A 106,656-nucleotide genomic window follows, 5' to 3' on the forward strand; every position below is an offset into this window, starting at 1 on the left:
GGCAGGACACTGACAGAATACCTATTCCATCCTCTGTCCTTTGTAACAGGTACCGTATGTACATTCAAAACTGGGACTCTGGCTAATAAAGAATACCACAAAAGCCTAAGGAACAACAGTAGGGTTGCCAGGTCCCTCTTCGCCACCGGCGGGAAGTTTTTGGGGCGGAGCCTGAGGAGGGTGGGGTTTGGGGAGGGGCGGGCCTTTAATGCCATGGACGTCAATTGCCAAAGCAGCCATTTTTCTCCAGGTGATCTGATCTCTATCGGCTGGAGATCAGTTGAATTAGCAGGAGATCCCCTGCTACTACCTGGAAGTTGGCAACCCTAAACCACAGCCACTACCCCCTCCCCACCCTATCCCAAGCTAGGCTGGTCTTGTCCTCAGAAAAAAAGTAATGGCACAGTTGGGAGAGATCTACCCACCCCTCTTCATCCAACCAAGGCACACCAGGTCAGCTTCCAGGTCTGATTGGTGTTATTGTTATTGTTGTTGTTATTATTATTATTTAATTTCTAGCCCAGCCTCTATCCCCGGCTAGGCCTGGCTCACATTGCACAAACAGGATTTCTGACATCTGGCAATCCAACTATTAGATCAGTAGTTAATTTCAGAAGTGGATCTCCTGCGTCCTGTTCAGATAGTTCATATGATGCCAAGTTAGCTGAGATTGTACCAGAGCATGGGATCTACATGACTTCTCTAGACCTTGTAACTTTTTGTAGTTGGGTAAAATGCAGAGATGCCCAGAAAAAAATGGAAAATTTGGGGGAGGGGAGGAGAACATTCCCCAGTTCCCCCCCCCCCAAGGCCCTCCCATTTTTCTAATGGAAAAATTGGAAAATTTGGGGACCACTAAAAAGAAACTCCTATGCAATATTTTTCTGTTTTAGAATGCATAAAATGCTTCTTAGTGCGAGGTTTTTCACATTCAAAGCATAGCATTTTCTACCCCACACATGTAAATATAGGTCATTTATCTATAGTTGTCAGAGATGCTGTGCCTACAAATCAATCATGTCAGATGGGCTAAATGTGGGATGTGAAACATGGACAAACCCAGCGCTTGTAGATGGGTCAGGATTGTACATGGCATGTTTGCCTACTTTTGCTAACATCAATTAAATATTTACATTATTTATTTAAATTTGAAATTATTTGTTCAAATTTTCTTCAAAGTTTATTCAAATTTTCTTGGAAAACCCACATCACTGATAGCACTGAAAAAACATCCTATGAAATATTTTCTCTTTTTGAGTGAAAAAAACCTAGTCAAAACCTAAAGTGATATCCTGCCAGTCTTCCAAATCTTTGCCTTACAAGTTTCTGGTCAGCAACAATGGATTCCCGTAGCGAATCTATACTCGACTAGGTTAAACTAAAACCTAGTATAGTATGTTCGTGCAGCACACCAAACAGAACTAAATCGATACTTCCTATGAAAATCAACAAAAAAGAACTTAACATCTTAAATCTTATGCAGCAGAGCAGAAAAGAAATGGGGTGACCTTTGCTATGGAGCCTGTTTCAAGATGAAACAGAACATTAAGCCTCAGAGGACAGAGGACACAATATTCTTCCAGGCATGCATACAATGAAAGAAAAGAGAGGAGTGAAACATTAAAAGGAGTAAGAACAATGCAGGGCAGAAAGCAGCACGCCCAGGCTCTCTGTGTTCCTTGCACCTGTCCCTGTGTCAAGTCAGACTCCACAGGCAACGTACAGCCCACACTACATGGACAGAGTGTCTTTAAAGGATTTCCTTTGTTCTAAATAGGAAACATAAAGCTGACAAAATCAGCAACTGTTTGAACAGGATTATGTTTTTAACGTTTAAGGGGAAAAAACAAGCACACTCCCAATTGTCCCCGGCAAGCACACTCCCAATTGCAATAGGTGCCGATCACAGAATAGAAATTATTACTGCGCAAATGCTGGTGTTGCTTTAGAAATTGAAGATGGCAAATAGTAAAGAGCCAAACCCCATGCCCCTAATATGAAATACATAAATAGACACAGGGACAGTAACCACTTGCTGAGATCTACTGTACTTCAAAAATGGCTTATTGTTTTTATAACCCATATAAGTACTTATCAGTTACTATTGTTTTCATTTTTTTAAAAAAATCCAATTCAAACAAAAATGCTACATATGCCCAACATCAAATGTATAATTACATCTTAGGATTCATACAGACCTCTAAATACTTCTTGATTATTGTTATTTTTTGTCCAGCTGTCTGCAGGCTGCTAGTTGAGACGTGAACTCTGGTGCAATACACAGCATACCCATAAGTCCAATAAGACATGAATTGCATGTTCTGCCTTTTTTATCCCTGAAGACAGACACTGTTATTCTAGCCTTCTAAAAGTATGCATTGATCCCATGGGGGTTGTTAGGCTATTCAGGTCCCATTTTTTGGATCAAGTTTCCAAATTCCACTTGGCAAGACAAATGCCTCCAGAGGAAAAAGGCTGTGAGCCATAACAAAGGGCTCATTAGACCAAAGCTTCTTAAACTGTGGGTCGTGACCCCATATGGGGTCGCGTAACTGAATGTGGGGGTCGTGAAAAATTTGGCAACAGTAAAAGGTTTATTATTTATTATCAGTAAATGTTTGATTTGTATACCTATTTTATATACCTATATACTCAGGGTCACGTAAAAATTTCTTGGGTGAAATTGGGTCGCAAGTGGAAAATGTTTAAGAAGCCCTGCTCTAGACTACCTCGTGTGTGTGTGTGTGTGTGTGTGTGTGTGTGTGTGTGTGTGTGTAAAGTGCCGTCAAGTCGCAGCCGACTTATGGCAACCCCTTTTGGGGTTTTCATGGCAAGAGACTAACAGAGGTGGTTTGCCAGTGCCTTCCTCTGCACAGCAACCCTGGTCTTCCTTGGTGGTCTCCCATCCAAATACTAACCAGGGCTGACCCTGCTTTGCTTCTGAGATCTGACGAGATCCTCTACTTAGGAAGGGAGAATTCCCTACTAGGATACTGTCATTCATTCCATGAACTTTAGATGCTTTAATAGAATTGCTGCTAACTGTGGTGCTCATAATACTACCATTATTAAATAATTTACTTTTTAAAGAAGTTTTTATTCCCTTTCCCATCTTTCTGTAGCTTTGAGGCTTTACTTTTCATGTCAGTCAGTAGTATGTTATATTATGTTATGTTATCAACAATAACCTAAGTCAGCATCAATGCTCCGTGTCCTTGTGCAGCTGCTTTGACAGCATATTTATATTTTGGCTAAGCAACTAGAGAGGCATTTACTCAAAAACATTTTCCTGCCAGATCATTAACCTCAATTTCACTAAGTATTTTCAAAAATAAAAATTCATTTTGCAAGTCATTCAAAACACTGAACACGTTCTAATTTCACTTTCTCCCAAGGACACAGAACATCCAATGCTGGCACAGTGAAGAGATCAAATATAATTCAGGTCAGTTACAGGAATGTAGAAATTAGGATAGAAGATGATTGTTGTAAGACACATATACACACCCAACCTAATTTCACCCTCACTTTGGGGTACTGAAATTTGGGGGAGTATTTGTCTCCCGATACTAATAAATTCTCCCCACCTGCCCCAGAGACTATTAGTTCCACAGCTCTTCAAAAGTTTAAGACGTCCCAGGCAGTGGTGGAAGTCTTCCCCCACACATACTTGCCATTCTTCTACCACCACAGACATTTAATTGACGCTCAGCTTCCCCAAACACTCCATGGACTCTGAAGAGTACAATGAGCATGCTCAAGCTTTTTGAGGCTTTCTTCTTTTCTTTAATTTTAGAAATAATTTTAGAAACAAGGATATTTATTTTGCTGCCTAATAGGCATAGGACCATCAGGCTTGTTATTCAATACCCAACCATAAAGGAGGAAGGGAAAGAATGAGAAAACTAATTACCAGGGTTTGGTGATCCAAGGGCAGCCAGTCCAGGCTACAAGCCTCTTGCCATGATATAGTCTACTGATTCGTTTCAGGAAAATAAAGTTTTTCTTTTTTAACTCACAGAGAACAGAGTGGCAGGAGGAAGAGAACATCTTACAAGTTTTTACTAGGCCACAGAACTTAGTAGAACTTACTAAGGAGCTGTTGTTACAACAATTTTATTTATCCTTTAGTACATAAGAAGAGGCATGGCTTTTCTCTAGGATACTAAAAAATCCAAGTAGGATAAATGTTTACAGTAATCTACTCCTATAAAGCTGACATTACAACCAGCTATCCCTAATCTACCCACAGGTATTAAACACCATACACAACCGTTCCTAATCATCAGCAATTTTTTAAAAATACATAGCCCTTAAGGATCAACAATGTTTTAAAATTGTTGTCTCTATGGAGCTAGCCTGTAGTAGAAGAAGAGTTGGTTTTTATACCCTGCTTTTCTCTACCGTAAAGAGTCTCCAAAGAGTCCCATGGCACAAAATGGTAAACTGCAGTACTACAGTCGAAGCTCTGCTCACGATCTGAGTTCGATCCTGACAGAAGCCGGTTTCAGGTAGCTGGCTCAAGGTTGACTCAGCCTTCTCCTTCTGAGGTCAGTAAAATGAGTACCCAGCTTGCTGGGGGTAAAATGCAGACGACTGGGAAAGGCAATGGTAAACCACCCCGGAAACATAGTCTGCCTAGTAAACGTCATGATGTGACGTCACCCCAAGGGGCAATAATGACCCAGTAACTGCATTAGAACCCAGGGACATTATAGTCATGTTTCATTTTCTTGCTTCTCAAACATACTATTAGACATAATTGGTCTTACATTAAATACACGGTACTGTACAAAAGCAGGTATCACACCTACTGAGAGGTTTTTGTGGTTGAATGCTGGAATTTTCATGCATGAGCAGCTACTGTACTCCTCAGCCTTGCTGAACTTTGTTAAAATATTTTATTCATGATTTATCACTGTTACTCACTCTAGCCAAAAAACTTTATGTACATTTGCACATACTAGCTTAGTTACAAAGTAATTGGATATGTCACCTAGCTTTCATCTTCTGCTCTTCTCTGAACAAAATCCACCAGATTTAACTATTGCCCAAACAAACAGTGTACTCTACAAATCTGGTTTGGGGGAAGGGGGTCAAAAACCAAGCATGACACCAACCGCCAAGAAAAAACAACAACAACCTTTTATTAAGTATTTCCCTTTGGCAGTAAAGGAACAAAACAATAGTGAAGACATCAGGGAGAACATAAGAAAATATATTTTTATCACTGTTTCAGTTTCTTTATTCAATGCAATAAATGGAGAAAGGGGTAAATTGCTCAATTTTTTCCACCTCTGGGTCACCTGACCTCATTTTCTGGTTAAAGATACAAGTTTGTGGCCACTATATTTTCTAAAGCCTGTCTCACAAATGTTCCTGCACTAACAAAATGTAATCTACTCCAATGAACTCCATTTCAGAAGCTAAAAATTCAACCTTTTTGGAAACAGGTATTTCAGTTTGTTGATGAAATGCTGGTTTGTAATACACCCTGACCCAAAACTTATTCTGTTGGGTTATGTAAAAGGACATATTACCCTTTCCGATACAGAATTGGTTCTGAGCCTACTTACCACTGCTAACCTGCAATACTAAAAAACTCAGAACCTCCTTTGAAGGGTGAATGGTTCTACCATGTGTGGCCTTATTGCCTAAATTATCAAAGGGCCCAGAGTAGGATTGCCAAACACCAGGTGGGGCCCAGAGTTCTCTCAGAATTACAACTGATCTTCAGCTACAGAGCTTCATTTCCCTGGGAGAAGGGGCAGTTTGGGAGGACAGACACTATGGCATCACATCTCTACTGAGCTACCTCCCCAAACTCCACCCTTAGAACATAAGAAAGGCCCTGCTGGATCAGACCAAGGCCCATCAAGTCCAGCAGTCTGTTCACACAGTGGCCAACCAGGTGCCTCCCGGAAGCCACTAACAAGGCGAGTGCAGCAGCACCATCCTGCCTGTGTTCCACCGCACCCAAAATAATTTCCCAGCCACTGCCTCCAAATCTCTAGGAATTTCCAAGCCAGAAATAGTAACCATAGCCCAGGGAAATAATTTTCAGTGTTAATATAAATTTATTTGGCACCAGGCATTATTTATGTTTTGGAATAAAGATAATAGAGGAAGTGTCCCTTCTTCTGTAGTTGAGAATATGTTATGCTACATTATATGTGATGTTATGGTACATTATACTGGACCCATTCCAGTTAGGCTTCTGCCCTGGCCATGGGACGGAGAAGGCTCTGGTCGCCCTCACAGACGATCTCCGTCAATAGATGGATTGAGGAGGGTCAGGCCTGCTGATACTTTTAGATCTGCCAGCAGCCTTTGACATGGTCAACTACGATCTTCTAGACCACTCCCTTACCGACATAGGGATTTGGGGCATGGCCCTTCAATGGCTTCGCTCTTTTCTCCAGGGTTGGGGACAGAGAGTGGGGAGGAGATGTCGCAGCGACACCCTTTGGTGTGTGGGGTGCCACAGGGTGCGATCCTCTCCCCTATGTGGTTTAGCATCTTTATGCACCCTCTTGCCCAGCTTATCAGGAGTTTCAGGCTGGGGTAACATCAGTACGCTGATGACACCCAGCTTTATCTGCTGATGGATGGCCATCTGGACACCTTGGACACAATGGCCAGGTGCTTGGATGCTGTGGCTGGATGGTTGAAGAAAAGCCAGCTGAAATTGAATCCATCCAATCTCTGGCTCGGCTGGGGAGGCCCTAGGGTGTAGTGCCGGCTCCCAGCTCTTGACGGTGTGCAACTGACATCTGCACCTATGCTGCAGTGAGGCTCCTCACAGGGTCCTTGCAGCAAGATCATATAACCCCAGGGCTGAAACAACTGCACTGGCTCCAGCTGGAGTATCGGATCAGGTTCAAGGTGCTGGTTTTGACCTTTAAAGCCTTACACCAGGGGTGTCAAACTCATTTGTTACAAGGGCCGGATTATGACATAAATGTCACTTGGTTGGGCTGGGCCATGCCTCGCCATCCCAGTTCGAGAGTGGGGTGGGTGGGTGGCTGCCTCATGGGTAAAGATAATAGCTCTCAAGGGGCCGGATCTGACTCGCAGGCTGTGACTTTGACACCCCTGTCTTACATGGTCTGGGGCCATCGTACCTACGGGACCGCCTCTCCTGGTATGCCCCCCCCCCAAGAGTTCTACATGTAGTAAACCGTCCTGGTGGAATAGTCTTCCTGGTGACATCAGGACCCTGCGGGGTCTTAAGGAGTTCTGCAGGGCCTTTAAAACAGAACTATTCTGCCAGGCCTATAATTGAGGGCAGCTGCAAGTTTATCCATCATTGCTGGCCTCCCCCCCCCCCACCAACTCTTGCTACCTGTGTGTGGGAGGGGGCTGTTCTGCTGAAATCCGGCTCCATGATAGTGTTTGAGATTGTTTAATGCCATCTTGTTTTATAGTTTACGATACTGATGTTTTTATAGTTTTATGTACTTTTAAGAGGATGTTACCTGCCCTGAGCCTGGCTTGGCTGGGAATGAGGGGAGTTATAAATTTGAAAAAAATAAAATTAAAATATTGAAAGTCCAGTAAAAAAAATTCCAGATGTGCTGATATGAGAAATCATCTGAGAAGCTCATAAATCCTATTGTTCCTTAAAGGACCATAAAGCAGTTTAAAAAGTAGCAAATATATATTCAGTAAAAATCTTACGAAGTTGCACAGAAACTTTGCACAAGACCATACACAATGAATCCTTTGTTACACTCTAATAAAAATTTCATAGAACAGCTCTTTTATAATGTTTCCTACACAAATGTACACAGAATAGGTTTGGGCACATTGGCCATACAACAGTGAGTTGTGCTCTCAGCTCTGCTGACTAATGACCTGGCTTTGTACTGGAGGCACTGGCTAATAATTCCAGCCCTGGATATAAACCCACTAATAACAAGTATACTTGTATGTATGAAACTGATCATAGGATTGCTATCACTAGCTTTAGTAAAGTCGTTCACAGAAGCACCCTTATAAAATGCCACATTTCCACAAACTGACATATACTGGAAAAGATAGTAGTCAAAAAGGGCAAGAGTCCAGTAGCACCTTAAAGACTAACAAAAATATTTTCTGGTAGGGTATGAGCTTTCGTGAGCCACAGCTCACTTCTTCAGATACAGCTAGAATGTGACTCTTCTGCATATCACACCTAATCCAATCAAGCCTGCTATTCACATTTACATACTGTTCCTCTACTTAAAGGCCGATGGATTCACATTCTAGCTGTATCTGAAGAAGTGAGCTGTGGCTCACGAAAGCTCATACCCTACCAGAAAATATTTTTGTTAGTCTTTAAGGTGCTACTGGACTCTTGCCCTTTTTGACTACTGCAAACAGACTAACACGGCTACCCACTGTGGAAAAGATAGGTTTCTGAACAAATACAAACAAGAACATTTTCCTGTCTACCAATCTGGGTTACCGCACTTTGTATTCCCAGCGATGTATTAACAGTTTGAAAATGTTGTAAAAAACATCACTTTAAAAGGGTTTTTGGATACTATGGCTTATAAATGGTTGGAAGATGTCTTCACAGCTAAAGGGGCCAAACAAAGTGCGAACAGTATTTTTTATAACGTTTTCAAACTCTTAATACATCGCTGGGAATACAAGTGCGGCAACCCCCAGTGTCTCCCAACTTCGAGGCTCAGAACCCAAAAATGGATTGTAGGTCAGCCCTTCCTAATGGACGCCACTGCAGTTTGCATTGCTCTCTTTCTCTCCTCTTCCGTCTTGCCAATTTCTCATATTCTCACCTCCCCTTCCTCCTTTTGTGACACCACTGGGGAGGGGGTGGAAACAAAGCCTCCCATTTCCTCGCACTGTGGATCATTTTAAAAGTTTACAAGCCCCTCTAAAATGGTGCTGCAACCCTGTGGTAGACTTAAGGGATGATGTATTGCCCAGTTCGCCCATTAAATAAGTAATGTGTGGATAAAATCTTTCCTCTTCTCACAATGCAGGCACTGATAAAAGTATATACTTCAACCACTATCTAGGTGGTTAAAGGTGATATAATGCTCAGAATTAAGCAGTTTTGAGAAAACAGCTGTTGAGTAGCATCTACTCTCTAAAGCATAGAGGTTCTTATGCAGTGGTATTAAGAACCCTGTATATCTTCTAAATTTAGATGGAAATTAGGGGTACTTCCACTGCTTGTATCATGCGAAGTCCTTTCAACTGAGGTTGAAAACTATACCAATTTTATGTGATTTACCTCAATAGTATTTGTTTTGTTGACAAAGAACATATGCTGTCACGGATAATGAATGCAACCAATAGTACTATCTCAGAAAGCAAAACATGACATTTTCCTACAAACTGTTAGGGATATACTTTTTCCTGTGTAGAATATCTCTGTACAATACAGGACTCTGTAGACTGATAGGATTGGGCCTGGACTTTCAAAAGCTCCTTATGTCATATCAAAAATATTTATAAGTACTCTAAAAAAAGGTATTATTCCTAGGATTTGCTTGTTTCATCTCTGTGAAGAGACATCTGCATAGAATAATCATGTGTGAAGAACCAATCGCATATGCATGGTGACTAATCAAGGTTTGAGTAAATGTGTCCTGATGGTTACTAGAGTGAGCTTAGAATCTTAGGGGGGATTAGAGGGAATAATGGTGAAGGAAAGGGTGGTCAAAGGTTGGAATGCAAACTCCATATGCATAGGCTGTGTACTTTGGAATGCCACTTGCTTGGGATTCGTAGTGGAAGCAGCTGCACCCTTTGTGCAATGTTTGTTGGTTTCTCCAAAACATCTGGTTGGCTGCTACAGAAAACAGAATGCTGGACTAGATGGGTGCCAAGGTCATAGTTTGCCTACGGAACCAAAAAACCTTCGATTGGCCCTGGATGGGTAAATTTGGACTTGTGGGCCACCATATCAAAAAGGTTGGAAACCACTGCTACAGACTGAAGGTTGGGTCCGGACTGTAAAAAGCCCCTTATGTCATATTAAAATATTTATAAGTGCTCTTAAATAAAAGGTGTCATTTCTAGGATTTGCATGTTTCATCTGTTTCCCTTAAAGCCCACTGAGAACTTGACTTTGTGCTGTTCAGCTACTTAAAGGGAAAAAGTCATCTGAATATCCTTAGTGACTCTAATGCAGTTTCTGAGTTTGCCAAAAATTTAAAAAAAACTTCTATACTCAGAAGTATAAGAGTATAAGAGCATAGCCTAAGGCTAATTTTAAAGGGCGAGTTTGCTGGTTTCATCTACCACTTTCCCATTGCCTTCTTTATACTGGTTAATTTAATATAAGCATACCATACACTAACATTGTAAAATTCTACTTCTTGTTTTCATCTCTATTGTTCATCATAGCAGATAGAGAAGTATAATATAAACATTAGATTAAAGCTAGTAGGTCTTTGATCCTTGTGCGTAGCTTTAAGAGTTCTAATACTTGGGACAGGAAAAGTAACTCAGATACTATACAAGTAAACTTATATATTTAGTAACTTTTCAAATTAGATTTTTTAAAAGAACACTAGAACAGAATTTGTTTCTTGCGAACTGAAAAAGTGAATTTTGTCTAGTTTAGGCAAGAATCCTGGTACAAATAACTTTCTTGGGAACATAACATACTAACTTATTAATATATTAACATAACATACTAATTTATTAAATTCTGAATTTATCATCACGATTCACAGAAAGTCAGTGTGCACTTCGATTGTTAACCTTTTCTTTAACATAATGTAATTCAATTCTGTGTGTGTGCACAGCCCTACAGATAAGGAACAGCTTGTTAAGTTTTAAAAATTAGCAGCATAAGAAGATAGGGGAAGCAAGAACAAGTGTTTTACAGCATGCACATGGACATAACTAGTGAATATTTATATCATGCTGCCTTATACCTAGTGAAACTATTGGTCCAGCTAGCCCACTGCTTTAGGGGATGGGGAGAGATCTATCTCTCAGATGCAAATGGCCTTAGGTCCTCTCCAACAGCAAATAGCTGCTTTGTATAAGACCCTAATCTTAGCTGAAAGGCCAAAGATTGGATCTGGAACCTTACAAATGCAGTGCACTCTGATCCTTCTCCCCACACAATCAAATCCAATCGGTAGGCAGGATATTGAGCAAGTAACTGAGCTGCCAGGAATGGTCATAGAAGCTTACTGATGAGCAGAAAGAAGGGTGTAGGAAGCTATATTACTAGATATGCAAAAATTCTCATATATATGTGAGAAACTGAGAGAATGAGAGCTTTTGCACTAATGTGTGCAAACTTTTTAACAAGGAAAGAAGTGGTCTAAGAGTCTGAAACAAGTAGAAGTTGGAGAGAGGGATTCTCTAATTGGAAGGGGACCAGTTGTGGATACCATTTTCCTGCAGCAACTGATGCTCATGGTAGAGAAACTAAACCAGATAGGGGAGCTTAATTTTCTCTCAATGTTAAATAAATGGTGGGATGATGGTTTGCAACACTGCTGGGGATGTGGAACAGAACAGGCTGGGAGTCTTTCACTTTCCATAGGAGAAAACACAAGGAGGAAATCCTTCACATCGTCTTTAATTAGATTTAGAGAGAGGGCAACAGATAAAGCTGCTGACATTAGTACCTGATGTGAGGAATTGCTGAAGAACAAGACAGCTGTATTCCCTCGGGTCACTTTCTTGAAGCGTGTTATGAACCAGCTGTGAGATGAAAGGGGGAAGGAGAGCTGGCTACAGTTTGTGTTCTCCTTCCCCAGCTCAAAACTGAGAATGAGGAATTGATAACCTGGAAACACCACTAGGGGTGTGTGATGGAGGAGAAGTCAAAAGACCAGAGCAATTCCACGTAAGGTAAGCAAATAAGAGAAAGACCACCATGACCAGGAGAAGTAAGGCACTAAATGTGGGATGCAAAACACACAGTGACCAGGGCACTGGTCGTTTAGTTTTCCAACTGGCCAAAACCGCATGGCCAGGAGAGAGCTCCCACCCATCCTCACTTGACACCAGCAAACCAGCACAGAGCTTGCCTTCACACCCACATACACCCCATATAGAAAAGGACAAGAGTCCAGTAGCACCTTAAAGACTAACAAAAATATTTTCTGGTAGGGTATCAGCTTTCGTGAGCTGTGGCTCACGAAAGCTCATACCCTACCAGAAAATATTTTTGTTAGTCTTTAAGGTGCTACTGCCCTGACCTGGATGGCCCAGGCTAGCCTGATCTGGTCAGATCTCAGAAGCTAAGCAGGGGTCGGCCCTGGTTAGTATTTGGATGGGAGACCACCAAGGAATACTAGGGTTGCTGTGCAGAGGAAGGCACTGGCAAACCACCTCTGTTAGTCTCTTGCCGTGAAAACCCCAAAAAGGGGTCGCCATAAGTCGGCTGCGACTTGACGGCCCTTTACACACACACACACAAGGTGCTTCTGGACTCTTGCCCTTTTCTACTACTGCAGACAGACTAACACGGCTACCCGCTGTGAATTACGCCCCATATACTCACAGCTGGGGCAACTAATGCGAAATGGGGAGGGGGGGGAGAGAGAGAGAGATCTAACTCGATCCTTTTAGGGTGTTGCAATCTTCTTCCGCGGTGTGGGTGAAGGTGGCTGGTAGGTGTTGCAACTCGTTGAAATTTATCGAGCTGTGCAGAGGAGAGGAGCAGCCAGAAGAAACCCAACAATAACAGGCGAGGGAGGGAAAGAAAGGAAAGAGAGAGAGAAAGAGAGAGAAAGACAGAAAGAGAGAGAGAAAGAGAGAAAGAAAGAAAGAAAGAGAGAGAAAGAGAGAGAAAGAGAGAGAAAGAGAGAGAAAGAGAGAGAGAGAAAGAAAGAGAGAGAGAGAAAGAAAGAAAGAGAGAGAAAGAAAGAAAGAGAGAAAGAAAGAAAGAGAGAAAGAAAGAGAGAAAGAAAGAAAGAGAGAAAGAGAGAAAGAAAGAAAGAAAGAAAGAAAGAAAGAAAGAAAGAAAGAAAGAAAGAAAGAGGAAGGAACTGGGAAAGGAAAGAGAAGGAAGGAAGGAAGAGAGAAAGGAAGGAAGAGAGAAAGAAAGAAAGAAAGACAGAAAGAGAGAGAGAAAGAAAGAGAGAAAGAGAAAGAAAGAAAGAGGAAGGAACTGGGAAAGAGAAGGAAGGAAGGAAGAGAAAGAAAGAAAGAGAGAGAGAGAGAAAGAAAGAAAGAAAGAGAGAAAGAGAGAAAGAGAGAGAGAAAGAAAGAAAGAAAGAGGGCGGGAGATGGAGCGGCTGAAGCGGGGCAGGCGAAACGAAGCCGAGGAGGAGGAGGAAGGGCGGAAAGGCCGCTTGGCGAAGGGAGGGCAAAGCCGGGAAGAGTTGGCGAGACCTGCGCGGCGCGGGGAGGGACGGAGGGGGCCGGCGGGCTTCAGCGCCAGGGGAGCGGGGCGGGCGGGCGGGCGAGACTCACCGTGGCCTCGAGGACAGGCGGCGGCGGCGGAGGAAAAGGCGTCGGGGGCAGGAGGCGCGGTGAGGTCAGGGCGGAGGGGGCCGAGCCATGCTGCTCCGCCAGCCGGCCCCGCGCACTGCCGCCCCTGCGCCGCCCGCCGCGCGCTTCCCCCAGCCTGCCTCGCTGGGGGTGGGACGGGGGGGGGGGAAGACGCGCCGCCGCCGCCGCCCCGCCCCGCCCCGCCCCGTCCGCCGCAGGCCCCGCCTCCCCCCGGCGGCGCGGGCGGGCTGGACGCGGGCCTCCCCCTCCTCCGCTGGGCGGGGAGGCGCGGCCCCCTTTCCCAGGACGGCGTTGCAGCCAAACAGGGGTCGGCGGGGGAGGGGGGAAGGGGGAGGGAGACCCCAGACCGTCCTCAAGCAAACAGCTTGTCTGCAGCTGCTGACCCCGAGGCCCGAACGGGCACAAATCTCCGAGGCCCGACGACGCTGGGGAAGAGAGATTGAGCCCAATGCAAGTTGTGACGCCACATCCACAAGTTCTGCCTCTCCGGTTGTGTCCCAGACAGAAAGGCGACTCGGAACAGTTGCAGTTTCTCCTGTCCTTGTTGAGCGTTCACTCTGGACACCCCATGGCTCTCCGCCCAGTGCCCCAGTGCCCAGAGCAGGCTTGCAGCTAGGCAGACAGGCCTTCCCTGGCAGTCGGGAAGCCAACGATTACCGGGACATCTCGGGGGGGGGGCAGGTACTGTCACAACGGCTGCTGGAAGCGGGGGGGGGGAGCAACAGAAGGAAGCCGCGGCTGCAAAAGCCTCCCCCCTCTCCGGCAGGGCCGGGCTGCAGCCTTTTTGCACGGATGCGCGCTACGGGTTTCGCCCCCGCGCAGCGAGGCTGGCCCCCTTCCCGTTTCCCTTTGCAGTCCGGTCCCACCGATGCTTCTCCGGCAAGCGGCGCAGGGCAGAGCTAGGCGGTCGCTCGCTTGCTTTCTTTCTTTTTTCGCGCAGAGCTGGAAACGGTTGGCAACAGGGTCTCCGGAGACGGACACGCAGGTTTTTGTTGTTGTTGTTGTTGCTGCACGGTTCAAGCAGGTTCCGCGGGGGCTTCTGACCCAAACCGAAAACAGGCGGTGGCTGCAGGAGGCGAAGAAGGGGATGCACTAAAACGAATGGCGAGTCAGCCCGTTGGAAGCAATGGGGGAGGCTGCCCAGCCCATTGAAGGTAATGGGAGAAGAGAGCGTCGGTTGACTTGCATTGACCCGTCGTTCAGTAATAACCTGCAGTAGTAGAAAAGGGCACGAGTCCAGTCGCACCTTCAAGACTAACAAGAATATTTTCTGGTAGGGGATGAACTTTCGTGAGCCACAGCTCACGCAAGTTTAACGAACTGAATGGATTCCATCTCTGTTAGGCACGTTGTGTTGTCTTCTCCTTTTTTTATTGCAATATCTCTAAATTTCAAACTTGTAACATTAACACTAGCCACAGCAGTTGTCATCATTATATCCTAAGCCCTAAAATATATAATGGTTTATTATATTAATATGTTGGGGATAAAGGAACATTATGTGGTTGATCTACCATCATCAGTGGTAGAGCTACCTCTGCAATTGCTTAAAAAGTGAACAACTACATTTCCATATGATCATGTATTCTAAGTTCAAAGCAGGCAACAGTTCTATTTCCTGAATTTTTTTAAATGCATACTACTAAATGCCTCCACCATGGAAACCCTACCAGGAACTGTGGCTCACGAAAGTTCACACCCTACCAGAAAATACCCTACCAGAAAATATTCTTGTCTTCAAGGTGCGACTGGACTCTTGCCCTTTTCTACTACTGCAGACAGACTAACACGGCGACCCACTGTGAGTAATAACCTGGAAACGGTTGGAACATTTCTGCGTCTCCTCTGCGAGCAGTGGGGCTGGGCTGCAAGCTGTCGCCGGCGGGCCGTTTACTCGGGAGCAAGTCTGGCTGCCTTAACCGGGAAGGACCGACTTGCAGCTCCCGGCTTCCAGTTCTCGAAGCGAGCTCGCTCTTGGCAAAGATGGCCCAGGTCTGTGCCAGCGCAAAAAGAAAGAAAGAAAGCCTCTCAACCTAACTTCTCTTTTGCTGCAGCGGAATGCAGTTTGATGGTCCGGCATCCGCTGAACGTTGGGGTCGTTTTCCGATTGCGTTGGAGGTAGCTCTCCCCTCCCTTCCCCTCCAAGTCTTTCGGGGAAGGAGGTTGCCAGTGCGGCTGCTGCCTCTTTCCTAGACCCAGCATCTCTAGATCTCCCCCCAGCATCTCTAGGACCTCTGGCGGTCGAACGAAGAAACTGCTGGCAGAGGGCTTTGCTTGCTTCTTGCGGTTGGCTGCATTTCTGGGTCAGGACTGTGCTGGGCCTCCAAAAGTGGCCATCAACCCATAGGGTGTTCGAATACGTGCAAACAGATGTATGGGAGAAACAGAAGAAATGGAATTGAAGACTAAGTGGAACCCATACGTTGATTGGGTGAAAAACTAAAAAGTTTTTAGTAAAACTAAAAAGGCTATGCTCATGGCTGAAAATATGATAGGGATTGGTCCGTGGGGGGAGGGAAAGAGGGGGGAAAGGGGGAAATTTGTATTGGAAGAAGGAAAGTGTAAATTGTAATTATAAAGGTATGGAGATGTAAAATGACCTCCAATGCAATAAAAAGTATATATTTTTTTAAAAACACCATAGGGTCAGCATAAGGCCACCTGGCCAGCCCTCAGTCACACATTTGGAGATTCCACTAGTAAGCTGGCCTCTGCTATGATGCGTGCATCATCTTAAAGGTGCTTTACTTCAGAACTACTGGTTTACTCTTGCAAATGATTGTAGATTTAGAAGAAGTAGTGGTGGTTTTTATATGCCGACTTTCTCTACCACTTAAGGGAGAATCAAACCGGCTCAGTCACCTTCCCCTCCCCAAAACAGACACCCTGTGAGGTAGGTGGGGCCGAGTGAGCGTGACTAGCCCAAGGTCACCGAGCTGGCTTCATGTGTGGGAGTGGGGAAACAAATCCAGTTCACCGGATTAGCCTCCACCGCTCATGTGGAGGAGTGGGGAATCAAACCCGGCCCGCCAGATCAGAGTCCACTGCTCCACACCACCGCTCTTAACCACTCCACCACACCGGCTCAGTTAAAATCCATCCATTAAAAATTAAGCTGTCCTTAAGGGGCACTTTAAAGATTAAGAACATTTATTCCAGGATAATTTTTTGTGAGTCAGAGCTCACTTCATTAGATGCACTGGAGAGGTATGTAGGTAAATGTCTGGCAGTCCTCCATTTCTTGTGTCTCCCTATCTATACCATCTCCAAAGGACGGAATTAGGCTGCTCTGCTAGTATTCTGTCACTCTTTTTGCCGCTCTTCATATGAAGTAATCAGAATCCTGTTGTGTAGGAGCACAAAAGTCTGTAAGATTGTTGTTTGTTCCTCCATTTTAATCACTTTACTCCAAATACTTAATGTGAGGGCTATGTAGTACACTGTTGTCATGTGGATTTGATCATCACACTAACCAACACCATCTTGTTTATTTATTTCAATATTTGTATCCCATCTTTCCATGAGGCTTAAGCCAATTTACAAATCATAATTAAAAGAATCCCTATTTAAAACCAACAAAATACCCACCCAGTTAACCCCCACTTTCCTCACAAGAGATAACTGCAGTTTATACCCCATTCAAAGCCCTGGCAAATAAAATGGCCTTGCAGCACCTACTAAAAATTCCTAAAGACAACTTCCAGGATACCCCTTTAGGGAGCCTGAGGAGTTTCTGCAAAGTGGGAGCTGCAATGAAGAAGGCACAGGCCTGACAGTCTCCCTTAAATTGGGAACAGCCAGTAGGCAGCAATATATGGGAGGAGAGACAGTCCTTTAAATATTTGGGCCCTAGGCTTTTAAAGGTCATCACCAGTGCCTTGAACTGCACTTAGAAGCAAACTAGCAGCCAATATAGCTGTTTTAAGATAGGAGAAATATCTGCCCATTGATTAGAATCAGGCTACCGCATTCTAAACTAGCTGAAGTGTCCAGATTATTTTCAAGGGCAGCCCAATAAAGAGTGCATTGCAGAAGTTCAACCACAAGTTTACAAAAAATGTGGATCATCGTGGCCAGATCAGCCGAGTCAAAGAAGGGTGAAAGTTGGTGAACCAGATGCAGATGATGGAAGGCGCTCTAGGCCATGATACCAACCTGCTTTTCAAAGATTAAGGTTGAGTGCATGAGCATTTTCAAGCTCTTAACCTGGTCCGCAAAATGCCAGTTCCACACCATCCTTTGCAAGTGGATCCAGCCCATCCAAAACATCAGCCTTCCTGACAAACATCACCTCTGTCTTGTCTCAGTTCAGTTATTAGCCACCTGACCATGACTTAAAACCATTGGTTCACAGCTAGGATGGAAGCATCTGTAGGCTCGGATAATGAATATAGAGCTGGATGTCAAGTCCATATTGATGGCACTCAACCCTGAAGATGTGGACAATCTCATTTAGTGGCTTCATATATATGTTGAAGAACATATGTGTTTTAATAGAATCCTGTGGTACTCCATAGGACAAACCCGCCCTGTTGGTTCTGCTTCCTCGTGTAAACTCTGTGTCTGATCAGGCCAAAAAAAAACCCCTACCAAAGAGCTGCTCTTCCAATGCCAAATCCATATTCCACCCAACAAATAGGAATGGAGTGGTCAACTGTGCAAGGCTACTGACAGATCTAACCGTATCAACAGAGATGATTGTTACCTGTCCAGTTTTAAATAAAGACTGTTGACTAATGCAACTGAAGTTGTCTTGGTTTTGAACTCAGGCCTGAAGCCAGACATCAAGGGCGTGTGTGTCATCCAAGAATTCCTGGAACTGTTCCACCACCACACACTCTTATAAGCTTCCCCTTAAAAGGTAAAATGGAGGCCAGCCTATAGTTGACTACCTCAGGCAATTTGCTTCCTTCAAAGCTCTAGGGAGACCTTCAGTAACTGAAGCATTAATTATTTTAACCAGCGGCTCCCATTTTACCAGTGCCAGTGTTTTAAAAGGGGGAAAGCTTCTTGGGAGCAATTAGGACGATAGGTGGGATCTGTGAGGATCCAAACAGCCTTTCTGCTGGTGACAAAAGCAGGAGAGGGTCTCCTTTATTTAGCCAAAAAGGGCTATGCTGGGGATCATGGAACTTGCATGGACAAAAGCCATGTGGGACAGGAGCTTCAATAAAGAGGAGAATCGGGCAAGGGTAAGCAAAATGAGGCAGCATGGTGTAGTGGTTAAGAGCAGTGGACTCTAATCTGGAGTCCACTGCTCTTATCCACTACTCCACATGAAGCCTGCTGGGTGACCTTGGGCCAGTCACAGTTCTCTCAGAACTCTCATCCCATGAAGAGGCAGGCGATAGCAAACCACCTCTGAATGTATCTTGACTTGAAAACCCTACAGGGTCGCCATAAGTCAGCTGTGACTTGACAGAACGCGCGTGCGCACACACACACACACAAAAGCAATAAAGCTGCTTGGATTTAAACTTACAGCCTTCTGCTTCTCCAATATCTAGTTCTGTTAGTGCTGCCATGCCAGAATCCACATCAAACAATGCAATGTAAAGAAAAACATTCGTCACCAGTTGCATCAATTTCTTATAAGTGCATGGAGACTAAGACAGACTGGAGGTAGATGCTTGTTAATACAGACTAATTACTAGTTCCATAAAATTGTTGTGGTTCTAGGATTTAGAAAATAACAGTTAATGATTGGAAATGCCATCCTTCTTGGGGTTTCCACAGGTTTAATTTCATGGTATTTTGATGTGGTAAACACAGTACAAGGTGATTTTTAGTACATAATATCTACACAGTGACTTCTGTGTTTATCACATCAATGATGGGATGAGCGAGTACTTGTATTTACTGTACAAGCACAAATGACATCAAAATCAATTAATTCGAGAAATAGAAGAAGTGAGAGGCTTTTAAATATTTTCACACTTCTGCCTTGGTTTTGATGAAATTTTGTTATGTTAGTTGCTATAGCTAAGTTTTCCTCACTTCTCTGTTTTTCTAAGCAGATGGCCTAAACTTAATTTGAACTCTTAGCAGGCAACAAAGGATTTGATGTTATTTGGGTAACATCTCTAATGTACCCACATCAAGGTTCAATACAGAATTCCACACAAGCATGGAAAAGCAAGACATGGATGCCCTGTTGTAAATTCTTGTCCATAAGGGTTTAGGTGGTAACTAAGACTTTAGCCACCATATCGTGAAGATATGCCCATACATGTGGAGATTTGCCTGTGGCAACCTCTTGCTATACTGGCATAGAACTAAATGGCATTAGGGGCAAACCATGAGCAAAGATGGACTTAGTGGTTTTCTAAAGCCCCTCCCTCTCCAGCTCTGGATATTCCACCATCACTGGTGCCATGATATGCCACCAAAACCTGCTGTATCTCAAATCCGTCCCGTAGGGTCCTACGCAAGGGACAGGAACTCCTCCACACACACCTCCAACGTAGCCCTCATCCAGCACAGTTAAGATGCTGACTAAGACAACAGCCAGTCACATGTCTCCACAGCAGCCAATCACTGCCCCCCAAGCCCTATATAAACCCCAGCCAGGACACCCATAGCTCAGACGACAGGCAGAATGAAATGGGCTGTATCTCTCTGCCGCATGTTGTGCACTCTTTGGATACGGAGATCTGCACTGTGGTGGTGGGAACTGTGTAACAGCATAGCTATAATTTTAGAAACAAACGCAAACATAGCAATACCAACAGACACTCACTTGTCATCTCTGGCCACAATAGAGTTAGGCAGTAAGCCTATGCTTATTTACTTGGGAGTAAGTCCAGTTGAACTACATGGGGCTTTCTTCTGAGTTAATATAGTAGTAATGGGCGGTTACATACTTAGGTCCTTTCCAATCTCCCATCAAAGCTTCATGAGACAATGCTCTTGAGCAGCAGAAATAGCTATAATTTAAAGGATGAAAGGACTGAAAAAATTAGCTGCAGACAAAGTAATTTGGGGTTTTTATCACAACGTAAAAATTCAAAGTGGCTGAAATTGAATGTTCAGAATGACAAGCTCAAAAGGGGGTAATAAAAGACCTCTGAAGTCCTCATAAAGTAGACACTCAAGAATAATATGAAAAGAGGTATTAATCTTACCTAAAGGGCATGGACAGAGTCAATAAGAATATGGGATATTCATAAATCTATCCTGGTGAACCTGAGAAGGATTAGCATTTAACCTAGCCATACAGAAGACCCTTGCATATTGAGGAATGGTCATGATAGAATATTTTTGGACGGGAAATACCAAATATCGAGAGGAGCAAATACGATATGCTCTGAATCTGGATGTTCATAGAGGAGCTACTTGGATGGGAGGAAATGCATATAAGGCAGGTGGGAATAATTGGACTGGGAGCAGTATTGTTTTTCTGGGAGACCAACTGTCCTATCAAGCAGCCACTGACAAAGTAAAGCATCTACAATGGCACACTGGCCAGGAGATCAGTAATTAGTTCCCATGGCCACAAATTCAGCATTCTTACTGACAGGGATTCAATTATGACTTACAGTTTAAAAGTAAATCTAGAATTAAAATAGTTTTATACCTACCTGTTTTGTTATGAGTATTCAAAGCTCTTAATGAAAGGCAGAAAACAGAAACTGATCTCTCCTTGTTAACACTGTGGAAAGTTAGCAAACAGGCTAACTTTCTCCTTTGTTTTCAGGGAAGAATGCGTATAAAGGCTGAGTGCTGCCACAGGAAGAGCATTATCTTTCACATACTCTGTTCAGGATGTCACACCAAACTTTGTTTTTCTGACTTACAAAAACAGGAATTGTCTCATGTGACACATTGTTGTAAGCCAAATATTACTCGGAAAGCTTAACAGTTATAAACGGTAAGCTTTCCTACCATCGCTAGTGAGGCTTAAGTGTCAGACCTAACTCCATTTCTAGGTTAATAAACTCAGAATCAGTGATCATGAATGTCTCTGACTCTCTCAGTGGAGAACTGCAGGTGCTTAGTACCACCCAGGGCATTGATTTGAACATCAGCAGTGGTTCAAATACCTGGGTGAGTCTGAACCATTCAGCATTTCAGTTTGCATGAAACAAAGTAGCGTTCTTCATCATTGGATTAAGATGAAGATACAGGTGGCAAAATCAAATTGAGCAGACAGTTGTGACTATGACATTTGGCTGTCTTGAATACTGATTATAGATTTTTGTATTTAAAAATCTTATTTGTAGATTGTAAGGCTGTGCTCAGACATCACAATATACCTACCATTGTGTTTAAAGTGCTTTGTACAACAAACTCCACCATGAGGGGTAGCACTACTCAACAAACCTGTGAATCCAGCTACAAATCCTAGTTAAAAATCCTAGTTTCAAATCGGTTTGGTGTTATTTAAATCCAGAGAATACAGCTAACATGTGGTTCAATCAAATCATGGTTTATAAATCACAGTTTATTGTGGTGTCTCAATGAAGCCTACAGGTTTGACGTGCAGAATTCTAGGAGGCCTTTTCGGCACATCATGAAAATCTGTGGCCTAGAGATTATTGTAATCACTTGGATTTGTGTTATCTGGAAAGTCTATCTGTATTTATACTTTGTAATTAATTAAGAGAATCAGGTGGTGGTGAAAAAAACTTTGAATGTACACTGCAGTGAATGCAGCCATTTCTTTCTTATTTATTAATACTATGAGAGAGTCTTAAAGGTGATTTTTAGATGACACTGATATTTCAAAGTAAACACTACATAAGTTTTTAGATCATCCACAAATTAATAAAGATAAATTCTGCAAGAAGATGGAAAAGGTCTGTTAAAGTTACAGTGGGAAAAGAATTACTGGGTTGTTCTTGATAGCTTTTGTTTACTGCAATTAATTATAAAATTAAACATAACTATACCAACAATTACTAGAAAGCTTGAATTACCACGATACAAAGTTATGCATGGATATCTAATGAACACAGAGAGTTTACATGCATGCCTGTTATTTATTTATAAAAAATGTATGCCACTTCTCCAGGGAACCTGTGTGAGGAAGCTTACAACATAAAACCTAATAAAAACATAAAATATTTAAAGTTATGAATTAAAATGCACACACATACACACACACCTTTTCAAATCCCCTAATCTTGTCAGATCTCAGAAGCTAAGCAGGGTCAACCCTGGCAAGTATTTGGATGGGAGACCTCCAAGGGATATCAGGGTCCTTATGCAGAGGCAGGCAATGGCAAACCAATTCCCAGCGTCTCTTGACTTGAAAGCCCTATGGAGTCGCCATAAGTCAGCTATGACTTGATGGCAAAATATACGAGGTTTTCAAGACAACAGGTGTTTAGAAGTGGTTTGCCATTACATACCTTTGTGTAGCAACCCTAGTCTTCCTTGGTGGTCTCCCATCCAAGTACATATGCTAACCAACGCTGCTTAGCGTATGAGCTCGGGCTAAGTCTAGGCCATCCAGGTCAGGGTACAAAATACAAAAATGTACTCACTAGGAAAGCTAGATGGATGGTTCATTATTTTCTATTAATTCCTATCTTCAAAATACTGGTCCTGTACAAAAAAGCAGAAACCAATAAAAGGCATTTTTTTGCCACTGATAATGCAACTTAAGCTCAGAGAAGCAACTATATAATGAAGGATTCTTCAATAATCGATCAATCAACATTTATTATGGTCAAAAGATCAGTCAACGTCCGTTTAACGGAATAATATACATACAAATATAAAATTAATATACAGAGATTAAATTTCATAACCTTATTGTGCTGTAATTAATTATACATAGAAGTTATTTAAACATTTGGAACATCTGCTTTCTTAAGGAAAAAGTCTCAGCACAGAATTTGGCCACTTTAGAGGTGGACTCATTGGAGCAGTTTGCAAGAAGAAGAAGAGTTGGTTTTTATATGCCGACTTTCTCTACCACTTAAGGAAGAATCAAACCGGTTTACAATCACCTTTCCTTCCCCTCTCCACAACAGACACCCTGTGAGGTAGGTGGGGCTGAGAGAGCTCTGTGACCAGCCCAAGGTCATCCAGCTAGCTTCATGTGTAGGAGTGGGGAAACCAACCTAGTTCACCAGATTGGCATCCGCTGCTCATGTGGAGGAAAGGGGAATTAAACCTGGTTCTCCAGACTAGAGTCCACAGCTCCAAACCACTGCTCTTAACCACTACACCACACTGGAGGAGATATGTGTAGAATTTTCCGTATCTTCCTGGGAACTTAAATAGAGTAGGGGTGAGATATGTGGAACAGATGTCCTTATAAAATGGACAATGTAATAACGCATGTTCTACCATTTTGGATGTGTTCAGTTGTCAGGAACACAGACGTTGAGATTAAGGGATGAACAAGTATCTCCCTTCCAGTAGCACTGAGGACAGGCAGTTAAGACAGGCTAGGGTGAAAGTTCCATGGTATTTGAGGAATTCTAAAGTGTAAAGGTAGTTCTCCAGCACAAAATTCTGGCTATGATTCCCTACCACTGGATAGAGATGTGCTAAAGCTCCATCAGCTTGAAGAGCAGTATCCCAGATCCATTGTTTAAGTATTTCTTTAGCCCCCAACAACCCAAGATGGCATATTGCTAAGAGGAAGAAGCCGAGAAGTTGTATTTTATTCACAACCACATCTACCCAACCTGAGCAGTAGCTATCCAAAAAAATTAAGGGGGTTAATCCTAATGGATTAAGGTTTAGCTTGAGCCAAAAACATATAGCTTGATCCCAGCTATGAGCTTCAAGTGACATCTATCCCAATTCTAAGAATTGCATTTGGTGCACAACAGGGAACCTGTGCATATGAAAGGAAATGTTTTTCCTTCCAAGATATATGGCCATAATAATGACATGACAGCTGGCTGGCATACGTAAGACCTCAGAAGTGTGGCATAAAGGAATGTACCAGTGCTGGCTGTTGATAGTAAAGGATGAACAGGTACCTTTCTTTGTTCTACCAACCCAACTCTATATTTGCCATGAATATCCTGCTTTAATGTGGTTCTCCACCCAGATGTTTGGGACAATCTTGAGCCTTCAGGATGCAAGCATCTGATGGACACCATATTTCCAAATTATGGAATAATGATTAATGATTTGGCACCTACCAACCTTCTCAAGTCAAGTCAAATGACTTTCCACTGGCTATGGTGGACAAGGGAGACTCTTTACTCTGTAGGAAGGCTTAGTTCACCAGATCGGTGGGATCCAACCCATTTGTATTCTATTCCTTTGTATTGCTTGTCTACTTAGAAGTCACAGAATAGAACAAATGAAACCTCACAAATCATCACAACTAGTAGCAGCAATGAGCAAGCAAGAAACAAAATGCAGTGCCTTTTCCATGTGTACTTCCTCTTGTGATAGTTTAGAGCTACTGCTTCTCACCACTAGCTCTCTGCCTCCTCTGCTATTCCTGCAAGTCTGTCTGGAATAGCAGCGATCGGAACGTGGCTCATTCTCCCAAATGTGTGGGTGGCATGTGACTAAGCACTCTGATTCAGAATGCCTATCCCTTATTTGAGCAGCAACTCCGTAAGATGCATTGTGACACATACTTTAGTATTTTGTAAATGTAAGAGCAGCAACTGCTATCTAGGAAATGATTTACAAAGCCATTGTTGGCTCTAGAAGGCCAAGAACTGTAAATGCTTTCTGCATGCCACACGACCCTAGCTGAATTGTCATGGCTAACCAAAGCTGGGTCCCATAGTTAACTTCTTCATTTGAACACCAACAATCAAGGCTCAGGTCCCATGCCTTTTAAGATCCAATAGGGGAATACTGGATCACAGTACTGGCAGGATTTGACAGAAAATTTATTTTATTTTCAGTTCAATTTAGCCAGAGTACACATGTTGTATCTTAATTGGTTTTTCTTTTTTATGTCTTCTGATTTCCTCTTCTCACTATAGTCACCATCCTATGTGGCTTTTGTCCACACAGGTCCCATGATCTCCAACATACCTTTTCAGTGATCAAAACGTTTCCCCTTTTCCCCTCTTTTCCCCAAAGAAATGCTTGTGTGGAGCCTAGTGGCTTTAAATCAGTACCAACATTCTATTTTATCATGTTGTTTTTGCTCAGCATAGCTTTAGAGAAGCAATAATACAAAAAGCAAAGGATGTAAATTATTTATAAGCTCAAGATCTGTGGTCATTGAAAACCGTTTTGGAAATAAAAGAACAATGGAATGGTAAAAACAGTGCTGCTTACATGAGAAACTGAGACTGAAGGGAGAAATTAATACATTTTCTTGGAATGATATTACTTCTGTCTGTTTTAAGTTCATAGTTAGCATTTTTCCTTCTTAAAGAGATCTTAGCAGTCTACATTATGGCGTACCTGCTGGATTCAATCTCCAGGCTTCAAGGTCAACCTTCCTTTAAAGCCATTTTCCCACAGAGATCAGATCTAATCGTGTTGTAATCCATTAGCCCACCTAACATCTAGGCTAAAGTGCCTCAGAATACAGACATGTTTAGAAGGAAAGACTTAACTGGAGTTTGTATACTTGTTGGTTTCATGAACACCTGGGCAGTTGACCACCTTAAGCAAGTGGATCCAAATCCAAGACATTCAGGAATATCTAAATACTCTTGAATGATTGTGACATGGATGTTTAAATGCACCTCTTTATTGTGCACATATTTATCCTTCTGCATTTCCTAGAACCGTGTTGGCGAACCTATGGCACGTGTGCCGATTCCGGCACGCGTCGCCCTCTCTGCTGGCACGCACGGCTCAGCTGGGCGGTGGGGCCCCTGCCCCTGGACTCCCCGCCGCCAGCTTTGAACTGCTCTGCGCTGCCTGCAGGCAGCGTGGAGCAGTTCAAAGGCCCCGCCCCCTTCCCTGGACTCTCCGCCGCCCAGCCTTTCCCCTCTCCCCCCCTCCCCGCCAAAAACCCCTTTGCAGGGCGCACTAGGCGGCTGCTGCACTCCAGCCCCCTTCTCTCCCTCCCCAGCCAAAAAACGCTTTGCAGGGCGCACGAGGTGGCTGCCGCCCTCCAGCCCCCTTCCCCTTCCCTCTCCCCCTCAGCCCAAAAACCCCTTTGCGGGCACACGAGGCAGCTGCCGCCCTCCAGCCTCCTTCTTCCTCCCCCCTCCCTGGCCAAAAACCCCTTTGCAGGGCGCACGAGGCAGCTGCCGCCCTCCAGCCCCCTTCCCCTTCCCTCTCCCCCTTCCCTCTCCCCCTAGGCCCAAAAACCCCTTTGCGGGCACACGAGGCAGCTGCCGGCCTCCAGCCTCCTTCTTCCTCCCCCCCTCCCCGGCCAAAACCCCCTTTGCTGACTATGGAGGCCAACACAGAGCGGCAGCGCCTCCTTAAAAGCGGCCGCACATGGCTGGCCTCCACTGTTGGCTTGCTAGTCGCTAGAGGAGGTGGTAGGTTGGTAAGTTGCTCCTCCTAACCCGAGTCTGCCTCCCTCCCCGAGTCCCCGGGGTAGTTCTCCCAACCTGGATGGAGTCTGCTGGGTTTCCAAGTGCATCTCTTCCCCCGCCCCCATTTTCTTTCCTCCCAGCCTGGGCGGCAAATGAAGAAGTAACTTTCCTTAGTTGGAGGGGGAGGGTTCTTCTCCCCACCTGGAGCCTGCGGTGTGTCCAAGTGCATCTCTCCCCCTCCCCCCGTTTCTTTCCTCCCAGCCTGGTCTGGAAAGAAGAAGCTACTTTCCTTAGTTGGAGGGAGAGGGTAATTTTCCCGACCTGGAGCCTGCTGTGTTTCCAAGTGCATCTCTTCTCTCCCCCCACCCCCAATTTTCTTTCCTCCCAGCCTGGGCTGGAATTCTCTCCTCTGATCCTGGAGAGAATAGGGATGCATCATGACTAGTATCCATTTTGACTAGTAGTCATGAATACCCTTCTCCTCCATGAACATGTCCACTCCCCTCTTAAAGCCTTCCAAGTTGGCAGCCATCACCACATCCTGGGGGAGGGAGTTCCACAATTTAACTATGTGTTGTATAAAGAAATACTTCCTTTTATCCGTTTTGAGTCTCTCACCCTCCAGTCTGACGGCGAGGGGGGGGGGAGAGGAGAGTTCTCCCTTTTCTTTCCACCCAGCCTGGGCTGGGCAAGAGGCAGGAGCTGCCCTTTACTCACCCGCAGGAGAGGCAGGCACTGGCCTTGGCTGGCTTGGGAAAAGGGATATATTAAAATGAATGACAGGATTGCCCATTTGAAACAGTGGGAGAGGCTGCACAGCCCATTGAAGATAATGGGAGCCAGGATTGCCCATGCGCTCCTTTGAAATAGGTTACAGCACAAAAAATTGCAAAGAAAATGTGGCATAGATATTCCATTAAGGTCTCTGGGCCTAGCTACATTACTCTGCAACTGGAATGACAGCTGCCAGGACTAGCAGAAGTGTTGTGCGACTGGAATGACTAGCCTTGGAGTGGAATGATAGCCCCGGAGATTAGGAGAATGATTCTGCAACTGCAGTAACAGCCCCATGAGTGCAATGTCAGCCCCTGGGACTAGCAGAAGTGTTCTGGGATTGGAATGACAGCCCCCAGAGTGGAATGACAGCCTGGTAATTCAAGTCACAGAACACTTCTGCTAGTCCCAGAGGCTGTCATCGCACTCTGGGGGCTGTCATTCCAGTCCCAGAATAATGTAGCTAGGCTCAGAAACCTTACTGGAAAATCTATTCCACATTGTTTTTGCTACTCTTTCTCCATGAAGCTAAGGGTGGCTCATTTAGTTAGCCTTAGTTTTATCCTTACAGCACTCCTCAGAGATAGCAAGAGACACCGTGTGTGTGTGTGTGTGTGTGTGTGTAAGTGTGTGGTTTCCATGGTAGAGTAGGGATTTGAACCTGGGTTTCTCAGATCCTAGTCTGACACCTTAACCACTACATCATGCTGGAGAACAACCAGGAAATTGTTAATCATTTAAGCTAATTAAAACCTCAGTATTCAGGTTAAATTGCCATGTTGGCACTTGGCGATAAATAAGTGGGTTTTGGGTTGCAGTTTGGGCACTCCGTCTCTAAAAGGTTCGCCATCACTGTCCTAGAACTTAAAAAATCACATGTGCCACAAGTGTACTTGAAGTATTATACACACTTGCTAAGTGTGCATGCATGGTGCCTTGTGTGTGTGAAAAGTGCTGTCAAGTCACCGCTGACCTATGGCAACCCCTTATGGGGTTTTCAAGGCAAGAGACTAACACAGGTGGTTTGCCATGGTCTTCCTTTGCATAGCAACCCTGGTGTTCCTTGGTGGTCTCCCATCCAAATACTAACCAGGGCTGACCCTGCTTAGCTTTCAAGATCTGATGAGACTGGGCTAGCCTGGGCCATCCAGGTCAGGGCCTTGCATGATGTATTGTCTCAGACCAGCAGCGGCTCTCCAGGGTCTCAGGCAGAGGTCTTTCACACCACCTACTTGCCTAGTCCCTTTAACTGGAGATGCCAGGGATTTAAGCTGTGACTTTCTGCATACCAAGCAGATGCTCTGCCACTGACCCACAGCCCCTCCCCTCTAGTCTTAATATAACATTTTGTTTTAGTGGATTTAAAGCAAAGGTAATGGCATTCGGTAGGCGGACAAAAACCCAGGCATGGAAATTAAATGGCTACATGACTGAGCAAGTGACCAGATTTAAGTACCTGGGGATGGTCTTCCAGGTTGCAGGTTCTAGGGTTGCACATAGTGATTATGCAGTGGAGCTTGGGCACAAGTCTGCAAACACTATAAGTAAATTCCTCCGCAGGAGGGGAGGACACTACATTCCTGCTGCCCTTAAGCTGTTCCAAGCCAAAACCCTAGCTCAACTTCTGTACGGTACTTTAATGGGGGCCCCATCATCCTGTTTTGCTTTGTTAGAATTGGTTCAATCGAAAATCTTGAGAGCCATTCTCCAACTTCCCTGATCTTTGTCAAATTTGATGATACATTTGGAACGGGGGTGATAAAAGTTGAGGTTTGGGTTTGTATCAACTCTATAGCCTTATGGCTGAATCTGAATCCTCAGGGCCTGGTCCCGCTGATTCTAAAAGACTGTTACCAGTCATGGTGGATAAAAGCAGTTAGAGGTAAGCTAGAACAGAAGGGATATTCTCCCTTTTCGCTTCTGGAGTTGGGGGCTGATCAGGCTAAGAAAATGGTAAAACAAAGAGTGAGGGACATTGAGCGGCAGGTGGATCTAGCAAGAACTCCTGCCTTCTTAGCCCTGGATAAATCCAGATACACTGTTGCCCCTGCTGCATATCTTTTCACTCTAGAAATAAATAGCTATAGAAGGGCCTTTTCGCAAGTCAGATGCTCTGCCTTCCCCTCAGCACTCCTAGAAGATAGATATTAAAAAATCCCCAGAGAGATTATGCCTGTGTGGTATAGAAACCATGGAGCATATTCTCATCTGCTGCCCTTACTGTGAAGAGATCTGTGGCAAATTTATCTGGCCTTGGACTAACAGGCTCTCTGATAACTCGGAGGCACAGAGGGCAAGGAAGCTGCTCTTGGAAGAAAATCCAAGGGTTACTGTTGACACTGCTAAATTTTGTGCTGCCGAGTCCAAGATTAGGCACAAATTGTTGGGATGATCTGTCTTACTATCTATGTGCATAATAGTGTCCTCTTAGGATTGTATGTATTTTATGCCTTTTATACTTGTATTTATGTATTTTATACTTTTATAATTGGAATTTCTGGTTTTAATATCAATGGGATTTTAGACAACTGTTGACTATTCTCTTCTGTATATGACTGGCTATGTGGTGTATTAATAAATGACATGACTTAGTGGATTTAAACTAAGTTTCCTTCTGTAACTGATTTAACAGTCATTCCCCCCCAACATGTATTAACCATAAATTGTCATCTGACATTTTGCATTGTTATTTTTGCATTATGTTAAATGCTATGTGGTTGCCTATCAACAAAACTTGTCTGAAACAGTCAATTGTTCTTAGTCATCTCTGCAATACAAGTGATTGCCAGAAGAGGGCATATATTCATTCTAAAAGACTGCTGGCAATTTTGGTTTTAAATCTTCAGAAAATGTATTTAAAAAGGCCTAGTTCTCATTGAGGTGTTAAGCCCATGGCTACGACACACCATTTCAGAATGCAAGTGTTGGATCTCATTATTTAATGTTTCTCCATTTTAAAAGACACAGAGAAAAACAGGTGTGAAGGGAAAAGGTCCTAGCCTAACTTTCTCTTAACACCTTCTTTCCTTTCCTTTCCCCCTTAGAAGCTCTTTGATCCATTTATCCTGAATAGCATAGTTTTAAATCTATTGTTGGGGGGATATAAGGACTGAGATAACATAATTTATTAATATAGTCACCGACCAACAATCCCCCCCCAAAAAAAAAACTACAACATCAGCCGCAACAGATAAGAGAAAACAGAGTTACCTGTAACTGGTGTTCGTTGAAGTCTTCGTGCAGACACACATATGGGACTGCGCAGGCCAGCCTGTCGGTGGAAGATTTTTCTAGCCTCCTAGAAACAGAGGGGGTGCCCCTCCCCTCCTGGGCGAGCGCGGCGGTTCCTTCCCGCCCAAACCACCACGTGACCCGATGGGAGGGGCGCCCCCAACTCTAACATATTAATATGGAGGGTGGACTGTGGCCCCGTCCACAACCCCTGAACAGCATGACCCTCACAATGGGCCCAACACCCATGTAGGGAAGCATCAGTGGTTAGGGTCACCTCATGAGACCAGTACCCGAAGGGAATACTACTGAACAGGTGAGCATCAACCAACCACCAATTTAGAGACCTAAGTATAACTTGGGGAATCGAAAAATGGTGGAAAGGGGCATGCAACGTAGGCTGAAAAACACTGAGAAACCACAGCTGCAATGGTAGGCTGAAAAACACTGAGAAACCACAGCTGCAATGGTCTCATATGGAGCCTAGCATTCAGGACCACTGCTGTGGTAGAGGCCATTAGCCCTAGCAGCCTTTGAATAGACCTGATGGTCTGCCAACGCACCCTCTGGAAGGAACGAGCCAGTCTTTTGATAGAGGTAGCCCTCTCTACAGGGAGCAGACCAAGGGCCCGGTGGGAGTCCAAGAGCCCTCCAATAAAGGAGACTCTCTGGGCAGGGATGAGGTGAGATTTTTTCCAATTTATGACGAGGCCTAACCGCTTACAGGTGGATAAGACCAGTTCAACCTGACCTTCTAGGACGTCAGGAGACGCAGCTACAATCAGCCAATTGTCTAGATAGGGAAAAATAGTGCAACCCAGGGTCCTAAGATGAGCCATCACCACGGCCATAGTCTTAGTAAAGACTCGGGGAGCTGTGGCCAACCCGAAAGGGAGGGCAGTGTACTCAAAGATGTTGGAACCCTTTCTGAACCTCAGGTACTTTCTGTGGCTATAATGCAGTGATGGCGAACCTTTTAGACACCGAGTGCCCAAACTGCAACCCAAAACCCACTTATTTATCGCCGAGTGCCAATGCGGCAATTTAACCTGAATACTGAGGTTTTAGTTTAGAAAAAACAACGCATACATTAACATCTTTTGTCTTAAAAGAAAAACACAATAACAGAGCTTCCAATGATACAAACAACTTTTTATTGAAAGGTAAAAGTTTGCATTTGGCATGCTGAAGCAGACCCTTCCCTCTCCCACCTGCAAACTCCACCGGCAAACGACACCCCCCAAAAAAAACCAGACTATGCAAACGGAGGCTGATCCCCCCCACCCCCTCTGGCTGAAGCAGACCCTTCCCTCTCCCACTTGCAAACTCCACCAGCAAACGACACCCCCCCCAAAACCCAGACTATGCAAACGGAGGCTGATTCCCCCCCCCAGCCATTTGAGCTTTACCACTCAAACCGCTGCAGCAGCTCTCTCTCTCTCTTGGCAGGCAGACGCCCTGGTGGGAGGGCTCGGGGAGGTGCAAGCACACTCCGCGGGGCAGGCGACTCACGAGTAGGGAGGCGACTCACGAGTAGGTAGCCGGGGAGCACCAAGTGCAGCCAAGCTGCTGCTGCCGGGCGTGGGAGGGCCTCCGGAGGCAGCAGGCAGGCAGGCAGCTCCTGCCTGGGACCCAAAAACCTCCTGGGAACCACGAGGCACCCGGGAGGCTACAGTGGAGGTGGGCGGGGCAGAGCCGGAAAGGCCAGCGACTTGCAGGAAGAGCTAAGTCACGGCCTCAGCTCAGCGAGGGAGGGGCGAGGAGCAGCTGAGCCGCGGCAAGCCGGGCGTGCCGGCGGAAAGAGCGACGCGTGCCGGAAATGGCACGCGTGCCATAGGTTCGCCAACACGGCTATAATGGATGGAAATAAGCGTCTTTTAAGTCCATCACCACAAACCATGCCTCCCGGGCCAGTAATTCCATAACATTTGGAAGCGACACCATTCGGAAACGTGAAACAAACAGGAATTTATTCAAATCTCTGAGATCCAGAATAGGCCTGCGGCCTCCACCTTCTTATCTACAAGAAAAAAATCTGGAGTAAAAACCCCACTCTTGGGAAGAGGGGGAAACACTTTGAACAGCCCCCTTGGCGAGCAACTCCTTTAACTGAGATGCAACCTCTTCCATTGGATTATCAATGGCTTCGGAAGGAGGGTGCACCGGAGGCAAACTTCTAAACTCCAACATGTAACCCATCATAACAATTTGGAGGACCCACTCATCTTGGCAGATAGCCTGCCACTGTGGTAGGTACTGATGTAATCTGTCCAGGAAAAATAGGTCTTCCTCCTGGACTTGTGAGAGTCAGAATTTGCGACCTTGGTGGTGTATATCCTTCTGAGCGGGGGGGGGGGGGGTGTGCGAAGGCAGCTCGGTTTTTATTGCTTCCGAAGGTATTAGGTCTCCTCCCACTCCCTCGGGGTTGGTACTGTTGCAGAGGATACAGTTGCTTCTGTTGCTGTTGTGGAGGCCTGTAGTAAGATGGGTAGTAATTCTGCCTCCTCTGAGGTTGAAAGCGATCCCTGCTATTAGTAGTAACAGGGAGGACTCCATATGATCTGGCAGTTTGCCGGTCTGTCTTCTTCTCTTTCAGGAAATCGTTGGTTGACGAAGAGAAAAGAGTCTCACCCTCGAAAGGCAAATCCTCAACTCTAGCCCTGGTGTCAATTGGGAGAACGGTGTTCCTGAGCCACGAGTGTCTTCGAATCGTGATGGCTGATGCTAAAGTACGTGTCGAGGTGTCAGCAGCATGTTTTCCTGCTGCAATCTCCTGTAACGAGACCCTCATGGCTTCGGCCTGTAGTTGCTGAATGGCTTTCCTGGGCTCCTCTGGAATGTCGTCCAGATGTAAAGATATCTTCTCCCACATAAACAACTGGTAGCCACCCAGGATGGTCTGGAAATTGGCTATCCGAAAATTGAGTGCTGCCGAGGAATACACTTTTCTCCCCAAGGTATCGAGTTGTTTACTTTCTTTATCGGAGGGTGCCCAAGATTTGTCAAGCCCTGCTATAGTAAATTATTCTGGGTACCAGCCTGGCACTGTTATTTCTTTAGTTCAACTAGCATATACTGTAGTTTAAGAATGACTGGAGTAAGCCCTTCAAATGTGAGTTCCTGGAACAAATGCAGTCATATCATAAGGCTTGAGTGTAGGTTCCAGATTTTGTAGTAGGCTCTGGATGGCAGCTGGAAGTTCATAGGAATGAGTTTCTAGCATAAAGCAATGCTTAGATCCACCAATCAATTGCTAACACAATTCAAATGTTTGATGAAGTGGATACTAGTAACAAAAACTTATGGCATAACAAAAGCTTATGGAATAATTAGTTATTTATAGTACACCATTTGCTGATGTACTGTTACAGAAGTACAGTGCAAATCTATGCAGAGTTACTTCAGTCCAAGACCATTGATTTCAGTTGGTTTATACTGGAGTAATTCTTCATAGATTTGCACTGTAACATTCTACCTCTCTTGCATGGTAAAAATTGGTTTCTGTAGGCCAACACATATTATAGAAGGTCTCTGTGGCCACAAGGATTTTGAATCCCACATGCACAAGGGCTGTATTCTGCACTGTGTTTGCAAACAGAAATGGCGGCAGATTAAAACAGTTTGTGAAAACAGTAAATGGGAAAGGCTGAAGTCTGTTCTCCACACATGGTAGAGTCACCAAAATGCCTGGGAGGCACAGAGCTCCCAGCTCATGTGATACAAAGTCTTATTGTTGGGAAGAAGGATTTTGTATTTTGTGAATTGGTCCTGTAAACCTGCAAGCACTCATTACTGAAAACAAGCTGTTCTACTTCATTATAGATACACACTTTTGGATCAGTACTAAACCAGATCTTTCCCACCTCTATATCTTTGGTATACAGGACTCTAATGTGCAAAACATAGAACCATACCAAAAGCTGAGACAAGAATATAGTCAAAAACTGGGTTTTATTTAAATTGTCTTAATATACAATTGTCAGCAGAATTTTTGAGCAGTTAAGACAGTGGATAAAGTTTAGACCCAACATTTAATTAAGATAATCCAACTCTTACCAGAAAGGAAAAATGAACATAGTTAGCCAATAGCTGGAAAGTACATTTAACATCTTTCACCTTCAACTCAATGCAAATTGTTTTTGTTTCAGAGAATTACCAGCACTTATGAAAAATGTTTTAGACACTATTAATCAAACCATAACTGCCTCCTAACACACTTCCAAAGGCAGGGACTCAAGTATCCCAAAGTAACAGAGCAGTTTGAGGTAGTACTCAGACTAAAACCAGTGTTGTGAAACAAGTGTCCATTTTGCTCTCTAAGGTAGCAGAATTCAGTCTAACAGCCTGCCTTTCCCCACAGCCATCAACATTACTTTTGCCCAGCTTGTTTTATGACCTGCCAGACACAACAAAGGAACAAAACAAAGATGAAAATCTACACCTGCCTTTTCCTTCCTTCCAACACTTCAAGCATTAGTCCCAATAAGCTAGGTAGACTTTTTGATCAATGGCTTCTCACGTAATGCAATAATCACTGCTCACCAATAGCTCTATGAAATGTCTCAGTGAAGAATCAGCATCAGGTCAAGCTTGGAAGTGTCAAGGCTAATAGGATTTGGTTTTAATAGCAGGGTTCTACATAATAGAAGTGCAACAAAAGCTATACTTACCTCTCTTGGCACAAAAAGGCTCTCTCTAACCCACCTCATAAAAGCCGTGAGCAAAATATGTTGAGCAGGCAACTTGATTCTATTATCCAAGAGCAAATATGAACACTCTTTGCTTTCAGTATTTCCCCAAAAACATAATATTTTGGTAGCTTCTCTCTCTCTGAGTTATTAAGTGGAATCTTTCTTCTTCCAGTCCACAATAGTGAACATGCATGACCCAGGTTAGTCAAAAGTGCTCAGGAATAGGCACAGTCTGACAAGGTTCATCACTTTTCTCCATGTATGAAGAACAAACAGTACACAATTTAAATAACCTTTTACATAGGTAGTTACAACCCTTCTCACAGGCCACACCCTCCCTCTTTTCTAGCCAATAAAGAAATGAACTGTTATACTACCCACAGAATCCTCCAGGGTGAATATAGATGTCTAGTTTGCCACAGCAGCCACCTGTAAATTCAGAGAGGCAACTTCAGCTGCATTGTTTGACCCTATGGATAACTGATAAAAAATTTCTACTTGCCTCACTACCACAATCTAAAATATGAGGCAGTGAGGTGAGATAAAAATTCACCTTGCTACTTACTCAGAAAGGCTAGATAACAGCTCTCCACATGGCTGTAGCCATCTTACAGCAAGTTGACAAATAGCAGGCATTTTTATCTCAAATCACTGCCAAAATGGAACTACATGCACGGACTACAGAGTGGTAGCATAGGTACCAACCTGCTCAGTTCTCAGTGCCGATATATAGCTACTTAAAATATGGTGCCTTAATTTGTTTTTTAAGTAAATATTGCCAAGATAACACATTTTTAGAGCTTACATGGACTAATATTAGAATTTGATCTATACAGATTTTAAATGTGAAGCACTATTTAAGATTCTGAATTATACAAAAAAAGTTAAAAAGTGCTGCAGAGTTAACACTACTGTTATGTGTCTTATCATTCAGGCTGAAAAGGAACTAAGATTTCCACCGTCCAAGCAGTTAACTTAGCCAGCAACTTCCCCTTTGTACAATTTCACATCAGAACTAAATACAGCATAGGTCTCATGTTCCATAGATGCATCTTTTCCAAACAAAAATCTGATATTAGAAAATGTAGAACTGTTCTTATAAGTACTAACTATAATCGACACACTCACAGAACTGGACTTCAGAAGTGAACAGGTTTCTGCTCTCATGGATAACTAAACAAGTTGATTTTAATTTTGCAGCAGATATTCAAAAGGTACTTGAATGAAGATAGAGCCTATAAAATTGCTCTAGTAAGTTGTGACACTTTCAAAGGTCTCATTGTTATGAATGCATGCATATTTTGCAATATTGCATGCCACCAGATTTTACTCAGGCACTTAAATTTACATGCTAATTTTAACCTGATTAAGCTACCTCACAGAGCATGAAGCAAAGTTAGCACACATTTCCAATTTGTGGTCTTGTTCAATTTAAGATATATGTTCTTTCTACTGGCACTGAAATCCTTTCTTTACTAACACAAGATCAGTTCATACTGGCTAACTAGTTTTCCTTCTTCATCAACACATTTACTTCTGTGTAGGGAACCACACAAACCCGCCTCAGTGTGACATAGGGAGAGATTATCTGCAGCCATTATTGTGATCATGGCAGCAGTTTCCCCTGTACACTCAGGGAGGGGTGGGTGGGAAGAAAGGCAGGTGGCGTACAAATGTGTCATCATATTACTTCATGTTTCAGTTGAATAAAATATAGTAACTGCTTGAAACTTTCAACATTTGCTATCTCCTGACAGTCAAAAATGACATACTCTGTAACAGAATGTGTTCAGTCCTTCATCTATAAAACAAAATCTATTCAGAGCTTAAATTAGAAACTCTAATGACTATTAGCAAACTATAGACCTTGGCTCAAGCAGAAAATGTGATGAAAATAAGGAAGACCTCTGGAAGGAAAGAGGTCAAGGTAATTAGAGCAGCAGGTTTTGGCAAGATATTCTTATGACATCAGGAATTATGCTATTCTAGCTTTTCTCTCATCATGAAGAATGGATTAGTCAGGAACTCACAGTTTACGCTTTGCAGAAACAACTGAGTATCAAGTGTGTGGAATTTCTCTTATTTTAGTTTAACACACTGGAACCTAAGCATTCACAATACATAATACATTATTCAATATTCTCAGACAATCACAACATTGAGCAGATCAAGTATGGTACATAAGGCTTTAAAATTAGAAGCACAGTGTGTATTGGAGTATTACTTTGTTTACAAATTAGGCTACATTTGTAGGTCTATTATATTTTTTTCAAGCAAAATTTATTCAAGGGAAAGGCAACTTAATTTACTATGAGTTAACTGTCAATATTCTTTTCACTATATAGGAGTACATTAGTAGAATTCTCATAATAACTGAAACAGTTAGCCCTACACTTATAAACATTCAAATCAAACCTAAAATGACAACCACAACTTCGCATGTCTTCCAATGCAAAACTCAGATCACTATTAACAGTTATTAGTGAAGTTCTGATTCTTCACATGATCAGTTTGAAATGGCCAAATATGAAGATCTTTGCAAGTCTTAATAATTTCAAGAAAACCACAGAAGAATGTACTAACTTTACTATGGACTCTTGTTAACAGGACATTTTAAGAAGAATCAGCATTTTTTGCCTGTTTTTGCAGAGCAACATGAGTGGCCAAACAGGCATTTTTGGCTATTGAACATCCAGGAAAAGAGAGAGGCAACATTGAGAATAAGACATGAAAATTAATAAAACATCTGTTTTGACTTGTTCCCTACATAATAGGGCCTGACAAATCCAGTGTTTTCATATCCTTTCTTTTTTCTCCAAATGGCTATTTGTATTTTACAACTGCTTCAATTACATCTGTGCAACACAGTCATAGTACACTTTGAGATGTTTTAAAAATATTGTATATAAACTTGTTTGATATGCTAAAGCATTTGGCAACACTTTTACAGCATCTGATTTTACATAATTAAAATTTCACTTTCCTCTCTATGATTTTTGTACATCTTAAGAAAGACTTGCAAATTGACTTACATATAGTCTAAGAAAACTTGCACAAAATATACAAACCACATAAGCTTGTCTCTATCATTCATCGTTCCAGTTGTCACTGGTTTTAAAACCTTCATTAATTATGTTTACAAATCATTACCTGTACATATATGAAGGCAACTGACCTGATTTGAAAACAAAACCATCAGGTTTTATGTTGTGGTTACTAAGTTGTGCAGTTCTGCAACAAAATTCAACAGCAAGAAACTATATAAAGCCATTTACAAATTCATCAGTTCCTGTGAAACAAATTGTTTTAATCTTTCAAGATACTGTCCGTAAAGCTCAACATCATTGTGTCCTGCTCCTTCTACCCACAGTGGTTCCACAGGTCTTTGGCAGCGTTCAAATAATGCTAGGCCATGTGAAAAGTCAATCACTTCATCTTCAGTTCCATGAATTATTAACACTGGAGATGTTATTTTAGAGACTTTGTCAATGCTGTAGGAACACAGAAAAAAAATCAGTATGCAACTAGTCATAACACTTATATTATTTACTTGATGCTTAATTAAATGTAGTTTAAAATGTCTGAGGTTGTAAAACATGTACATTACTTAGGTGTCAATAATTTACTAGAAGCATTCAAGCCAGTACATACCATGCCTTAGATAACTAAACATGAATCTTTTAAACAATGCAGAGTCAAGTTTTGCTTGTTTTAACAAGATTAGGTCTACGCTGTTGCCTTGGTACTTCTAAATAAGCCTATTTGATTTGGGTGTATGCAATCCCATTTGTAACCTGTCTAGATGGTCTATGACAATAAATAAATATTATTATTATTAACCTGTCTAGTAGGACTGATGTTAGAATTTTTTTGGCAATAATGATTAGGGATATAGATCTGTAATTAAAATACTGTGTGGGTTTGGGAATTTGCCTAATTTGGGAAAGACTGATTAATAGGCATCATGCAGTGATGGGGCAAGTTTCCTATTCTGTAGTGCTTTTAAATAAAGGTAAGAATTAAGTCAGAGTATCTTTCATACCAGTTGACTGGAACGTAGTTGGTCTCTGGTCTTAACATCGTGTATATCTTTTTATAACCTATTTTGTTCCATTTTCTAAGAGGGCAAAGACATTTCTGCTTGGACAACCATTCAGGTCTTCAGTAGGGAGGCACTGTGAAGAAAATCTAAGGTTTCCAAGTCTGTAGGATTTGAGTAATTTACTTCAGAATTGTACACAAAGTTTCCAAATAATTTACCACTGTCTTATTTTATTATATGCATTCCTTGTTAACGGGATGAAATTTCAAGCGCAAATTTGTTTTAGGCAGTAAACCAGTAATCTGTAATTAACTATATCTTTTTCTCCATACCATTGCTTTAAATACACAGTGGTAAATGCAGCCTTTTAGGGATATAATTTTATCAACTAATATTTTGCATAGTGTTAATTGATGCTATTTCTGTTCAGTAGGGTGAGTGGCAAATTGGAATAGCAATCCTTTGATACAGCCTTCACTTTTAAATTAACTTGTTCCTTTTAAAAAAACTGACCTGTAGGCAACAATATATTGGTACAAACATGCCTTATGTAGATTTTAAACTGGCCTAAGAAGTTACAAAATCTGCATTGGGAATAAAATAATCTAGTACTTTAGTCATTTGTGCTTTGAACTATTCATCACTATTAAAAGAAGCACCGATTTACTTAAAACATATCAACCTTTCTACTTATTAGCAACTGGATGAGAATCAGGCCATGATCAGAAACAGCTACCATGTCTATTTGATTTGTAGTTGGTGGTGGAGGGGGAAAGTGCCAGTTAATTAGTACTTTAAAAGACATTTTGTACTTCCTTTTGGTTCACCTATGAGGAGTGTGCCAGGTAGCTCATCCCCACTCTCAAACTTTTCAAAATACTATCGCTTACTTTGGGAATGCATCAAAGCAGTAGGTCTTCTTAGTATCAGGAAAGGCTACACGCATCCCTGAGGTTAGAGGAGAATGAAGAATGACAGCAGCACTTTCATAACGAGCAGCGAGGTCCACAGATGGCACTGTTCCTATACTCTGGCCATATATAATCACATTTTCAGGGCGGATTCCGTACCTGAAAAAAGTTAGTATGTTTACTGTTAAACTGATATCTTATGAATAAGGCAGACAAGCCTGGATTTATACATCATGTAAAATTAATGAAATCCTAGATTTGTATTTTATATGAAATATGAAGAATGAAGCATTTTCAGTTCTTTCATCAAGTATGAAACTTTATTTGACTTCTGCAAACACTAATGCATAAAATCATGGCCCAAGACGACTTCTTTTTTTGCATCTACCTCGCTCTCATTGAGCCTGATGAAGAATTCTAGTGAACTTGAGAGCTTGTAATGGATTTGGGATGTATCATTTTGGTTGATCTAAATAAAAACTATTACATAGATAACTGGAATGGGGTTAGTTTACAATGGATTTTACTTTTGAATCAACTGGGCAGCAAACAATGGTTGCTTGCTTTCAAAATAATTATTGCAGACAACGCTTTTATAGTGAAAAAAGAATCTGGACTCAAAACAGTACTTGATGCTAAGCAAAACTAAGTGTGTGTGTGTGTGTGTGTGCGCGCGCGTGCCCTTTTCATTTGTTTTCCTATGTAAACAACTGATGCAAAATCAGTGTCAGAATTACATAAATTACACTCTGGGAACTTCAGTATGAGAACATGAGATGGCTTGTAACTAAAAATTCACTGGTTCAGTTCACACAAAGGCAAATCTAAAAGAATGTAGCCTTTTGAGTCAACACAGCAGGGCTAAGAAATTATTAATTATAAGCATTAATTAATCACTGAACACAAAAATAGCATATACTATATAGATGGCAGATAGATTGCTCATTCGGGCAGTGTCTACATCGCTTTCTGGCTGTATATGGTCTCGGGGCAAGGCCCCAATAAGGAGCCTCGCTGCCACATTCTGTACCAGCTGGAGCCTTCAGGTCAGTCTCAAGGGCAGCCCTACGTAGAGCAAGTTACAGTAGTCTAGCCTAGAGGTGACCGTCGCATGGATAACCATAGCTAGATCTGGGCGGGAGAGGTAAGGCACCAGCTGTCGGGCCTGGTGGAGATGGAAAAATGCTGCTTTGACCATGGCTGTGACTTGAGCCTCCATAGATAAGGAGGCATCAAAGATCACACCCAGGCTCCTGATGGCAGGCACAGGTGTTAGTTCTACGCTGTCAAGAGCCGGGAGCCGGCACCCCATTCCCAAGCCACACTGATTGATCAACAGAACCTCTGTCTTCACTGGATTTAGCTTCAGGCGGCTCTTTCTCAACCACCCAGTCACGGCATCCAAGCACCTGGCCAGTGTGTCCGGATGGCCGTCCATTAATAGATAAAGTTGGGTGTCATCAGCATACTGATGACAACCCAGCCCAAAACTCCGGACAATCTGGGCAAGGGGGCGCATGTAGATGTTAAATAACATCGGAGAGAGGATCGCGCCTTGCGGCACCCCACACACCAAAGGGTGCCGTTGTGAAACCCTCTCCCCGAGAGCCACCCTTGGTCCCCAATCTTGTAGGAAGGAGCGCAGCCATTGACGGACTGTGCCCGAATCGACAAGGTAGTGGTTGAGAAGATCGTGATTGACCGTGTCGAAGCCTGCTGATGAGTCTAAAAGTATCAGCAGCCCCGACCCGCCTTGATCCAGTTGTTGATGGAGATCGTCTGTAAGGGCGACCAGTGCCGTCTCCGTTCCATGACCAGGGCGGAAGCCTGACTGGAATGGGTCTAGTGCCGATGTCTCATCCAGGAACTCTTGTAGCTGCTCGGTGACCGCTCTCTCAACTACCTTACCCAGGTATTAAAGATACGATACCGGGAGGTAGTTGGATATCCCTAGGCGCCCACCCTGCCTGACAGCGGCCGCCGTAGAGCAGACTGATAGTCTTTGCTGCTAAATAGCCTGGTGTGTTTCTCTTGTGGGTCTTCATCATCCGAGGAAAAATTCTCCTTCTTCCCTATGTTCCTCAGTCGAGGAGCGAGGGGAAGGCTGTGCAGAACGCACGCACTAGTCTGAGGCAGGGGGCCTTCCTTGCTGCTTTAGTGGGCCAACTAGAACAGGACACGAGGTTGTGGGGCGTCCCTACAATATATACGGCCCTTGCCTGGGGATCCAAGCATGCAGGCACTGGCACCAACCCCTGGGATCCTCCGATTGAGGGAGCGGGAGAAGGCAGCTGCAATGAATGCAAGCCATCTAGGAGGCTCCTCTCCTAAGTAGGCCAGTTCTGCACAGAGGACTTGGAGACCACCCACTGGTTGGCTTGGGGGGGGGGCTACATTACCAGCCACAGGCAAGGTGCAAGACTCAAGCAGAGGAGGAGACATCCTTCCTGAAGTGCCTGGAGCAAGAGCCATTTTCCATGCCTCCTTATGCACTGCCTTTTTCCCGCTCTTTTTTGGCTGGGGGTAAATGAGGAAAAGGCTACATTACCAATTGCAGGCAAGGTGCACGACTCAGGCAGAGGAGGATAAATCCTGAAGTGACTGAAGCAAGAGCCATTTTTGATGCCGCCTTTTTATGCAAGGCCTTTTTTCCGCTCTTTTTTGGCTTGGGGGAGGGGAAGAAAAGGCTACATTACCCGTTGCAGGCAAGGTGCATGACTCAGGCAGAGGAGGAGAAATCCTTCCTGTAGTGCCTGGAGCAAGAGCCATTTTTGATGCCTTCTTCTTATGTGAGGCCTTTTTCCCCGCCTTTTTGCTGCAGCAATATGCTGGCACTTAGAGGCGATCAGTTCTTTCCCCTCTTTCAACTCCAGTAGACCACAACAGTGGCTGTTGGAGGACTGGCCCAAGGAGGGCTGATCCGAAGTACTCGGCAATGCCAAGAGCAATCTCAAGATGAGGTTTTCTGGTAAGAACAAGGTGAGGTTCCAGAAAGAAAGTGAAAGTAGCAGAGCTCTGCTGAAAAGCTGCTTCCCCATGCAAGGCAGGAAACAAAACTGAGGAGGAGGGGCTTATTCCCTCAAGAGGAGACAGGAAGTTAAAGGTTTTTGTTCCTGCCTCCCCAAGCAAACAATGGGAATAACCCAATGTTTCAAGATGCCCTCCTTGCTCAGAGCAAGAATTTGCCTTTTTTACAGCAGCCGCACACTGGGTTGACATCTTCATCGAGCTATCCACTACCACCCCAAGATCCCTTTCTTGGTCTGTCGCTGCCATCACAGATCCCATCAGTGTATATGTGAAGTTGGGATTTTTTGCCCCAATATGCATCACTTTACACTTACTCACATTGAATCTCATTTGCCATTTTAATACCCATTCTTCCAGTTTGCAGAGACCCTTTTGGAGCTCTTCACAGTCCAATTTTGTTTTAACCACCCTAAACCTTAGAGCGCAGAGTCCTTTTTTTTTTGTCTACTAGCTACATATTTAAAGATGGGGGAACTGTAAAAACCAGGTAATGTAAGGATCACTGTATGAACTATCCTCAGGGACAGGTTATCTTGGTAGGACAGTAAATGGAAAACTGGAGTACAAATGGAAAACTGGCAGATGGACTGTTGGGAAAAGCAAGGTAAGACGGCTCCCTTTCCCAAGTCTTGTAATTTTTGAGCTACACCAATAGCTATCATCAATACTGCAACTCTTTGGTCATGTCTGTGGCATTCTAGTTTTCAAACACTTTTTATACTATACAAAAGCTATCCTAGAGAACTTATAAAACTGAGCTTCCGCTACCTGTTCATATTTCATTCTCACTTGCAGATTCCCCTTACTAATGCTACAAAAATTGAAACATAACCACACTCTAAATCAGGGGTGGGGACTCTTTTTTCCGCCAAGGGCTATTTGGATATTTATAACATCATTCACGGGCCATACAAAATTATCAACTTAAAAATTATTTTCCAATCCCCTCATGTCCAATTTCTGATTCACATTTTGATACACAGTGATCCACAAACCTTAATAAAACATCATAAAATTAAGCAAGCTATATAATTTGCATAATTGCATGCAGAATTCTAGAAATAATAAAATAAAACACTGATTCAATATTAATTCATTAATCTGAACACAAACAAGAGTTAAGAATTTTTCCATTAAGAGGAAAAACTGGAGAACCAAAACCAAGCACTTATAACTAGTTAAAATACTATGGAGGATAAATACTTGACAATAGATCTTAATAATTCAACTGTAGATGATGAATGCAGAAATTAACTTTTATTCTAACCATGCAATCCTGAAGGGGGTGCAGAATGCTCTTAAGAGCCAGCATGAGCCCTATGCTGGCATCAGTGCCACTTGCGCCATGCAAACAGACATGGACGCTGGCGTAGGGCGACTTATGCCAGCCCCTTTGGACTGAGTCGGCAGCATGGCTTTCCAATGTTGGCGCTCCCTCCCACTGGCATTTCTCTGGCATATCTCCCCGCGCTGGCATCCTGGGAGGCATTCCAGGGGGTGGAGCTGCCTCCTAACCCCTTTTGCCCTGGGAACGCCCTCACACTGCGGCATTAATATGCGAGCAATTTTGCTGCCGTAACCTTGCTAAAGGCAATGAGGCAATTTTTCTGTTTTTTAATTGAATTTATTTACCTTTATTCCAGCGTGGCTATGCCATCCACAGCTGCAACATACTCCCCACCCCACCCCCCAGGAATGGGCTGCCCATGTTACCACAGAGACTAGCCTCTCGTAACCTAAATATGTCTCCTTTAAACAGGGCCCAAAAAGTCACTTAAAGAAAAGCTTTTCTAACTGTTTGATAAAAAGCAACCCTTGCTTAGAGCTGTCAGGCTTTTACCTAACATTAAATGGAGCTCTTAGAGATTGTAAGGTCTGAGTCCACCTGTCGAATCCCAAACAACAGAACATCCAGACAGAGTCGTCTAAGAAGCAGTTTATTTGGGAAGCATAAGGTGTATAGCAGCAACTTACAGGAAAAGGTACGAGGACTCAAGTGGGGGGAAGCGGGCAGGTTGAAACATATACATCAGAAAGGCTGAGCCTGGTACCCATGATAGATTACAGTTATCGCGCCGGGGCGCAGGCCGTCATAACAAACCTCTGAGCTACTCGACCTTGACTCCAGCTGCGCTCTCAGCCTGGAGCTCACAGAGATGCAAATACAGCCATCATCAATGTGATGCTCATTCAGGGCAAGAAAAACCACTGGGATACCACTGCCTCTTCCAGTCATGCAGTGAGAAGCATCTACAATCACTTCCAATTAAAATGGAAGGAAGTAGAGCAGTGGATCATTTAGCAGAGAAAAGGCAGTAGAACATATTTGGGCGTAGAGAAATTAACGAACTAGAAAAGGAAGCAGGACAACTTATGTTTATGAACAAATCTGGCTTCAAGTCACATAGAGTACACAGGGTATCCTTTGGCAATGCAGAAACTGCATGAGTTCAGAACAGGTTTCCCCATTTTAAAAATGTCCCTATACGTGAAAAGCTATGCACGTCAGAGACAAGACGAGATTAGAACTCCTGTACTTGACGACTTTACATATGGAAGGATTTTCTGGTATGTGACGATATTCAATTTCTTTTCTGAATTTTTGTAGCAATGCACTTCCAGGAGGACTGGTCTGTTTTATCCTGAACATACGATTCAACATAAAGAAAAATTTCAACAGGAAGTCCAATAGTGCAGTACTGAGCATGTTAAATCTCTATGTTAAACTTACCTCCAAGTAAGACAGCAGTCTGAGGCAGCTAATGTGGTTGTACTAGCTGCTAAATTAGTGATTTTACTGAATAAAATCAGTAATTAACCCATTCACTTTGAACACTATTGTCATAAGAACAAATTACTAATTTTGCTTGCCATACTAACTTGAATTAGTAGTGATTTCTCTTCCCTGCTCTGGGCGTAGAGGAGAGAACACTGACAAAATTAAACTGAGAATGTCTAGAAAAAACCCACACTGCATTCAAATTTAGTGTAAATATACTACAATAAATTGTATCTATTTACCTTGTTCTAAGAGCTACCCAAGCAGCATCGATGTCAGCATACAGATTCTTCTCTGTTGGTTTTCCAGAACTTGCTCCATATCCAGAATAATCATATGAAAATATGTTGCAATTAATCCGTGAACCAAGTCCTATGTAAAAGCTGCTCATCTGACCTAAGTCAACAGCATTTCCATGTGAGAAAAGCAAAGTGTACTTGGCGTTAGGAGAACAACGCACGAACATACAGGCAATCCTGTTACCTTTGCTGGTTCTAGTCATGAAACATTCAATGGCATCTTTTTCTCTTGAAGAGTATTGCCAGTCTGCGCGATCAGAAAGGTGTAGAGTCCAGCGACCTCCACTTTCATCACACATCAGTGTATATGTGGGGTCTGGGGGCAAAAATGCCAGTTTGGAAGCAATTTTTCCTGGACATGGTGGACAGCAGAATAGGCAGCAGAGTTCACTAAATGAAAGATTATTCATCTTCTAATCTGAAATAAGAAGGGAAAAATAGCTACTGGAAGGAGTCCCACAAACATTAGCTTAACATTTGTTTCAAAATAAGACTTGCATACATTTTTGTACAACTTATAAGCATTCTGGATTTTAATGCCTAAAGAAAATGTTATTAATACTATATATACTATAGAATAAACTTCATATTAAAATTAATTTGATCAAAAGTTGATTTGGTAGAATTTATTTTTATTTACAAATTTTGTACCCCACCTTTCTGCCCTATCAGGGCCACCCAGGCAGCTGAAAGTTAAAACAAGCATTATAAAATGACATAAAAAAATTAAAACCACAACTAAAAAATATATGAAAAGGAACAGAAAAAAGTAAACAAGACAGGTTATACACTGTCCATCTTTGTCATAAGAAATGTAGCGATTTTATAAATAGTCACCAACTAACATTTTTAATTTGTTACACCTCAGAAAAACTTCAGAATCCTAGAATACCAAATTGCTTTACATTTTAAAACACATCTATCTTTCAAGCCATGTACACTGACTTCAGAAAAGCATGTGAAATGCTCAGGTTTATATACTCATGAAATCTGTGGTCTTTATCATTTGCTCTTCACACAAAAAGCTGCTACAAAGTTACCCTAGAAATAGCAAGTTTACACAGAGATTGTTCGAAAATATTTGCATTCAGTGCTAGACCCCAAGAAACGGTGATGTAGAGTTTACATCAGACAGAAATTTAAACTGCTGCACTATTGACATGGAAACAACTGGGGCTGTAACACCTACTCCATCATATCTATGTTGCAAAACCCTCTCAGAACAACTTCAGGTGCTGGCAAACCAAATGTAGGGATTGGAGGCAAGACTACAATCTTCTGCACAAGAAACTGAGGTTCATATGCAAACATCTGCACCGCAGGCAGAGGCATGTATACCAGCAGAGATACAGTCAGTAAAAACAATCCTCTGAAGTACCACAACTTTTACATGGGACTTTAATGGGTCCACCTCCATCTAGTTTTGTCCCTGTAGAAATGGTTCAATCTAAGTTTCTAAGAGCTATTTTCCAATTCCCGAGGAGTGTCTCTAATGCTACCCTACGCCTAGAAATGGGACTATTAAGAATTGTGGCAAGGGTAAGTCTTGCTTCAATTAATGCATAGATTAAGCTTAGTCATTGCACCTCTGATATTACTTCGTTAATACTTAAAGATGATCATTGTTCCACTTGGCTCAGAGCCATTCATCAAAAGGTGTTCATGCTTGGTTTCTCACCTGAGTCTCTCCAGATAATGGCCTTAGATCAAGCAAAGGCCATAGTCAAGCAGAGAATGTTTGATATTGAGAGACAAGAATGATATTGCGATGGTTCCATATTTTCTAGCCCCCCGCCAGAGGAGATATGTGGCTTTGCCAGTTCCCTACTTATCGAATTTGACAGTTCCAACATATATAAGAGCGTTTTCTATGGCCCGATGTGGTTCCTTCCCTTCGGCGGTTCTGGAGGGCCGCTATAAAAAGGTACCAATGGCAGAGAGCGTCTGTTCATGTGGTACTGGCAAATTGGAAAGTATTGAACATATCCTGTTGGGGTGTGGGTTCTATAAAGAAATTCGTGATAAGTATTTACAGCCCCTGCTACAGAGAGGTCTCCCAGATTGTGAGTTAGGAAACCTGCTTATAGTGGATTCTAATCCTCAGGTTTCTCTTACGTGTGCCAGATTTCTGGCTGCAGCTGTTAGGATCCATAAAGAACTCAAGGAGGAAGAAGATTAATGGGTTCTAGGTTTTCTAGGTCTGTGTTTATGTATTCTGTCATATAGGGGTGTTTTTTAGGTATATAGCACAAAGTACTGTTTTGTATTGACGGCTGTGTATTTTGTGTGCGGGGCTATAATGGTCTCACTTGACTTATGCTGGTTATGTACAGCAATAAAGCTTGACTGACTGAAGAGTATAACTAAGGTTATACACCCAGATCAAACAGAGTTCATACCAAAAAGACAACCGAAAGTTCGTTTTGTACCAAACACAATAGTATATGTTAAAAACAAGGGGAAGAAAGCTGCGTTCATATTTTTGGATGCAGAGAAAGCATTTGATGTTTTTAATAAAAACGTCCAGGAAATATTAAGAACTCTGATTTGTGAGGAGAGATTTCTAAATTGGATTCAGAGTATCTATACAAAACAAAAAGCAAGGATTCTGATCAATGGGAAACTAACAGATTGACAAAGGCACAAGGCAAGGATGCCTGCTATCACCACTGTTGTTCAATACTGTATTGGAGGTGCTTGCAAACAGAAGAGATCTTACAATTATAGGCTTGCAGGTGGAAGGAGAGCAATTCAAAATGAAATGCTATGCTGACGATGTAGTACTATCCATTCTTAAATATTGTGGGTTAACAGAGCAAACAGAAAAGTTTGGACAATACTCAGGATATAAAATCAATAAACTCAAGACAAAAATATTAAAGCACCTTTCGAGGCAGGAAGAAGCAATAGGACTTACTACAGGATGTAAGGTAACAGATAAAGCACTAAAGTACTTGGGAATAAAAATATCAGGATAGAACAAGACTTTGTTGAAAGATAACTACAAAGCAACGCAGGGGAAAATTGAAAAGGACATGGTGAGATGGTCAAAATTAAAAATTTCATGCTTGTGAGAAAAGTTCACATCAGCATATCACATTAAGAACATAAGAACACAAGGAAGGCCCTGCTGGATCAGACCAAGGCCCATCAAGTCCAGCAGTCTGTTCACACAGTGGCCAACCAGGTGCCTCTAGGAAGTCACAAACAAGATGACTGCAGCAGCACCATCCTGCCTGTGTTCCACCGCACCCAAAATAATAGGCATGCTCCTCTGATACTAGAGAGCATAGGTATGCAGCATGACTACTATCCATTCTAACTAATAGCCATGAATACCCCTTTCCTCCATGAATATGTCCACTCCCCTTTTAAAGCCCTCCAAGCTGGCAGCCATCACCACATCCTGGGGCAGGGAGTTCCACAATTTAACTATGAGTTGTGTGAAGAAATACTTCCTTTCATCTGTTTTGAATCTCTCACCCTCCAGCTTCAGCAGATGACCCCACGTTCTAGTATTATGGGAGAGGGAGAAAAACATCTCCCTGTCCACTCTCTCCAAACCAAGCATAACTTTACAGGCCTCTATCATGTCTCCCCTCAGCTGCCTTCTTTCCAAGCTCAACAGCCCTAAGCGTCTTAACCGCTCCCCATAGGACAGTTGCTCTAGTCCCCTAATCATTTTGGTTGCTCTTTTCTGCCACTGGGGAGAAGGGCGAGATACAAGTTAAGTAAGAAAGAAAAATGCTTTACATAAGAAAGGCCTTGCTGGATCAGACCAAGGCCCATCAAGTCCAGCAGTCTGTTCACACAATGGCCAACCAGGTACCTCTAGGAAGCCACAAACAAGACGACTGCAGCAGCACCATCCTGCCTGTGTTCTACTGCACCTAAAATAATAGGCATGCTCCTCTGATACTAGAGAGAATAGGTATGCAGCCTGACTAGTATCCATTCTAACAGCCATGAATACCCCTTTCCTCCATGAATATGTCCACTCCCCTCTTAAATTTTACTATGCGTTGTGTGAAAAAATACTTCCTTTTATCTGTTTTGAATCTGTCACCCTCCAGTTTTAGCAGATGACCCTGTGTTCTAGTATTATGGGAGAGGGAGAAAAATTTCTCCCTGTCCACTCTCTCCAAACCATGCATAATTTTATAGACCTCTATCATGTCTCCCCTTAGCCGCCTTCTTTCCAAGCTCAACAGCCCTAAGCGTCTTAACCGCTCCGCATAGGACAGTTGCTCTAGTCCCCTAATCATTTTGGTTGCTCTTTTCTGCATCTTCTCAAGCTCTGTAATATCCTTTTTTAGGTGTGGTGACCAGAACTGTACACAGTATTCCAAGTGTGGTCTCACCATAGATTTGTACAAGGGCAGTATGATATCAGCAGTTTTATTCTCCATTCCTTGTCTAATTATGGCCAGCATGGAATTTGCCTTTTTTACAGCAGCCGCACACTGGGTTGACACCTTCATTGAACTATCCACTACCACCCCAGGATCTCTTTCTTGGTCTGTTGCTGCCAGCACAGATCCCATCAGTGTATATGTGAAGTTGGGATTTTTTGCCCCAATATGCATCAGTTTACACTTACTCACACTGTAAGTGAGAGACATTAAGAGACTAAACAACTTTAAAAATAAAGCTCCTGATGACTTTAAAAGAAATTGAACTTCTATTCCTCTCCAAGGAATTCAGGGCAATGCAGACGGTCTCCCCCATCCCCGACACACATTTTGTACCCATAATAATCATGGCTTCTATCCTAGCGGCTAGCCAATATTCTAACCACTATTCTATTTGAGCTCTCTGAAAACTGTTGAAACAGTTCAAATTCTAAATATGCATTTGAAAAAGCTAAAGCACTACGCCAAAGGATTCCATTTAACAAGCTGTGTGTTTTTAGGCAAATACTATGTTGCTGTTTCTTGCAGCCTAAGAAACTATACCAAAATTAAACTAGTTCAGTGAGTGACTAACTGATCTTTCCTGTACTGAAAGAAAGTTATTAATAGTTCCCTGTCCACCTGGAATACAATTAACAGGGAGAGAACTCAGAGACTCTCCTGGATACGGTATGGTTGTTTTCATGGATGACAAAATGCTGATAATCATTTATCAGATCTACAGATGAACAAAACCTTTTCAAACAGAATCATATATAACAAAGTGATCCTGATAAGATTTTCTTCCAGGGTCCTCATATCACACCAGGATCCATTTTGGGGTATTTCTTGTTTTTATTATTTTATTCTTTAATAAAACCAATTTTAATTATACAACTGCCTGCTCATTTGAGAGTTTTCACCCAGGACTATCCTGGTACACATAGGTTATCGATCCCAGTTACCCCCCACTCGCTCTCTCTGTCTCCAGCTAATACCCCCAACTTAAGTGGAGACTGCCTACTCAGGGTAACACTATATCCCCTCATCCTGATCTACTTTGTGGAAAGCTCAGGAAGAGTTGCTGCTTAGCTTCAATAGCGCTTAGAGAAGTCTCATTGTTTTAATTCTAATTAATATCTCATATCATATGTGCAACATTGGCAGGGGGGAGTCTAGCAGTACCAGGTGAAGTCTAGAAGGGCTCAAGAACGTAGAAACCCTACAACAAACAATACTACTACGAAAACACCTCTGAAACTACTAACATACCCTAATCTAAAAAGATCAGAATATGATGCTGTTGCAAAAACAGGCAAATGGCAGCATAGATCACATTAGCAGAACTGTTATATAAAAGTTAAGACATTTTAATTAAATCCTTAACAAGTTTCATAACTAGTGAAATGTCAACAGTCTAATATTACTGCCTTGAAATTTTTTGACATCATCAGATACTGACTGAACTTGTAGTGTTCTGCTGTTTCATACTCACCTAAGGGATTCTCGGGGTGGTGGTGGGGGAGGAATGCAACAATACACCTAATCAGCGCTTTTATTCAAATATAACCTGTCCAATGTGTTTTCTATTAGCCTGACAGATATTCAGTCACTGGAACACCTAGACTGACAGATTACCGTGTATGTCTTTAGGCCTAATATTCCATTACCTCCATTTGCAAACGAGGGAGCAAGATTTTTTCCCTGCAATGGTGACATGTGCCAAACCCACATAGCATAGCCCCCTCCCTGAAGTTGCTGGGAAATAGGTTCAAGACAGACAACAGTGGAATTTACTGCCAGTGGATGCAGTGATGGCCTCAAATGGACAAATTAAACGAGGACAGGACCATCAATAGCAACCATGGTGACTGAAGAGAGCCTCCATATACAGATGTAGCAAACCTCCGAATACCAGAACTGGAAGGCAGCAGCAGGGGAAGACCTCAGCCTCTATGCCCTGTTTGTTTGGCCCTCCAGGGCAACTGGTAGGTCACTGTATAAAACAGTATGATGGACTACTGGTCTGATCAAGCAGGTTCTACTTATGTTCTTATTATTGTTGTGATATTGTGAATAGCAGTCTTATCTTAGTCTTGATCACCCCAATCCTGTAATCAGTGAAGTACAGCAACTGAAGCTGCCTTTAGAACTAAAATCTAATGCCATTATCAATAATTACTGCAACCTCTTCTGCAAGAGAACGGTACCCAGATTACTTACCGTGAAAGTCCTTTCTCCTCTGAGGTACAAGGGCATCTTGATTGGGTGATTCTCGCTGCTTGCCTGGGGAGGCAGGAACTAATTTACGCTTCCTGTCCCTTTTGGCAGGAACCTCCCACTCATTCTTCAGTTTTCAGTCTTGTCAAGCTAATAAGGACAGGCATTCACAACCCTGCTAACGTCTATAACTAAACATAATTGAAACTTTAACCAACAGTGACAGTAACTGAAATAACAGTGTGATTACAATCTTTCATCAATCACAATCTTAATTAAAAACAGTCAGACCAGCACAGCTCTTCCACAGTGTGATTAGAATAACAGGTGTGGTTAGATTGAGGAAGGGAACCCAGGGTTCTTTCTAAAGTCCATAGATCTCTGATCATCTTCCTAAACTTTATCTTCCCATATTATACATTCTGAATCTGTTCTCTGATAGTTACAAGATCGTTAAGTCTTGACTCACTCTGGGCGGGCAAGATGCCCTTGTACCTCAGAGGAGAAAGGACCCTCACGATAAATAGCCAGGGTACTGTTCTCCCTCTGAGGAAAGAGCATCTTGATTGGGACCTCCAAGAGCTGTCCGTTGTGTTGGGTGGGAATTACATATTTTCTACCACCTGTTGGAGCCCTGTGGTGCAGAGTGGTAAGCCGCAGTACTGCAGTCCAAGCTCTGCTCACGACCTGAGTTCGATCCCGACGGAAGTTGGTTTTAGGTAGCCGGCTCAAGGTTAACTCAGCCTTCCATCCTTCCAAGGTCGGTAAAATGAGTACCCAGCTTGCTGGGGGTAAAGAGAAATTGACTGGAGAAGACACTGGCAAACCACCCCATAAACAAGTCTGCCTAGGAAACGTTGGGATGTGATGTCACCCCATGGGTCAGAAATGACCCAGTGCTTGCACAGGGGACTTTACCATTTTTTTACCACCTGTTGTAGCACCCTCCTCTCAAAGGCTGCATCGGCTGAGGAGAAGGAGTTGATTCTATAGTGGTGGGCGAAGGTTGATGCCGACAACTATGTGACTGCCCTACAGATTTCCTCTACTGACGCTTGTCTTGCAAAGACTGCTGACGTTACCCCATTTCTCACCAAATGCACTGTTATGCCCTCTGGTTCGATATGCCTCCATAATACACTAATAACAGAACTGCTGACAGACCTACAAAGCTTAAGGCCCTTCTTAGGGCCCATCAGGGTGATAAACATGGACTTGGTTTTTCTGATTGGTGCAGTATGTCTTATATACATGCATAGGGCCCTCCTCAAGTCCAGTCTATGCCATTCCTTCTCCTTTTTGCATTGAGGATGTGGACAAAAGGAAGGTAGGTGAATCTCTTGTTGTCTATGGAAGGCAGAGTTGACTTTCTGAAGGAAAGCTGGATCAGGGTGAAGGACCACTTTGTCAGAGTGGAAAATACATAAATCTTCATTAATGGAGAGAGTCCCTAGCTCTGACATTCTACTCGCCAAAGTGACTTCAACTAGGAACAGTTTTCATTCGGACGAACTTAAGAGGCACCTCCCTCAGTGGCTCGAACGGGGGCTTTGTCAGAGCTGTTAGGACTATGTGAAGCTGCCACATCAGGAAACAATAAATCAGTGGAAGTTTCATTTGCATTACCCCTTTTAAAAATGCCTTGATGTTAGGATGTTTGGGTAGCTCAACCCCATCCAAGCGGTGCACCACCGTGGCAATGGCCGAGACTTGCCTTCATAACATAGCTACCTTCCTACAAGGAGTGGCTCAAGACCTCAAGGCCAGGATTTCCACGGTGGAAGGGCATGAAGGATTGATGTTCTTCCTCCAACTCCACCAGATGAAAGCTTTCCAGGTGGCATTATATATTCTTCATGTTGCTGGTCTGTGTGACTCGAGTATGGTATCCACCACCTTAGAGCTGTAACTGAATTCTAAGAGCCTGAGCCTCTCAATAACCATGTGGTCAGCCTGAACCAACCTGGGTCTGGATGACGTATGGGACCCTGTTGAAGCAAATCTGGTCGGAGAGGCAGCCGCCATGGCTCCCTGATGGGCAGTTTCTTTAGGATCGGATACCACAGCCTCCGTGGCCAGTCCAGTGCCACTAAGATCACTGTTGCCCACTCCCTGTGTACCTTCCTGAGAACTCTGAGGAGCAAGGGCAGTGGTGGAAATGCATACAGTAGACATTTTGGCCACGGGGCCAGAAGAGCATCTACCTGTTCTGCTTCCGGATGATGGAATCTGGAGTAAAAACAATCCACTTGGTGATGTGTCTTGGAGGCGAATAGGTCCTCCAGGGGGAGACCGAACAGATTGGAGATCTGATGAAAAACTCTCTTGTGAAGGGTCCACTCCCCCTCATCCACCCATTGTCGTTTCAGCCAGTCCACATACACATTCTGGATACCCTGAACATATTCCACCCACAGGGAGCAGAGATGGCTCTCTGCCCAGCATAGGATAGGTTCCACCTCCTGATGTAGACAAGAGGATTGGGAGCCCCCCGACTGTTGATGTGTGCCTTTGCTGTCTGTTCTGACTAACACATGCTTGTTTGTTCTATGATGGATCTGAACGAAATTAGAGCTCTCCTGATAGCTCTGATCTCTAACAGGTTGATGTGTAGGACTTCTGTTGGTTCCACTGACCCTGAGCCATTTGTTCTTGCTGAGTGGCTCCCCAACCCTCCAGGCTTGCTGTGCTGGCCCACTAGGGCGGGGTGCGCCTGTAGCAGCACGGTGCTCTGAAGAGGCTTGCAGCAGGCAGGGCAACAGGCTGGGGTTTCTGAAGCTGAGGCTTCTACAGCTGGCAGCTGTATTAATTGGGAATGGGAGTAATAACGCAGTCCAGTAACAGTCCAAGGTCAGTCAGGGTGAAAGGCAATCCGTCAGAGCAAAAGGCAGAGTCAAGGTCAGGCCGGTCCAAGGTCAGGCAGGGAGTCCAGAAGAATTCAGGGTCGAGAAAGAAGTCCGAGTCGATACAGCGTCAGCCAGAGTGGAGTGCCGCAGGTTCGCCACGCGTTGCTTCCACAGCTTCTGCTGACTCAGCCCTCCTAAATACTTGCAGCTGTCTGGGGGAGGCAGCTTCTGTAAAGACTCACTCACTATCTTCATGACTGTCCCGGTTCCTCCTTTGTTGTTCTAACCTGGCTGAACGCCGGCGTTGTTCTGCCAGGACCCGGCCCATTTTCCTTCGACGAGTCCCAGGAGACATCTGTTCCTCATGGTCTCCCGGCTCCCTGGGCAGTTTCCTTGATGTTCCTGGGTCAGCCGGCGTCTGGTCTTCTTTAGGCTGCCCTGTAGCTGGTGACTTTAAGGTATGTCTTGGCAATACATCGTCATCAGCTGTTTTCTCTGTCAGTGTGGGTGGGGGAGGAGGACTCTGTCCCTGGATCTGGTCTCCGTCAGAGTCTGAATCTGTTGTCAGGCAGCCTCTGACACTTGCATCTGTAAATATCTGTATCGGATCTTTGTGGATGTAGGCTTGGCCTCTATTTAGGCTGGAGGGAACTGCCACCAACAGAGACGCCTGCGCGCCTGAACCAACAGGTGAACCAAGGGTAAAACAGAATCTGTTTCTGGAAGGGGCGGAGTAACCACTGCAGTGGGCATAAATGAAACCTGGCCCATTGGACACAACCAAGACATGAGTTTATTAGGCCTTGGAGCCTCGCTAGGGTCGTCAGCTGGGCAGACCTCAAACTTGCTACCTCGCTGGTGGAATGTGACTATCTTTGTTACCTTCTCCAGGGGTAAAGATACTGAGTTGTTGATAGTATCCAGAATGACTCCTCGGTGGAGTAGTCTCTGTTGAGGTGTTATGCTGCTCTTTTGCCAATGTATGATATATCCATGATTCTCCAGGAAATGGGAGACCTTCTGAGTGTGGGCTAGGGCTAATTCCTTAGACGGAGTGCAAATTAAGATATCGTCCAAGTAGGGGTGTAATTGCAGGCCCTCCTGATGTAGGAATGCTATCAAGGTGACCAGGACCTTGGTAAAGACCCTGGGGGCTGATGCCAAGCCGAAGGGAAAAGCACGGACCTGATAGGCAAATCTGAGGAATTTTCTGTGGGCCTTGTGAATAGGGATATGGATGTACGCCTCTGTGAGGTCTATAGACAAAAGGAATGCTCCTGGGTGGAGCGCTTCTATGATGGAGCGAAGCGTCTCCATGTGAAATCTCTTATGTTGGACTAGGTCCAGGATCGCCCTCCAATCCCCATTTTTCTTGGGGACGGTGAAGAACACTGAATAGATCCCAGAGTGGTGTTCCCCCATTGGCACCTCCTCTATTACCCCTATTTGCTTCAAATTATTTATGGCCCTTATTGTTCAGAGATGCTTCTCTGGCCTGTGAGAGGCAGGGGACTAAAGAAAACGATCCGGTGGGAGGCGTCTGAATTCTATGCAACAGACTGTGAATTAATTGTTGAACCCACGCGTCCGGTTCCAGAATGTCTCATTGGAACCTGAACGCCTGAAGATGACCTCCCACCTGCAGTGGCCTGACGTCACTGCTTTCCCTGCTTCTGTGATTTGTCTGCCTTGTCAGCATGGTAGTTAAAGCTGGCAGGTCTGTTGAATCTGCCACTCCACCTTGTTAAACCTCTATTGGAGCAGGAACCCCTGTGGTGGTCCTGCCCATCTGTGTAATGTGTGGTAAGTGCAAAAGGACGGAAAGGATGTTTGTTTGCCGCCATTTCTGCCCTGCCTAGGCATAGTCTTTTTCTTATCTCGTTTCAACTAAGATCTTTTTGAGACAGTCTCCCACCAATCGATCCCCTTGGAAGGGATAAGAGATAACCACTTACTTGGAGTGGTAACTGGCTGGCCAAGACCTAAACCAAAGCACATGATTGGTGGCTACCGAAGATGCCATGATGCGAGCTGCAAAAGTCATTGCGTCCAGGGAGGTTTCAGCTAAGAAGTTAGACACCTTCAAAACTCTACTTAATCCTTCAGCCACCCTCCTATTCTCACTCGGAATAAGCTGAACAAGCTTTCTCAACCAGACTATAGAAGCCCTGGCAAAGATGGAGGCTGTAGCCGAGGCCAGGTTGGCAAGTGCCACTGCTTCATGCGTCTTTCTGCATGTAAAGTCTGCCTTTTTATCTAAGGCATCCTTAATGGTTCCCATGCCATCCTCTGACACTAGCTCCAAGGACTGCAGAGCAGCCACGGGAGCATCTACCAGGGGTACTTTCAACATATCCATGGCTAATTGCGCTAAATTGTACATCTTTTTAACATGAGCTAGGAACTGCTTATTAGAAACTGTTTTTTCCCACTCAGTCTTGATCAAACGTTCGAAATAAACTGGGAATGGGACTGCTTTATTTTTGCTCTGATGGAAGGGAAAAAATTCCTTCTCCCCTCAAAAGGAGGGGGCTCCTCATTCAGTTCCAGAGCCAGTACGGCTTTAGCCAGTAAATTCTGAAAATAACTGCTGCATAATAGGCAGGTTTGCTGGTGTGCAGTATCAGGAATCTCCTCTTCAGAGGACGACTCTCCCTCCTCCCTTTCATCATCATCTGAATAATGAACAAGGGACTGGAGGTCAGGGCATTGGTCATAGTCAGTCTGTTGCTTTCTAGCTGCCTTGGTGGGCCAAGGAGCCTGGCATTCACTTGGGCCAACCGAAGAGGCTTGATGAAACTCTGCTGTGGGATACTGGTAGCCCGTATGGAGCCGCCATATGCTGCAGGGCCTGGAGATGTTCCCTCATGGCTCTACTGACCAGGTCAAAAAACTCTGCATGAGTTTCTGGCATTGTACCCATCACACTCCTGTAGGAAGAGGGGTTTACATTACCAACCGTAGGTTCTGACTCTCCTGATACTTCCATGCCAGTTTATGCTCCCTCATTGCCGCTAGGAGCCGAACAGGAGGAGTTGACCATAGATCTAGCCGTTTGAGGCATTTTCACTCCAATTTGCTGAGGCATGTCATGCCGCTTCTTCCATGTGCTCCCCTCCTCGCATGGATGATCCAGCTGTGAGGGAGCACTCCTGCGGCTGCTGGCTAAACTATGGAGCTCCTACCGTTGTCAAAATCCTCCTCTGGCAACTGATAATCGGCCTGGCTGTTTGCTCTGTTGGCTATTTTGTCTGTTCTATCCACTCAGAAATGAAGAGGGAAGTGGGGAGAGGAGGATGACAGAGCGAAGGTCGATAAGAAAAATTCAGTCGCTAAAACTAAAATTAATGGGGGACCTGTAGGAAAGACAGAAGTAGATAGCTATTTAGCAGGAAACAGAATTAAGAAAAAAGAGAAAGAGAAAAAAGGCAAGTAATCCCTTCCTAATCGAGGCTTGGAGAGCACTCTCCCAAGCTGCCTTTCCCAGTGAGGCAGGAAGAGAAACTGAAAAATAAGTGGGAGATTCCCGCCAAAAGGGACAGGAAACGGAAATTATTTCCTGTCTCTCTGGGCAAGCAGCGAGAATCACCCAATCAAGATGACCTTTCCTCAGAGGGAGAAAGGAGTAAGTGAAGATTTCAGAGGTCAGTTTTTCAACCCAATTCTGTGCATTTGAAGACATTTTAATGAGTACAATGGGGCTTAATGCAAAGATTATATCAAAACTGGAGATGTATCTTCAGTGAATATTTGGATTCATTCAGAGAATATGCGAAATCTTTTCCAGACTATTCTATGCAACCAGGCTTCCAGCCACTATAAAGGACACCTGCTACTTATGTAATGGCAACATATACCTAAAATGGTTCTAGTGAGTATTACTTTTAAAGAAGAATGCAAGCTGTATTTATGCTTCACTTGATTTTGTTGTGCCACCTTTCCTAAAACCTAAGATAGGGGTGAGGAAGATCAGGCCCGGGGGCCGTTTAAGGCCCACAAAAAAATTTGGTCTGGCCCTTCGTGGGTCCTGGCAGATCTCTAGCTCAGAAGGATCTAAGACTGGCGATCTGCCCCCTCCCACGGACAGGAATAGCCTCTATTCAAGGCGGATGTGAGTTTGTTTTGATGAGAAAAGGAACCCTTTTTCCCCCTTGCAGAAGAGTCATTAGCTATGGAGCTGCTAGGACTGCCCAAGAAACTGTGTTAATCCTTTCCTGCCCGGGCCGTGGAGAAACGTATTCCCTCTGTACTACAAGAGGGCTGGGGACGGAAGTGGCGACAATGGAGGGGTTAGAGGGGGCAGGGGCAGAATGCGCGAGCGGGGGGGGGGGGAGTTCTTAGCCAGTGTTTCCTCATTTCACCCCTGCAGAAGGAGGTAGCAGGAGCTGGCTGTAGAATCCGGCCCTGACCATGCGGAGCAGGAGCAACTCCAGCGTGCGGCTGGACAGCTACGCCTGGCTGGTGCAACAGACCATCCTGTGCCACCAGGTGGGCAGGTGCGCCACCGGTTGGATGCCTGCCTGCTTGCCCACACCGGGGTGGGGGGTCATCTGGGGCAGCTGCCTGCTTGGGGCTTGGTAGGCTAATTTTAAAGTTGATAATTTTGTATCGCCCGTGAATGAGGTTATAAATATCCAGATGGCCCTTGGCAGAAAAAAAGTTCCCCACCCCTGGCCTAAGAACAAGCTGAATGATAGGAAATGACAAGTAGGAGTGAAGATCCAGGGACATAGGAAGTAGACATGGAATAAGGTAGGAAATAGGATGGGAATGGGAAAGTGGTCCTCACCAATGGGTGGGAAGCAAATGGCATAGCAGTTTTGTCAAAGTGGGAAGTCTAGTCTAAGCAACTTTGGGAACCAACACTTCTCTCTGTACTCTCCCATTCATTTCAGAACCAGTATGGCAACCAGATACTGAACGGGATCACTCATTGGGGGGAAAGTGGCTATTCTGGCCCAACTAGTGTCACTCAACTGCAGCAAGATTCTTTACACTTGTACTGTTTAATACTAGTAAAACTACAAGTTAGTATGTGCCGAAGAAAAACACATTTTACAAAAAGTTACAAAATGAATACATCAGTCTTGCCTTTACCTCACTTACATTAGGGGTGTTCATGACATCGTAACTTATTATCAGTTCCAAGGAATTTCCCCCCTACTCAATAACATTTGCAGAATACACGTCAAAAGAGGGAGGTACTAAAATGCATGACAAGCCAGCCCATTGGAAGCAATGGGAGAGGATGCCCAGCCCATTGAAGGTAATGGGAGCCTGGAGTGTCCATTGACTTGCATTGGCTCCATTGAAATACATTACAGCACAAAAAGAGTTGCAAAGAAAATGTGGAATGGATTTCCCAGTAAGGTCTCTAAACCGTTTTGGGGTGGGGATGACAGCCCCCCAAGGGGATTGAAAGCCCCTGGGACTCATAGAAGTGTTCTGGGGTGGGGATGACAACCCCTGGGACTCGCAGAAGTGTTCTGGGGTGGGGATGACAGCCCCCCAAGGGGACTGAAAACCCCTGGGACTCACAGAAGTGTTCTAGGGTGGGGATGACAGCCCCTGGGACTCACAGAAGTGTTCTAGGGTGGGGATGAAAGTCCCCAAGGGGATTGAAAGCCCCTGGGACTCATAGAAGTGTTCTGGGGTGGGGATGACAGCCCCCCAAGGGGATTGAAAGCCCCTGGGACTGTAACATATTTCAATGTAATGTATTTCAATGGAGCCAATGCAAGTCAACAGACATTCCAGGCTCCCACTATCTTCAATGGGCTGGGCATCCTCTCCCATTACTTCCAATGGGCTGGCTTGTCATGCGTTTTAGTACATCCCATGAAAAGATTTTTCTCATGCTGCATTTTCCCATACATATTAAAGATACTAATGGAAAATACATCCTTCATTACATCCATGGAAAATAATCCTGCAGCAGAATTTGCCACATGGAGATTCTCATTAAGCTGTCTACTCAATAAATATTAATATCCATATTGTTTAATTAAAGACTACAATATTTCCTTATAGATAGGTTTCTTTGGAAGTCAACAACAATAATCAACAAGTAGCCGGTTGGAGCCCAAGAGATCACAGATTGACTGAAGAATGTGTGGGGGACATCATAAGTGAAGATAAGACGTTAGGCCATTCCAAAACAGGAGATAAAAATTAGAAGTTTTGCTTTAATTAAAGTATGCATATCAAGACATTGCAAATAAATGTCCATAGAATTGTATCCTAATTTTGTCAGACTTGGAGGTGTGCCTTCTGCGGACATTTTGATTCGTTAGGAGAATGCATGACATCCTTTCCAGACCATTGTACCCAACAGGCTCCCAGAAACTACACATATCACATGAACAGGATTCACTGAAGCCAGCTAACTACAATGGTGCACACCTGAATGTGAGTGTTCATATGAGACTAGGAATTTTTGATATTACTCAGTGTATTAAGTGGACAAGTCATGGATGGAAATGCAAAATTACTGCATCATGTAGTTTAGACTAGTATCATTTCATGAGTGATTTTTACTTCTGTTTCTCCATAAACTAAAGACTGTATTTAAGACTGAGCAGTATGAACTAGCCCTGGTTAGTATTTGGATGGGAGACCACCAAGGTATACCAGGGTTGCTGTGCAGAGGAAGGCACTGGCAAACCACCTGTTAGTCTCTTGCCATGAAAACCCCCAAAAGGGGTCGCCATAAGTCGGCAGCGACTTGACAGCACTTTACACACACACAGTATGAACTAACCAGTTCCCTGTACAAACTAATGGCAAACAGTATTAGATGACACTTATGCTACTAGGAACATATAAGTCATACCAGTGACTTTCCAACAGCTTCAAATCAGCTTCAAATAAGCAAGCTTATTTTTAAAGAAAAAGATTACTAACAAGTAGAAACAGAGAAGTTATGATTCTCAACCTGTAACCTGAATCACATTTCATGAATATTTACACACCCCAAACCACTATGCTACAGCATTTTCTTTAGAAAAGTAAAAAAAATTGACAACAATCTGCCTATTCATAGCCACTGAAATCCTGCATTGTGTGTAGTTTACTATCCCAAACTGGTACCTCTTTGCACAATCACAAGACTAAGCTAAGGATAGCTTTGGAAACTCAAGAACAATCAGAAGCACAATGTTTCCCTACTCATTTTGGCTGACAAGTCAAACAAGCTAGAAGCAATTATTTACAAGTGTCCCACCCTGCAAAACCACTCTAAGCCAAAATTTTGTTTACACTTTGTACCAGACTCACTATTCAACAGGGCTAGAAACGAATGCGGTGGGGGAAGGGTGGGGAGAAAGAGAGAGAAGCTTTGTTTAAAAATAAGGCCTGCTCTACTTGGCCCCTGCTTGCCCCCTCTGAACAGTACGCTTTTACACCCAAGAGAACCAGCTCCCTCACATACAAATGAGGTACTGTAGCTCCTCCCGCCTCCGAGAGGGACGTTTCTCTTGTAACACCAGACCCTCCCTTCCCTCGCAGTAGGTCACCCAACCCCCCTACCCCCGTCCTTCGCCGCTTTCCAAAGCGTGCGAAACGAGCACAGCCGTTGCCATTAAGTATCCATGCACAAACCCCGATCGGAGTTCTCTATTGCAGTGCTTCCTCCATGGCTGATCGTAGAGGCCAGGCCGTCGGGAACCAGCAAGGCGCATACAGGTGATTTATTATTAAGGAATTAGACAATGAATACAAAGAGAGTAACAATGATAATAAGTGGACAAAGGAGGGGAGAGGGTAAGTCAAATATATGTTAGTTAAATGATAAGATAGAATTTGTGAGATTACACAATATGTTGATGGATATTTGTAACTGCATTTGAAAAATAAAAATTTATATATATATAAAAAAGAGAATCAGCAAGGCGAGGCTCCCATACTGCAGATGGCTGAACTCGAGGGTCTCAATGAAAATGGGGTGGGGGAGGAGGAGAGGATGCGCGCGCACCGAATCCCAACGCCGCCTGTCCCTGAAGGACGAGGGTACTCAGTGCCCGTCCCGACTCCACAGGGAAGAGGCCCGCGCAGGTCCAATCCGTTCCGCCTCAGGCACAGCCCGCGACAAGCAAGGCCCACTCCCTCACGAGCCTCTTCATCGCCCGGCAAGGAGAAGACGGTCCAGTTTACTCACCTCTTATCTCGGGGTCCTTCAAGAGCTCGCGGCCGCAGCCAACTGACTGGTTGGGCGGCGGCGCGCGTGCTCGCTCACAGACAGAACGCGCAGGTTCTTCACCCCCCCCCCAACCCAACCCCCCCCGGGCCGGTCGAAAGCTTGCAAGCAGTCGGCTTGTGCCGTGTAACCGCCTTGGCTCGTGCCCGTTGCAACGGCCTAACGCTCTGCTCGCGGGCGTGGCTCGCTCCGAAAACAGACCAGCCCTCCCCCGACAACCACGAAGGCGGGTGGGTTTGACTGCGGCCTCCCTCCGGCCGGCCCGTACTACCACTCCCAAGTAACTGGATTCGGGGACCCAGAGCCAGAGCGGCAGAAAGCAGCCGAAGAGGCGGGGCTTCTCCTTCAAGACCGGCCGCCGCTCTTGAGGAACCCACCAATGGAGTGACGCCCTTCGCTCACGGCAGCCACCAATAGCCCTGGAAGGGAGGCGGGAACGGAAGCCAACCCCAGCCGTCTCGTGGGAGTCAGCGGGCCAAAGAGAAAGCGCGGCTTCCTTGAGATCCCTCAGCCAATGAGATGACCGGCGGACGAAGAATACCGGCTCCGAGGGTTTACTTCCGGGTGTGTGCGTTCCTGTGGAGGATGAGCTCTCAAAGGGGGAACGTGGCTCGCACGCGGTCCCAGCGGCACCAGAATGCGGAGGTCTTCAGAAACGATAAGCATGATACTAGTGCCCAGCGCAAGGTGTGTCACGTGGGTAGGGTTATTTTGTCCCCCCCCTTCTCTAGGAAGATCTGTGGGCCGCAGGGGGAAGTGAGTGGCCCTTAACCATCTGCTTGAAGATAGAAGAGTCTACGTTTTGCTTTATTCCTGTGAAGATAATTCACAGTGGGTAGCCGTGTTAGTCTGTCTGCAATAGTAGTAGAAAAGGGCAAGAGTCCAGTAGCACCTTAAAGACCAACAAAAATATTTTCTGGCAGGGTAGGAGCTTTCGTGAGCCTCTGTCTGCAGTAGTAGAAAAGGGCAAGAGTCCAGTAGCACCTTAAAGACTAACAAGAATATTTTCTGGCAGGGTAGGAGCTTTCGTGAGCCACAGCCGTGTTAGTCTGTCTGCAGTAGTAGAAAAGGGCAAGAGTCCAGTAGCACCTTAAAGACTAAAGAATATTTTCTGGCAGGGTAGGAGCTTTCGTGAGCCACAGCTCACTTCTTCAGATAAAGCTCATACCCTGCCAGAAAATATTTGTTAGTCTTTAAGGTGCTACTGGACTCTTGCCCTTTTATTCCTGTGGTTGAGGAATTGGGCGCGCATGCATGAAAATGGGAGGAATGAAGGATTAATAATTTTGAGAGTTGGGTATGCTTTTGGTCGTCTCGAATGTGCTCCCTACACTTAATTACGGTGGCTGAGGTTGCCCTGCGCGGAAGTGTAGAAAGTAGCGTCTTCAGAATGCAATTTTAAACGGACGCTGCTATTTCTATTATTATTATTACGCAGGGGCTAGTTTAGGTTGTAGAAGTGGCTAAATGTAGGTGTTATCCAAGGAACGTCAATTCTTCGGAGTTTGTTTTGGTTGGCTGGTTGTTTTTTTTAAACGTTTCCAAAAAATGAAGCAGCTGAGTAGAACACCTGTGCGTAGAAGGAATAAACTTATCCCCAATGGGGGGTTACCGCACTTTGTATTCCCAGCAATGTATTAAGAGTTTGAAAATGTTATAAAAAACATCGCTTTAAAAGGGTTTTTCGATACTACGGCTTATGAATGGTTGGAAGACGTCTTCACAGCTAAAGGGGCCAAACAAAGTGTGAACAGTATTTTTTATAACGTTTTTAAACTCTTAATACATCGCTAGGAATACATAGAAAGTGCGAACAGTATTTTTTATAACGTTTTCAAACTCTTAATACATCGCTGGGAATACAAGTGCGGTAACCCCCACAGTCTACAAGCTAGTCTTAAACTTTTAAACTCCTCTGGGGAGGTAACCTTCTTCACCTTCAACGGCTGTTATCAGAGTTGCATCTTTTAAAAGGGAGTCTCTGGTTGCTGTTTATTCATGTTTCCTGACCCAAATAAACCATTCTATCTGGGGAAGGTATGTAACCCTTTTACCCATGTTATTTTCCACTAGCAAATCAACAGCATATACCAGGAAGATGTATAAATACTATATTTGTTTTGTAGATTGAGAACTGGCAATTTTAATGACTCATCATTGAGTCGTCATTGACTACAGGATGAGTCAGTGACAGAACTAGGAATAAAATCCAAATTCCTTGGCAGCTAGACCTAGCAAGTTATTTGAAAGTGTTGTTGGGGGGAATTCTGCTAAAATTTACAAGCAAAAGAAGGCATTGCCTGTTGATATACATTGATTGTAAATCTGAAACACTTTGAAAATGATGTTTAGTGCCAGCTGAATAATTACAAATGGTTGTTGTCCATTCTGATATCTTTTTGATTGGAACTAACTGTAATTAATGCATTTGTTGGAATTAAAGTAGTAATACATAAACAAGAACGTGGCAAATGATCAAGAATTACATGTAACTTAGTTCTGTGTTTTGCACAAGAAGGCCATTACTTTGCCAGTTTAGGACAACATAAATTTCGCAATATTCCTTGCTTGCCCTCCAGCACAATATCAGATTGGCTAGTTGCAACAGCATCTAAAGCAAAAACAGCAACAGCCATGCTACAGAATCCCTAACAATAGTGCTGCACTTTGTCAATCACTGTGTCATATCCTGACTATGCCTGCTAGCAATAGAACAGTACATCATAACTTGTTCTTAGTGAATAACTCAAGTCCAGTCTCAAGTGTACCATTATTCAGCAAAGCAATTGAACATGGTGAAATAGATTGTTTGGATCTTTTCCAGTTTGGTTTCAGGCCTGGCTATGGCAAACAGCCTTGGCTGACCTGGTGGCTGATCTGCTCTGGGAGATGGATTGGTGGGGTTGGGGAGTGTAACCCTGTTGATTTTCCTGGACCTCTCAGTGGCTTTTGATGGCATCAGGCATGGTACCCTTCTGGACTGGCTTTTGGAGTTAGGACTGGGAGGCAACTTTCTGCAGTGGTTTTGGCCCTACTTGGAATGTATTTAACTGAATTTAACAAGAAATTGTAGTGGTTAAGGTGTTGAACTAGGATCTGGGGAACCCAGGTTTGAATCCCTACTCCGCCATGGAAACTTTCTGGGTGACTTTGGGCCAGTCACACACATTCAGCATCAACCCTGGCAAGTATTTGGATGGGAGACCTCCAAGGAATATCCAGGTTATGACACTGAGGCAGGCGATGGCAAACCACCTCTGAACATCTCTCACCTTGAAAACTCTATGGAGTTGCTTTAAGTCAGCTGTGACTTGAGAGCAAAAAAAGTGCCTTTGAATCTTAACTGTGCACTGGAATCCCTGTAATTTCAGTGGGTTTTAGGGTCACCTACCTTTGAAGATGCTTAGAGTCACATTGTGCAGAACAGAGTTTTTTAAGCTGTATTTTTTGCCAGCTGCTGAATAGGAAATGTTTCTTAGGAGAGAAGCTGAGGTACTCAAGTTTTATTTTCAAATACTTTGGATGCTGCTTACCTTGGAAAAAACTCACCTTCTTTATAAGGCATAAGGCTTTGATAATAAAATAAAGGTCTAGTTCTAATAATAATCTTAATATGTTTGACACATATTGTGAAAATATACAGACAGTTATTCTATACTGAGGAGGACCTGCTCTCAGAAAATCACTTCTTTAGAGGTCTGCTGAAGTCTAGTCCTGAGCAGAAAACTATTAGCCTTTCATAAAAACAAAGCCTGCTAAATTATGCAAATTAGTGCTTTACATCAAGATATTACAAATAGAATATAAACAAACCTATTTAATAGTGATTTGTTCAGTAACTAATTTCAATAATGTATGTATTTTTCCTAACCCATGATTAGGTGTGTTCAGGTTTCTTGTCCAGATATTGGAGAACATAGATAAATCTGTTCTTTCCTACATTTGGGCCCTCTTGAGTGCATTCAGTTTTCCATTTCAGCCACTTGCCAAATTGTTATAATATGCTCCTTTTTTCTAAGACTGGTTTTCCAGTGTTGAGCATAAAATCTTTTATTTAGTTTGTACCTCTTACATTAATATTTGATAAAATGTACAAAAATGGCTTTTTAAATCATTCTGACTGTGATTATTCACAAAATAACTGCTATTATTGTATGCCAGTATGGAAAAAATAATGATCAACATATATGCTAAAGGTCTATTTCTTTCCTTGTGCACTTCCAAATATTTCTTTCTTTTAAACATTTTTGTGCTGCCTTTCTAACCAGTCAGGGTCCCAAGGGTCTTCGCCCTCTGGCAGAAGTCACCAATAGAGGGAGACAGACAAATTTCTCTGGGGAGGGAGTTCCACATTTTTGGTGCCATGACTGAGAAAGCCCTTTCTCAGGTCATTACCTGCCTATCCTCAGGTGGTGAGGGCAGCCGAAGCCTTTGAAGATAACCAAAGTGAATGGGTAGGTTCCTATGGAAGGAGGCAGACCCTAAGGTATGTTGGTCTGAGACAGTTCAGGGCTTTAAAAGGCGATACCAGCACCTTGAACTGAGTCCAAAAGCACATTGTAAGCTGGTGAAAGGCACTATGGCTAAGGCTGCCACCTGTTCATCCAACAGGAGATCCAGGTTCATGAGCACCCCAAGCTGCAAACCTGCTCCTTTAAGGGGAGTGCAGCCCCATCCAGAACAGGGGATGTCCCATTTCCTGGGTCAGACCTTCTCCCCCCCCCCCCCGCCGCCAGTAGCACCTCACTTCGTTTGGATTAAGTTTCACCTTGTTAGCCCTCAACCATTCCAATACTGCCTCCAGGCACCTGTTCAGTTTTCACAGTCTCCTTAAGATCTGCTGGTAGCGTGAGATAGAGCTGAGTGTCATCTTCATGAGCAAACTGTTTCATGGACATAAAATTTAGTATATCACCCATATTTTTATAAACTTTGAGCACTGAGTTTGTCATTGCATTTAGAATGGCATGATTATATTTACCTTTAGCTAAATATTTTAATGGCAGGACTTCAAAGTAAGATGTTTGTAGGCTTGAGGCAATAGTCTAGTTTAGTCGCACATCTAAATGACACTGTGACTGGAAAAGCCAGCTCAGGCATTGTGAGGGAAACAGGGAAGGTGGAGTCACACTCCCTATAGCAAGAATAAAAATTGGATAGCATGATTACAGAATCAAATGTATGTGTAATCTCAGCATGTAAAGGTAGGCCAATATCTAAATTATTCCATATTTATATTCATAAAGAAAGCACCGTAGCAATCAAAACACAAACTACTCATAGTATCTTGGTTTTTAAATGAAAGAGAACTGGTTCCTTGACTGTTTTTCTTATCCATATATTTTAGTTCTAGAAGATGAGCTCTTACCTTTGGGAGTCATAGTATAAGGGATTTTCATTTGAAGTTGAGCTAATTAGCAAAATGCTAGTTAAAAGTGGTCATATTGTGATTTTCTCAAGTAAATGGGCTGTGTGGCTTGGTTCAGACATCTCACTAAACCATTGTTTAAACTAGCTTTGGGTAGTACTGTTATGGAAACTATTTCATGTTAGGAAGGGCTGACATATATAAAGATGGACCAGTGTTGGTAGAGACAGCCAAGCTGAGAAAATCCCATCACTTCGGGATCAATGTTTTTGCATCTTGCAGGAAATAATAATGAACCCTTCTGATGTGAGTAGCAGCTGACCATTGGCTGCTGCTTTTTTGTGGGTTCCAGCAGTCCGAGTTTCAGAAACCAGATTGGCCAGGACCATCAATGCATGGGAGGGGGCTAGAAAAGGAGCTGTGAAAGCCAGAGAGCCTACACCCATTTGTTCCAGTCCAGTTTGGGGACGGGAGGATAAGCGCCAGGTAACTGTAGTAGTTCTCTTACAAAGGAATTTCAAAGGGAGATTAGAAAAAGAGACTGCTGAATTACAACTAATAATTAAGCTCAAGACTATGCATTCTCCGGGACTTAATAAAGATCTGGGATTCCTGTCTCATTACCAATGCTGATTTCTCCACGCCTACTACCCCTCTACATATCACACCTAATCCAATCACACCTGCTAATATCATTTACTTGCTTTTTACATTTACACTGCCAATGTGTGTCTAATTCACTCTTCCCTACTTAAGGATAGATGGACTTACATTCTAGCTGTATCTGAAGAAGTGAGCTGTGGCTCACGAAAGCTCATACCCTGCCAGAAATTTTGTTAGTCTTTAAGGTGCTGCTGGATTCCTACTCTTTTCTACTGTAGTTTTCCAAATTAGGTTAGAAATCTTTGGTTGTGTGTTATTTCTTGGAACCTGAACACTAATTTCTTTAGCCTGTATACCTTATAGAGATGTTGATAGTGAAATAAAGCTTTGTATTCTTTAAGAGCTAAAGAGACTACCTTCGTTCCTACCCACAAGCCTTGGGTAGGACTTCATGTTACCAAACAGCTGTGTTTGGGGAGGTCCCCCAGAACTCTCAAGAGTTGGGGAACAGTGAGATCTCCACAAGAAATATTGGGATTCCCCTGGACAAAACAAATCCCCCCTACTCTCTGGGTGGGTTTACATTTTGTTCACCTTCTTGGTGGCAGGTTGCACAAGCTGGGGGGAGATTAACCTGTCAGAAGCCAGGGTGGGAAACATTACTAGAACGATTATCCAAATACTGGCCACTCCACTAACTAAGGTTGGTTAAGATACATCAAACCAGAATCAGAAACCCTGATTTAAAGAGACTGTCAACCACAGTAATCTTAATTACATTTTTTTTCTGAAGTATGACCACAGATGTTTTGTTGTTGTTTTTGTCATCAAGTTACAGCAGACTTATGGCGACCTGGTAGAGTTTTCAAGGCAAGAGGCGGTTTGCGGTTGCCTTCCTCTGCATAATGACCCTGGTTATTCCTTGGTGGTCTCCCAAATACTAGCCAGGGCCAACCCTGCTTAGCTTCTGAGATCTGATGAGATCAGGCTAGCCTGGGGCTATCCACAACAGGGCACATTGTGGTTTAACTTTGCCTTACTCCTCCTGTTGCCTTTGTTACCTTTTCCTTTCCTTTATCCCTTAGAAGCTCCTTGATCCATTGATCTTGAGCAGTGTAAATCTAATGTTTAAGGGATATAAGGACTGAAACAAATATTGCCACTGACAATGTAGCCTTGGGATCCCTCTCACTTAATAAAAAGGGCATTATGTCAGACACAGAGGCATTAGATTTATATGTTAAAAGGGGAGATATATAATGTGATTGAAGTTCCTCATAAAAGTGGCATTCCAAGAGGGCATGAGCTAATGAATCAATACAGCCAGAAGAGCAAGGGCAGGTCCTGTCTGGGTGTGGTATATTCGGGACCGCCTCTCTTGGTATACCTTTCCCCCGAAGAGCATTATGCGCTGCTGATAATAATCTGTTGGTGATCCCCGGCACGAGGAGTGTGCCGCTGTACTCGGCCAGGGCCTTTTCGGCCCTGGCTCTGGCCTGGTGGAATGCTCTGCCTAATAACATCAGGGCCCTGCAGGACCTGAAGGAGTTCCGGAGGGCCTGTAAGACGGAGCTATTCCGCCAGGCCTATGGTTGAGGACGGCTGCAGGCGAGATTAAATGAGATCAGTGCTGGCCTCCCTACTCCCCCATCCCCTTGGTTTACAATCTATTTGAGGATGAATAGCTGACCCAGTCATGTGTTATAGTTGGCATCCTCTGCCGCAGTGAACACTTACATATGGCGACCATCTTTAAAATTAGTTGGAGCTGTTTAATGGTGTATGGTTTTATATATTTTATTGTTTTATTATTATTCTGTAAATTTTAATGTTGTAATCCGCCCTGAGCCTGGCCTGGCTGGGGGAGGGTGGGCTAGAAATATGAAAAATAAATAAATAAAATTCTGCCCTGCATAACCATAGAGGGGTTAGCATTCAGTCTAGTCCAGGGGTCTCAAAACTGCGGCTCCAGAGCCGCATGTGGCTCTTTGGCCCGTTGAGTGCGGCTCTCCGAACTTGGTTCGGAGCCCCTGCTCTTGTGCCCGCTCACGCCGACAGCCGGGCTGTGGAGCCGGCGCGCCTGAGAGAGAGAGAGAGCGGGCGAGCGGGCGCGCTGTCTCTCCCCCACACACACACACCGTGGAAAATGGCCGGGTCCCCCTTTCCCTCAATGGTTGGGAGGCTAAAGCCTCCCCTCCCCTCTAGCCGCACGATTGCTGGGCGGGCGGTTCCTGCCCCCCCCGCCTATCAGCTGTTGGGCGGGGCGGGCTTCCTTTGGCAGACCTGGCCTCCGGCTGAGTCCCATTGGGAGGCCGTGTCTACCCACTGGCTTTCTTGGCAGTAGACCTGGACTCCGAGGAGGGGGAAAAGTCCCCCTTCAGAGGCCAGGTCTACCAATTGGCTTCTATGGGCCTCTGGAGGCCAGGTCTACTGCCAAGAAAGCCAATTTTTAAATTGCTCTAGAGAGTTGTCAAATAATAAGTATAAGCAGGCAAACCGCGTGGTGGTATTCTGAAAAACTGAGATGAACAAACGCGGCGAGCATGAAAAGTAGTGCTGTTATAATCAAGTTCTTTAATGCGCTTTTTAATTTTGGTGAAAGCTTCTGCTTCCCCAAGATCTAATAACATATCCTTCGAGAAGCCCAACAACGACAATTTCTCATCTAAGATTTTTTGCCATGAGGATTTAAGAGTCATGCTTCAGAGAAGCTAGGAGCTCCTCAGTGCTAAAGCGCAGCTTGAGTTGTAACTTAAAGGCGCCAACCATGCCCTAGTTTCGAGCGACATTTGGCAAAACTCAGAGCGAAGGGTAACGCCAGCAACACATCGAGGGGCATTTAAGAGTTTTCGTAAAAACTGAAGCAATGGACAATCTATAGATTCATTGACAACAGTTATCCAAATGGCAACACCAAAAAGAACAATTGGAATGATTTTTAAGTTGAAAACCTGAATAGTCCCTGGGATATATTTGCCGCCCTTGGTATAGAAAAAACTGACAATAGCTGTAGCCCTAGGTTTAATTTTGTTGGACACTGCTTTTTGATGAGCATTCCAATTTAGGTCATGGGAAAAAAGAATGCCAAGATAAACAAACTCCTTGACTTGGTCAACCTCAAAGCCATCTAATACCCAGCGAAAAGGAGACATTGCCTTTGTTACAGTGCATGTCAGGACACCAACCAGGACCCTGTGAAGAAAGAAGCAAAGGCAATAAAACCAGCATTTGAATGTGAGCTGAATCCTGGTGTTATAGACTGATGAGAGTGAAAAACAAACCATGGTTTCACACTGAAGCTGAACTGAGCGTATTGGTTTTCTTGTTCTACAAAGTGTATTTTGATGTTTGTGGGCCTTTTATATGCTGTTATCCCATAATCACATAAAATATCATTTGTTCATTAATTTGTAACTTACACTTTCAGATACTGGAAATCATTGACCAGGAATGAGGTATTCTGTTTATACTATGTGCTGCATAAAATGTCGGGAGCATCTGAAGCTTTCCAAAGTAGAAGTAGTAGAATTTAGTTGTATGTGGCTATAGGTCTTCACAAAACATCATCCACAGAGTAGCACAATGTTAAAAAGAGAGAAGCTTTCCGAAGTAGTATTAGGCTTGATGGAGTGTTAAAACAGATAATTCCCATAGGTGGTAGACTGGGTGTTGCTGCTAGATTATTTACAGTGCAATCCTAAACAAAGTTAACCTTTCTACTTTAGGATTGCACTGTTAGTGACTTAATAAGTAAGGCTTTATACAAGCAGTGCTTCTGCTAGAATGGCAAAAAATGCAGGATCTAGTAATCTGCTTTTTTAGAATCTCAGTGCTTTTTTGTTTTTGTTTCTTAAAATGAGTTTCTAGCTCTTTGGACTACAAGGATAAGCTACAAAAAAATTAACAGATAAGACATTTTTGAAGGAGGAGAAGTGGCAGCAATAGATTCTCAATGCCTGGGGCAAGATGTCAGGGCCTTGTGTAGCTTTTTGATCCTCTATATGACGGGCAAAACCAGAATAAATTATGCAAAATAGTGAAAATTGTAGAGTAAATTAAGCCAACAGAGGAGTATATGCAAATCTGCATAATATCTGCAGGTAGCAGAGTTTAGCTTTGCTTGATGAAGAATTCTGATTGCTTACATGCAGAATTCTAATTGTTTTAAAATTGTGCAGTGCACACAGTCCTGCTCATACATTTTTAGTCACTTCAACTGACTGCCTTTGCAAATATTTGGACATAAAAGAACATTACACATGAAGTTAAAGTCTGCCCTGGATTATGTTTAGCCAGGGGGAACAAAGTATTGCGATGGTTGCTTAGAAACTGACATGTTCTAATTCCAGAAGGCAGATGACAGAGCTAAGAGATTATTTTAATATGAGTGATTAAGTTCTTCATAAAAGGTGGCTCTTCAGAAGCACATACTTTAACTAGTAACGCTATGTGTTTATCCTGTTGTAGAACCCAATCCAGATTGGAGTTACTTTCACTTGTTGGTCCACTGCATGAAAAAGAGAGGAGGGTTTGCTGAAAGTCAGGGTTTGACCGAAAGATCCGACTTTCTAATATCTATTTCTTTATTCTGTATTCTTATTCTTTATTACCTTGTCTTTTGTTTTATGTACTTAATAAAAATGTTTGTAAAAAAGAGAGGAGGACATAAGCAGAACAGAGCATTTGAAGGAAAGTTTTGGATACACCTGCATCCATTGACTTTCCTTTTGGTTTTGTATGTTAGTACAAGAAGGATGGATGTGAGAAAGTGCCCTGAATATAGATAATTGATATGGTGCATCTTGGATGATTGAGGCAGCTGCTCGTCGTGACTCTAATTTTAATCTCCTTTGCTATGCAGAGTGATTGGTTTAAGCTAGTTGGCATATCTTCCACTTGTACAGTCAGCCACTTTGAAGACAGCCTTATGCAGATATGCCCTTGAACAATGTGATTAGTCTTCTTTCCCACCTTTATCTTTATGAACTGGGCTCTTTACCCTTAAAATGCACACATTTAATGAAGTAAAACAGGATTTTCGCTTTGCAGCTATGTGCTGAAGCAGCTATGAAAATTCCTCTGTTTTCTCTGTTAAATATGACACCAGAGGTCTTTTGAAGTTATCTCTCTGAGGTAAAATAAGGTGGGGACTCAAGAAGGAGAAAAATAATCTCCACCTAACACACTCTGATTAACAGCAAGTAAGCGATCCCTCTCACTCTTTCTCAGCACAAAAACTGATTAAGGGGGGATAGTAATAGGAAGGAGGGGGTTGTCATAATAGCCAAGAGGTTCAGAGTTCCCAAGGTAGACTTGTTTGCCACAGCAGGCAGCCGTCAAGTTCCCCGCTTCTTCTCCAGGTACTGACACCTAGAAGCAGAGAAAGTAGATGACCTGCTATCTCCTTGGCCAAAGGATCTGTTGTACACGTTTCCTCCACTGCTAGTCCTCCCAAAAGTACTGAGGAAACTACGTCTGGAGCATGCATCGGTCATTTTAGTGCCTCCGGACTGGCCATACAGACGCTGGTTCTGCAGCCTGAGGAAGTTCTCCATCCAGGAACCCTGGTGCATACTGGTTTCACCAGACTTACTACAACAGGGCCCAATCTGTCATCAAGACCCAGACTGGCTGAGGTTAACTGTGGAAATTGAAAGGGACCGGCTTATGATGTTGGGCTACAGTGAGGAAGTAGTCAACACCATCCTGGAGGCCAGAAGGCCCTCAACTGGGAGAATATACAACATTTACAGGAGGGCCTTTGTCCTGTGGTATAGGCGCAAGCACCTGGATCCTCTTCAACCAGGCTAGCCAAGATCCAGGAGTTTCTTTAAGACAGGGTGCAACTGAAGTTGAAGACATCCACTCTTCGAAGATAAGTAGCAGCCATTGCCACTGTCATTCTTGAAATGGAGGGTAACTCATTAACAAGACATCCAGCCTTTCTTTAAAGGAGTTTCTCAATCCTCTCCTCCAACGGTGCACAGGTGTCCTGTATGGTGCCTCCATATTGTTCTACCCACCCTCACAAAATATCAGTTTGAGCCAATGAAAGAGGTCCCATTGAAGTTTGCATGGATGAAGACAATCTTCCTTACAGTAGTCACCTCTGCAAGCAGGGTCTCGGAGCTGGGGGCTCTGTCTATATGGAAGGGCCTCTGCGTATTTCATAGTAACAAGGTTGTACTTAGACCTGACCCAATCTTTGTACCCAAAGTAAATATGTCTTTCCATCGGCAAAAGGAGTTACAGCTGCCATCCTTCAGACCACATCTTAAACATCAGAAGGAAAAAAGAGTGGCACATGCTGGATTTAAGAAGAGCTCCCAAAATATGCATTCAACGCATGGAGAGCATAAGAAAGACAGATTTACTATTTCTCTCTCTCATAGCTCTGAACAAAGAAGAGAAACTATCCAGAGCTGCAATTAGTTATGCTATCAGACAAGTAACACCTATGTGCCAGAAAACATTACAGCTCATTCAGTTCGCAGCGTGGCCACTACAGCAGCCTTCAAGCGACAGGCTTCTCTAGAATAGATTTGTCAGCGAGGGCATGCAGTCGAGCCCTAGATAGCAAGATCAGTGATTTCCCCTCCACCTTTTCTTCCCGTGGGAAAGTCCCTTCAGTTGGGGAGAAAGGTGCGATAGCCAGAGGCCCTATAGATCCCCATTTCAAAGTAACTTCCCTATTGTAATTCCGCTCTGATCTCAAGGTGTGATTTCACTGGAAATCACTTGATGTTGAGAGACCTCTGATGTTTTGCATTTCAAAGCTTTTACGTGTAAATATTTATAGTGTGTGCATCCTATAAAACTGACCTCTAAATGTATTATCTCATTCTAACCTTTAAGTTCTTTTAGACTGCTGTACTCGTTACAATTGGGAATAAAGCCTTTTAAAACTCTCTGCAAACGTCTGGAGTGAAGTTGATAATTCCTGAGATGCAACGGAGTCATAGAGTCTGACATTTGTAGGGCCGCCACATGGTCATCTGTCTCCACATCTGTCAGACATTACTGTCTCAGTGTCTACTCTTCGGCTGAAGATGCATTTGGTAGAAGAGTGTTACAGTTGGTTGAAGAAGATTAATCCCACCCAAGTACAAGTTCTGGAAGATACCAACTTTCAAAATGCCCTCCTCCTCAGAGTGAGAATGAACCTTGATTATCTGCTGTGAAGGTTCCTTCTGCTCTGAGGTATGGAGGGCATCTTGCCCACCCTGGGCAAAGAAAGAAAAGAAAGAAAAGAAAGAAGAATGGGATGCAAAAAAAAAGTCCTCTTAAACCATGAGAGGTGATGTTGTGGAAGAAGAGAGTAGACGAGACCTTCAGTCCTTGGGTCTACCTTATTACTCTCTACCTTTATCTTCTTATTACCTTAATGTTTTACTCTTCACACTGTTATTTCTTATGTACAGTTTTTTTTTTCTCATTTGACATTAAGTGTTATAAGGTTTCTTCTGATACTGAGTTAGCTAGGATAGTCATGAAACTGAGGTGATTCCAGACAAGGAGACAGGAAGAGGAAATCAGATCCTGCCTCCCTGGGTAACCAATAGGAATCACCCAACTTTCAACATGCCCTCCATTCCTCAGAGCAGAAGGAACCTTCATGGTAGTTAATCAAGGTTCAATCCCAGCCCTTCAGTCGTGGGAGTCTTTGAGGCAGCCAAGAATGGCCCAGGGTAGTCTGATCTTGTCACATCTCAGAAGCTAAGCAAGGCTAGCCCTGGTTAGTATTTGGATGGGAGACCACCAAGGAAGTCCTGGGTCGCTGTGCAGAGCCTAGGCAGAGGCAAATCACGCCTGAACATCTCCTGCCTTGAAAACCCTAATAGGTTGCCATAAGTTGGCTGTGTCTTGATGGCAGTTTCCACCACCATGGAGAAGGGGCTTCAAAGCTTTTGTAGGCAGGGGAACAGAAGCACAGCACTGCCAGGGCTGTGTACCCTTTTCCTTTCTTTTCCAAGGTTGCCCTGTAAAGCCACAAAAGAATGAATCAGGCTAATCTCTTGTTTCATGTTTCCCTCGCTCAGTTTTAAGGGTGTCTTGTAGTTTGCATGATTCAAGGAGGTACATGCAGTATTTTAGATAAAAGAAAAGTCTAGCCAACTATGAAGTAATGTGCAAATGCCATTCAAAGTTAACTTTCACAGGAACAAAACTGGAGTGGGAAGTATATGTCAAACAGGAAATTACTATCAAGCTTTTGTTTCATAATTGTTTCATAATTACTGTATTCCATGTTTTGTTGCTATTAAAATAATGACTCCTAAGTCTTATAAATTCCTGTTTAACTAGCCACCAGTGAGGAATGATTTTAAAGTATCCCTTGCAAAAGAATGTTCACTTCACAGCTATACACATGAAGCACTCCTGGGCATGCCTTCTTGCATTCCAAGTACATTAAAGCATTATTGAGCATGCTTTGTTATTGTGTAGAAAGAAACATTTCCCTTTCCAGTTGAGCTGTCATAGTACTTCCATGGAATAGTAAAGTATTTGGAAGGAAAGCTTGGCAGGTCTCCTCCTCCTCCTTCTCTTCTTCCTCCTTCGATTGCTTAGCAACACTGAGTTTTTTTCAGGTCTGTCCCTTGAAGTTTGCTTGGTACCTCCTGAAACTATGAACATGATTAATGAAACCAGATTGGTTTCAGGAATACAGAAGCCTTTATCTCGTCTGTTTTTTTTTTGTGTGCGCATACTGATTAGTAAAAAACAGAAGCGTAAGGAAGAGCTATGTTATCTGATTGGATATTTTGATCTGATATTAATAGGTTGCCGTCCCCATGCATGTTTATCCTGACAACCTTTGTGGAACAAACCAGGGAATGGTTAATATTCCTTTGCACTTATATCTTAATATACATAATACTAAAGTAGCAGTGGATTCTTCAACTGGATTCTTGTAACTGGAATCTGTAGCAAATATTTTCAACGATATCAAACTTTCAAGATGTGTCCCACTCATTGTACCCTTTCAGATTTTATCCATTTTGGCTATTTGCTTTATTTGACAGTGTTTTATCCTGGGCTAACTGAAGGTCACTCTAAACTATCTTCAGGAGTACATTATATCTAACCTGGGAATAATGAGATCATGCTTCCTGAGGAAGGGCTGCAACTTGATGAATCAGCTGGTTAAAGGTTCTACACAGATGACATCTGAACTTTCAACAGTAGATCTGGTGTGTCCCCCCCGTGCATTGAGTTGTCTGTGTCATGAATAACACCAATAAATAGTATTTCAGTCTTATCTGGATTGAGCTATCTGTTGGAGATCACTTTATTGGTCCTTATCAGCCTATTACAGCCTCCAAACACCAGTTCAGAACATCCATGTCCATGATTCATGTCAATTACCTTTACTTCAAAACTATGGATGACTTCTCCCAGCCACCTCATGTGGATGTTAACGCATGAGGGGGAGAGAACTGTACCTCAAGGAACACCAACCTCACCTTTTGTAGACAATATCCCAATAGGAACAGAACCAGTGAAGCAACGAATGCCCATTCCAGCTTAAATGATGAGGCAGATGTCATAGTTTTATTAGTAAACTTTATTTTATTTATTTACAATTTTATTCCACCCCTGCCCCAAGAAATTTAGCACAGTGTACAATTAAATGTTTTCAAATCCTACCTTTACTCACTGTGTTGTGTTGGGAGAAGTTGCACATGTGAAGTCTTAAACGTTCCCCTGAGACATTTTTTTTAATGCATTGGGGAATTTCACAAGATGCTTGTAACTGAAAATAGGAATTTTGTGTCTTTTAAAAATTCAAACTGCATCTTTATGGCTTTGCCTTTGTCATATTCTCTTGTGTTTGGGTGCCCTGCCCTCCTTTTGTTTCTTCTTATCAGGACCCTTGGGTTGATGTTTGGATGTAGTCTCAACCTGTCACCGCTACTGTACCTTTGAGGTATTCTAATCGCTATGGCTTAGTTGGATCTGATTATACTCTTCTGTCCAGCACTACTGCTGATGCTCTGTGAATTTCCAGTCTATCCAGCCAACCACCATTTGAACACTTAGAACAGTCTTGTTAATGTCCTTCAGCATTCATCAGCTAAGATTTGGGGAAGCTCTTTTTAGCAAAGACATTAGATAAATGACTATGTTAGCAAAAAAGAGACAGGCTCAAGACACTTAAGATACCATTAATAATTTCATACAGGCCAGAAGGAAACTAAGTATCTAAAGGCTAAAATTTGCACTGCTATGCTTGGCTAATGTTTATGTATATTTTTATCCTGCTTTTCAGCAAGAATCTGTTTCCAAAGCAGCTCAAGACAGTTAAAAGTGTAATGAATGCAAAGTATTCATTGGTGAGAAATGCTCTGCTCAGCTGGATTCAGGCACGATGCTGGGCTATTGCCTGCCCTTTCTCAGATGGCCTCCTCAATGGCAGGTGAAAATGATAGCTTGGAACTGCATTAATAGATACATGCCAACATCTGAACTGCATGGGTGTTTATATGCCAGCATCTGAAGACTAATAGGACTTAAGTCTTTGGAAGAGGGAAGCAGCAACTTCTGCTACTCCCCAACCATCGTTCCAGATCCTCCCCTTGCCTTCTGTGGTGCTCCTGAGGGTCCATTGACCCACTTAGAACAAAACTTCAGGGCACTCTTTGGTAATCATGCTACAGCAGGAATTCTTGGTGGATACTGAAGCTTGAAAGATAAGACAAATAAAATGTCACTGAATAGATCAGGTAAAGAAACATTTCTGACTCATTTGTCCTACATGAGTTTAAGGTTGTATCATGACAATTGAAGTGCTTTTTTGCTTTGTGGAAGCATAGGTTTATTTTCTCTTTTCTCTGCAGTTGTGACCACAGAAGCACAACAAAAAATGCTGAAATAACATATTTCATTTCACTTTTGGATGATGTCATGAAGCTGCGCATTTTTGTCACTGCTGCTGGCTTTCCCACAATAGATTCATTGTCTCTCCCCCCCCCCCAAGTTGATAACAATCCAGGTATTGATCTGGACACATGAGGGCTGCCTCTGCTTAATATGCAATGTATGGTTGCCCTGACTTGGATGGCCCAGGCTAGCCTGATCTCATTAGATCTCAGAAGCTAAGCAGGGTGGGCCCTGGTTAGTATTTGGATGGGAGACCACCAAGGAATACCAGGGCTGCTGTGCAGAGTAAGGCACTGGCAAACCACCTCTGTTAGTCTCTTGCCATGAAAACCCCAAAAAGGGGTCGCCATAAGTCGGCTGCGACTTGAAGGCACTTTACACACACATGGTTGAAGAAAAACATATCTGGTGACAGAAATAAGTTTTCAATATATTAGTTTTCAGGTATTGACATATTACAGCTTCTGGTTCATTTTTTAATTTCCAATTCTGTATAATATGTAATTATTAGCTGTGGGAAAGTGAAAGCAGGGAAACTGCAGAAAAGGTTAGCTAACTCACAGCCGACTTCCTGGGACAGGAGCCAACAGTTAACAAAGTACAAAGAAAAAAATGAGACGCTTTTGCAAGAGGCTTTTCCTGCCCTGAGGAAGAATACATCTTCCCTGGTGATTTTTTTAGGTACATATTTTGCTTTTAAGTATAATCCAGATGCAATTATATATAACTTTAAGATTAAGAAGTTTTGTCTTAATGATCAGACAGTGAGTAGAGATGTCCTTTTACCCTTTTATCCCTTAGAAGCTCCTTGATCAATTGATCTTGAACAGCATATATCTAGTGTTGGAGGGATATAAGGACTGAAACAAATCTTGCCACTGACAATGTAGCCTTGGGGCCCCTATCGCTTAGTAAAAAAGGCATGTCAGTCACAGAGGCATTGGATTTGTATATTAAAAGGGGGGAAATATAGTGCGATCGAAGTTCCTCGTAAAAGCGACATTCCAAAAGGGCATGGGCTAATGAGTCAATAGAGCAAGAAGAGCAAGGGCAGATCCTGTCTGAGTATGGTATATTCAGAATTCTGCCCTGCATTACCATAGAAGGGTTAACATTCAATCTAGCCAAGCAAAAAGCTCTACAGAGACGAGGAGTTGTCAGATAAGATGTATAGGCAGGCAGACCACGTGGAGGGGGTATTCCGAAGAACTGGGATGAGCAGACGCGACGAGCACGAAAAGTAGTGCTGTTATAATCGAGCTCTTTAATGCGCTTTTTAATTTTGGTAAAAGCTTCAGTTTTCCCAAGATCTAATAACATATCCTGCGAGAAGCCCAACAATGCCAATTCTCATCTAAGATTTTTTGCCATGAGGATTTAAAAGGGTCATGCTTCAGAGAAGCTAGGAACCCCTCAGTGCTAAAGCATGGTTTAAGGTGTAGTTTAAAGGCGGCCAACCACACCCTAGCTTCAAGTGACATTTGGCCAAACTCGGAACGAAGAGTAAAGCCAGCAGTAAAGATATGTGTGAAACTTGGAAAGGTTTTGAGAAAGGTGTTGTTGATATGAAAGGTTTTAATGTCATCCATCAATTTATGACATCAAGGTTTAAAGTATATGCTTGAGAACAGACATTCATACATCACAAGTCCTTTTGAAGTCTGGGAATATTACCGTACAATATTTCCATAATAAAACCTTATTGGTTCTCAAAACACCAGCCTCTGAAAATGAATTAAAAGGGGCTTAAAATTGTAAGAAATTAGGAAATTCTCCAGCAGACTTGAAGCATATGGTCTGTGAGAGAATTCTCCCCGGCATGATCATTGATGGGTAAGGTTATTGGGTTTGTAACTATTCTGTATTCTATATCAGATCTATAATCTTTTGTTGTAACCTGTAATATACTTTGTATATATCTAGGTGTAGTTTTCATTTCATTTTACTATTTTTGAAGTATTTACAATAAAAAGAAATTGTTTTTCAATTCAAAATAAGTTGTATCATCACTTGCAGTGGCTGGTTGCATAAGGTAACGTAATTTTTAGTGAATTACAAAATCTAAAAACTTAGCCACAAAAGTACAGTGATTGACCGCTTCAATTTGTATCATTTTGAAATGTCAGACACTTCTCAGAAAGCTGATAGCTTCTAACTTTCATAGGTTCTTTTGATAAGTATGTTTTGTTATTGAAAGTATCAATAAAACAAGCATATAACCAAGTATTGCAGGTGTCATACAGGAGAGAATTAGATGACTTTTTGTAATTCTGTATACCAGCTTTCCTTGGATTGTCCGTTAGAAAGTAGTCGAGTATTTCCTTAAGAATCTTATAACTCTAACAATTATATTCTGGCAACTTGACTTTAAAGCCAACAGCATCTCTTTCTTTTGTAGTCTCATGTCTTTGTTCTTGAAATAATGGCCACCGTTCAGTGCATTAACTTCCAGCTAATCTGCAACAAGCCTGGAACTCTTCGCTTTTGAACTGTTGCCATTTATACATTTTGTTTAATTTAAGAAAAGAAGCATTTTCAACCTTGTTTCTTTACTCTGCTGTTATCATACCTCTAAAAATTGTCCTTCATTGCTTTGTCTCTCCTGTAATATTGAATTCATTATACGCATAACATTTAAAAAGTCACATTTTTCCTGCCATCCCTTGCACCTGAAATGTAAATTATTCTGGTTTGTTTAATTTCCCCTCTTAATCAGATTACTAGATTATACTTATGCTGAATCCTGGTTTCATTATGCTGGGGGTGGGGGGCAAGGAGTATGTCATTGTATTGTAGGTAATATGGAGGGGAGTACTTCCCTTCCTGTGCTGCAGTGCAGCTTCTCACCACTGGAAGGCAGGGAGTGTTGCCACATTATTTAGAGGCCTGGACAGATCTTTCTCTTCTTGGTGCTGTGCTGCAGCCCCTGGGTCTTCTGTGGCTTCAAAGTTTGCAAACAGAAGAATCCAATTAAAGATATTTGAAGACTTTGGGTTTGGGGGGGGATTTTGCATCCCACAGTTTCCCTGTTTTTACACTACAGTATAAGCTTGGTGATGTTTCAGTTTAGCACTGAGCAGTTGTTCATTTGTAGCAGATGCGTTGTGTGTACTTTTTAGCATTCTCAGAGCTTAGCTTCAATGGTTTTTTAAAGCACGTTTCTAGTCCTTACACTTGTGAAGATAACCTTGAAATTGAAACCACATGCCCTGTATCTAGTGAATTGCAGAACTCAGCACCCTTCTAATTGTTGTAGGCCAGGCCTTGCATATGTAACTTGGTAATGATCCCAGGATGAAAAAGGGTTGTTGTGAGGATAAAATGGAGGAGAGGAGAACAATGTAAGCTGCTTTGGGGTCCCCACTGGGGAGAAGGGCGAGATACAAGTTAAGTAAGTAAGAAAAATGCTTTACATAAGAAAGGCCCTGCTGGATCAGACCAAGGCCCATCAAGTCCAGCAGTCTGTTCATACAATGGCCAACCAGGTACCTCTAGGAAGCAACAAACAAGACGACTGCAGCAGCACCATCCTGCCTGTGTTCCACTGCACCCAAAATAATAGGCATGCTCCTCTGATACTAGAGAGAATAGGTATGCAGCATGACTAGTATCCATTCTAACAGCCATGAATACCCCTGTCCTCCATGAATATGTCCACTCCCCTCTTAAAGCCCTCCAAGCTGGCAGCCATCACCACATCCTGGGGAGTTCCACAATTTAACTATGCGTTGTGTGAAAACATACTTCCTTTTATCTGTTTTGAATCTGTCACCCTCCAGTTTTAGCAGATGACCCTGTGTTCTAGTATTATGGGAGAGGGAGAAAAATTTCTCCCTGTCCACTCTCTCCAAACCATGCATAATTTTATAGACCTCTATCATGTCTCCCCTTAGCTGCCTTCTTTCCAAGCTAAACAGTCCTAAGCGTCTTAACCGCTCCCCATAGGACAGTTGCACTAGTCCCCTAATCATTTTGGTTGCTCTTTTCTGCATCTTCTCAAGCTCTAATATCCTTTTTTAGGTGTGGTGACCAGATCTGTACACAGTATTCCAAGTGTGGTCTCACCATAGATTTGTACAAGGGCAGTATGATAGCAGTTTTATTTTCTATTCCTCGTCTAATTATGGCCAGCATGGAATTTGCCTTTTTTACAGCAGCCGCTCACTGGGTTGACATCTTCATTGAGCTATCCACTACCACCCCAAGATCTCTTTCTTGGTCTGTTGCTGCCAGCACAGATCCCATCAGTGTATATGTGAAGTTGGGATTTTTTGCCCCAATATGCATCACCTTACACTTACTCACATTGAATCTCATTTGCCATTTTAAAGCCCATTCTTCCAGTATGTAGAGATCCTTCTGGAGCTCTTCACAGTCAGATTTTGTTTTAACCACCCTAAATAATTTGGTGTCATCTGCAAACTTGGCTACTTCACCGTTTAACCCCAACTCCAGGTCATTGATGAACAGGTTGAAAAGCACTGGTCCCAACACAGATCCCTGAGGCACCCCATTGCTCACATCCTGCCATTGTGAGAACTGACCATTGATTCCTACTCTCTGCTTCCTATTTTTCAGCCAGCTCTCAATCTATGACTATGAAGTTTACTTAGCAGTCTTTGGTGGAGGAATTTGTCAAAGGCTTTTTGGAAATCCAAATACACAATATCCACAGGCTCATTCCTGTCCACATGCTTATTGACGCTTTCAAAAAACTCTAATAGGTTAGTGAGACAGGACCTACCCTTACAGAAAACATGTTGGGTTTTGCCCAGCAGACCTTGCCCTTCTATATGCTTGACAATTCATTCCAAGGGGCCATTTATAGGACCATACGCAAACTGTGCGTTCAAACGGAATTCTCTTAGCAATTTTCATTGCTGTAGATGTTGCAGCTGACAAACCACACCAGTCATAATATTTGTTTCTGGAATGGAAAATGGTAACAAGAGGTATAAACGTTTTAAATGAATCAGCAGCTTTCTTTGTCAGATTGGGAGCTGCAACAGTAGACATTTCTAAGAGAGCTTCAGTTCCACATACTCCTTAACAGGCCTATAATAGCTCATGGTACAAGACCGTTAAACTATTTGGTCACTTTAGATGTGCTTTAATTATTATAAGGCCTCAGTGTCCTTAATCAGATGTGTAGGAATCAAATGTGTGGGTGCATGAATTGTCATTATAATGTGCCCTATTTATTTGAAAAGTGAGAAGTCAGTCACATCACAGAAAGAGGAGCTGATTCCTACCTTTGTTCTTCTCCACTATTATAAATACTGCAAGGTATGCTTTGCCAGCTTATGTTGATAAGCCATAGCTGATATACCTGTTGACTCTGCTCTTGTTTAGACTCCAGGGCTGGAAAGAAATGTGAAAGAAATTCTAAATGGGGGTGGGGGACGAAAGGCAGGGTATATCCTTCCTCTCCTTGTGGCTAAGTTTGGAGTGTTCCTCAGACGGAAGAGGCTCCATGCTTAACTTAGCAGAGCAATAGGATACAACTACCTGTATTTTATGAGATGTTATGGAAAGCTTGAAGTCTAAATAGATAGCAAAGAATAGGCTCCTCTCTATTTGTCATTGAAGGTGAACTGTGTGTAGGTTTGCCACACTAAATATCTTTAATAAGGAAGTTATTGGCTATTTTAATTTTAACTCATTAGAGTGTTAGGGGGGGAAATCCTTTAATTCTCAGTTTTGGAGGGAAGAAATGTTACAGTGGCAGAGAAGGAACTTCAACAAGGTATCATCTAAGGCAGGGGTCCCCAATGTGGCTTCTCTGGTTTCCACTAGATGTTTTTAGAAAGTAGGCAGGGTCAGGTGGGGCTTTTGTCCAGTTTGGCTTCTGATTGGCTGCACAGATTTTTTAAAAGTTGCTTCGGCAGCCACTGCCACCATAATACAAGGGTCTTCATGTGTCACTAAAGGTAAGCTGTGTGTATGCTAGAAAATATTTTAATGCAGTATGTTAATTTTCAGAGGCATCCTGTTAAACAGAGCTTCTGCCTGAAATGCTGAAGAGTCATTATTAGTGCTATGCATGACCTCACTCCTTGATATTTTGTGATTGGCTGTGCCTCTTGTGGCAAGCAGTTTATGGTTGTTTGTTCCTCCTACGGCAGCCATTTTGCAGTTGTGCCCAGCACAGTGTCAGAAGTTCTGGAGGCCTCACTTCAAAAAGGATGTGGACAGAATCCAGTGGGTACAGAGGACAGTGATGAGCCCAAGCCCTATGAGGAAAGGCTGAGAGAGTTGATAATGTTCCATTTGGAGAAGAGGAGGTTGAGGGGAGACATGATTGCTCTCTTTAAGTATTTGAAGGGCTGTCACTTAGAGGAGGGCAGGGATCTGTTCCTGTTGGCAGCAGAGGATAGGACTCGCAATAATGGGTTTAAATTGCTGGATGTTAGCGGGGATTTACAGTAAGAGTTGTTTGACAGTTACCTAGGGAGGTGATGGACTCCCCCTCACTGGCAGTCTTTAAGCAGAGACTGGACAAACACATGTCAGGGATGCCCTAGGCTGATCCTGCATTAAGCAGGGGGTTGGACTAGATAGCCTGTATGGCCCCTTCCCACTCTATGATTCTGTGATCTAGAACTTCAAAGGTGTCTGCAGGCTCAGAAAGGTTTGGAACCACTGATCTAAGGGGACTCTTTACCAAAGAACCCATAAAATAGGGTTGGCTGGCTGCTCAGGCAACACAAAATTAGTAAAGAAGTTTTATGTGAGCTGGGTGGCTTATATTGGGTTTTTCTTGTTGGTGGTCCAGGCCATCAGTTGGCCATAAAACTGACTGTATTACTGTGGGGCCCTGACCTGGATCAAGTTAGCCTGATTTCATCAGATCTCAGAAGCTAAGCAGGGTCAGCTCTGGTTAGTATTTGGATGGGAGGCCACCAAAAAACACCAGGGATATGACTCTGAGGCAGGCAATGGCAAACTACCTCCAAACGTCTCTTGCCTTGAAAACATTATGGGGTCGCCATAAGTCAACCGTGACTTGACAGAACAAACGAAAAATCTCCTTGAGATCATTCTGCATAGTTTACAATGTTGTTCAGGATAACGAAGAATAAATGGATGTAATTGTTTAACTTATATGCCGTATAAGTCCATGCCACATGGCAAGGCTCATTTGAAACTGATGGGATTTTCAGAGCATATTAAGAAAATCTCCATCCCACTGAGCTTGCTAAAGCCTTCAGGTGCATATAAAGTAGCTGTTTCTTTTGGCTAAAGTAAACTAACTTCTATTGCTATTAATACTTGACGGCTTCTTATGGTAGGTAGGCTGAAAAACTTGTTCCAGGAGATCTGCATAATAATTGTAAAGACAATAGGTAGCATTCAAACCTCATTTTCTGCAACAGAAGGGTGCTTCTGCTGACAGGGAGTTACCACACTTGTATTCCCACCAATGTATTAATAGTTTGAAAACGTTATAAAAAATACTGTTCGCATTTTGTTTGGCCCCTTTAGTTCTGAAGACGTCTTCCAACCATTTATTAGCCATGGTATCCAAAAACCCTTTTAAAGCGATGTTTTTTATAACATTTTCAAACTCTTAATACATTGCTGGGAATACTAAGTGCGGTAACCCCCAAAGGAGGAATGCATAGTCACCCATTCTCATTGTAGTCTCCCACATAAATCCACAGTGCTATTTCTGGGGCAGCATTTCATGGGTGTGGTTGGCTAGAGTGAGAGGGGCAAGCTAGGAAAGCTCTATTTTGGATCCAGCACAATCGGTTGGTTAGTTGGTTGATTGGTTGGTCTTGCCGTAAAGTTGTTGAAATTCTCTTCCTCAAAAACAGTCCAGAGAATTATGCAGTTAACACTGTATGCCCAGAAAACTTATTTCTTCAACAGCAGCTCCTCACACTATACTGTAAATAGCTTTCGGGATTCTCAAGGCACTATGCAATGCAGGAACTGCTATTAGAAGAAAAAAGACAAAAAAGCCCGGAGGGTATATGGGAGACTTTTGGTATCTCAAAGGGATCTCTTTTGACTGTGGGATGTGTCTGTAATAAAGATTTGTCTTTGTGTCTTCAGTGCAGTCCCGCATGGGACTGCGCAGGCCGGCCGCGGAGATTGTTCTTCTAAACTTCTAGAAGCTTTTGAGTGCCAAAGAGCGCTCCCCCCCCCCCATGGCTGTCTCTATGGCGATTCCACCGAAACAGTCACGTGATAACGGGCAGGGACAGCACTTCTCCCTCAGTTCTTCCTTCATCGCCATGGAGGTTGAATGTCTTCTGTGCAAGCGTTTACTGTTCTTCTGAGATAAAACCTCTCAAAGAGTAAAGAAAGAATATTAAAACAATTTGAATCAGGATGGTCTTGTTTAAGACGTGTGCTAAATGCAGCTTCAAAATAGCTCAAAATGATGAGCATTTTGACTGTGCTGCCTCTGTGAGGGGCACATTCCTGAAACATGTCAGGCCTGCCATTGCCTCACCCCAAAGGCTAGGCAGGGGAAGGCAGATTGTCTGAAGGCTTCCCTCTGAGAGAAGCCCCTCACCAACATTGATTATTTATTTATTTTCTCACATTTATAATCCGCCTTCCTCAGTCAAGACCAGGCTCGGTGATTCACATAAAATAGATTATAAGATAAAAACCAGCCCGTACAGCCACTAACCTACATCCAAAAGGCACCGCTAATCTGAAATAAAGCCACAGTGAAAAACCTGCTGCATTACACATCCCCCCAAAATATGATGATTCCCCGGGGGGGGGGGTGAGCAGGGTAGGGAGGTCTAAGGAGGGGCCCCCAAAATTAGCCCATACTCCATCAGTGGCTTCTGTGCCTGTGGCCATGTTGACACCCCAGCTCAGCCTGAATCGGCTACAAAAAGAGCTGCTTTGGAGCCCCAGTCAAAAAGTCAAAGAAATCCAAAGATGCCAAGAAGCTGAAACTGCGATCGTCTCGACTTCAGGAGACTTCACTGCCTCGACCTTCCGGCTTGGCAGAATTGACTCACCCGATGGAAGCCCCTCAGCACTGAAAAACACTTCGACACCATAGTCCGTCTCAGAGTCAGCGTTCGCCTTGGCGCTGAAACTCTCCTTCACCTCCAGGACACAGCCCGCTGCCAGTTAGGGGTCGGAGCCCAGTCCCAGGCTCACGCCATTCACCTTGACGTCGAGCATCGCTGTCGAGGCGGGAAAGTCCTGATCTTTCCATTCATCCCAGGACTCCCTCTCCGTCTTTGGGATGCGACTCCTCGCCATCCTCTGGGGCAGATGATTATGAAGTGCCCTCACAGTACCCTTGTTTTGGGGAGGAAACCATCACTTACTCTCCTCGCCCTCCTTGGTGAATTGCTCCCCAACCACCACATCCTCCAACCCATCATCACCCACCCTCCTTGAGTCATGAAGACGGGGCTTCAATATAAGCTCAGTGGGGTCTTTGTTAGGGAGGGAGCTGTTTTTTTATTCCAACACCCTCCTCCTTAGGCAATGCATTCCTACTGCAGTAGACATCAGGCCTCTTTTATGCTTTTCCCTCATTCCCATTGATACAAAAAACGATAGCAAAGGCCAAAGCAGAGGGCATCTCCATGATTCTTGTAGCCCCCTTTTGACCGAGAAGGATCTGGTTCCCCACATTGTGGAACCTTGCTCGGGAGGTTCACATCACACTGCCTCTTCAAGAGGACCTAATCACAGTGAGTCATCTCAGACATTACGATCTCCCCTGTCTGCGCCTAACTGTGTGGCTGCTTCATTCATAGCTCAGGATGTTGACAGGGTTGCTGAGATTTTCCTTGCTGCTAGGAAACCTTCCACACGCAAGTAGAATAGTTTTATCTCATAGGCGACCGCAGAGTGTCTTTGTCCCTACTCCTGTCCTTTAAGAGATATCTTTCGTTTCCTACTACTTCTGAAGGGCAAGAGTTTAGCTGCCTACCACCTCACTAAAAGTGAATTTGGCTGGCATCTGAGCCTGCCATGATGAGGGTTCCTCTTGTTTTTTCTGACCCACAGTCCAAGCGTTTTCTTAAAGACGTGTAAGTTGTACCCAGTTGTACACACCCCACCTGTTTGGAGGCTGTCTCTAGTGTTGATGCATGTTATACATAAATCCTTTGAACCGTTAGCCACGATTGATTTGTGTTTTTGTCTTACAAAGTAGCTTTTCTAGTTGCCATTACTTTGGCCAGAAGAGTGAAAGAACTTCCTTCCCTCTGTTGTTACCCCCCCCCTTACCCAATTCCATAAAGTGGTGCTTCAGCCAGGTTTACAGTTTTGCCCCAGGTTGTCTCTCAGTTCCACCTGTCCCAGGGCATTGTTCTCCCAGTTTTCCCCAGTCACCTGCAGAGCAAGCTCTACATAACTTTGATGTTAGGTGGGCCCTGTTATTTTATTTAGATCACACAAAATCATTTAGACAAGACAATAGTTTGTTTTAAGGGCTCAAAGAAGGGTAAAGCTGCTTCATCCCAAACTATATCAAGGTGGGTGGTCTCAGTCATTAGACTCGCTTAGGCTTTGGCTAAGCAAGTGTGCCCAGTTCAGTTTAGGGCCCATTCCATGAGAGCTCAAGCCTCTTCAGCCGCTTTCTTCGCCAGGGTAGATCTTCAGGAAATTTGCAAGGCTGCAACCTGGTCCAGTCCATCCATGTTCCTTCAGCACTACGTGATCAACATGAATTCTCGGCAAGTTGCAGCTGTCAGGAGAATCGTTTTGCAGTCATTATTTCGATGACCAGCCCACACCTGCCTCCATGGTAAGAGAACTTGCTCTACTCCCATGTGGGACTTTACTGAAGACACAAAGATGAAATCAGTGTTGCACTTACCTATAACTGTTGTTCATTGAGTGTCTTCTGTGCAGGCACGCATCCCTCACTCCTTTCCTCACTGTGGGCTGTTTTCTATAATCTCATTTTGTCTGCCTTCACGGCGGCAAAGGGAGAACTGAGGAAGAAGCGCAGTCCCCGCCCCTTATCTTGTGACCGTTTAGGTGGGAATTGCCACAGAGACAGCCGTGGCTGGGGGAGTGCTCCTTTGGTGCTCAAAAGCTTCTAGAAGCTTAGAAGAAAGATCTCCTTGGCCGGCCTGCGCATGTACAGTCCCATGTGTGCCTGAACAGAAGACACTCAACGAACAACAGTTACAGGTAAGGGCAACACTGTTATTTTGTAATTAAAGCATCTTAAAGAGTTCCATAAACTAAAATTATTTATTTGTGAAATTTGCCTTTCAAATACAATTAAGTAAATATGAACTTTTAAACGTTTCTTGTAGAAACTCAATGCAAAACAGCATGAAGGTCTGTGTCAACATTGTAAAGAAGTCTTAGAATGGCGTGTGAAATTCAACAAGTACAAACCACTAACTAAGCCTAAAAAATGGTGAGTGAATGTTATTATTCCGTAGCTGTTACCCAGTAAAATAATGTATGCAGGTTTATGGAGACAGCTTCAACTTTTTCTGTACTTGATACACAGAATGTTTTCTTGTGCCTGGGCTGGGGGTTTGTGCTTTTCAAAGTGTTTTGACTAGAATATGCAGTTATGCAATGTTTTGAATTTATAGTCTTAGAATAATAGATGCCGCCTTCAATATATAATACAGTTCGATTTGGTAAAAGGATATTGTGAATGTCTGTAACTTATACCTTTACTTGGCAGTTAATGGATTTCTTTCTTCCTGTGACATGTATCATAATTTTTTCTTCATGGGTCGATGTGGAACACTTACCCTTTTATTTTCTGGTTGTGGGTTGTTTTACCATAGTTAAAATTATGGGAAAGAAATGTAGATACCTCCAGTTGTGTGTTACATGGATTTGAAAATTAAATGTAAAGAAGTTATAGGTAGTACTATGTTGAGGTAACTATTAAGATGTGAGATTGCCGTTTTACATCAAAACTAGGATTGTCGAGAAACACAAACTAAACTATGACCAATACAGCTCTTTGATCTATCGTAATGATAATTAAGGAAAAAATAAAGTTTATTTATTTAAAAGAAATACAATTAAGTAAATATGAACTTTTAAACGTTTCTTGTAGAAACTCAATGCAAAAAAGCATGAAGGTCTGTGTCAATGTTGTAAAGAAGTCTTAGAATGGCGTGTGAGATGCAACAAGTACAAATCACTAACTAAGCCTAAAAAATGGCAGCTGCTCTAGCTCAGTGGGGTCTGGAGCTAGATGTCAGTATCCACTTGGAATCTGAGGATGAATCTGAGCATTCCTCTATGCCCTCCCCTGAGGACAACGTTGGAGGTCCCTCATCCATCTCTCCAACAGAGGACCTCAGGCTTTACTCAGACCAACTTGTCAGGATGGCCACTCCGTTGAACATTAGTTATGTGCAGTCAGACCCACAGTCTGCTGATCCCATCATGAGAGCGCTTTATGGCACGGACATAGGCCCTATTGCTTTATTTTTGGTTACCAAAGCTTATTCCTCACTGAGGTGATAAAGCTGTGTCAGCTGTTCCACTTCAGGCTGGGGTGGGAGGCGTATGACTGAATATTTCTCCGTATAAAAAAGAAAAATCCTGCACATAGCAACTAACATTTCGGACGGAAGGCTAAGCTAGAAATTTTCCCCTTATTTGTTAGTTTCTGTGCAGTTGGAATGTTTGATACTCACGTGAGCCGCCACCTAAAGCTTAGTCAAGAGGCAGGTTGATCTCTTAACTTTGGTTCCTTGGTTTTATTTGGAAAAATTTTTATTCTGCCTTTTGTTCAATTGATCCTCAAGGTTAAAAAAAAGGTAAAGTTAGTCCCCTGTGCAATCCCTGAGTCATTACTGAACCATGAGGTGATGTCACATCCCGATGTTTACTAGGCAGACTATGTTTACGGTGTGGTTTGCCATTGCCTTCCCCAGTTATCTACACTTTACCCCCAGCAAGCTGAGTACTCGTTCTACCGACCTCGGAAGGATGGAAGGCTGAGTCAACCTTGAACTGGCCACCTGAAACCAACTTCCATCAGTATTGAACTCAGGTCGTGAGCAGAGCTTTGACTGCAGTACTGCAGTTTACCACTCTGCGCCACGGGCCTCCTTGATCTTCAAGGTGCCTTACTATTATAAAGGTTCTACAATAGTGATAGAGGTGGCAGTAATACAAGAAAGATGGCTTTGTATGGAGCTCATCTACTGGCTCGTCTTCAGGTGGTAGAGTAGTGAAGAGAGAAGCTGGTGGAAGGAATGTGATATTAAAGACTCTTCTCACACCTACCAGGTATCCCTGGGGCTGTTGCTGTCATTGCAGGAAGCTCAGAGCAAAATAGCCACTACAGGAACTGGGCTGCCAAGCAAAGCAGCATGGTAGTTGTTGCCTTTAGGAGGCAGGACTTCTCATGCAGGTGGAATATGACTCCCTGCTCATATCTTGGTAGTGAGGAGAGACACCAGGGGCAAGTGATCTTAAAACCTTTCTCCAGGTCTCTGGAGTTTCTTCTACTGTCCTAATGGAGGCTTGTGTGTTGGTTATAACAAGGAGTTTTGGCTCTAACAAGAGCCATATATGAATAAAACCAATTTCCAACATAGGTTCATCATGGGGTAATGTACATAAAAAATATGAGCAGAGCTCATTTTTAGATTCTCCCCTCAATTTCAGACATGTTAGTTAACTGTGGGAAGACTTGAATGCTTGAAAGAGTTGACCCCGTGAACTGCAAAAGAGGACCAAATCAAGTGCAAAGAATAGGCTTTTCTAAGAACGTGCAAGTTCCAACTTGTTTCAGGCAATATAGCCCTCATTCAGCTAAATAGCAAATGGTCATATTGAAAACGTACCAGCTGAGGGATCAGTGTTATGAAGGAGAAGATGAATCTGCTTTTTGTTTGTTTTGGAATCCCAAACAAGTGAAGTAAATTGATGAATATTTTGAACTACACGTAAAGAGAAGGAGCAAAATAACATGTCAGAGAATATTTACCTCACCACAGAGAGACATTTTCATTGAACAGAATACAAAAGATACAAAAATGTCAGAAATTACTAATTTTAGATTTTTTGCTTTACAGTTCATGTCTAATATCGTATGTTCTGAATACAGTTTTTGGTGTTTCAAACATGTATACAATTTTTTTACAGGACAGTGAGAGTTTTCTGATATATCAACCACAGGGTGTTTTTTATGTGCTAAGATATACATCTTCTGTTTCAGGTTTCTGTTATCCTATGCCTTTTATATTGCTTATTCGTTGTCTCATTTTTTGAAATATTTTTTATTTTTAAAGTTACACACACAAAAAACATTAAACATACACTACAGCCTCCTGCGCGCCGGGGGGCCGCCGCCGCCACCTCCTCCAGTGCGCTTCCCCGGCCCAGGAGAGGCCTGCAGGAGCGGCCTGCGCACTGGGGGGGGCCTGCCGCCGCCTCCAGCGCACTTCCCCCAGCCCAGGAGCGGCCTGCGCAGCCTCCTGCGCGCCGGGGGGGCGCCTCCTCCAGCACGCTTCCCCGGCCCAGGAGCGGCCTGCAGGAGGGCCCGAAATTGTTTAAAGAGCCCGAATTTGCCTAATTTATTCGGGAACACCCCGAACTCGCCAAATTCGGCTCCCTGTTTCCCCCCCTTTTTTGAGTTCAGTACAATACGAACCAAAAAACCGCCGAATCGGGGGAAATACGGCTGTTTTTCGGTTCGGGCCGAACCGAATTGACAGCCCTAAGCCGACCCTCGGCTTATACGCGGGTGCCTAATTTTCCCCCATTTTTGGGGTGAAATTAGGCACCTCGGCTTATACGCGGGTCGGCTTATACACAAGTATATACTGTACCTAACACTCAATACACGTTATAGTATTCACAATACACCCAACATACTTACATCTTTGGCCTTTAACATTTTTTCTGGGCAAAGCTAAATAATTTTAAACCTTCTACCTTATTAGGATTATCACTTATAATAGTGGGGAAATAAACACTTTACAAACAATAACAAGACCTTCATCCATCTTCTTTTAGCTCTTATCTTTCAAAACTATTAAATCTATTGCCTTATATAATGAATAGTAACATTTAATGTAAAATGTTTCTCTCTAACCATTTATATCAAAATGCGAAAAATATAGTGTAAGTAGGCTATCCTTTTTAGATGGTTAAAGCTATTATATATATATAATATAGACAGTAGTAACTACACTTTATACTTCTAAAATTGTCTTTCACTTAGTAGTTTTATATCATAGAACACATTATATTTCTCAGGACACATGATCATAATACAGTTTTCATTTCTTGTGAAATTCTTCCAAGGATTTTCCATTCACATAATTAGTCAGCTTGGCCATCACCGCATATTCTGCTAGCTTGTACAGCCAATTATCCAATGTTGGTATTCCTTCCTGTTTCCAGTTGGTGGCAATTGCCACTCTTACAGCGGTAATCATATATCTAAAGAGTTCTTCTCTGCTTTTGTCTATTCCAGATAATTGAATTCCTAGTAGCATTGTTTTTGGGTCCAGCGGCAAGGTGATTTTTAACGTTTTTTTTTTTACTTTCCTGATGCACATCAATCCAAAATTTCTTTACTTTTCTGCAGGTCCACCAGTATTAAAAAAATGTTCCGTGCATGGTTGTCTCATTCTGTTGATTGCATCGACTTATACTATGTAATCTGGTTTGAGTCTCAGTGAGAAAGGCAGGCTATAAATATAGTACTTTTATATTCTTTGTATGTATTTTATATTCTGTATGTAGTATGGTTAGTTTATATTTGAAAATAATCCCATAATGGAGCGTTGTTGTTGTTTTTACCCATACCCTCGAATCTTGCTGTCGAGGGTTTACATCTCTTCTTCTTTGTGGCAACTGATATTTGAAATGGTATCCTAGTTAAAATAACTTTACTTAGCAGATTGGCATGACAGGTAGGTAGTAATCCTTTGTGACAAATATTCTTGTTAACTACTTTTATTGACTTTTGTTTCTCCCTTAATAGTGTGAAATGTCTACAGAAGACTGTCAAGGATTCTTACCACATAGTGTGCAAACCATGTGCTTGTGAACTGGATCTATGTGCTAAGTGTGGGGAAAGAAAAGAAATAGTTACTCGGTAAGCACACTTCAAATTTGGGGAATTTTGTTTGTGTACCTACAGTTCTTATGTCGTTGATTGTTTTATGATAACCACACTGAAAATTGCTCTGGGTTTCACATGTATGTATTTAAGTTATGTGGTCATCGTAATATACATTAAGAATCTGCCTTCAGTCTTAGGATAGGTAAAATGTATACGACAAGCTAGGGAGAGGAAAGGAAATTATATACGTAATTGCTAGCATGATCAAACCGAACTTGTGCTTGGTAACGTAAACTTGTACATTTTGCCCATACATATAACTGGGATGGAACTACTAGATCTGGTTGGTCTGTTTATGGAAGTGGTTACTGAGGAACTCTCCATACATTCTTTTTAGGACTATATTTGTGAAACTGCTATGACTGTTACTTTAAGGTTGTTTGCCTATTGTTCAGTATTTTCCCAGCTATCATACAGCAACATTTTATTGTTGGAGAAACACACTGTTCTCCAAACAAGCATGCAGTGCAGCATGTGGAATGTTGTTGTATGGTAATCTCAGGCATCTGTTGGATGTCCATGCATCACTTGTAGTAAGCAATAGAACTGTCTCATGTGAACTATAGTCTGGGACTATATGTCAACTATAGTCTGGGACATTTTCCAAAATGTGTTGAAATTTGATCATCAGGAAAGTAGCTGCTTATTGCAGTATTATGCTTTTTGAAGGTTTTTCTTCTTCTTCTTTTTAAGTAGCAATCACCAGCAGGAGTATCCTTGGTATCCACATTAAAGCCCTTCAGATCAATGATTAATTTATTTGTTATTCTTTCCTTGTGCTCTTGAATGCTGGTGAGGGGGAGTGCACAGACTTCAGAATGTACATTTCCTAAAAAACAAAACAGTGATCAAGAGGACTATCTTTTCACCTGTACTAAACCTATTTATCAATATTTTCAGTATGTGGGGTATAACAGTGGCAGTACTAGCAGTGGATTGGGGTTTACACAAGTGTAGAGCTATGCCCCCTTTCCTTAAAAAGGTAAAGGTAGTCCCCTGTGCAAGCACCGAGTCATTACTGACCCATGGGGTGACATCACATCCCAACATTTACTAGGCAGACTATGTTTACTGGGTGGTTTGCCATTGCTTTCCCCAGTCATCTACACTTTACCCCCAGCAAGCTGAGTATTCCTTTTACCGACCTCGGAAGGATGGAAGGCTGAGTCAGCCTTGAGCCGGCTACCTGCAACCAACTTCCATCGGGATCAAACTCAGGATGTGAGCAGAGCTTTTGACTACAGTACTGCAGCTAACCACTCTGCGCCACGGGGCCCCTTTCCTTGTAACTTGAAATTCAATGAGAGTACTATTGCCCTAAAATCTCAGTAGCATGTGAGGTTATGCCTGATTCTTAAATAATGGAAACTGTCTTCTGATTTAGTTGCTGGGCTTTTATCATTTAAATATTCTACCTGCAAGTTAATTCCAATCTACTGTTCAGGGAAAAAATGTATTTTGAATACAGTTCAATAAAGCTGTTGTCTGCTTTGGAGTACAGACCTTTAAACAAAATTAAGTAATGTAATGGCATAAAACAGGCGTGTAATAAATCATGCTTTGGGTTTGTCAAATAATGGCTCGCCATAAACACTAAACAGAGAAGAGACACAAAACATGGATCATCTAGAGCAGTGGTTCCCTACCTTTTTTTGACCAGGGGCCACTAGGACTTTTTTGTTCGGTGCAGGGACCCCAAGGTTCAAAATAAAAATTCTGAGAATTTGAAAATAAACTTTAATCATAACTGTTAGTTAAACATTAAACTTAGAATAATATTTGAATATATATTTTTATAATAGAGAACTTTTAATTGAAAATATTAATTTATTATGGGTTTATAACTTTGTTTCGCGGACCTTAATTTAGTTCTTGCGGACCCCTGGGGGTCCACAGACCCCTGGTTGGGAACCAGTGATCTAGAGTATAGCAATGGTTTTTATTATACTTGTACCAGCAGTTTCTCCTTACATACCACAAGGCATTCATTTGATGTTTCTGGGCCAATATGCTTCTCTCTGGTTACTGCAATCAAGTAGAAACCAGTTGGGGTTTTTTTACAGAAGGTTTTGTCCTACTTTGATAACTCAGCCCAAGAGATATTGTTGTGTGTTTTTTTTTGTCTTAGGATTCAGACAAGCCCAGTGATGACTGAGAACCAGCCTGCTGAAAATGATCTGCAAAGGGAGAGCACAGGGGATAACTCTGAGGATGGTGATGAATTAAAGTTAAGTGGTTTGGAAGATGAGGATGGTCTAAATTTACTCGTGCAAGGGATTAAAAATTTGAAACCTGAAAGGATAGAAGTCCAGTGACCTCTTTGAAGAGAAGGTTCTGATATGAATTGAATTTGTTGCTAGAAGACTCTGTGTGTGAGACTGCTGGAGAACTTTGTAGCGAAAGGCTCCTGAAAGTAAAAATAACTGTGCTGAACCAAAACAATGGTTCATCTAGTCCAGCTTCCTGTTTCCAACAGTGACCAATCAGATGTCACAGGGAAGACCACAAGTAGTGCTCTTGGACAACAGCCTTCACCTGCTGACCTCTGTCCAGCATCTGACCATAAGTGGTGTTCTGCATCTAGAAGGGCTCATTTAGTTGTAGTGACCAGTTAGCAGTGATGGATCTATCCTTCATATATCTGCCCGATCTCAAAGCCTGTTCCCACCATCACATCTCATAGCAGGGAGTTTTGCAAGCCAATGGCCTATTATGTGAAACTGTCCTTTCTTTTTTTTCTTCCTGGCAGTTGAATGTAGTTTAGCCCAAACTAATGAGGACATGCTACCTTAAAGTTCTTATTAACAAAATTGGTTAGAGGATTCTATTATTTAATAAACCTTTATTTTACAAAAATGTGAAGTAATGCCTTAAACTTGAGTGTGCTTCTTTCTGTAATCCTCCTGATACCCCCATCATACCCCATGCTACCCTGCTAGCTATTTTGCCAGAACAGCCTCCCCCTCTTTATTAGGCAAGTGACCGCCCTTTTTCAAATTCTTTTTCCTATACTGATTATATTTATCTTATGCATTGTAGCTCCACTTCTTGTACACTTTCAGTCATTGTTACTCTGTAATAAAAACAGCTGGGTCAGAACAGAAGTCCATCTTGAAACAGCGTGTTGTACTACCATTGGTCAGCAAAATGCTATTGGGAAGCCCACCAGCAGTTTCAGTTAAATGGGCAGGAAAATAGTAAAACAAGCAGATGACAGGACTACAAGCTCTTCATATCCTACCTAGTCCATGGGTTCTGACAATATGTTAAACGGCTGTGGCAATAGCAGTGATGCTAGAGAACCAAATGTGAGATCAACATTTTTAGGACCACAGTGGGAGCTGTCTCACTGATCATGGTGAAGTGAGTTTTAGAAATGAACTTTATGGTGGAACCACACTACATTGGGAGAAAGGGGCATCAGCTACACAACTGCTTTCTCTGCTGAGAATAGTTGCTGTGAGAGAGAGTGCTGAATCCCAACTGGGGATAGAGGAGTAAATTTTTTCAGAATGTTTGAAGCCTTGGGGAAACCCAGGTTCATTATTGTGTCTTCTGTGCAGTCCCGCTTGGGACTGTGCAAATGCAGGCCGGCCGCAGAGAAAATATTTCCAAGCTTCTTGAAGCTTCGGAGCACTAGGAGCACTCCCCCTCCCCTCTATCTCGTGCTGAGGGCGGGCTTTTCCCCCCACCCAAACAGTCATGTGACGGAGGGGGGCGAGTGCTCCTTCCCTCAGTTCTCTTTCTCCACCGTGGGGGGAGAACGTGTTCTCGATTGGAGCTAACTTACCTCACAGCTATTTGCTCGCTTCCACAGATTCTACTGCAAACAAATGGCTTTATTTTACAAGTGTTCCAAATGTGGAACAAAAATCGCAGCTAACAACAAACTTTCCAAGTGTCTCTTCTGTCTCAGCATCTGTGCTCTAGACACCCCCCCTTCAACAGGGGGTTCTCCTTTGCTAGCTACTGAGATATAGACCTTGTTACAAAATGGGGCCATTTCTAGGCTAGAATCCCCCGTGACAGATTTGGGATTTTATTCCAGGTACTTTCTGGTACAAAAGAAAGGAGATGGACAGCATCCAATTTTTGATCTCCATGCCCTTAATAGGTTCCTACATGTTCCCAAATTCCGTATGTTGTCCCTAACCGATATCCTCCCTCTCCTGTCAGGGAACCTTTGGTTTGCCGTCCTGGACCTCCAAGACACATTTCATGTCGCCATTCACCCTGCTCACAGAAAGTATATTTGGTTCAAATACCAGGGCAATTACTACCAATATAACACCCTCCCTTTTGGGTTGGCCACCGCATCATGTGTTTTTACAAAGTGTATGTCCGCTGTCGTAGCTTGTGTGTGTTTGTAATGTGCCTTCAAGTCGCAGCCGACTTATGGCGACCCCTTTTGGGGTTTTCATGGCAAGAGACTAACAGAGGTGGTTTGCCAGTGCCTTCCTCTGCACAGCAACCCTGGTATTCCTTGGTGGTCTCCCATCCAAATACTAACCAGGGCCGAGCCTGCTTAGCTTCTGAGATCTGACAAGATCAGGCTAGCCTGGGCCATCCAGGTCAGGGCTGTCGTAGCTTACCTCACCACTAATGGGTACTCTGTTTACCCATATCTTGCCGACTGGTTATTCATAAGTTCAAGTGCACAACAGCTGGAAACCAGACTTTCTTTTGCTTGTGGCACTTTACGTAACCTAGGTTTACTTATCAACACAAAGAAGTCCAAGCTTACCGGTACAGTCCATAGAGTTTATAGGGGTAGTGTTGGATACTACTGCTCAAAAGGCCTTCTTACCTATACAACGTGCCACCGCCATACAGGCTCTTGTTCACGAGACCTCCTGCTGTAGGTTCCAAAAGGCAATCCTGATTCAGAAGCTATTGGGATTGATGGCTTCAAGTACTGCGGCTGTCCAGTATGTCTGACTTAACATGCACACCCTACAGAACTGGTTTTTGAGGAACTTCCCACTAAATGTTGATTCACAGAATTGGAAGTTGTCCATTCCTTGTTACATCATACGTTCACTGCATTGGCAGATGATCCCCGGCAATTTATTGAAAGGAACACCTTTAGGCACCTTTTCTTCAGATATTAGTTTACACAGATGCTTCCCTATCTGGATGGGGTGCTTCTTGTGACTCCTTGCAGATTTGGGGACATTGGTCTACTCTGCATATCAATCTTCTAGAAATCAGAACAATGAGGCATGAGTTGTATCTCTTTCAGCTGTGCTTGCAGGGAAGAACATCTTAATAGCCACGAACAACATGGCAGCCATGTTTTATATCAAGAAACAGGGTGGCACAGGATCCCTATCCCTGTGTGCAGAAACTACCCGTCTATGACACTGGGCCATCCAACTCGACATCTTCATGTCAGCCATCCACATTGCAGGTTTAGACAACGTGACCGCAGACAACTTTAGCAGGCTGGTCACTCCAATGCATGACTGGGCCCTCATCCCATGCTACCGATACCCATTTTTCCAGGCTTGGGGTTTTCCCAGTGTGGATTTATTTGCTACCCGCTACAATTCCCAATGCCCCCGTTTTTGCACCAGGGCAGGTCTGGACCCACTCTCCCTAGGGGACACATTCGATATACCATGGGACCAAGGCCTATACTATGCCTTTGCCCTCATTCCACTCCTAGGAAGAACCATAGCCAGATTAAGGGCAGAAAGGGCCCACATCATCTTAGTAGCCCCCTTTTGGCCCAAAAGGTTTTGGTTTCCATCCCTGTTTCAGATGGCCAAGGGCAGATATCAGGAACTTCCCCTAGAGGATGATCGCTTGTTGTGCGGAGACCTTCGCCATCATGACCTGGCCTCCTTGCATCTAACGATCTGGCTAATCCTCCCATGACAGGGAGCCACACCAGGGTAGAAGAAATTCTGTTGGCTGCTAGACGTCCTTCTACCCGTGCATCTTATAACCGGAAATGGTCCCTATTTGTGACCTGGTCTTCTTCAAGAGGCATTTCCCCATCCTCTTGTTCCCCACACTATGTTTTCGCTTATCTACTAGAGCCATGTCGTCCATTAAAGTTCACTTAGCCGCCTTATCCTCCTTTCATGACAGAGTGGAGGGTTTTACTTTGTTTTCTCACCCACAATCAAAACGTTTTTTGAAAGTTTTGTTTAACTTATTTCCTGTTGTAAAACCTCTGTTGCCTAGTTGGAGCCTTTCCTTGGTTTTATCCCAGTTGATGCATAAACCATTCGAACCCCTAGCCACGTGTGATTTCTCCTTTCTTTCATTTAAAGTGACTTTCCTTGTGGCCATTACCTCAGCCAGGAGGGTGGGAGAACTTTCGGCACTCTGTTCCAAACACCCATTCACTAAGTTCCACTCGGATAAGGTAATCCTGTGCACCAGCCTGGAATTTAGGCCTAAGGTAATGACACAGTTCCACTTGTCTCAGGACATAACCCTTCCGGTGTTTTTTCCATCACCCAAGTCCCCAGCTGAACAGTCATTGCACACATGTGATGTCCGCAGGGCTCTTTTATTTTACCTGGATAGGACCAAACTTTTAGTTCACACAATAGACTCTTCATTTGTTTCAAAGGCCGAAAAGAGGGCAACCTGCCACCTCTCAGACCATCTCCAGATGGGTTGTCTCTGCTATCAGGTGGGCATACAAATCCGCTGGGGTAGCATGCCCCTTGCCACTTAAGGCCCACTCAACCAGGGCCCAGGCTTTGTCGGCTGCTTTTCTTGACAGGGTTGATCTACAGGACATCTGTAAAGCAGCAACCTGGTCCACTCCGTCTACATTCCTGCGACACTATTCCATCGATGTCGACTCCAGGAGCAATGGAGCTGTGGGAAGAGCAGTGCTACAATCGTTATTCCGTTGAAACCCCCACACACCCCACCTTAAGGTATGTGTGTGTGTTAAGTGCTGTCAAGTCGCTTCCGACTCATGGCGACCCTCTGAATGAAAGTCCTCCAAAATGTCCTATCTTTGACAGCCTTGCTCAGATCTTGCAAATTGAAGGCTGTGGCTTAAGGTATGTAGCTTCCTATTCTCCCATGTGGGACTGCACAGAAGACACGACATTGAAAACAGGGTTGCACTTACCTGTGACTGCTGTTCATCGAGTGTCTTCATGCAGGCACGCATCCCTCCCTCCTTTCCCCGCTGTGGGATTCTTGGGACCGGTCTCTTCTAGCACTGATCCCCCTCCACGGCGGTGAAGGGAGAACTGAGGGAAGAAGAGCTCACCCCCCCTCCATCACATAACCGTTTGGGTGTGGAAAAAGCCCGCCCTCGGCGTGAGACGGAGGGAAGGGGGGAGCGCTCTTAGTGCTCCGAAACTTCAAGAAGCTTGGAAATACAAGTTGCTTTTCCCTGTATGTGAAAGGTAAGCTTGCCAATATTTTAACAAGAATCTGTAGGCTGTGGGGAAAAAACCTTAAAGCCAAGTAGCATTTATTGGTGATTAGATTGCCTCCCACTGTTGTAGAATGGGCATAATATAAAACTGCTAATTCCAGGGTTTGACGGATAATGTAAGCATGCCCAGTATTTCTTATGAATTAAAAGTAAATAAAACTGGCACATGTGCATTTATATAAGATTCAGAGCAAGACTTTCCTGTTTAAAAAGTAACCAAGGAAATTATTAATTTTGCAGAGTGAGGGGTGGTTCAAGTGTTTATGGCTTGACTAGGAAGTTGATCTTTGGAAATGTGGATTCTTAAGCTTAAAAATCGAACTTCACTATTCCAGGGAACTGACGTTGGCTGCTGCATGTGCTGCTTACTTTATTGCTATCTCTGCGTCAGTTCAGCTACTAGCAAAGAGACCTGATACATTCATACCTTTTTGGAATGGAAATCCTGAATGTGTTTTGTTTAATCAGTTCCACTCAAGTGTAATTTAAATGGGGCAAACATCCTTTCAATGAGCAGCAATACTGCTGGAAAACATTGCTAGTTTATGTGGTCCATCACACTGAAAGGTGAGAGGAAATCCTGACATGGTAGGAAAATACATCATAGAACTAGCAGTTGTGGAAACTAAAGTACAGTTTCTGCTGCTGTGGTGGGGGCCAAACCTTTTAGTTGGCAAAACATAGCAAGCAGCTGGTACAGTGAGGAGGACAAAACAGGAAGTAGAAGGGTGGAGTAGAGTAGGGATATTTAATATTTCCTGAAAATAAGTTAATCTTCTGTTTATGCTCATTGACCAGCTTGCAGATACTTAGTGTAATAGTAAAATTTGTCACAACTGGTAGCAATAGTCATGCCCAATTTTGCACAAGCACAGTCCAGAAATTAAAGCAATCTAGCTGGCAACCACTTAAATGGTAACAGTGTGGAAGACAGTCCTCACAGAAAGCTTTCCGGCTAGAGAAGTATGCAGTTGACTTTAACCATATCAATACTACTCCCCCCACCCTTTATAGTATTTTGCTTAAAATCTTCCCAAACATTTTAGGAAGATTCTCACACAAATGGCTTCAGATGGGGCTGCATTTTGACAGCAGCTTGAATGTCTGAGTGGGATCATACTTACAAAGTCTGGAGTGATGCTTCTGAATGGCCTGTGCTGTCTCAAAGACTGGTGTTGATTAAAATGCAGCACTGTGGAGGCAGAGCCACATCTCAAGCTGTTCATGTTGTATTGATCCCCTTGGCACACAATGTCAGTGCAGTTTGGATGGGTTTAACCATGGCAATACAAGCATTTTTCAACTGTCTGCATTGGCCTAGTTAAAAATGGTTAAGGCCACATAAGGAGCCACGCACTGAAAGTGACTCCTACATTGTGCTGTTCAAAATGGCTGCATTTCAAGTGGCCACCAGCCCAGCTGAGTATGTGAATACTTGCAAAGCCTACAGAGAGTTCTGAACTTATGATGCCATTTTCAGCAACCTGATAACTCAGAGTAAGATTTACTGATTCACTTGCTTAAAATAACTTTTTGCTGCAACACTTTTCTGATCTGTGAGCAGTGAGGTAATTTATCTTGATGGTATAGGACAAGAATGGTGACCATAGAGATGTTTCAGTGTATTTGTTATTAAAGGGTCCAGATGGCTTTATTAGCTTGAAATATGAGGAGATCATTTTTAATGTTAGTTATATATTGATCTTAACTGATTGTTATTTTATGATGGAACATGGTTTTTCCCTTTAAGGTGCCTGTACAAACGTATCTGGCAATGTGGTTATTATGCCAATAAAGGTTCATGTATGTGTGTGTGGTAATTTATCTTAGCTGTAGCAGTCAACGTTAAGTGCAAAAATATCAAATTGTCATTGTTACTTCTACGCAACTACTTTATATTTATATAAAGCCTCTTCATACCTTGTTGGTTTAATATGCCAGCATGATTAATCAGCTGTTCATCCCTGGTTGATAAAGGTCAGAGGAGAGGGAAGAATCTCTTTACAGTCCATTTCATTCACCGTGTCGTGGCAGTAATTCGAATCACATCTGCCTATGATGTCCCATCTTCTTGAATGAAATATGAATGAT

The 106,656-nt window shown here is 43.3% G+C and overlaps 2 protein-coding genes across 2 annotated transcripts; one reads left to right on the forward strand and one right to left on the reverse strand.

Moving 5' to 3' along the window:
• Positions 1 to 38,364: 38,364 nt before the first annotated feature.
• On the reverse strand, positions 38,365 to 64,233 carry ABHD17B (abhydrolase domain containing 17B, depalmitoylase). The gene is made up of 4 exons (XM_056848037.1): positions 64,189 to 64,233; positions 46,520 to 46,994; positions 40,448 to 40,627; positions 38,365 to 39,006 (listed from the first exon to the last, which is right to left on the reverse strand). The coding sequence occupies exons 2-4, from the start codon at positions 46,984 to 46,986 to the stop codon at positions 38,787 to 38,789; spliced, it is 867 nt and encodes a 288-aa protein (XP_056704015.1). The 5' UTR covers positions 46,987 to 46,994; positions 64,189 to 64,233; the 3' UTR covers positions 38,365 to 38,786.
• A 579-nt stretch (positions 64,234 to 64,812) lies between these two features.
• Positions 64,813 to 99,518, forward strand: C4H9orf85 (chromosome 4 C9orf85 homolog). The gene is made up of 4 exons (XM_056848852.1): positions 64,813 to 64,914; positions 92,341 to 92,447; positions 97,008 to 97,121; positions 99,277 to 99,518. The coding sequence occupies exons 1-4, from the start codon at positions 64,813 to 64,815 to the stop codon at positions 99,461 to 99,463; spliced, it is 510 nt and encodes a 169-aa protein (XP_056704830.1). The 3' UTR covers positions 99,464 to 99,518.
• The last annotated feature ends 7,138 nt before the right edge of the window (positions 99,519 to 106,656 follow it).

Source organism: Euleptes europaea, chromosome 4 (assembly GCF_029931775.1).
Source record: "Euleptes europaea isolate rEulEur1 chromosome 4, rEulEur1.hap1, whole genome shotgun sequence".
In the NCBI taxonomy this organism is placed as follows: Eukaryota; Metazoa; Chordata; class Lepidosauria; order Squamata; family Sphaerodactylidae; genus Euleptes; species Euleptes europaea.

Excerpts from the sequence above, each read along its gene's own strand:
- C4H9orf85 (XM_056848852.1), top strand. The coding sequence starts at position 64,813 with ATGAGCTCTCAAAGGGGGAACGTGGCTCGCACGCGGTCCCAGCGGCAC. Across the intron at positions 64,915-92,340 it reads ATACTAGTGCCCAGCGCAAG|AAACTCAATGCAAAACAGCA; the intron begins GTGTGTCACGTG and ends CGTTTCTTGTAG. Across the intron at positions 97,122-99,276 it reads AGAAAAGAAATAGTTACTCG|GATTCAGACAAGCCCAGTGA; the intron begins GTAAGCACACTT and ends TTTTTGTCTTAG.
- ABHD17B (XM_056848037.1), bottom strand. The coding sequence starts at position 46,986 with ATGAATAATCTTTCATTTAGTGAACTCTGCTGCCTATTCTGCTGTCCA. Across the intron at positions 40,628-46,519 it reads TGGGTAGCTCTTAGAACAAG|GTACGGAATCCGCCCTGAAA; the intron begins GTAAATAGATAC and ends AACTTTTTTCAG. Across the intron at positions 39,007-40,447 it reads TGCTTTGATGCATTCCCAAA|CATTGACAAAGTCTCTAAAA; the intron begins GTAAGCGATAGT and ends GTGTTCCTACAG.